This window comes from Chenopodium album, chromosome 14, assembly GCF_948465745.1.
Source record: "Chenopodium album chromosome 14, dcCheAlbu1.1, whole genome shotgun sequence".
NCBI classification, from domain to species: Eukaryota; Viridiplantae; Streptophyta; class Magnoliopsida; order Caryophyllales; family Amaranthaceae; genus Chenopodium; species Chenopodium album.
The window spans coordinates 1,794,705-1,916,600 of record NC_137847.1 but is presented as its reverse complement, the minus strand read 5'-3'; the positions used below and the strand labels follow the sequence as shown (position 1 = coordinate 1,916,600).

The 121,896-nt window shown below is 34.6% G+C and overlaps 12 protein-coding genes and 2 pseudogenes across 17 annotated transcripts in view; 7 read left to right on the top strand and 7 right to left on the bottom strand.

Moving 5' to 3' along the window:
- Positions 1-12,378: 12,378 nt before the first annotated feature.
- On the bottom strand, positions 12,379-14,131 carry LOC145579814 (putative sugar phosphate/phosphate translocator At2g25520 pseudogene; annotated as a pseudogene).
- Positions 14,132-18,153: 4,022 nt separating this feature from the next.
- On the bottom strand, positions 18,154-22,173 carry LOC145579813 (beta-glucuronosyltransferase GlcAT14B-like). Its single transcript, XM_081637073.1, has 4 exons — positions 21,241-22,173; positions 19,950-20,025; positions 19,752-19,867; positions 18,154-19,626 (listed from the first exon to the last, which is right to left on the bottom strand). Exons 1-4 carry the CDS (start codon positions 21,794-21,796, stop codon positions 19,091-19,093), a joined length of 1,284 nt encoding a protein of 427 aa, XP_081493199.1. The 5' UTR covers positions 21,797-22,173; the 3' UTR covers positions 18,154-19,090.
- A 626-nt stretch (positions 22,174-22,799) lies between these two features.
- On the bottom strand, positions 22,800-25,512 carry LOC145579811 (2-alkenal reductase (NADP(+)-dependent)-like). Of its 3 annotated transcripts, none has more exons than XM_081637070.1 (5): positions 25,241-25,512; positions 24,515-24,695; positions 24,061-24,227; positions 23,738-23,820; positions 22,800-23,458 (listed from the first exon to the last, which is right to left on the bottom strand). In XM_081637070.1, exons 1-5 carry the CDS (start codon positions 25,499-25,501, stop codon positions 23,071-23,073), a joined length of 1,080 nt encoding a protein of 359 aa, XP_081493196.1. In that variant the 5' UTR covers positions 25,502-25,512; the 3' UTR covers positions 22,800-23,070. The 3 variants fall into 3 exon arrangements, with proteins under 3 accessions (XP_081493196.1, XP_081493197.1, XP_081493198.1); XM_081637071.1 differs by having other exon boundaries at positions 24,061-24,185; XM_081637072.1 differs by having other exon boundaries at positions 24,061-24,074.
- Positions 25,513-26,274: 762 nt separating this feature from the next.
- On the bottom strand, positions 26,275-31,483 carry LOC145578500 (NADP-dependent alkenal double bond reductase P2-like). Its single transcript, XM_081635809.1, has 5 exons — positions 31,241-31,483; positions 30,076-30,253; positions 27,091-27,257; positions 26,901-26,983; positions 26,275-26,671 (listed from the first exon to the last, which is right to left on the bottom strand). The coding sequence occupies exons 1-5, from the start codon at positions 31,481-31,483 to the stop codon at positions 26,275-26,277; spliced, it is 1,068 nt and encodes a 355-aa protein (XP_081491935.1).
- A 2,620-nt stretch (positions 31,484-34,103) lies between these two features.
- Positions 34,104-34,472, top strand: LOC145579693 (uncharacterized). Its single transcript, XM_081636928.1, has one exon. It carries the CDS (start codon positions 34,104-34,106, stop codon positions 34,470-34,472), a length of 369 nt encoding a protein of 122 aa, XP_081493054.1.
- Positions 34,473-34,670: 198 nt separating this feature from the next.
- On the top strand, positions 34,671-36,441 carry LOC145579692 (uncharacterized). Its single transcript, XM_081636927.1, has 3 exons — positions 34,671-35,451; positions 35,786-35,899; positions 36,029-36,441. Exons 1-3 carry the CDS (start codon positions 34,671-34,673, stop codon positions 36,439-36,441), a joined length of 1,308 nt encoding a protein of 435 aa, XP_081493053.1.
- Positions 36,442-36,462: 21 nt separating this feature from the next.
- LOC145579691 (uncharacterized) lies at positions 36,463-37,137 on the top strand. Its single transcript, XM_081636926.1, has one exon. The coding sequence runs from the start codon at positions 36,463-36,465 to the stop codon at positions 37,135-37,137; it is 675 nt and encodes a 224-aa protein (XP_081493052.1).
- Positions 37,138-37,940: 803 nt separating this feature from the next.
- Positions 37,941-46,582, bottom strand: LOC145579810 (2-alkenal reductase (NADP(+)-dependent)-like). The gene is made up of 5 exons (XM_081637068.1): positions 46,247-46,582; positions 40,237-40,414; positions 38,888-38,901; positions 38,701-38,783; positions 37,941-38,456 (listed from the first exon to the last, which is right to left on the bottom strand). The coding sequence occupies exons 1-5, from the start codon at positions 46,520-46,522 to the stop codon at positions 38,060-38,062; spliced, it is 948 nt and encodes a 315-aa protein (XP_081493194.1). The 5' UTR covers positions 46,523-46,582; the 3' UTR covers positions 37,941-38,059.
- A 1,817-nt stretch (positions 46,583-48,399) lies between these two features.
- Positions 48,400-74,560, top strand: LOC145579809 (nuclear pore complex protein NUP205-like). Of its 3 annotated transcripts, XM_081637066.1 has the most exons (45): positions 48,404-48,785; positions 48,881-48,976; positions 49,677-49,751; positions 49,872-49,976; positions 50,088-50,198; positions 50,503-50,662; positions 53,721-53,806; positions 53,960-54,082; positions 54,171-54,398; positions 54,468-54,557; positions 55,131-55,292; positions 56,428-56,544; positions 56,636-56,842; positions 57,106-57,207; positions 57,298-57,441; positions 59,540-59,670; positions 59,783-59,902; positions 60,656-60,779; positions 61,270-61,467; positions 62,162-62,280; positions 62,479-62,629; positions 62,718-62,830; positions 62,922-63,003; positions 63,237-63,323; positions 63,420-63,497; positions 63,888-64,091; positions 65,164-65,256; positions 65,350-65,460; positions 65,596-65,742; positions 66,040-66,095; positions 66,174-66,246; positions 66,378-66,568; positions 66,658-66,784; positions 66,883-66,960; positions 68,756-68,920; positions 69,639-69,809; positions 69,895-70,032; positions 70,705-70,848; positions 71,606-71,728; positions 71,838-71,933; positions 72,079-72,216; positions 72,317-72,417; positions 73,577-73,696; positions 73,778-73,910; positions 74,327-74,560. In XM_081637066.1, exons 1-45 carry the CDS (start codon positions 48,645-48,647, stop codon positions 74,408-74,410), a joined length of 5,643 nt encoding a protein of 1,880 aa, XP_081493192.1. In that variant the 5' UTR covers positions 48,404-48,644; the 3' UTR covers positions 74,411-74,560. The 3 variants fall into 3 exon arrangements, 2 of the variants coding, with proteins under 2 accessions (XP_081493193.1, XP_081493192.1); XR_014099220.1 differs by lacking the exons at positions 71,606-71,728; positions 71,838-71,933; positions 72,079-72,216; ... (2 more) ...; positions 73,778-73,910; positions 74,327-74,560 and having other exon boundaries at positions 48,400-48,785; positions 69,900-70,032; positions 70,705-70,841; XM_081637067.1 differs by lacking the exons at positions 70,705-70,848; positions 71,606-71,728; positions 71,838-71,933; ... (3 more) ...; positions 73,778-73,910; positions 74,327-74,560 and having other exon boundaries at positions 48,400-48,785; positions 69,900-70,034.
- A 3,056-nt stretch (positions 74,561-77,616) lies between these two features.
- LOC145578499 (uncharacterized) lies at positions 77,617-79,812 on the top strand. The gene is made up of 5 exons (XM_081635808.1): positions 77,617-77,857; positions 78,636-78,705; positions 78,799-78,975; positions 79,113-79,335; positions 79,412-79,812. The coding sequence occupies exons 1-5, from the start codon at positions 77,727-77,729 to the stop codon at positions 79,519-79,521; spliced, it is 711 nt and encodes a 236-aa protein (XP_081491934.1). The 5' UTR covers positions 77,617-77,726; the 3' UTR covers positions 79,522-79,812.
- Positions 79,813-93,308: 13,496 nt separating this feature from the next.
- Positions 93,309-97,901, top strand: LOC145578498 (uncharacterized; annotated as a pseudogene). The gene is made up of 3 exons (XR_014098873.1): positions 93,309-93,594; positions 94,373-94,706; positions 96,403-97,901. The product of XR_014098873.1 is annotated as an uncharacterized LOC145578498 (transcript).
- Positions 97,902-107,037: 9,136 nt separating this feature from the next.
- LOC145579690 (putative F-box/LRR-repeat protein At5g02930) lies at positions 107,038-109,698 on the bottom strand. Its single transcript, XM_081636925.1, has 5 exons — positions 109,684-109,698; positions 108,996-109,094; positions 107,996-108,844; positions 107,499-107,645; positions 107,038-107,340 (listed from the first exon to the last, which is right to left on the bottom strand). Exons 1-5 carry the CDS (start codon positions 109,696-109,698, stop codon positions 107,038-107,040), a joined length of 1,413 nt encoding a protein of 470 aa, XP_081493051.1.
- Positions 109,699-117,666: 7,968 nt separating this feature from the next.
- LOC145578497 (uncharacterized) lies at positions 117,667-120,863 on the top strand. The gene is made up of 2 exons (XM_081635806.1): positions 117,667-118,420; positions 120,071-120,863. The coding sequence occupies exons 1-2, from the start codon at positions 117,809-117,811 to the stop codon at positions 120,431-120,433; spliced, it is 975 nt and encodes a 324-aa protein (XP_081491932.1). The 5' UTR covers positions 117,667-117,808; the 3' UTR covers positions 120,434-120,863.
- A 749-nt stretch (positions 120,864-121,612) lies between these two features.
- The window catches only part of LOC145578496 (uncharacterized), a 2,461-nt gene continuing 2,177 nt past the window's right edge, over positions 121,613-121,896 (bottom strand). Inside the window, exon 8 of the mRNA XM_081635805.1 lies at positions 121,613-121,896. This exon is cut by the window's right edge and continues 44 nt beyond it. Within this exon, the coding sequence (XP_081491931.1) occupies positions 121,872-121,896 (25 nt within the window). The 3' untranslated portion in view covers positions 121,613-121,871.

Sequence of the window (121,896 nt, the reverse complement as noted above, 5' to 3'; positions counted from 1 at the left end):
GATCGAGCATCACTATGCCCCTATAGCCCATGAAACCGAGCTATCCAATCAATCTTACATGCTAGTCCATTTATTGAAATCATTTATGTCCACTTTAATGATTTCGAACTAGGAACTTAAATAATATGTGGATTTTGTTCACCTGTGGGGTTTCATACACCAGGTCTCTATCTGATAGATAACCTGATGAGCCCATCAATCCATAATTATTTTGGACATTTAATTTATTTAATTTCAAAACCATAATTAAATAAGAGAAATAGTAATTTCTATTTTAAACATAATTCTGCAAATTGATGTATTTTCTTATGTAATATGTTTCCACAAACATACACAACTTAAAATTTCATAATTTGCTTCAATCCAAGACTTTAATGTGACTTTCATACCTTTGTCTATGGAAGGGGTTTAGTGATTTCTCACTCATAATAAAACTTCGCAGAACGTGACCTTCCGCCGGTCAATGATCTCATAACTGAGGCGATATTTTATATCCATTTGTTTGGATTTGTAATGTGACCCTGGCTCCTTTGTTCTTGGGCAAAAGTAACCCTTTAGTCATATGACATTTTAATCCGAACTTCCTCTAAAACTATCCGACTATAGTTTAATACACATATTCTAACATTGAGCATGCGATAGTGCTCTGCTTTGAACTCTTCAAGCTCACTGTACTTCTCCATACTGACAAAATTGTGCGTCTAGATCAAAATCTAGAGTCATCTTGCCTGTTTGGAGAGAACTTGCATTCGTAAAGCTCTTGACAACTTGTTTACCTTTAACACCATAAACTAGAAAAATTCCTTTAGCGCTTCTCAAGTACTCAAGGATTTGTTCTTGGTAACTTTCCGTATGCTTATTCTGTATTTGCTTGAAACTTGCTACACATGCACAAGTCATATGTAACAAATTGTTTTGTACATTTCATGGCATATGTAATGGTCCCTTTTGCAAAAGCATTAGGTCCACTGCCTTTACAACTCAACTCAACTCAACTAGCTTTTAAGGCACTGAGTTTTACTGAGTGTAAAACCATGAGACATGGGAAGAGATCCTCTCTTAGAATCTTGCATCTTGAACTCGTCAAGAACCTTATCAATATAAGTCTCTTGATTAGGCCCAGTCATCCTTCAAGATTCACTTTGTGGATTTTGATTCCCAATATGTACTCAACATCTCCTAAGTCTCCCATATAGAAACAATCTTTCTAACCATTGCTTGACTTATTCAAGCATTGATATATCGTTTCATATGAACTGTATGTCAACTACATACTAGACTAAGAAGACCAATTGCTCCCACTAAACTTCTTGTTTCTACAAGATTTCTTTTCATTCTTCCAAGGTAATCAAACTGTTTGATTTCCTAATGAATATTTCAACTCCTTAATGCTTACTTCAATCCATAAATGAATTTCTGAAGTTTGCAAAACTTTCTAGGAATTTCTGGAATTCAAAAACTTAAGTTGTATCATATACATCCCATCCATCCAGAACATTTCATGAAGGTGATTTTGATTTCCATAACTAGAAATAATCCGAATAGGCTTACATGACTAATAGGTTTGACCCTATTTGTAAGACTATCATGGACTAGCACATCTTTACAGACATGGAGTCCATTCTTGATTTCTTGGCCTTAAGCCATTTCCTGAGTTGGCACTTGTCCAAAGCTTGCTTGTAGGTATGGATTCCAACCATTCCAATAGGAAAATTTTAGAATCCACCTTTTACTAGATTCCAACAAACTGTTTGTTTTAATCTTAAGTAACCTACGATAGGTATGAGCGACAATAGAATTATTCTCTTCAACTCATTGAAGCCTTTCATTCTAGTAGGACGATAGAAGTCTCGCTAGTTGAATTAGCTTGCTTCGACACATGTTTTATCAAATTAGCTGATTTCATGCGCATTCGTCTCTAATGTAGTGTTATCTACATCCCTTTGTTGCTCGTCTCGAATCTCATCGAGATCTAACTTTACTCCCACTTGGCTTTGTAGGAAGACATTTCTTGCTATAAAGACACTATCGCGAGCAACAAACATTTTGTTTTACGCGATTGTAGGAATAATACCTCTGATTTAGGGTTTATTATGTCATCTTTGTAAACATTTTACATAAATTTCATATTCCCTCAATCCTGTTTAGAAAAGATTATTTTGGAACATTTCCATCCTTTCTATTTCTTTGGTTAAGTTTCTATTTAGTATATTCGCAATTGTTGTTGTTCTAATGCATATCCTCAAAACGATATTTGTAAATCATTAAATCTTGGATCGAACCATGGCAAGCAAAGTTTGATTCCTACTCTATACATACATTTTAATTGTAATGTTCCTGGATTGTGAACTAATTCAACAATTCCTTTAGATGATCATTTGTTTTGAGTTAAATATTTATTACAACAATCATATTGTGGTGCTAAATTGTTTATCTCAAACTTGATTTTACATTTCATTTTTGGAATTTTGAACATTTCAATGATTCCAACTTTTATTTCATTAAGTAATTATCGACATATTTACTTAAATCGTTAATAAGAGCAATGAAATAGTTAAATCCTTTTGCTATATCTTGAACTTATGGTACACACACATCATATGTTTGTGTTCCAAAAGGTCATTTTAGCTCTTTTACCCTTTCAACTAAAAGGTAACTTGGTCATTATACCTTATCAAGCATGACTTCTAATTCTTAAGTGATTCATAATCATATAAGAGTAAGAGTCCATCCATAACTTTGGATGTGCAAATGGTTTATGTGACCTAACTTTACTTTGTTATAAGTATGTTTGCTTTGAATCATCTAAATTTACTTTTGTGATCTACATATATCAATGTCATAAATAAAATTAACTCATATCTAGCAAAATGAAAACAATTTATTACCTTGGTCATGGATCAACATTTGTCCAAGCCAATTAAAACAAATCAGTATTCAAAACAAGAAAACTGAAATATTGTCTCATCAAACACTGGAAATAGTTCTAAATGTCATGATAAACTAATCAGAAATTAAAACTATGAAGCTATCTCTGGCCACTCAAATACTTCTAGTGCACCTTCAAGCTCCATCTCCATGCTAGCTTCACTTGTTTGCAGTTCCTGTGCAACATCATAATGTTAAGCACTGCAACTTGGTATCACATACCTTAGTGAAAGTTAAAATGATTATAACTTAATACCTGAGGTTGATGCTCCATTCTTCTTCTTGAGGAAATCAAGGTATTTCTGGCAATTGCGTTTCCAATGCCCCTTCTTCTTGCAGTAAAAGCATTCACTCTCACTTGCAACTTTGGGTTTTGGATTCGCCTTAGGCTTTTCAGGAGCCTTGGCAACTTGCTTGCCCTTGCTCTTGGCATTAGCCTTTTGCCCCTTCTTCTTGAACCCCTTTCCCTTTTGGATCATAAGAACTTCCTTCTTAGGTTCCTTAGGGATTTGTTTCTCAGCACTAACCAGCATTGCATGCAATTGACTCATAGTCTTTGCATTCGCAGTCATGTTAAAGTTCATGATAAACTGGTTGAAACTTTCTGGAAGTGAATGGAGAATGATGTCTGTTGCCAAATCATCACTAATTGGGTACACCAGTTTCTCCATACTTTGAATTAGGCCGATCATTTTGAAAACATGATCATGAACTGTGGCACCCTTCTCCATTCTACAATCCATAATCTCACGATGAAGCTCATACCTTTCAACTCTAGCTTGTTTCTTAAACAAAACTTTGAGCTCTTCCATGATTGAATAGGCATCCAGGTCCTCAAAACGCTTTTGAAGACTAGGTTCCATAGTAGCAATCATTAAGCAAGTGATAGGCATAGCTCTATCATGAGCTTCCTTGTGCTTCTTGATATCTGCCGCAGTTGGATTTTCTGGCAGAGGTCCTGGTAATGGGGTATCAATGATATCCTCCTTGCCCTCAGATTTCAGAACAAGTCTTAGCATTCTTTCCCAGTTGGAAAAGTTTTCCCCTGTCAACCTATCCTTTTCAAGGAATGGTCGCAAATTGTAAACGTTGTTGTCATTGTTATTACGGCTACCCATCTATGTCAAAATAAGGCAAAGTTTAAAATTATGTTTAATAAATTAAAGTACCATAAAAAACATTCATTTGGTAACTTTAAAACACTTTATTCAATAATTAAATGATCCCAATTGAATTTTAAGTGATTCCAAGATCCTTTATTTGTGCAATAATTAACCAGAGTGATTCCCCGCATCAACCATTACATTTTCAAGGTGAGTAAACTCTTTACTGATTACAACTCTTGTAATTCTTGGTTGAATAATTAACCATCGCATGTTTAATTATTACTCTTAGCTTCAAGGTTCTAAACGATTTAGGTTATGCAGTTCTACCCCCACTTCCCCAAGATATATTATGATGCTCTGCTGAGAGCTGACCCATCACAAACGATCAAGGTTTTCGTCGGGTTTTTAATTGGAAAAGCTGCATCAATATTGCTGGGATCTAGATTTATTATGCTGTGATTATATAGTGAACTCTAGCGCATCATCAAACAACATAAATAAACCTAAAACATGCATAATCTACTAATGCAATAAAACATGACATAGTATGGCCCCTTAGTCCTAAGAAAAACTAGAAATGAAAAAATGCTCCCACTTGAACCATCATGGATCTTCATCCACCTTGCTCCTTTGGGCCTTCACTTCATGGGCTTCTTTTGGGCTAACACCATTTAAATAACTATTCTATTTACATTAAATAAAAGTTATGAAAATACTCAACGGTACGCAGACCGTATTTAGATTACAAAAATACATCACGATACGCAGATCGTATTTAAGAATCTATGGGCCATACTAGTCTATATATAGCAACATAATATCATATATTAGAAAAGTGCCATATAATAAATCACTCAACATGCTTGTCTAAATTACAACATCGAATGTTTATAATAAAGTCAACGCATTTCCTAAAATATCTTATATTTTAATCATAATTAGATAATATCATATATTATTCATGACTGTTTATAAAATATCATATATTTAATTTAGTCATGAGATAGAATCAAATCATATTTTAATCTAGAAAGATAAAATCATATTTAATCTTCCATGATTATCCTAACTAATTTAGGAGATTCTATCCTAATTACTAGCCAATCAAATAATTTTAAAATCAATTACATCCTAATCTAATTATGGGATAATCACATTATTTAAATCAATTATTATCCTTTTGGAATATGCTCAGAATATCCTCATCAATCTTATCCTTAATTAACCACTTTAATTTAGGATAATTATCAAAATAACAAACTAAATATGGATAATATCAAATATAACAACTTTTGAATATTTGATTTTATCCTAAAACAAAAAGATTTTATCCTAATAAAACCAACTTTATCTTTTAAATTAAAAGATCATATTTTGAAAATATTTGAACTTATCCAAAATAAAACCAATTTTATCCCAAAATAATTCGTAATTATCCTGAAATAAATTTTTAAAACAGAATTTTTTTTTTTTTTAAAATTCCGCAACCACCAAACGCCGGCCACCGTGGTTGGCTAGCCGAAGCTAGCCACGGTGGCTGGCTGCCGTGACAGCAGCCACTGCCGCAAAGGGCAGCAGCGTGGAGCTGCTTTGCTGGGGCTGCAGGCCACCGTGTGTGGCCAGCCGAGGCTAGCCACGGTGGCTGGCTGCCTTGCAGCAGCCACTGCCGCGCAAGGCAGCAGCAGCACCCAGTCGGCAGCCGCGGCAGCAGCCGTGCAACGGTTGCACGCTGCTGCCCACAGCCACCCTAGACCGCCGCCCTCCCTTCCCTCCCTCTTGGACGCCACCTGGTCGGCAGCCGCCGTGGCTGCGCCACCCAGCCGCGGTTGCCGGCCAAAATAAATTAAATTTTTTTTTTTTTTTTGTGTTTTAATTTAATTAAAATAACATTTATCCTAATTAAATTAAGTTAGTCCATAAGATTAAAATTAAATCACATTCAACTTTAAAATTAGGGTTCATCATAAAATTAATCCCAATTTAATTTTAACATTTAAAATTAAATCTATGATCATACATAAAACATTTTTATGCATAAATCAACCCAATTAAAATTATGAAACATAAAACATATCGAATAAAACCAAAGTCAAGCACAAAAATCATATTTTTGGGCTTGAAATTTTCGAAATATAGGGTTAGGGTTTTCGAAATTTTCGAAAATATTAGGGCATAATTCGGTCCTCTTTATGGCTATTTGAGCATAATTAAATCATATTTAATCGATTCCAAAAGTTTAATCACATTAAAATAATAATCGAACCATAATTAAATTAATTTCTCCCTCTTAATTGATTATAAAATTAACGTGGACATCAAATAATCGTATTATTATGATCTAGCGCGTTAATGCAAGAGGCTAACTAATACCACTGTAGGAGTATATAGGTACTACGCAGCGGAAATAACATATATGAATCATATTCAATAAAGTACCTAATCCCAAGAATCGCATGCATAACACACAAGACACATAATCATACCTTTGAAGCGTGAATTCCACGAAGCTATTCGACAGGCAAATCAGGGAGAGAATAGAGCCCCAAGTGTTGCTCCTCTACTTAGTCCACGAGATTCGAACGAGCCGTCCACCAATACTAGATTGGTCGAGTGATTGAGGAAAACCGCGATCACCACCTTTATGGACAACCGACCACCGCACGAACCACCACCACCACGAGACACCACCGTGCGCCGGGAGGAGGAGAGAGCCGTGAGAGAGGGAGTATGAGAGGGGTTGGTTTCGTGTTTGCTAATTAGGGTTTGATCTAATGATCAGTTAATTCCTTGTCATGCAAACCTAGGCACCTAGTCTATTTATAATCTCATTATAATTAGACTAGGGCACGAAGCCCAATAGCCTCTCAAAGCCCCATATGGCCGGCCACCTAGAGTGATGAGGCCCATGATGGGCCTCGTCCTCTAATGCTCGATCTAGCCCCTTTGTGTGACCTTATAGGATCCGTCCAATTGGGCTTTGGCCTATTTTACTAGTCCAAAGATCGTAAGTACCTCTAGCTATGGCAAAACGACGACCCAAATGTCCGGACTTAATTATCTCCATAATTTGATCCAATTATATATCTAGTAATTGCACACGACGAAGACATAACTCCTTCAGTATGTAGGACCCACATACAACAATTGTATGTGTAGCCTTTACCTGAATATTTTGGGACTAAATTTAGCCAAAGGGGACTATCAATAAGGGACGGAGGGAGTATGATACACAGTGATTTTTTTTTTTTTTTTGAACGGATACACAATGATTATTTGATCACAAAGTCTTATATGTGACTACACATGGTGTGGCCATTTCACATAATCACATATAAGACTATTAATTAAGTAATAGGAGGTTACGGTGATGAGCAAATGAGGTTACCTTAACGTATGTATGTTACTTAAATGCGAAAAAAGAGTTACTCTCTTAAATAAGTGGAATTATTCTTTTATTTTTTAAAACAAAAGAATAGGGGTTACTCAAATGAACAATTAGGGTTACTTATTTCTAAATTACTTGATTTCACTCGTATAATGAATTTTGGTTACTTTTATGGACAACATGGGGTTACTCTTCAAAAAAAAAAAAAAAAAAGAGGTTACTCATACATATAAATAAAGATTATTCTTATAAAACAATGTGGCCACACCGTGTGGCTGGCAACATACAAGATTTGCCCTTATTTGATACAATTTGATATGATTGATATGATATATGTCGGATTTGGATTAAATAGATAGATTTAGTAGATATTGTATCGTTTTCAATCTAATATCTCCTTACCAATTTACTTCTTTTTTTTTTTTTTTGAGACAAAGCAAAAGGTGCGTTATTTTGATAACTAATCCATCAAAATATAAGGAGAAACCTCACATAGATAATGGTTCTCCCATACTTGCTCTACGCTGAAAGGAATTAGACGAGCTAAAGTAAATTATGGGCAACATCATTCCCATCCCGTCTAACATGACACCAAACAACAGAATTAAAGCAAATACAATAAAGATAAAAATGCACAATTCATCAAGAATTGCATTCATATATATGTTCATATAAAGATTACTACTAGACAAGGTTTTTTTTTTTTTTTTTAAAAAGAAAAAAAAAAAAAAAAAAAAAAAAAAAAAAAAAAAAAAAAAACTACGGAGTACCAGTCAAGTATATATAAGCTTTGGTGAATAATTTGTCGACGACTGGAATTCACACATAAAATTACTAAAGAATTCTTGTTAAAAAAAAAGAGTAATACATTATTACAAGATTCTATTAGGTCAATGAATGGATACCATGATATCCACAATAGCAAATAAAATCACGTGGTCTTTATTCATTGTAAAACTCTATTAAAATTGATTCTTCATCAAAAGTCCAACATTATTGGCTCCATAAAATCAAAAGAATATCTTATCACATATTATTCGACCAATCCAAACAAACTATCTATCAATTATACAAAAACAATAAAATTGACACATCAAAATTTTGGAAGTTGAAAATTAAAGGGACTCTAGCACATTATTGAAATATTTCTGCAAGATAATTAATATTGTAGGACGTACACCATGATTTTAAGGTGGGTGTGACTTGTGAGGCTGATTTTGAAGGAAATTTAGTCATTTTAGGCCTAACAATTCCGGCGGCTTTCAAGGTGAGGTGGTGCATATATAAAGGGCTCCATCTATATTTGGCAATGAGCTATTAGCTTTTTTCATCGAATTGGATTGATCAATAATTTGAGCTTTTTAATTCCATTGTAATTTACTTGACACGTTTTTCAGTTTAGATGTGTCAATTTACTTATCTAAATTCTTTATAAGATAATTTGATCATCCATACACTCTTTTTTTTCATTTTACTATTTCATTTGTGTAAGTTATTCTGTAAATGATTATGAGACATATATTGGAACAGAGGGAATATCAACTATGACATTAGAGTTGAACCTAAAGCTAATTATTAGGCCTTTAAAAGACCCAAATATCTTCACATATCACCAAAATTTATTGTATTTTGTATTTTTGAATACAAGTAATCGTGTAAATTACAAATATTTATAAATCTTTTGTTTTTATGGGATATTGTTTTCTTGCGAATGATTAATGATATATATGTGAACATCACCTTTTCTTTCAGATTGACACATACAAATAAACAATGACTTCATATGTGGTTTAGCTTAGGCTGATATTATTCATTTCATGATCTTTGGATCTACTAGTTATGATAACTTAATTATACAATCCAGTTATATTAAGCAGCTAACTTCAAACAAGTTACACCAACAAAGTACATGGAAGTTTTTCATAACAAAAAGCATCATTCATGCACAATCTAATAAAAATTGGTTTTACGTTTAATATCACAAATTCGATGAATGAATAATTTCTCTCATTTCAATACATAATGCAAAACAACTCTAATCATATGTGATATGTCCTAACAAAATTATGTACTCATCATCCATCGTTATATTATTTTCTATGTAAAAGACTCTGTATGTAAAACCACGAGTTTTTTTTTTTTTTTTTTTTAATTACACATTCTTTTCACCAAGTTTCGCAAACAAGCTCCCCATATTCATACTCTTCACTAATGCAAGAAACATTTACTAGAGCACAAATCATGCGTGCCCATCTCCACAAATGGCATACTAGAGCCAAGTTTCTTCACGACATATTCACACACTCACACAGAAAATGCAGTCTTAAATTGAAAAAAGTAATAATAACAATAATTTTTAAAATAAAAAATACTGTAGAAATTTAGCAATGATAACGAGGGTCACGTGACAGCTCATAAAGTCAGGCCCCACCTCCCAACTATTGGGAGTATACAATATTTTAGCTACCAAACTAATGGTCTAAGTGGGCTTTAGCTTTAAGCCCAATTTGCAACTTTTGGGGTTGAAATATATTGGGCTATCATGATGCTCCAAACTCTACTTAGGCCCAACAAGGACAGTCCATTAATTAAGTGACTATATAATTAGACTTTTAGGTTTGGAAAAGGAACGATAATAAAGGGAATTTAAGATTAGGTGAAGGTTAAGGCTGATAGGTAGATCTCTAACCTACTCACTTGGACAGTGTTAGGTAGTTTATGACATGGAAGAACATAATATCACACTTTTAGACAAATAGAAGACTCTTAATTCCAATCTCAACAATCCAATCTAAATGATGAATGTACACTTACCCTAAAGAGATCGCCAACCATGATAAACTCGTCAAATCATTCAGCATCGAAGTAATCGGCCCAATAATGTTCTGTATTCAAAAAACTGAGCTTTCATATATTGTTATATCGTCTATCTCAATTTACTTACTATATAAACCAGTGTCAATTCAACGCATTGGTCTTGAGACAAATTTAGAAAATATAACATATAAAGAAACTCGAAGAAACGTATTCAATATATAATGAATCATTAAAATGGAATAAGTTGAGATGTGCAACCTATTCATTATAAACGTTATTGTACATTTTATTTTATCACGAAAATAAATTCTTTTATTGTGGTACCACCCACTCGATGAAAGAATTACTTCCACTTTAGAATCCAATAGTTAGGGACTTATAGTCTTTATGAGACTCTAATGTCATTACTCATTTGTCAGTTTAAGGAGTGGAAAGTGAAGTAACTAAGCACAAGCAAGTCAACTACACCAAACATAAAAATCAATCGAGAGTTAGCAATAACTCCACTTCTTCATTAGTGTGAATATGACATCTTTAAAAATGCCAAAGAAACCAACTCATTTTGACTGCGATTTTTCCTAACACTAAAAGAATATCACGGGTATTATCTAAGACTTCCAAGAACGTGGCCTTTAGTTAAGTAGTACTAGTCTTCACTTAATCACTTATATAGAACATTCAAATTTCGTTAAATTTCTTGGATTATCACTATCAAGAGTATCAACATTGCCCAATTTTCCTGCAAATAGCTCGAGTTCGAGAACGACTAATGTTTAAACAAATTTAAAACTACATTTAGAAGATGAGGTTGAACATTATGGGTAATGCTCAATTAGATATGATCATGAACTCAAAGCGACGTGTCTATTTTATTTTATATACTAGTAAAAAAACATTGTATAATTGGTATGGATGTTAAATTTAAAATGTTAGATAAATTGTTAATAAGTTATTACCAACTTGACATATTGTAATATTTTGGACTAAATGAGCTTAGACAAATTAAATCTCAAAGCCACAAAAGGTGAGAAAAAATAATTTTAATAACTTAAGCTCAATCACTTAGCAAGTCAAGTAGTCAACCTTGGACAATTATTCCTAAATAAATGATCTTAAACAGATTCTGTGAGTTCAACTTAAGGCTTGTGCTCAAACTGGATTTCAATCAATCCGAATGAGCTTGAAGCCTTGAACATGAACATGAACATTAACTGAGCCATATTAATTTCAACTCGGCTTATTTAAACCCACACATGCAAGTATGCAACCAATCCTAAGTTCACAACAACCCTAATACTTCATAGTAAATGAGAATTATTGGGAATCAATCCTAATTAATTTTGCTTCCAAAAAAAGAATGAGACCTTAAATCACCCTAACTCATAAACAGAGTATAGTGATCCTAGCACTAGCTCTTTAATGACTTTTAGAAAGCAGCATTTACTGAAACTCTACTCGTTCATACCTGATTCAGCATTTTATAGGCAGAGAATCACTCAAAAATCACTTAACAATTCTAGCAGAGTACCACTAACTAAATGAAGAAAAACTTGTAAATGTTAACAAAGCGTCAAACACTCAACAATCTTTCAATGATTTGTATAATAAAATCGATTATTTCTTGAGAACCAATCATAACAAGACTGAGAAAATGTAATTAGAAAGGGATAGATTAGAAAGGCAATAACTGCGGCAAAATGAATGTCATGAGAAGTGTGATTGAGAATGCAAGGCATGCGGTCTAACAAGCAAAGCATGTGAAGACAACGTCATTATGAGCAAATTCCGTGCTTTTAGTTCAAAATGAAGTGTCGAGTGTCCATGATCCAACACGAGTATAGTTAAGTTAAAACGAAAAATGCAAGCAACATGGTCGTAAAACTACAGACTACAGCTGGTTTAGTTAAGACAGTCACTAGCTTCTCATGGAAGAGAAGATTCAAAAACAAAGGACAAATCTAAGCTTACCAAACACATTCCACATGCATCTTGCCAAAATCATAAACGATACAAAGATATTATATAAGTGGAAACGAGGCGATTGCGTGCTTATTACAGCTAAGCTATCAATGAAATGCACGCAAAAGAACCAACATAGAGGAGATGAAGAAACAACAATCCAATTAAGTATTACAATAGAAAGATCTGAATAGAATAGATATAATTTAAACTCCCTCCAACAATAATAAGAGTACTGAAACATAAACAAAAGTTACAAAAAGATGAAAATGGCTAAAGGAAGCTCGTACAATGGCTCTCTAGCAACTAAGAACCTCGAAACTGAGCCTCGAGCCTCCTACATTACCATTCCATAAAAATGTAAATGAGATAATAAGTAAACCTAGTAAGAACTAACACCACATAGAATGACTACTAACCAATAACAATATTCATAACTAAGACTACATACGCGATTCCAATCAAGAACTCGCATTATCCGGATCATACTACTACCTAAAACCCTCCTCATTGAATCCTCACACTAAACCCTTGAAGCTCAAACTCCTCAAATCATAAGAATCATTATCATCATCATAAACGAAACGAGCATTGCATTGCATAACCAAGAATTGGATTGGATTCGACGAATGAATCAATCAGATTGATTGTCATTCCTCCTACCAATTCCATCACCATCCCTCTCCTCAAGCAACCTACCCTGCTCATCATCAGCCTGAACCGTCTTCTTCTGCGCGTCTTTCGCCTTCAATGCCTGCAACTTAGAGTGATTGTAGTACCCAACACCCACAAATGCCAACCCATACCCAAACAAATTGATAGGGGTAACAGTATCCTTAATCACAGACCACGAAAACGCAATCAACAACCAATCTTTAACAACCCCAGCAACATTCATAGTCAAAGCAGATGTCTTCCCAACAAGCAAGAACACAGCAAGATTCAAAGCAAAAGCACAAACAGAATTCGTCCCAAATATAAACCAGTCAAGATGAAAACTCGAAGAATCCCTAAGAATTGGATACTCCACAATCATCCAAGGAATTGATAGAAACACTAAACAACAAGGAGCAACATAATAAAGCGATGTTATCGGATTAAAACTAATACCCTTTGAAGTTAACAAGATCTGAATCATTACCAATCTAGTAGCTTCAAATGCAACTGCCCCCAATTGTAGGGTTACACCCCAAGCATCAAATTTAGCCTCACCATAAGCAGCAATTGCAACCCCAAATGAAATCGACATCATATTCGCCATCGTTTCGCCTCGAAAGCTCTCCTTCTTAAACATGACGCCAATCGAGTACACAGCAACAGGCATCAAAGCCTTCAACATTTGAATGAATGAAACACTCAAATAGATGTAAGCCGAATTTGAAAGCCACAATGAAAATGCATATAAAGCACCAATTGGAACAACAGAAGAGAGGTAAACCTCTCGAGACATCGAAACAGGCTCAACTAATTTCAACACTTTGACAAGAATAAAAGCAAGAGATGAACAAAATGTCATGTGAATCATGGTAAGAGAAATTGGGAATGGCCAATTATACATCTTTCGATCTAAGATGTATTTGTTGTAAACAATTACAGTGAAACTCAAGAAGATCCAAATTGCTACATAGGTGTAAGATAATACTATCTTCTTAATCACACCATCACTCAAAGATCCGTTTCCACTTGACATGATTGGGATTTTTTCTGGGTTTGATTGAAATTCCCCTGTTTTTTTCTGGGTTTTCTGGGTGAAAAAGATTGAATTTTTGGGAAAAAGAGATGATTTTGAGGAATACCCAGATTATATTTTGGGATCTGAAGGGAAGAGAATGTGATGTGAGGATGAAATCTGAGGGATGAAGTAGAGGGAGGAGAGAGAAAATGGAGGAGAGCGTTACAACGGGGGGAGAGAGTTTATTGGGCTTTTTTGGGCCTTTTGAGTTTATTAAAAAAAAAAGTAAAAATTCTAAACTCAGCTTTCTTTTAATTGAATTTTTTAATTGTATTTTGTCTTTTTTTGTTATAATTTGACATTGAGATTAGGAAATTTTTTTGTAGAAATAAAAAAAAATAAAATAAGGTGGGTAATTAAATAAATTTTTTTAAATCCTTCAAAAAAAAATAAAAAAAATAAAAAATTATTTTCGGGATGGTTGACTGAAAAAGGGTGGGTAACGTGAGAAATGGGCTGCGTTTAATTAGAGAAATAAATTTTATAGGGGTTAGAAATTTTTATTGAACAAAGGAAAGATGTAATGGAGCTTCTTGATTGTAGCTTTAATTCTTTATGGGACACTCAAAGTTGCAACTTTGAGAACCAATGGAGATTATGTCCATGTCCCTCCCCCAAGTTCCCAACAATAATGGACGTTTATGTGGTAAAATTAAGGGTACGTTGTAAAAAATTGAAGTTGGTGCTATAGAAAAAACGATTATGGTATAAGCAACTCTACACACAGTCACGTATAAACTAAATTATTTTTAAAGAAAATTGATAAATATAGAGCTTGTTCATATTTACTGAGCTGAACTGAATTAAACTGATTGGAGCTGAACTGAATTGAAGTGGGCTGAAATGAATATTTTATGAGATAAGAAAATTAGGAGGTGAACTAAATTAAATTGATTGGAGCTGAACTGAATTGCAATTAAGCTGAAGTCAACAGGCCCATAACCCTATGAATAAGAAACCAAGATGGTAAATATTTGATAAAATCAAGCATTTATTACATTGATTTACGCGTGATTTTGTCATGAATTTACAAATTATTTCCATTTTAAAAAGTATAATAAAGTCTTAAACAAGTGCTATGTATAACAATAGAACATTGCCCATTTTTGTATTGTGGTTGCAATACAAATATATAATGATCATATCTTAGTTAACCCTAATTTAACTTTTTTGAAACCAACCCTAATTTAACTTGATGGTAGCATATGATACCAAAATAGCTTCCAAATAACCTAATGTTTCTCTTTTATTGATACTTAAGTTATTTTAATAAATTTGTCTATTTTGTTTCTTAGTTGAAGTGCGTGTTGCAATAATAAACAAATAAAGGTAGAAAACCAAACCACGTAAAGTCTTTATTTGAGAAATTCTCAACCTACGTTAACTTATTAATCAATGACTCGAGTGTTATTCTCTGATAGTAATAAATTGTAGTTAGTTGATACTGCAAAATAACAAAGAAGTCTCAATACCAAATTACCAACAAAACTTAAATTTAAAGTTTGCATTTGTTAGTGGTATTTAGTACTCCATATTACTATTCAAAAAAAATAGTACGAGTACACCATATTAATGAAGAAGTGTTTTGATGGTAGGATGGTACCAATTAAGCGTGACTTAGTATCAAAATGGCATCATTAAAGCCATGAATGACTCAAGCTTATAAATGCTGATTAAAAGACCTTCTATTTATCATTAAAAAAAATTCGCACTATAATATGGAGTAATTTTTTTTTTTTTAACAAAAAAAAAAAAAAAAATCATGTTTTCCTACGTAGTACTGTACAAAAGTATAAAGTATAAAGCAATACATACGTCCTGCGAAATAAATGGTGGGTCAAACGCCATTTTGCGGTTTGCTGTGCACACGTGTCAAACGAAGACACTTGTCATAAAGGAATTAAAAGGAAAAATCAGGAAAAATGATTAATTTATGGTCCTTAGATTTTTTTTGGTTCTTGATTTTGCCATAAACATAATGATGTATTCGTACTATTCGATTTAACTATACGAGTTTGACGTGAAATTATAGAAAAATATAACATGGAAAATTAATTAATGAAATAAAATTCCAATAATCTTGCCGACTCTGTCGGTGAAGAAATTTCAAAGTCATTTGGTCAACTATGAGAATATTGTAAGCTAACTACCAAAATTTTTTTGCTTTATAATTCACCTATTTTTCTATTCTTTTGGACTGGATCTCATTCTCTTCACTTTTTAGTTCTAGGCAAGAACTTTTAATAACACTTAAAAGTATTTTATATTTTCAAAGAAGAATATTTACTTTCGTAGATTTGTTAATCATCCACTCTGTCGTTCAAAAATAGTAGTCACGTATATGGAGAGTTATTAAAAATTACTCAAGACCATACATTTTATGGTATTATTATGCGATTATATACAATTGAATTTGGGGTTGTTAAATATCGCCCTTAAATATCTAACTAACGTCTGTAAAATAAAATAAAATTACGTATTTATCCTTATAATAACGATTATAAAAATAATTAATTTTATTTCAATTTCACACTTTTACCGTACACAAAAATTTTAACCGTTCTCTCTAGTGGTCAATGGCCACCAACACTCATCGGTCAACCACCCCAACCACCGCGATTTTCAAAATCGAACAAACTTTTTAAATTTTGCAAAATCAAATTTGTTCAAATCTAAACTATAATAAAGTAACGAAGATGTGATTTTTTTTTAAAAAAAAAAAACAAAAACAAACAATAATAATAAACAACAACAACGAAATATCAAAAAAACAAATTTTAAAAAAAAATTTAAAACGAAGGCAACTGCCCGGTTTTTTAGAACAACCTGGGCTCAAACGCCTAGTTAGTCCGAACAACCGAACGATTGTTCGAAAAATCTGGGCGTTTGAGGTGAAACGCCCAAATTTTCGAACAACTGACCGGTTGTTTGGACGAACTAGGCGTTCGCGCCAATGTTGTTCGAAAAAAAAGGGCGGTTGTCTTCGATTTCAGAAAATTAAAAAAAAAAAAAAAACCTAACCTTATCTCCGACGACCGACTTCCCCTTGTCATTACCACGACTGTGGAGATCCAGAAACCGGAGGTAAAAGGAGTGGTGGTTGGTGAATAAAAGAGGAGGTGGTGGTGGTTTGGAGAAAGAGAGAGAATTATTTTTAAGAGAGAGAAGAGGGAGTGAGGGTTTGGGGGGTAATTTTTTTTTTTATACAAAGGGTAAGTGCGTAATTTTATTTTAATTTGCGGGCATTAGTTAGATATTCGAGGGCGATATTTAGCTTTTCACTTGAGGTTTCCAAGTCACACCTCAAAGTAGTTGAATTGTACAAAGTATATTGTACACACTACTCATACTAGGGGATAAAGGGTAATTTAGTAGTATTAAAAACTAAGCAAAGCTTAATTTAGTGGTAGGGTTTATCATTTCACAACAAATCAAACCTCACTTGAGACACTTTAGAGTGGGGATTTTTTTACCCTCCCCTCACCCCCAAAAAATTTAGCCTGTTAACTTGAATCAGGTAGACTTATGAGAGGTTTCACTAGTATAAAGCTATAAACAAGTGAAACAATTTGATTCCCCTTACTTCAAGAAATTGTTTATGGGAAACAAATTCTGAAGATTTCTAATTCATTTGATAGGAGAAATAGATAGCTTAATGTTTAATGTTTTCAATATTTCATATATTCCTCTTAAGAGGAAGTCCTAATACATCATCGTTAGAAATAAAATTGCATAACAATGTTTTATACTACTGAAAGTATGTTACTGAGATTTTTTTTTAAAATACTAAGAGTATCTTTTATATTACTGGAAGCATATATAGTAATACTGAAAATGTTTAGTAGTACTCTATACTATATTACCTCTCAATAGTACTCTCAAAATGTCATTATTTACAAAATTGTCATTGTTATGCATTTGCTTGTGTCTAATTGTGGTATATTAGGACTTCCTCTTAGACACAAATGATATATCTACTTTGACAAAACTAGACTTGTCTTGATAATATACGGCCTTTGCTATATTTTCCTTTAAAAAATTAAAAATTAAAACACTAATAAAGGTCAATATAAATGACAAAAATAATAAGTTTTGATAAGTTCAAATAAGTAATGATTAATTAATTCTACAAATGATGAGTTCAAACAAATTATGATAAGTAAAAATTACTGGAATAAAATACAATCTTAATTAGAAGTGGATAAACTCATAAACACAGGTTCAATTCGTTTGAAGAGATGGGATAGATAAACTTGGGCTCCATGGAAAACAATTAAAACACGGACCTAGCTTAATCTGTGCTTTGTGGTGTTTGTGGACTGTGGCCCAAGCCCAACGAATTATAATGCCAAAGTTTAAACAATATTTGCCTTATTTTCCTCTTAAATCATCTCAAAAAATTTAACAATCTACATCAAAATATTAAGAGTCCAAGACATTTACCAAGATTATGTATCAACATTCAAATCCTACTTCCTTCATCCAAGTGCTTAAAGATCCTTCCCTATAATTTCCAGAATCAGAGCTACTAAAGTTAATTCCAAATATTAGTAGTATTTGAGTACAGCATAACATATGTATGAAGCAAATACATCCTTCAATCTCACAATAAATTTTATCATCCAATAGCTAATGAAAAATACAAGTAGGGAAAGCAAACTAACCAATGTATTTTACTCACCATTATTTCTAGCTGTAGGCTTGGTAGACGAGGGTTGATTTGGTAAATGAGAGATGAAACAATGTACACAAATCAAGTATATTGAAGAATATGGCCTAGGCGAATAAAGGAGTATGTGAACCACTAAAACCATGCACCTTGCTAGGCTAAACCTTCATATTCAATAGATAGGTAATGGGAGCATGGGATGTACTACTGGGGAGTTGAAGCATACAGAGTACTTCATATCATATGAATGAAACAGAGATTTGGAGAAAGACTATACCATTGGTCGAATATACAAAAACCAATATCCATGTAATCCATCTATATGTTGCAACTAATTTCACATCTCAAAAAGTAAACTGACCTGAAAGATGAAGCAGGGACAGTAAACTAGCCAGTATAAATACATATCTATCAGTTCTTATTTTCTGTTGGTGCTCAGCATTCATTTGAACCAAGAAAAAGCCGTGTGAAGTGGGAGATTCAGAGACTGAAAATCATAATGGAATTGAGGTGCATTGCCTTGGATAAAAAATTTCCTTCGATAATAGTTTTTTAATGAGGCGTTTGAGCCTATCAGCACCAGGACCTGGCCTAAGTTCAATCGTGCCATTTACCACTGAGTAAGACAGAGAACCATCTGTACTGTTTTCATTTTCTCTGACCAACCATTTTCCGGGCACAAACCCATTGTCATCACTTCCCAAAAGCTCAGCGTCGATCTTATCCATCACAGCTTCTTTCCTACCGAATTTCCTGGCAAAGGGGGCATTGCTTTCCACCATTTTCTCATAGTCATCAACTGTCAGAAAATGTGGATGTTGCTTAGGAGGGTTATCCCATGATATGAAGTGAAGGTCGTGGTTCACTGTCGTGTTCTTAAAGTCCTCAACATTGCAGATGACAGTGTGAAAATACCCCTCAGGCGAGGAAAGAAAGTTGGCATAATACATTAAAACTGTCCTCGGGAGGTTGTCCCAACCCCATAGGCAATACTCAACAAAAGGCCGAGAAAGCATCATCCAAGCAGAACCTGAAAGTGAAATTGATATATGTCAAAATACAAGACCAGATCCAATCTAGTTCTCTTAAACATCATATTTTCCTAGACTTTTAAGTTTGAACTCTTTACTTTTGGATTTTCCAACCAAAGTATACCTGTGTATAATTTAAATGCTGTAGGAATGCCTCTTTTTTCAGGGACCCAATAGACATCAGATTTTTGAGTGCTGTATAGCCCAGGGTCGATTATAACAGGTCTCGCTCTCTGGTATCTGTTGATAAATAAGAGAATGTTCACTCAGGTTCAAGAACTGTTGGATTAAAAACACCTAGAAGAAAAGATGAGTCACATACTCTTTCCACCCAATGTCACTAGTATGCTCAATAAAATTAAGTTCTCTTGGTATGGTTGATAATACATGCAGCAAATCTGTTGCACAAAATTAGAAAGAAAGTAGGAAAAAATAACCGTCAAGAAACTGAAGATTGACTAAAATATCCATTTAGAACAATATGAGTAGGTAACAAGCAGGAAGTCGTAGATTAGTGCATGCACCGTCAAACTCAAACATTGCCAAATCTAAACAGCGACTACACTACTTGAGTAAGAATGTGACAATTTAGCACAATTTTGACAGATTATGCCTTCATACAATTAGGTTGGAGACGGTTATTCCTAGACATTTCTGTATATATTATCATGCTAAAATCGAAAAGTCTAGGTACCACTCTTGCTAGCATGTAACCAAATGCATCCTTCCTAAAATGAACATTTTGAACAAAAAATCCAGAGTCCAAATATTATAACTTTTCAGTTTCTAGCTAAACAATAGTAACTTGCTACGAGTGCAATACACCTTATCTTCAATGGAAACTTGTCGTTCATGTAGACAAATCTATCCATGGATCACCTTGTATTCTACCTTGTTTTTCTGGCTACACAACAAATCAATTATTCATTCTAATTTAACATTTTACTAATTTTATAACATGAGAAGATATGATGCCTATCCACGTGAGGCCATACATTCCCTGACAGACAGCTTCACTAATCTTAAACTAACATTAAACTATAGCCAACAAGAATAATATCAGTTACATTAGTATAAAAAAATGCTAAAAGTAATCACCAAAAGCTTACATTAATTTTCTATACCTCAGGACACCAGAGATAGATATACTAAAAGAGAATATATGCCATTACATGCCCACCCAAAAAAGGAGCTAAAGATAAGATCTTTACTTTAATTGTATATCAGCCAAATTACCAGATTCTAGCATCAACTTTTGCAACTATAGAGAATAAATAAATGCAATGTAAAATCAAGCTCAAGCAATTAAAATTGTCATTAAACCTCAAATTTAGCATTTGTTCATGTACTCCACAAATTAACTACATAATAATTACCAATTCCATAGACTAATCAGTCTATTACTTTTATTTTCAAGTAGGAAAGAAAACACAACCTGAATTATTCTCGAGAAGAATAATAAGACAAACCTACCAATACATATATAGATTACAAACATAACAAAAACTATATTCAATACCAACAAACAAACCAAGAAACACAACAAATTCCAACAACATGAAATTCCCAAGAAATTTCAACTGTTTTTAATTTACTTAAAAGTGACAACTTACCATCCTGAGTTACTAGAGGATAATCAGAAGCACTCAAATTGATGAACCAATCCCAAGTACCACCTTCCTTCAACAAAATAGCCATAGCATGAAGTGTATTGCTCACCATAGTGGGGCCCCTATAGGTAACCAAATTACTCTTTGCCACAACTCTAACGTTTCCCATCTCTCTAAAAACACTTTCTCTCTCTACAAAATCCATTAAATCCAATCTTTCATCAGGTGGAGCTTCTAAATCAAGATGAACAGCATACTGATTTAAGGGATGATACAGAGCTTTTAATGTTCTTTTCAAACTTTCACCATCACCCCTTGAACCAGAGATCAAATAAGCAATTTTTGGAATAGGGTTTTTGGAAATTGGTGAAATTTTCAACTTTGATTCAACAAATTCTGGGGTTTGAGGGTTTTTTTGATGGAATTGATGGGTTTTGTAAAATGGGGTTTTTGAGTTAAATGAAGTGAAAATAGAGAGTAGGATTAAGAAAGGAAGTAATAATAGAAAGAACCATTTCTTCCTTTTTTGGATTTGGGTTAATTTGTTGCTCAAATCCATGTTGATTTTGTTGTTGCTAATTCTGTAAATTGCATTGGAATTTGGGGAACAAAAAATTAATTAAAATTTTTGGTTGATTTTGTATAATTTTGGGAAGTTTGTTGTTGTTGGGTATTAATTTGTTGATTCAGGTGAAAAGTATGAGGAATTTAATTTGGTGAAGTGGGTGAGTGGTGGTGCGATAAAATATGGTGGTTGAAAGGTGTGATTATAAATCAAAAAAATGATGGAAAAAAAAAAAATCAAGATGTTCTTTACTACTACTGTTGGTGATGATGCTGAATTTTAGAGTCAATTCATTGTTTAATTGGAGAAAGAGAGAAAAGGCTTGAAAAAGGAAGACTTTGTGCAAGACTTTGTATGGGAATATATAAGTAGGGTTGTACAAAAAGTAGGGAGAGGACTCACTCGAGTTACTTTATTATTCGGCAATTGTAAAGTGGTGGGGACTACTAATCAAAATGGCAAAGAGGATCATTGTTTTGGGACTCCGGATGGTACAAATTCAATTATGTACTCGAGTGTAATTAAAAGGAGTTAGAAGTCTTAAAACTCTTAGAAGAAGCATGTAGGTGCACCGTTGCCACTATGACATAGGTCAATAAAGTAATTGGATGATTGGATCAAACCATAAATAAAATCAACCATCTTTAGATCATAGGATAGAGGTGTTTGTTTAGGGGTAAGGGGAAAGGAATAGGGATAAAGAAATGAAGATATGATAAGTCTTAGAGTTACGGATATGGATTAGAGGGGGGGATAATAAGGATAAAAGTGTATAGAGTTACGGATATGGAAAAGGGGAGATGAAAAGATAATCTTACCAATGATAAAAGAAAGATATGTACTCAAGTAGTAATTTTAATTTGTTGGGCTTTAATCTCTTCACCTTGTTCTTGTTACTCACACCATATTAAGAGTTTGTTCTGATTTATTGAGCCGATCTGAATTGTTTATGAGAGAAGAAAATTAGGAGTTGAACTGAAGTGAAATGAAATTAAGCTGAAGAGAACATGTCCTAAATTTTATATTTTTCGTTTACATATTATTATTAAAAATTAGAAAAAATATACATTTAAATAATATACATTGAGACGAATCTCACAACCACTCACTTGATAATGTTTTTTCTTATAGATGTACATTCATTGACAAAACGCTCTATTTCAAGCGAAGAGTACAAAACTTAATACTATTCTCATTACCACCTTCCAAATAAGGATAAACACTTAGAATCAACTAGGAATGGATGGAGTAAACAAAACTCGAATAAATTAATCATCCGCGATTTTAACAATAGTCTTGCCAATGTTACGGCCACAAAAGAGACCTACAAAAGCTGAAGGGATGTTCTCTATACCAACATGTATATCTTCAAGCACCTGCATTTGACCTGCTTTGAGGTAGCTTGATGTTGTGGATACAAATTCTGCGAAATTATGTTCATCACTGTAATCGTTACCAAGATATCCTTGGATGGTGATCCGCTTATAAATGATGTCGATCATGTCGGGACCGGCTTTTCTCTTAGTAGGATCGGTGTACTGAGACATAACACCACACACAACCACTCTACCAAAGGGGTTCATGTTTGCAACAACAGCTTCTAGCATCTCACCACCCACATTGTCAAAATAGACGTCAATTCCTTCTTGGAAGTACCTGCATTTGGTTTATACACCCAATTCGACATTAATTAAATTGTGTGTTAATTATTTTTTATGTTCACGTTTAAATTATCATTAATTATTTTCGATTTTACTTTTTGTCATACTTTTACCTTTTGGTGATTCTTTGAGATTAAAATTACTCAAAAAACCACAAAATATCTCTTAAATATTGCTAAGCAAGTAAGCATGCACATGCTCATTTGTTATTCTACGTGTCACTAGGTGAAAAAAAAGGATGTTGTTACAATTAAGGATTAGATACGAGTATGACCTTTGAAGAGCCAATTTCAAATCACTCTCTTCTTTATAATTGAATGCACCATCAAAGCCAAGTTTTTCCTTTAAAATAGCAACCTACATAATAATACAATGGTAGTAGATATAATTAGTAATAAAAAAAAATGAAGATAATAATAAGAATCAAATTTTGAACAAACTAAAGGCATGTTCTGATTTACTGAGTTGAAACTGAGGTGAATTGAATTGTTTATGAGAGAAGGAAATTAGGAACTGAACTGAACTGAAATTAAGCTGAAAAGAACGGGTCCTGATAAATCAAAAGCTATGTATGTAAAAAATGAATCACTAGCTAACCTTTTCAGTGGAACCTGCGCAGCCAACAACATAGCAACCAAATAATTTAGCGTATTGTCCTACTAAACTTCCAATAGATCCTAAAGCAGTTGATACAAATATCCTCTCTCCCTTCTTTGGTTTGCCTATTTTAAATAGCCCAGCATATGCTGTGAGTCCATTAACTCCTACAAACACATTATAATATATATACGTGTATTACTTTCATCAAAACCAGAGAAAATCTCCTACTTCCAACCATTTGTAGACGGTGGAGCTCAAATTTATTACCTCAAATTCAAAAGTTAAGTTTCTCACCATTCATCTCCACCGAGTAATATTTTATAATTACTGGCATCAACTTTAAAGTACGGTGCAAACATTTTACTGAACATTAATACTCCGTAGAGTACATGTGATATCATAAAATTTAGCTAGCATGTAAAATATGAAAAGGAATAAAGAGAGTACGTACCAAGTATTCCAAGGTGATACGATAAGGGAAATTCCGTAGGATCTAATAATTTCTGTAACAAATTGACATCCTCCACCACGACATATTGCGCCCAATTCAACAGTCCAGTAACTAAGTCATCCTTTTGGAATTTAGGATTCCCTGAAGCCACAACTTTTCCAACTCCATATCCATCAATTAACTAAAACATTACAAAATTAATTAAAACATCCATTCCACTTTCAAATAAAAGTAACAAAATACTCTGTTTATAATAATTGAATCCTCTCCCTTTCTTGTGGCTCAAAAACTTTTAGTAGTCTAATTTATTAAAAAATATATACTACTATATATATATATATATCAATTGAATTTTATTTTTTTATTTTTTTATTTTTTATTATTTTTTTTGACGGGAAAATCAATTGAATTGTATGCAAAATGTAAATTTCTAAAGGTTTAGACTTTAGAGCAAAAGAATAGCCTAAACTTAAATTTATTTTTATCTATAAACAAAGATTAAATACTCAAAAAAAAAAAAAAAAAAAAAAAATTAAAAAAAAAAAGATATTCATTGAGAATAGCCTGTGCAAGCTACCTCAAGTATTATTTACACTGAGAATGGATATTCACTTGAACAAAGTCATCCTCATTACCGTCATTTATACTAGTAATAGTTAAATAGACCGTAAAAATGTAAAATATATAAGTCGTATACTAGCTTTCGAGCGGTTAAAAAGACATTACCTTGCCAGGAACCAATTTGAAAGCCACAGCTACTGAATTTTGAGAAGTACTAAAACTCTTCATGCGGTTAAGTTGGTAAGGATCCATTGAAAGTTGAAGACATTTGACAAGGACACTGTTGGAGCCTGGTTTAATTAATGATGTGCTAATATTTGTAGTTAAAAGCTCAAAATCATCTTCGTTTGGTGCTCCTTCTATGCTATGCTTTATTGTCATAATCTGATTGCTTAAGATTTCTTCCATTTTGTTTGAGCTAATCATGTTTTTATTAGCAATCTTAGTCTAGATATATATTACCAAAATACGAAGTGCTACAAGTCTACAACCACACGTTGTGTGGTCCTTAGTGCAAAAATGATGTATGGCTATTATCTAAAATTACATCGAAGATATGATTGATTGAGGTTGAAAGTTCAATCCTCGGAGACCTACAAACACACAAGTCAATGTTGTTTGATTAGAAAGAATGTTAGTAACAATGCTTGAACTCATGACCTCAATTTTATTAATGTAAAGCTTTAACCATCACTTCAAGTTTTCCTTCCAATGATAAAACTAATGATATTAGGTTAAATCATACCAGACTATATTAAATCTTCTAATTTTCGTTTACATATCAATGTCTATATTTGATTTTGTATTTTTGTAATAATTGTGAAAATTAGATATATGAAAATAAAATACACATTGAGACAAATCTAACAAGATATCACTTGATAATGTTTTTTCATATACATTTACGTACAATAAGATCAAAGTTTAATCAAATTAAACAATTGGTTTGAACAGGCCAAGCCAAAAAAAATAATAATAATAATAATAATAATAATAATAATAATTTAGACGAAATAAGACAGTAGAAAATTAACATTAGAACACCTTATTTCAACACTAGCAAAGAGTACAAAACTTTATTCTATTCTCAACACCAACTCAAACCAGATAAAGGCAAACACTTAGAATCAAGTTCGTTTATTTAACAATTGTTTTGCTGATTGGGAATGTAAGGAATACATGAAACTTGAATAAGTTAATTAATCATCCGCAATTTTAACAATAGTCTTGCCAATATTACGGCCACAAAAGAGACCTACAAAAGCTGAAGGGATGCTCTCTAAGCCAACATGGATATCTTCAAGCACTTGCATTTGACCTGCTTTGAGGTAGCTTGATGTTGCTGATATAAACTCGGCGAAACCATGTTCATCTTGTTGAAAGTCGTAATTAGTACTTATATATCCTTGGATGGTAATTCGTTTATAAACGACGTGTATCATGTCCGGACCGGCTCTTCTCTTAGAAGGATTGGTGTATTGAGACATTACACCGCATACAACCACTCTACCAAAGGGGTTCATGTTTTCAATTGCAGCTTCTAACATCTCACCACCCACATTGTCAAAATAGATGTCAATTCCTTCCGGGAAGTGTCTGCATTATTTGGTTTTAAAACCCGATAAATTGTGTGTTACTTTCACATTTATATGTCTCAAACCCTCAAAAAATTTAAATTCAAATATAATACCACATATATGACCAGACTATAAAATGTCCCTTAAATATTGTTAAGCATGCATGCTAACATACGCTCATTTAAATTATATGTTTCGCTAGGTAAAAAAGAAAAAGGGTTTTGTTGTAGTTATGAAATAGATATGACCTTTGAAGAGCCAACTTTAAATCACTCTCTTCTTTATAATTGAATGCATCATCAAAGCCAAGCTTTTCCTTTAACATAGCAACCTACATATTATAGCAATGGTAGATACTATTAATAAAGATTGAAACGAAGATAATAAACATCAATTCCTGAACAAGAAAATTAGGAAAAAAAAAAAACTCTTGCTAACCTTTTGGGTTGAACCTGCGCAACCAACAACATAGCAACCAAATAACTTAGCATATTGGCCTACTAAATTTCCAACAGAACCTGAAGCAGTTGATACAAATATCCTCTCTCCCTTCTTTGGTTTGCCCACTTTGAAAAAACCGGCATATGCGGTAAGTCCACTGACTCCTACAAACACATGATAATATATGCTATGCGGATTACTTTCATCAAAAGTAAGTCCACTGTATCATAATTTTTCAATACTCCTTCCTCCCAAAATAATTGAATTGTTGGAATTTTTTTCACTGTTTATGCATTTGCTTTGACCATAATTTTTTATTAACGTAATAAAAACATATATTATCTTAAATTATGTCCGTCAGTCCGTCTTATGTGTGGTTGGTCACACCATGTGGCCACATATAGAAAAACAAAGTAACCCCTATAACACCGACCAAATAACCCTAATAATACTGATCGAGTAACCCTTATACGGAGTAACACTGACTGAGTAACCCTATAACACTGACGAAGTAACCCCTTTAACACTGATCAAGTAACCCCTATTACGCTAACAAAGTAACACCTAGGGGTGATAATGAGACTGAGCTATTCGTGAACTGTTCGAGCTCGGTTCGGTCAAAGCTCGGTTTGACGAGGCTCGACTCGAGTTCGAGTTCGGCTCGAAACCTTAACAAACTGAGCCGAGCAAGTTAAAGCTCGGCTCGAAAGCTCGTGAACAGGCTCGATTAAATATAAACATATAGTGTATTTTTAGAAAAATATAAACTTTTTTATTTTAGTTAAAAATTTAATTATGAATATTAAAAAATCTGATTAAGATCTAAAAATCAAACTATAAACCAAATCTAATAACATGCATTTGTTTATTTCAGCCCAAAAATAAAAGCCCAGCGTCACATACCTTTAGGCCTTTCATATATAAACTAAAAAAAAAAACCTAACTCCTTTAGTTTCTCTCTCCTGCACTCCCTGCCTCCCCAAGTCCCCAGCTTGCTTCTAACATGAGAAGCTTTTTACTCTCTCCTCTAATCCTCTATTAATCTACTTCCATCAGAAAAAACATTACATCTCCATCTCAATACCAACCCAACACCGCTCCACCAACATCCTCATCGTCACCACTAGCCAAGACGCTCAATCATTACACCTCGTCATCGTCTCCTATATCAATCTCCTTAGCTTGTATGTAAAAGTAAATTGTAATCAATTAATCGGATTTTGTGTGTATGTAATCTGGTTTGATAAATTGAATTTATGAGTAGAAATTAATAACATTAGAGTCTACAACATTTTTATTTGATTAAATGGTTTAGAAAAAAAAAATCAGGCTTTAACCGGGCTGTATGGAGTCACGAACTCGAGCCGAGCTTCGAACCTGCGTATGGAGTCACGAGCTCGAACCGAGCTTAGATTTCTAAAGCTCGTCGAGCTTCGAGCTCGAGCCGAGCCTGCTGTGAGACAAACGAGCTCGAGCCGAGCCTACCACTATTCGGGCTCGGCTCGAAGGTTTAGCACCCCTAGTAACACCTATAAATCTATAATGGATGGCCACACATTGTAGTCAGCCACATATAAGAATTTGTGAAAAATAAAGTCAAATTAGTGCATCAGCATGTGTGCAAAGTTAATTGTGTTAGTTATTCTGGAACAAATGAAGTATCTATGATCTTGAGGGAATCTGATCCCAGAAATCGAACTTGTAACCTCAAAATCAAAAGGTAAGCTTCTCACTAGACCATTTCCACCTAGCATGTTTACATGAACTATGGAGTATATGGTTGGTTGAAGCTCGTGATTTCAAGTGAGATGACAATAGTTTGAGGACAACCTTTTAGGCCCTTATATTCATGTTGGGATTCTTCCTTTGTTTCTTTTTACTTGCAACAGTACAAAGTATCATTTATTCATTTTACATTAGTCAAAATACTATTGTAATCACTAATATCTTAAAGTATTAGTTAATATAAATTATTAAATCTTTGTATTTAATTTGTTTGTATATATTTAAGTATATATAAATGAGGTAAATCTTAAAAAATCTCACAGTGCAGACGAAGTAACACGAATATCTCCGGGCTGGTAGCCAGTTTCATAGGGGCTGCATGTGCATGTTCTTCTGTCATGCGACCCGGCGGCTTATGTGCGACCTGTGGCCCACGCCTCCTGCGGAATCAATGTGTTCCAATTTCTGGCCTTGCACCGACCATCCAATGGACCATGGACTAAACGGCCACTGCCTAAAAGGACTATGTCCAGGGGACCGCCGCCCCCCCCCCCCCCCCACAAGGTACATCTCGCGCCTATGGGCCGCTAGCGTAATGGTATAAGCCTGCCTGACTGTGAGACCGACTGGTCGAACAGAGACGAAAGTCGGCCATAGTGATCCGGGAGTCCCGTGTGGAAGGGCTCTCGCTCAACGGATCGAAAATGCGAGCTTTCTATCTCACTTCTTTGCTAGCTTGCAACTGCTCTTCTTACTAGCACTGAAACTCACTCGGCTGTCTAGCGCCCTGCCTCGATTCAAGCCTCGTTCTTCCTATCACACCCCCTTTCACCCCGAAAATCATCAAATAGCTTTGTCAAATGCGATCTGATAACGGGACGGACACGCACTTCTCCGCGTTGAACCTTTTCTCGAACAATAATTATATTTTTTCTAAACTAATACATGTATATCAATTAAGTCAGTCGGATTAGAGGATACATATTATTGATCTAGTTATATTTGTTTCACTTTTTCTAACTGTGCTTCCTATTTTGACCAAATGTCGTCTAAAAACTTTTCTGAATAAAGCACTCGTATAAAACTAATTAATCCTCGGACTATTCTAAAAACTTTTCTGAATAAAGCACTCGTATACTGCATGTTTTACGCTTAATGATATACGTAGTATTATACAACATAATAAGTAGCAATGATCATTGAATACATAAAGATTAAAACAAACATACGAAAAGAAAGAATTGTTAATAGATATACCAAGAATTCCAAGGTTGTATGACAAGGGAAATTCCGTAGGATCTAATTTTCTCAACAAATTGACATTCTCCACCACGGCATACTGTGCCCAAATCAATATTCCAGCAACTAAGTCACCCTTTCGGAATTTTGGATGCCCTGAAGCCACAACTTGTCCAACTGCATTTCCATTAATTGGCTGCAATTTTCAAATTACACACTAAAAATTTAGAACATCAATTCCGCCACTTTCAATAATATGTACATAAAATACTCCATATTAAACATAAAGTGAAATTCTATTAATTATAACACAATACAAAGTCAATTAAATTGTTGCAAGTATTAATTTGAATTTTACCTTACTCTTATAGATCAATTCATCAATAAAAGTTTTGCAATTTTTTTTTTTTTTTTTTTTTTGGAAGACTTGTAAATTTTTAAGGTTTTAGACCTGAAATTAGTCTTTTCTTCAAACTGTGTGGCTGACCACTTACTCGTATAAAAAACACAAAGTAATCAGTAACCCTTATTACACTAAATAAAAAAGTAACCCCTATAATGATTAGCTACATATAAGAATTTGTGTTCTTCAAAACAAAGAAAAACCTAAAAATAGCTTAACTTTAATTTTATATATATATATATATATATATATATATATATATATATATATATATATATATATATATATATATATATATATATATATATATATATATATATAAAAATCATTGTCAGTAGATCGATATATTAGTCAAGCCAATCAATCTAAACATCAACACATAAAATTAACCTAAAAAGGGTATATTAAAGGCAACAAAACAAATAACCTTGATCCTTGTTAGACCGTAGTAATGCAATCTCATATCGTAACTCGCATTTTTACTCGTATATATATACGGAATTACGGAGTGTATACTATATAGGATGAGCTATTATTATCATGAGAATGGACATTCACTTCTCATATAAATTCATTGTACAACTTTATTATCCTTATCATCATTTATACTATTCCCTCCATCCCTAAATTACATTCTTACCTCTAGCATTTATTCCTCACATAATAAAGAGAAATAGGAATATAATTTAGGGACGAAGGGAGTACATATCAAATTAAACAGACCGTAAAATATGATTTGTTAAACGCTTTTGAGCGATCAAGAAGCCAAAACAACATTACCTTGCCAGGCACTAATTTGAAAGCCGCAGCTACTGAATTCTGAGAAGGACTAAAACTCTTCATGCGGTTAAGTTGGTAAGGATCAATGGAAAATTGAAGGCATTTTATAAGGACATTGTTGGAGCCTTGTTTAATGGATGATGTGCTAATATTTGTAGTTAAAACCTCAAAATCATCCTCATTTGGTGCTCTTTCTATGGTGTGCTTTATTGTTACAAACTTGTTGTCTATAATTTCATCCATTTTGATTTGTTTGAGCTAATTCTCTCAATTGTTAGTTACACTACATGTTTATGTTTTTATTATTTAGTTTGCTTTATACTTCGTACTACTACAAGTCTACAATCACAACTTGTGGTCCTTAAAGGATTTTCGTTTCGATAGATCCAATGATGTATGGCTAATTGGCTATTAATCTACTATACTAGTTAAATGGACAGAAAGATGTTACTATGTAACGTAGCAGTATGTAGCACCAATCAAATTTGGTACCAACTACCAACTACTATACCTAGTGTATTACTCGTATCATACAAGTATCATGCCAATATACCAAGTTAAGGTTGGCTAATAGTAAGAATTGCATCTTTCAACACCTTGATGTTGAGGCACAATTATCATTTGAGACACTTTAAGGGAGAATTTCACTTATCATTTCTTCTCACTCTCAAAGTATTTAGTAGGATGTCGTGAGATATTTTACAAGTAATACTCATACATTATTATAATTACTAATTTAGAAATATTAAATACTACATTAAAACCTCATAATTTTTGAAGTCAATCGATCTAACCTTTTCACCAGCAATATTAAATACTGATAGAGTATAAACATATTCTTGAGCCTGGCAGGCTAAAGTCGTAGTCACCCAATCAAAAATAATACCTAAATCCACTAACTATGCAGATAGGGAAGAAGGGTCGAAGCACAGGGAAACGAGTCTTTCTCTTCCTAATTAATTATTATAATCTAAATTATTAAGTAACCAAAAGTTGTTATTTAAAGGAACTATACTACGAAGAATATGAGTAGGGAGAAATAAAAAATACGGAGAAATCAAATAATAAAAAAAACCTAGGGCATAGGTTCACCAATAAATAATATTACAGGGCAAAACATAACAATCAATCATCAATGCATCAATTAATCAGATCATAAAGGGCTTTCGCTACGTATTACAATCACAGAGTTAATTTATCGGTATTAAATCTCATCTCTCGAATCTCGACCTAACCATTTATAAATTAGTCTGCCTATTGAAACTAAGCCTAAACATCAATTCTCATCTCTCGAATCTCGAATCAATATTGCTAAACTCATACGAATTAAATCTGGCCAAATCTAACCGCATAGCATTAAATCAATCAATAGGAAATTAATCAAGCATTGACAGTTAACAATAATAAATTACCCCTTCATATTATTTATGGATCCCCACAACCCTAGAAAGAAAACTACTCACACATAATTAAATATAAACAAAACAAAGCAATTAAACAAGTCATAATGAAAGAGAGAGAATAAATAACTGAGATTAAAGGAGAAGAAATCGTTACCAAAGTTGAAGGAAACAAGAGATGGAATTAAACAAAGAGTTGTAGAGAGAGAAAATAATACTAGAGTTTAAGAGGAGAGAGAGAAAAAGTTAGAGAGAGAGAGAGAAAGAGAGTAAGGGAAGGGAGAAAAGAATACTAAACTCGCTTAACAAAAGCGTATATAAACTAAGCTCGAAAATCCTAAGTTAAAACAACTTAAACAACGCTTAAACTTCTCCTCGGAAACACGCGCCCGATCGGGCGAGGCACCGCCCGATCGGGCCCGCCTTTTTTTCTTCGTGAGCTTCTCTTCTCGCGCCCGATCGGGCGCGCCTTCGGGCGGAGACCCTTGCACCGGGCGGTGACACTTCGGGCTACTTGGACTCCTTGTTTAGGCTTGTAACTCGGCCCAAACCAAATATCCTCCTTGGGGCTTTAATCATTCGGTCCAATGCCTCATCTTCTCATAAGTCGAGCCCTTAATCACCGGTTCGATGACTCTAACCGATCTTGGGCTACGAAAGATGGTCGTGCTCCTCCAATGCTCGTAGTCGCTTCATAAAATCCCGGGAAAATGCTCCAAGAGTGAAATTTCCTATAAAACTCAACCAAAACTACGAAAACACTAGAAAACACATATTAGTAATAAAAGTGGCTCTAAAGAGCCAAAAGCACTACTAATTAAGACCAAGGGACGGGGGTAAAATACTATATAAAATAAACATATCAGAGCCTCAACTATAAGTTTAAGCTTTTGGTTAAATTGGTCCACTAATATGGTATCAGAGCCAACGTGACATAGAGATCACGAGTTCGATTCTCATCCACCCCTCACTCCTTCAAAGAGTATACATATTTCTGCTTATGGTTGAGTTGATCCACTAACAAATATTTCGTACTAAATTAAAGCACTCTATTGAAAATCATGTGCTGCTCCTCCCATCTATTTTGCTCTGTTTATTTTGCTTGATGTGTGCTGTAAATATTTGTTACTGTATTTGTAACATGTGATTTGTTCACATGATTTTTTCTTCTTTTTTGTCTCTTTGTACAGCTATGTAGGTTTTCTTAGAATACATGTATATAAGCCTTTTGGGCCTTGTTGCCGCCAGGGGTTTTTTGATGTATTCAATTTTCAATAGCAGAGCATATCAATGAAAACTCTCTGGTTCCAAATTGGAAAACCAGATAAACAAGCTTGAGTCTTTGAAAACTTCTTTATGGTATCAGAGCGGGGTTGTAAGATCCTCGGTGATTAAGAGTTTACAGAGGCTTTTGAATTGTTTTTTTTAAAAAAAATAAGTAAATAAATTAGTCTTTCAACAAAATGGGTGAACCAAACACAACCAGCAATTTGAATCCATACAAGGATCCTCTTTTCATTGCTGTAAATGAAAGCGCTTCAACACCACTTGGGAACATTATGCTTGATGGCAATAACTTCTTAAAGTGGAGTAGAAGTGTGAGAATTGCTCTGGGAGCTAAGAAAAAACTGGCCTTTCTTGATGGTAAGCACCCCAAGCCTTCACAGGGACCAGATGAAATCCAGAAATGGACGAGATGTGATTGCATGGTAAGGTCATGGTTGTTGGCTACAATGAAACCTGAAATTACGAGTAGCCTAGTGACGATGCAGTCCACCAAGAAGCTGTGGGAAGAAATAGTTGAGAGATATGGGCAAACAAACTCTCCTTAGCTATTTCAACTCAAAAAGGAACTCTGGGAACTCGAACAAAACAATCTTCTAGTGGGAGATTATTATTGCAAACTGAAATATCTATGGGACCAGATTGAGGAACTGGAGGAATTACCAGAGTGTGCATGTGGTGCAATGAGCAAATGCACATGTAATGTAGTGAAGAAAGTATTCGAAATGCAGTAGAACAATAAACTCATGAAGTTTCTTATGGGACTCAATTCTGGATATGACCAGATGAAGAGAAATTTCTTGAGCGTTGAACTTCTCATCCCAGTGAACAAAGCCTACAATTTGGTACTTCAGGTGGAAAGGCAAAAGCAGCTTACTGGGGAGATGAACAATGTAGGCTCTGAAATCAATGCATTTGCTGCAAACAGACAGAACCAAAGCTTTGGGGCCATTGAGAACTTCCAAAAGATGGATTACAAGAAAATGAGGCTTGAGAAGCAAGCCAAGAAATGTGAGCATTGTGGAATGAGAGGACATGTGAAGGATGAATGTTTTAAATTGTTGGGATATCCGGAATGGTTCAAGAATGACAAGGGAAAATCGACTCAAAGGATAGCATCAAATATCCTTACAGACGTAAATGCTGCTATGAATGATAATCCACTTGAATCCAGAGAGTCAAGTGGAATGAAGTCAGACAATACCTTCATTGCTAACGTGGTTCAAGAAGTGATGAAAGCATTGGAAGAGAAGCAGAAAGGAGGTATGAGGAGCCAGAGCAATTTTGCTGGTAAGATTACAGTTATTAATGAATTAAATAATGAAAAAAATTCATCTGAGAATACTTGGTTGATAGATTCAGGTGCTAGTGACCACATGACAAGGAACAAGAATATTTTGCACAATTTAAGAACTCTAGATAAAAGAATTAGGGTAGGCCTTCCTGATGGCACCATTAAAGTTGTCTCTGAAATTGGAAGTGTGAGGATAACTCATAATGTGGTCTTGAATGATGTGTTGTATACTTGTATGTCGATGACTTTAAACATAACTTGTTGTCTGTCGGGAAATTGGTCGAAAAGACAGATGTAAGACTATTATTTGATAGATATGGATGCTTGTTACAAGACCCTTCCACTGATGAGAATGTAAAGTTTGGGTAGAATGAGAATGACCTGTATAAGGTAGTAATGAATGAAGAGAAGGCAGGAATGCAAGAAGTTAGCATGAAGAAAGAATAGATGAAGAATTAGACTTGATGCATGCTAGACTTGGACATGTCTCTGCGTCTAAGATGCAACATTTGAGTTTTTGCAAATGTAATGATTTAAAAGAGTACTTTTGTGACACTTGTTCTGTAGCGAAGCATCATAAGCTTCCTTTTGCTCTTAGCAAATCAATAGCTGCAAGCATATTTGATTTAATACATGTTGATTTGTGGGGTCCTTATAGGACTAAATCTATTACAGGAGCAAGTTATTTTCTAACGATTGTAGATGATTACAGCAGGGCAACATGGACACATTTGCTGTCAAATAAAGAACGGGTTAAATCTGTCATTTGCAATTTCCTAGCTCATGTAGAGAATTAATTTAAAACCTCAGTTAAGATATTGAGGAGCGATAATGGAACCGAAATTTTTCAGAATGAATGTGGGAAGATTCTAGCTGATAAAGGAATCATACATCAAAGAAATGTTGAAGGAGTGCCTCAAAAGAACGCAAGGGTTGAGAAAAAGCACAGATTCTTGCTTGAAACAGCTAGAGCATTAAAATTACATGCAGGCCTACCTACATATTTATGGGGTGAATGCATTCTGGCAGCTACTCACCTAATTAATTTACTGACAAGTGCAGTGATTAAATGGGAAACGCCATATTACAGGCTCATGAAGAAAGAACCAGAGTATGCCCATTTGAGAGTCATTGGAAGTTTGTGCTATGCAAGCCCGCATAGGAAGTCGGGAGACAAGTTTGCTCCAAGAGGATTAAGGTGTATTATGTTGGGATACCCTTAAAATCAAAAGGGGTATAAGTTAATGGAACTTGAAAGCAGAAAAATGTTCGTGAGCAGAGATGTTGTTTTTAAAGAAAAAATATTTCCTTTTTTGGTTACGAATGAAGATAATGGTGTTATGAGAGGTCTTAGAAAATATTTATCAGAGATTGAAGATGAGATCGATATTTTGGAGCAGGAGGAGATTGACAATAATTTAAATGCTGATAATGATGATGATCGAGAGCTTACAGCAGAGCTAACAGAAGAAGTTCCCATGGAGCAAGTAAATCAAGAAGAAGCAGAAGGAGGTGAGAGAAGGTCAAGTAGAAATTCCTTTTTACCAAGGAAATTCATTGATTATATAACATACATACCAGGGAAAAGAAATGGTGATCTGTCAGCAAACTTGATCTCAGCAAAGTTAACAGACTCGAAAATGTATTCACAAGATTACATTGCTTCTTTAAACAATGTTCTCTTGGTGAAGGAACCAGCGCACTATGGTGAAGCAGCCAAGGATCCAGAATGGGTAAAGGTAATGGAACAAGAACTAAAGGCAATGGAGAACATTCATACGTGGGATTTGGAAAAATTACCACCGGGAAAAACAACAATCGATTCAAAATGGGTATACAAAATCAAATTTAAACCAAATAGTGAAATTGAAAGGTTGAAAGCTAGATTAGTAGCTAGAGGAGATAAGCACCATTTTTAGGGTTTCTCCAAGCTTCAACAATGGTGTCTCCTAAGCAACTCCTTTCCACAATCGAATCCACACTTCTAAGCTCTTCTCCTCCTTCTCCTTCCGATCGTATTGAGCTTATGCATGTCGTTCGTAGTTCTCTTTCCTCTCTCCACAACCTCCTCTCGTATCCTGTAATGTTTCTATTGCCTTTTGATTTTGAATTTGTTTTTGTATTTTTTGATCAATTTTGATGTTTCATTTGTTGAATTTAATTGTTTTTATGGTTTAATTTAATTTGTTAGCCTCCTCAACCGGTAGATCGAACTGAGGTGCAATCGAAGGAAGTAAGGTTGCCGACGTCCCCGCCAATATCGTTGGACGATCAGGATGTTCATCTTGTAAGCTTTTCAGTGAAAATAATTTCAGTTCAGTAAAATTAATTTCAGTTCAGTAAAAATAATTTAAGTTCAGCAAAAAATAATTTCAGTTTAGTAGAAATAATTTAAGTTCAGCAAAAATAAGGTGAAGAGAGCAAGGCCTAAATCTTCTAATTTCCGTTTACATATCAATGTCTATATTTAATTTTGTATTTTTTAATAATTATGATAATTAGATATATGAAAATAAAATACACATTGAGATCAATCTAATAAGATATCACTTGATAATGTTTTTTCATATACATTTACGTACAATAAGATCAAAGTTTAATCAAATTAAACAATTGGTCTGAACAGGCCAAGCCAAAAAAATAAATAAATTAATTTAGACGAAATAAGACCATATTAGAACACCTTATTTCAACACTAGCAAAGAGTACAAAACTTTATTTTATTCTCATTACCAACTCAAACCAGGTAAAGGCAAACACTTAGAATCAAGTTCGTTTATTTATGAACAATTGTTTTGTTGATTGGGAATGTAAGGAATACATGAAACTCGAATAAGTTAATTAATCATCCACAATTTTAACAATAGTCTTGCCAATATTACGGCCACAAAAGAGGCCTACAAAAGCAGAAGGGATGCTCTCCAAGCCAACATGGATATCTTCAAGCACTTGCATTTGACCTGCTTTGAGGTAGCTTGATGTTGCTGATATAAACTCCGCGAAACCATGTTCATCCTGTTGAAAGTCGTAATTAGTACATAAATATCCTTGGATGGTGATTCGTTTATAAACGACGTTGATCATGTCCGGACCGGCTCTTCTCTTAGTAGGATCGGTGTATTGAGACATAACACCACATGCAGCCACTCTACCAAAGGGGTTCATGTTTTCAATTGCAGCTTCTAACATCTCACCACCCACATTGTCAAAATAGATGTCAATTCCTTCCGGGAAATGTCTGCATTATTTGGTTTAAAAACCCGATAAATTATGTGTTACTTTCACATTTATATGTCTTAAACTCTCAAAAAATTTAAATTATCGACATAATCATTTAAATATAATACCACATATATGACCAGACTACAAGATGTCCCTAAAATAATATTGTTAAGCATGCATACTAACTTGCGCTCATTTAAATTATATGTTTCGCTAGGTAAAAAAAAAGATATTTGTTATAGTTATGAAATAGATATGACCTTTGAAGAGCCAACTTTAAATCACTCTCTTCTTTATAATTGAATGCATCATCAAAGCCAAGCTTTTCCTTTAACATAGCAATCTACATATTATAGCAATGGTATTAGATACTATTAATAAAGATTGAAACGAAGATAATAAACATCAATTCCTAAACAAGAAAATTAGGAAAAAACTCTTGCTAACCTTTTGGGTTGAACCTGCGCAACCAACAACATAGCAACCAAATCACTTAGCATATTGGCCTACTAAATTTCCAACAGAACCTGAAGCAGTTGATACAAATATCCTCTCTCCATTCTTTGGTTTGCCCACTTTGAAAAAACCGGCATATGCTGTGAGTCCACTAACTCATGCAAACACATACGTTGTACATAAAAATATATGCAAATTACTTTTTTTCTTTTTTTTAGGTGCAAGAGAGGGGCAAGCCCCGAAACAAACTAAACAAAGATTAAAAGAAAATAAAACATAGAAACAAAAGGAAAGGAAAATAAACACCTAAACTATGTTAAAGCTCTTCCACGAGGAAGCAGCCTAGTCATAGCCGTGCCACTTAAATCCTCCAATAAAACGGTTCGAAAATCCCCCGAGATCGCTTCAAAAAGCACCATCTTTTGCGGATAGTTGACACCAAAATTGGCTAACCAATCAACTGCTCGGTTAGCCTCTCTATACCAGTGACTAATAGTCACCTCCCAACCCTACTTAAAGATCATAGCTTTGCATTTTTCTAAAGCATCTACAAATGGTTATAATTCTTAGTAGCTTCTATATCTACTACTTATATATGATCTTGAGGGAATCCGATCCCCTACTTCTAACCATTTGTAGTTGGTGGAGATTTAACTTGTAACCTCAAAGTTAAAAGGTAAAATTTTCACCATCTCCACCTGGTATGTTTTTTTTTTAAATATACAGAGAGAGAGTTTATGGTCGATTACAGCAAATACATGTTTTCAAGTGAGATGACGACATCTAAGGACACCCTTTTGTATCCATCTTTATAGGATATCTTTACTCTTTTTACTTGCAACTCCTCTCACATCATTTCACCTTTATCAATGCAATATTTTATTACTAATATATCTTCAATTATTATTAAATATATATTATTAATATTGAAAGAATATACAATTAAATAAGGTGAATATAACAGTACAAGATTTTACATGACTATACATTTTCTGAGCTACTATGTATGTATTAATAAAGTCGGTTAAATACTTAAAATAGAACACATGAATAGTACACTAATTAAAGTGTTGCAGTTTTTAAAAATAAAAGTAATGGAAAAGGTATATATGTTATTAATCCAACTAGCTAGGTTTCATCCCTTTCTAATTGTTTTTCCCTATTTTGACTATGACACTATGTCTATAAACATTTTTTTTTCAATTGAACTTTAAAACTAATACTCGGACTATCTTCATTCATGTTTTATGCTTAATGGTAAGTTGTATGATCATTGAATACAAAAGGATTTAAGCAAACATATAAAAAGAAAAGAATGAATTGCAAGTAGATATATATACCAAGAATTCCAAGGTGGTATGATAAGGGAAATTCCATGAGATCTAATTTCCTCAACAAATTGACATTCTCCACCACGACATATTGTGCCCAAATCAATAATCCAGTAACTAAGTCATCCTTTTGAAATTTTGGATGCCCTGAAGCCACAACTTTTCCAACTCCGTTTCCATTAATTGGCTGCCATTTTCAAATAAACAATATAAATTTAACACATCTATTCCATCCTTTACTTTCAAAAATTAATATTGCACGTATAAACATAAAGTGAATTTCCCTTGGAAGGTCAAGACTTTTATAGCTTGCAATTCACCAACTATAATGTACATAATAAGAAGTCAGATAAATTGTTATAAGTATTTATTTAAGGGCCTATTCCAATTTACTAAAAACAACTAAACTGAATTGAACTGATCTTGGAGCTAAATTGAACGTAACTGATTGAAGTTGAATTGAACTTAACTGAACTGAGTTGTTTATGAGAGAAGGAAATTAGGAACTGAACTGATTAGAGCTAAACTGAACTGAAATTAAGCTGAATAGAACATGCCCTAAACCTTTTCTTATTCTTATTATACTTGTAGATTAAATGCAAAATTTTGCAAATTTCTGGATTTAGGCCTAAAGATATCTTAAACTTAATTTTGTTTTTATCTACTAGAGTAAATTAACCTTTTTTTTTTACAAGAGTAGATTAACCTTAAATTACTATAACTAGATATATTAGTCAAGCCAATCAATCTAAATATCAACCATAAAATCAACAAAAAAAAAAAAGGTAAACTAAAGCCAACATAACAAATTCTATTAAGACTCTGCACTCCTATGTTCAATTTTCATGGAATTGCATTTTTATTGTCCTTTACGTTGTTTTATATTTTAGTAATTCTTACAACATCTTAATGTGTGCAAGGTATGTTGTTTCTGCTATTATGTTTGCTATATTGCCCCACTGTTTGAGTATCTTGGTTTGTTGGATCCTTTTAGGCTTTTTCATTTTCATTCTATATCTGTTTCTTCTTAACTTGCAACTTACCTCATGCTGCTTGATCATTTGTTATTTATTAGATACTCAAGGACTTTGATCATATACTTTAAACAACATGCCGTTATACTCGACTATTTTTAATAGCTCTCTTTCTCCTTGTCAATTCGGTCTTCCTGTGTGGCTGATATTTCTTCTTATAGCATTTTTTCTAGTCTTTATTTTATTGGTCTTGTTCTTTGTTGAATACTCTTTTTCTTGTTTTGTCCTTATTTCTGTAAATTTTAATCTGTATAACTTTCTTGTGGCATGTAATCTTATTTTGTCAAAGTTTCCTTGTACATTTGTTTATAGTGGATCCTTTTATTTTGTAATATCATACATTCTACTATGGATGTTTGCTTTTCTTCTCTTGATCAGCCTTCTTAGGCCCCTGCCCTATATCATAGATACATTATTGACATTTTTTCAGATTATTTCCAGGTTCATTAATTTACAGAAAGTTTTTTATGATTAGTCCAAAGTTTATGAGTTGGAATGTTTGTGGGGCAAAGAAATCCCAAGCAATTAGTGTACTTCTTTTCATTCGAAAAAAGTTTAATCCGGACATTTTATTTGTTAATGAAACTATGGTGTCGATGAATACAAGTCAACGTTTATCTAGAGCTTTGGGTTTCGATGAAGTTCGTGTTATTAATCCGAATGGTCATTGTGGTGGAATGTGGATTTGTTGGAAATTTGGAATACTCTTAATATTGAAGTTCAAATTATAAGTTTGGATCACCATCTAGCCCACTTGTTAGTCACTGATAAAAAATCTAATTTAGTTTTTAATATTTTTGGAATATATGCTCTGGCACAATACCATCAGAAATTGGATTTTTGGAATCCATTTTGTCAACTTATTCAATCTTGTCAACTTTCCTGGTGTATTATAGGTGATTATAACGAATTATTGTGTTTGGCTGATAAAAAAATGGGGCTCTATTCCTTTGCCTCGACGGTGCCTAAAACTCCATCGCTTCGCTCAACTTACTCAGGCTGTCAATATACCTCCTATTGGAATGGATTTCTCTTGGAAAAAACAAATTCATACTCATCTTGCTAGTGTACGAACGACTAGATAGGTGTCTTTCAAGCCTAATTGGCTAGTCCAATATCAAAATGCAGCCCTTTCATACGAATATTTCTCATGCTCAGACCATAGTCCTATTTGTTTATATTTAGACAATTCGGGTCCTAAGCAAATTTCTAAATTTCAATTTCAAAACGCTTGGACTTTAGATATTGAAGCTCATGCTATAATTGCTAAGAATTGGGCACATAAAATCTCAGGCTCTAGATTTTTTTGCATATCTCAAAAGCTTACTCGTATAAAGACAGACCTCAAACATTGGAATTTCAAAAAATATGGTAATATTCAATCAAAATTGACAAATAATCAAGACAAACTTACAAGCTATTCCAACTAATAGACATATCAATCAACATTTGCTACATCTATTATAGCAACGAGAAAAATTGTTGTTATTTGGTAAAAAGTTTTGGGGAAAGTTAGCCAGGAAAAAATGGCTAACACAAGGGGACAAGAACTCCCGATATTTTCATGAAACTATGAAGTACCGAAAGCAACGTTCACAAATTTTCAAGTTACAAGATGATACAGATAATTGGGTTAATTCCCCAGAAGATATTACTCGGCACTTTTTTTATGAATTCTCCAAACGTTTTAAATCAGATTATAACTATTCTAGAAATATTTCTATCCCATGGATTAACCCAGTTATCTCTACTTCAGATAATAATATATTAACTAGCCCTTTTTCGGATGAGGAAATAAGAGAGGCATTTTTTGACATGTGCCCTTATAAAGCACCTAGTTCTGATGGTTTCAGTCCAAAATTTTTCAGCATTATCGGCCAATAATAGGTTCGGACGTCTGTAATGCAGTTCGTGGTTTCTTTTTTAATGGAGTCTTACTACGCCAACTAAATCATACGCTCATTTCTCTTATTCCGAAGGTTGAAAATCCAAATAAGGCAAGTCAATACCGCCCTATTAGTATTTGTACGACCCTTTATAAAGGCATCTCCAAAATATTGGTAAACCGTCTAAAACCGTTCTTGAAGAAAATTATAGGTCCTTATCAAAATGCTTTTGCCCCTGATACTTCTATCCAAGATAACATCCTTTTGGTTCAAGAAGTGTTGAATATCTTTAATAAATCGAAAAACGAAACAGGATGGTTAGCTCTAAAGTTAGATATGGAAAAAGCTTATGATAGAGTTGAATGGGATTTTTTATGGGCAACTCTTTCTGCTTTTGGTTTTAATGACATGTGGGTTAGCTGGATTAAAACTTGTGTTACCACAGTATCTTACTCTCTAGTGGTCAATCGAAATTCGTCTAATATGATTATTCCTTCTGGAGGACTTCGGCAAGGTAATCCTTTAATTTATCCCCAGTTTTATTTGTTATTTGTATGGAAGTTCTTTCAAAGAAACTTCTTTTGGATTCTATGAATAGAAAGAATGGTATACGAATTAAATTAGCTCCATATGCTCCAATTATTCCTTGCCTTCTTTTTGCTGATGATAGTTTGCTATTTTGTAAAGCTACTTCGGCATTCTGTACCCATATTCAAAATATTTTAGGGGAATTTTCTGCCATCTTGGGTCAATTGATAAATTTTCGCAAGTCTTCAATTGTCTTCTCAAAAATGGTCCCTTATTCTAAAAAGAGGAATTTAGCTAGTTATTTTAATATGACTTCTAAGTCTTTCTTAGGGAGATATTTGGGAGTTTTATTTAACTTTCGATCTTTTTCAAAACATAATTTTCAACATCTGGTAATCAAAGCTGAATAAACAATGAACTGTTGGTCTTTAAACACAGTGTGTAAATCTGGTAAGACTGTCCTTATCCAGAGTAATTTGGAGGCGCTACCTTCTTTTGCTATGTCCACAGCTCGCTTACCGAAAACTATTACTAATTCTCTTGTCAAATTAATAAAGTTTTTCTAGAAACAATCGCCAAACAAATCAGCTATACCTATGATCTCATGGGATAAATTCTGTCAACATAGGCCTCCGTAAAACCGAGGCAGTTAACTCCGCCGTTTTAGCTAAACTAGGTTGGAAAATAATCTCTAACCCAAATAATCTTTGGGTTCGTTCTATCATTGCTAAATATCTAGCTCACAAATCCTTTTTTAAATATAGTCCTCAACCAAATTAAAGGACTCTTGGATTTGGAAAAAGATTCTTCAAATTCGTCCCCTCTCCGTGGCCTTCGATAGAAAATTAGTAATGGTATTAGGCTTGATAATTGGTGCTCTTCTGAAAATTTATTCACTATGCTTAATTTAGATATTTCGAATATCTAAAACCTAGATCTTACTATTAATCATTTCATTTTGGACAATAATGAATGGGATGTTTCTACTTTGTCTCTTTATGTCCCATCTAATATTGTCCATCTTATTAAAGGAATCCCACTTCCCTCTTCAGTTATTCAAGATGAGCCTTGCTGGGGTTTTTCTAACACTGGTGATTTTACTATCAAATCAGCTACTCGGATTGCTCATAATATCTCTTCTCATACTAAATGGGAATTTTCTTGGATTTGGAAACTTGATATATCTCCAAAACTGAAATTTTTTGTTTGGCAACTTCTTCATAATGCTCTACCTACTAGGGCTAATCTTGCTCGTCGTCAGTTGGATATTCCTTCTATGTGCCCCCTTTGTAATTGTCATGATGAAACTCAGGATCATCTTTTTCTATCTTGTTCCTACACTTCTCAATTTTGGCATGTTGATGCTACTATTCGTTGGATTGGTCGGGTCCCTTTAACTATTGGTATTTATTTGCTTTTTAAAGTTTTAAAGGGTAATTTCTCTATATCTCTAAAAAAGGTTATAACTTCTTTATAGAGTATCTGGAAAACTAGGAATTCAATGATTTTTTATGGAATTGATTTTTCTCATATGACTATTTTTTCTCGTGCCCAAAAAATTTATCATGAATGACATTTTCGTTCTTGTCTCGACTCTTTGGATACTCCTGCTCTCGCTCTTTCTTCTCATCCTACCCCAAGGAGTATACATGTCTCTTGTCTCCCCCTCCCTCTGGTGTTAGTAAAATAAATTTTGATGGTTCTGTTCGAGATGGTTCAGGGGCTATAGGCATTGTTCTAAGAGATCATTTAAGAAATAATGTTTATAGTCGTTCTTTTAATATTGGTATGAGTACTCCTCTTATAACGGAAGCTAGTCAAGCTACAACCCTTCGTAATGGTCTTCTTTTGGCGCAGGCTCATAATATACATTTCAAAATTACTTATTGAAGGGGATAATTTGCTTATTATTAATATTTTGCAGGGAAAAGCTCAGTGCCCGTGGAAAATTTAGCTATTAATGGAGGATGTTAAGGAGCTGATTCGAAATTACACCTATGTTGATTCGCGCCACATTTATAGAGAGGGTAATAAAGCAGTAGACTATGTTGCTTCTTTGGGCCATTTTATGCAAGCTCACCAAGATATCAATCCGTTTATAGATAGTAAATTTTTATTTTTTTTAAAATTTATTTATTGTGATAAGTTAGGGTGTAGTCTTGAGAGAAGATTATCTTAACTTCTTGGTCACCTTTCCATTTTAAAAAAAATAAAATAAATATAAGTCTATAGTATTTTTTTTTTTTTTTTGGGATAAGGAGAAGGTCCATTGTAGAAGGGGGGATTATAAGGGAAATTCCTCTTGAAATGCGCTTGGTGAGATTCGACCCCTGGCCTCAGACGTGAAAGTAAGAGAACTGGCCAACTATTCTAACCTCCTATCTCATAAGACCATAGTATATATTATTACCTATTTACTTTTCCATCATTTATATTACTATCATTTCTCATATAAACTGATGTACAAATTTATTATCACTACCATCATTTATACTGCTTATCAAACAAGCCGTAAAGTATATTTGTATTTGTTAAACGCTTTCGAGCAATCAAGAAGCCAAAACAACGTACCTTGCCGGGCACCAATTTGAAAGCCGCAACTACCGAATTCTGAGAAGGACTAAAACTCTTCATGCGGTTAAGTTGGGAAGGATCCATTGAAAGTTGAAGACATTCAACAATGACAAGGTTAGAGCCTAGCTTAATGGATGATATGCTAATATTTGTAGTCAAAACCTCAAAATCATCCTCCTTTGGTGCTCCTTCTATGGTGTGCTTTATTGTCACAAACTTATTGCCTATAATTTCTTCCATTTTTGTTTGAGCTAATTCTCTCAATTGTTGCATATGTTTTTATTGTTTGTTTGAGACTAAAAATTGCTTTTTTTTTTTTTTTTTTTTTTTTTTTGAAAAGGACTAAAAATTGCTTTATATTTCGTATTACTATAAATCTACAACCACAAGTTGTGGCCCTTGAAGCATTATATTTTCTTTCCGATATATCTAGTGATGTATGGCTATTATCAAAGTGGTACCAACTTCCAACTACTATACCTAGTACATTACTCCGTATCATACAAGTATCTATCATGACAATCTTTAATGTTTTTTTTTTCTTACCATTGTGAAAAAAAAATGTACTTTCTCCGTTTTTTTAAATACATCACTTTGACTTTTACAGTATTCACATATCATGGTTGACTTAATTTTTTCACTTATATAAAATAAATAAATGTTATTATGTAATATATCATTAGATGAGTTATAATGTCTAGTTTTATAACATAACTTTGTTATAATTTTTACAATAAGGATATTAATGGTCAAAGTTACATCTCGACAAATGTATTGCTCAAAATGATGCAGTTGAAAAAAAAAAAAACAGAGGCAATATCATATGCTAATCTACCAAAGTAAGGTTGGGCTAATAGTAAGAACTACATCTTCCAATACCTAGCCTTGAGGTTGAGTATAGATTAATCCCCTTTTGAGACACTTTATGGGATGACGGAGATCTCTTACCATTTTCCCTCACTCTCAAAGTGTTTAGTAGAATGCCGTGAGATCTTTTACGAGTAATACTCATACAATATTATTATTAATTCAGTAACATTAAATACTATGTATTTTAAAAACTCATAATTTTTAAAGCGAATTATCTATATATTAACATTTTTCTGCTATTATTTTTACTTGCAGCGCTTCTGATTTCACGTTTGTCAATGCATTATTTTGTAAAAAATTAGAATATTTGATATTGTACAAGTATAAATCAAGATGAATTTACCAAGGTTTCAAGTGATTATATTTTTCCTTATCTAATCATACTGATCATATGAATAGTGCATAAGTCAAAATATTACAAGTAATTAAAAAAAGGGAGAAAATAAAATATAGTCCCTTCGGCACTAAATGTTCATCCCATTTTGAATGTATACGTTTGACAATCCATTACTTTGGTCACAAATATCTATAGTTGCACATTTAATATAAAAAAATTTAGTAACTGAATATCAATAAACTACTTATTAATTTTTTTTAAATGAATAAAAAAAGAACTCAACATCCAAAAAGATAATAATAAAGAAAATGTACGTACACATTAAATGTAATTTAGAAGATTTTCTTAACTAAAAAAAAAGATAGTAATAAAAACTCAACATGACTATGTTATTGCATTTTTTTTACTTGTTTGTACACATTGAATGTTTGCCTCAAAAAAAAAAAAAAAAAAAAAAGTACACATAACACATCTATTATATAATTTAAGAGACATTTTTCCAACCTTTAAACATAGCACTCTAAACTCTTAATCCTCAATTTCGGTTAACTTTACCTTTATTTTATTTTATTTATTATTATTATTATTTTTTAATAACCTATCAATTTCCATTATAACTTCCTATTCTATAACTCCCACTAAACAAATTCAATAACTCCCATAATAACATTGATATATACGATTAATATATTCCGTGCTTTTGCATGGCTGCACTCTACTTGAATGTAATTTAGAAGAATTTCTTAACTCATGAACAGTGCCAATATTTCAAATGAAAAGTAGCAAAAAAAATAGGAGTAGTAAAAAAAGAAAATGTGGGCCAAACCTTCATGATGTTGGGCCCATTGTTAGGGCAAAAAATGTTGTCCCAAACCCACTTTTTTGGGCCAATATTGTGCCCAAAATTTGAATTTTCCCCAAAAAAAAAAAAAAAAAAAAAAAAAAAAAAAATCAACTTTATGCTCTGCTTGTTAAACTCCTCCGACCAAATTCCAGAACGAAGGAAGGGCTTTAACGGGGTTTTACAAACCTCTAAACTCCACTCCACTCTCTCAAAAATTCCCAATAACACACCTTTCGCCTTCTTCCTCCATTTTCTCTCTCCTCCTAAAACTCTCCCCAATTTTCCCGCCCTAAATCCCTTTCTTCCTCAAACCACCATTTCTAGGGTTTCTCCAAGCTTCAACAATGGTGTCTCCTAAGCAACTCCTTTCCACAATCGAATCCACACTTCTAAGCTCTTCTCCTCCTTCTCCTTCCGATCGTATTGAGCTTATGCACGCCGTTCGCACTTCTCTCTCCTCTCTCCAAAACCTCCTCTCTTATCCTGTAATGTTTCTATTGCCTTTTCAATTTGATTTTGTTTTTCTATTTTTTGCTCAATTTTGATGTTTACTGATTGTTTTTGTGGTTTAATTTGTTAGCCTCCTCGACCGGCGGATCGAACTGAGGTGCAATCGAAGGAAGTACGGTTGCCGACTTCCCTGCCGATATCGTTGGACGATCAGGATGTTCATCTTGTAAGCTTTTTGCTGTTTTGCTACATTTTTGTTTGCTGAATTACTTGCCTTTTGGTGTTAAAATGTGAGGGTTTGGTGTTAGTAATTTTATGCAGTAGAATAATGAGCTGTTCTATTAGAGAATAATTAGTTGAATTTTTCTATTGGAGCAATGTGAAAGTGAGCAAGTTCAAGATAATTACAATTTTCAATGGAGCCTTGTCAATTACTCTTACACGAACACCTAATTGACCTAAGACTTTACATGTGTCTACTCCTTTGGTGCAGAAATAATAATCGTATTAAACTATTCTGAAATGTTCGGGATCAAGTCGTCACCTTTATTTAATTAGTGATGGTTTATGATTAGGTATTCTAATACGCCTCTTAGTGAGATTGAGTAATGAGGAGAGTCTATGAGTAGGTTAACAAGTATCAACAATCTCCTTGGAAAACCGTATTTATGAGGAGTTCGGACAATTTGAATACATAATCTGGACAGAGGAGTAGTTTTTTTTTGGACATTGTCAGGGGATTTTAGCTGCTTTAACACCAACTATTTGAGAAATTCTGTTTGAAAGGAGGCTTTTTGATGTAATGGAAGGATTCATCTTTTATTTAAGTGGTTGATATCGAATTTCTTTAATCTGTATCCTGTAACTTTATCGTATTTTGTTTCTTCCCTATTCTTAAATGCTACTGTTTTTTGATGGATGGTTAGGCTCTGAAACTGAGTGATGATCTTCACCTCAATGAAATTGATTGTGTGCGGTTGCTTGTTTCTGCAAACCAAGAGGTATAGATGTGCCCCCTTCTCTTATTGTTTTTTATCTCTTGGTGCATAATTATGTCTTACACTAGCAAATTGACATCAGGTGCACTTATTGGTTTTAATGTGCACTCTTCTTTCTCTCAGTGGGGCTTGTTAGGACGAGAACCTTTGGAAATTTTACGTCTAGCGACTGGACTCTGGTATACAGAAAGAAGAGATCTAATCACAGCCTTGTACACTCTATTAAGGGTATAACATTTCCTATCATCATCATAATGTCGTTTGCCTATGGTGGATTTTTTTTTAAATTTTTTTTGTTTTTCCGTTTACTGATCATCATTTTACTTTTTGTTTCCGCAGGCTGTTGTGCTTGACCAGGATCTCGAAGGGGATCTGGTGGCTGATATTCAGAAATATTTAGAGGATCTTTTAAATGCTGGGCTCAGACAACGATTGATAACTTTAATAAAGGTTGGCCACGTGTTATTCACTCTTCACTGTACCACTATTCAGGTCCCTTTTATAGAGTTTGATATCATCTCAGTACTCGGTTCTTGAAACTAAGATTATGAAAGTGTATGAGTGGCTGTGTTGTTGAGTAGGAGGCACATTCTGATAACATATACCCTATGTAAATGACCTTAAGTAACAGTAGGAATGAGTAGTATGGTTGCATATCTGTATTTAATTTTATGAGAATGTTTGCATGCAATAATGCAAGCTTCCTTCTTTTTAAGATCTTCTTGTTACTTCCTGTTGTATTATTGGTATCTAGGAACTCAATTGGGAAGAACCAGCTGGTTTAGGGGGTCCTAATGCAGAGCGTTATATCATTGATGCTCGTGGTGCTATTGTGGAGCGACGAGCAGTTGTTTGCCGGGAAAGACTTATCCTCTCTCACTGCCTTGTGCTGTCTGCTCTGGTTGTGCGCACAAGTAAGTGTCTTGAGAGTTGTTGATTACTTGTACTTATGATTATTGAACTTTAGGAATTCTTCAACCATCTGATATGTGCGGTAGCACAAATGTATTCAGTCTCTTATTTTCTAGTTTGTTTTGCTGATTTGGTGCATTATGGTAAAGTTGACATAATCATGGACTCTAACACAGGCCAGGTTTCTGCTATCAGCCTGTCATAGAATATGCAGATCCCCCTCATTTTCAGCTATTTTACCATATAATAAGGACCCAATAATGACCTGTTCAAATTTTAGTGCCTCTAGATCTTTTGAATATATGTGCTTTTCTTCCCTTTCTAGCCTTGGTCTTGTGGGTAAACAGTAAACTGATTGTATTATTGGTCTAAAGAGAAGGAGAGGGGGTGGTGGTGATTATTGGGTTCATGGAGGAAGATGGTGCTGGGAATTTGATATCAGTGGAGAAGTCAGGTGATACATGGTTTATTCATGGAGGATTTTGACTGAGATTTTACAAGATTTTATTTATGATTAGTGCATGAATCACACTCCATCTCCAACATGCTAGTGAGCAACTTTGACAGATAAGGTGGGTCCATCTCCACTAGACTCTGGTGTCCGTGTCAATTTTTGGTGGGTGGTAATGGTTTTTAAGGATGGGGATAGGAATTGCTTGTGACAAAGGTTTTGTCATTTTTTTCCCCCATAAATTTTGATATCTCAATATTAGAGAGAGAGAGAGAGAGAGAGAGAGAGAGAGGATGGTGGGCAGTGGCGTAGCCAGGATTTTAGTAATGGTATAGCACCATCAATCGTGTATTATTCAACAACTAATATTAATGCTTTAACTATATTAAAATAGCTTATCCCTCCTAGTCCGAAATTTGTTTCACAAGTTTAATTAGATAGCATAAATATAGTTAATATATCAAAATAGATATCCTTCGTATAAGCCGAATTTGTCACACAAACCAACAATTCTACACACGTAGTACTAAAATCTTACCGTAACCAAAAAAAAAAAAAAACACCCAATCATAGCAACCAAAAGAGCATATACAATTGGCTCAGAGCAATCTTAAAAATTAAATTAATTAAAATAGAAATTACAATGTAATTTTACATTTTTTTCACAAAGCAAAAAAAAAAAAAAAAGCTGAATTTTTAATAAAGTGGTAGGTCACGTGCCTTACCAGGTCATACACTAGTTCCGCCAATGGTGGTGGGGAAGTGAGTGAATGAAAGCAAAGTGTAAAAGGGGAATGAATATATTAGAGAAAGGGAAGTCTTAAAATCCCTTTCCCTATCTTTAATACCATTTATCAAATTGCACCCAACTTTCTCAGTTTTTTTCAAGAATTTTCAGTGTCTAGGGATTGAAGAATGAGTGTATGATGAAGTTATTAGCTCGCTCATTTTGGTGTGGTTTAATATGTGTTTTCGAGTGCATATGTTTAAACTATTTGGATTATTTTTTGTTAAGTGTCCTAGAGACTTAGAGTGAAGTAAAACGACCCTCATTTCTTGAAGATTCTCAAATTAATTCTCTAGTGGGAAAAGTTGACAAATAACTTTACTAATGCAGGGTTGACAAATTCATGTAATGGCAGCTTAGCAAAAATTATGACCCTTTGTTTTCTTTCATCTTTTTCACCATTGGTCCTTGTCACCATCACTTTCTTTGTATGTCATTAATTCCATTCCACCACCAAAACAATGGTAGCTTTCAAAAATCTAATTGTTGTGAAAGTATTTAAGGTAGATAAGGGCATTAGGGAAAAGCACCCAACATCTTCGTTTGAAGAAAACAGGTTTGCTGCAAGCTAGAGTAAAAGTCCAAACACAGAGATCAATTGAGCCAGCTACATCAAGCACAAAGCTCTTTAGCCTTTTATCACATCATGAAAAAACTTTTTTTCTGAAAATTTTGGATGCAACTTTTCCTTGTAATTTTTTGTTGGATACCGTTTCTTCTTTGCTGCATTATTGCTATCATACTGGCTTTCAATGTAAACAAACAATTTTCATCTATCAGTAGTGTTTTTCCTTACTATAGCAGGCTATATTGCAGTTCCCAACCCACATCTCTCTACTAAATATAATATTTGAAATAATGTATAAACGGTAGGTGCTGGGGATATGCACTTTTTTTTTTGGGCTAGACGAGGCAATTTCAGTGAGGCACCCGAGGCATTCAGCTTTTTTTTTCCTCATTTTTTATTTTTAGTAAGTATGCTATACTTTGAAGGATCGCTTTTTTTAATTTTAGTAGGTGCGCTATACTTTCTAGTTGTTTCATACATTGATCAAAAACAAGGGTTTAGTTGCCAGATCAATGGAAAATCTGAGTTTCTGCCCTATATTCCCTGTTCTCATCCGCAGTGAACTGCAGCAAATATATTCCTTGGTTTCCAACCACAAAAACTCTTTTACAACCATTGCCTTTATATCCATGGTGGTAGAAAAAATTGACTCTATGGAGCCGGCTCTGGTCTTTTTGGTTTTTGATTGATAACATGTGGCCAATTAAAATCACCGAAGTCTTAAATCTAGCCATCTTTTTTTCCATGCTGGGAACAGGTATTTATAAGATACTGCTGGTTGCCGTAAAAGATGATGGTGATGGTCCAAAATGGTGGCTGTGACTCTTGTTGAAGAGGATTAGGTGTAGAACTATGTCGAGGATGGTAATGGAAGATGTTTGGTGATGGGAGTGAGTGGGGGTGATGAGGAATAAAGGGAGGATGTATGGAGGGGTTTTCAGGGATAAGGTAGAAAGTGTGAGAGAGAAGAAAGTGGGTGGTGTTATGACTACAGATCTATAATCCTCTTTAAAAGTTTGGCTTAAGTGCTGTTAACTCCCTGTCTGAATATGATCCTTTGGGGATAGATATTTTTTCTCGGCCAATATCTTGATAATTTTGAAACTCGATTATGTGAGCGTTGTTTGAGAATATTGCTATAACTTGGGATCATTCCTTTATTTTTATAAAATTGTTATTAATTTTGGAAATGTTTTTCATTTGATAGGCTGTTAGATACTGCATTCCTAAACTGTGATTTTTTTTCTTGTTTAGGCCCCAAAGATATAAAGGATATATTCTCAGGTCTGAAAGACAGTGCTGCTGAACTCAACGGCTGCACTGACACCTCAAAATATCAGGTATGTATTTGTAGTCTCTTTTCTTTTAATTTTTTTTCCCCTGTGTTTCTGGAATCTAATTAATTTATTTTGTCTATTTTCTAATAATTTTGTTGCAGTCCCTCCTTGCTCTATAGTGCTGCATTTAATATGGTTCTTGATTTGCCCGTGCAGATCACATATGGCATCCTTTTTTCTCTTGTAATTGCATTCACTTCTGATGCTCTAAGCACTGTTCCAGAGAAAGCGTCTGTCCTTTCTCGTGACGTTTCCTTCAGACAAGAGTTTCAAGATATTGTAAGAACCACTGGTTAGATAGGTGCCTTTTGGTTTAAGTAATATAAAATGTTATAATCTTCTGTTTAATGATTTGAAATATATTTAGGTGATGGCTCCTGTTAACGATCCAAATATAAGCGGATTTGTTGACTGCGTAAGACTGGCATGGTCAGTGCATCTGATGTTAGTACAAGAGGGAGTCGCAACAAGGGATACAATCTCCAGTGCTTCGTCCAAAGACTTGCAGAATATTAGCTCTTGCTTGGAAGTCATTTTCTCAAACAACGTGTTCCAGTTTTTCATGGAAAAAGTTCTCCGAACTGCTGCTTATCAGGTAAGTCTTAAGATGACTGTAAGTTTTGGGCTAATTTTTGAGGGCGTAATTGTGTTTTTCTGTCTGCAGAATGATGATGAAGACATGACTTATATGTACAATGCTTATCTTCATAAGCTTATGACTATCTTCTTGTCTGAACCACTTGCTAGAGACAAGGTCTGTCCAACTCATTATTTAACATTTGAGGCTGATATGTTTGCCTGTACTGAGAATTTTGATCTTAAACCCATTTGTGAGCATACATTACAAGATTTTCTCTCCTCTTCACATTCTTTTGTTTTTAAATAATTTATTTAATTTATTCTAGTACTTTTTTTTTTTGTGTAGTAGTATGTGGTTGAAAATTGAAGTGAATGAGTTACACTATGTTTGGATAGAGAGAGATGGAGGGAAAGGAAGAGAAAAGAAAAGTAGAGATGCATCATCCTTTGTTTGGATGTCTTATACAAGGAGGGAAGGGGAGGGAATTGGAAGGATCCATTTTCCTCCCTCATTAAAAACCAAGTTCCTTTGGAAAGATTTGGAAGGGAATTGGAAGTCCACCTCTCTTACCCCTCACCTCCCTTTCCCTTCCCTCTTTTTCCTTCCACTCCCTTTCCCTTCACTATTGTTATCCAAATATAGTGTAAGGATTCCCTGGCCTCATTAAATTGTTTTTGTGTTCTTCACTGGTTTGCATGACCTAATGAAGAGTCAAAGTAAAAGAATTTCTATCTCTGATTTTTATAGGTAAAAGAGGTCAAAGAGAAGGTTATGACTACACTAAGCCCTTATCGCATTGGAGGACCTCATGGCTTTTCTCACTTGGACAACATAAATGCTGATCATGCTGCTGAAGTTGATCGTCAACCATTTATTTCCTTGTTGGAGTTTATCAGTGAGATTTATCAGGTATGCCCCTTCACTTTTTTGGTAGCCAAGTAAAGGCAGATTATGTCTGATTACTAGTGTGGTAATATTGTGAGATACATAATCCATCACCTCTGGCTGTGAATGCATGAGACATTACTGATGCACTGCAGATGGTTTCCTTTTCTTTTTCTAATTTTTAAATTTTTGTTGTTGTTGTCTAATGTGGTTTGTTCAGACCAGCTTGGCCTAAGTCTTTTCATTGCTGAGAGGATTAAATCTGGGTAAAATGTGATTTAGAGGATGAAGTCCGGGTGGCTTAAATTGAGTGCAGCAACAGAGGGTTATTGGGTGAGAGTAGTATATCTGTAAGGTTTAAGGGAAATTTCTACGGTGAGACTGTTAGAGCAAAGTTATTATATGATTCATCGTTTACAAAGGATCATATTAGAAAGATGGGAGTAAAAAAATGCGTGAGTAGAGATTGATGTGTGGGAGCACCTTTGAAGAATGATATTACGAATACCAAATGAGGATATTTAGTGAAAAGTTGGAGTTATGGGTTATAAGTATGAGATAAGGGGAGAATCGATTATGTTGGTTTGGGCGTGTAAGATGAAGACTAGAAGATGCATTTGAAGGAAAGTAGGGAGGCCAAAGATGACTTCGATGGATTTAGGAATGATATGAAGGAAGTGGGCTTACTGGGGCATTGATCACTGTGATAAATGGGCCTGGAGGGAATGGTTTTGGTTGACTACTATAGGAAAGAAATTCTTGGTTCATGTGGCTGATCCCCTCGAGGATTAAGTCTTTGATTTTGCTGTTGCTGTAGTATTAGATTTGGCCAAAACCAATCTAGTATCAATGTTGATTCGTAAGCTTTGCACTATGTTGAGTTAATGGGTTGGCTTTGGTATATGCCTAGCTGTTGAAAGGCTAGAGTAATAACACTAAAATTATCATGCATTTTATTTTCTGTGGTAGTTAGTAGTCTTAGTACTTAGTAGTTAGGTTTACGGCAGGCTAATGATGTTCTGTTTGACTCATTCTGAAGATGGTTAAAAACATCACACATTCCTTTTTTTTTTTTTTTGCACCATTATATAATTATTGGAAACTGATTTCATCGGATGGTGCTTGCTTAGTATTCCTACAATTGTTTGATATTTTTCAGAAAGAACCGGAATTGCTGTCCGGAAATGATGTTCTGTGGACCTTTGTTAACTTCGCTGGGGAAGATCACAGTAATTTTCATACGCTGGTTGCTTTTTTAAAAATGCTTGGCGCCTTGGTACGTGAAATGACTGCTATTTTCTGTCGCACAATCCTTTCTTTTTTTTTGTTTTATTTTCATGTCTTGGTTTTTTTACCCCTTTTTGCAGGCTTGCAGTCAAGAGGGTTCGTCAAAAGTTTTTGAGCTGCTTCAGGGGAAAACTTTCCGTTCTGTTTCTTGGAGCACTTTGTTTGATTGCTTGTCAATTTATGCGGATAAGTTTAAGCAGACTCTTCAGAGCACTGGTTCCTTGCTGCCAGAATTTCCAGAAGGGGATGCTAAAGCACTTGTTGCATATTTGACTGTTCTTCGAAAGGTTTGTTGTCATTTATCCAAACAATTCTTCTCATGGTTACAAAGTTGAACTTTTTTAATTATCATTCCATGTTAATCTCTGTAGTGGAAGCATAAAAGAAATTGTATTGTACTTCTTGATTACCCTTTTTGCAAGATAGTTCATTTCTTTTTGAATTAAATGTTCTTTTCTTATTGGAGAAGTGTTTTTACGCAGTCTCTCTTAACTCTGGACCAAGAAATATTATACTCTGACTCTAAAGACTTGATATATGGTAACTGCAGGTTGTGGAAAATGGAAATCCCATTGACAGGAAAAACTGGTTTACTGATATCGAGCCATTATTTAAGCTCCTTAGTTATGAAAATGTGCCTCCTTTTCTCAAGGTGGGTTTACTTCACCATTTATTGTTTGAATTATGGAGCAAAATTTTGATATTTCTGCAATTTATAGTTGACATCTCTTTGTCTTTCCAGGGTGCCTTGAGGGATGCTATAGCTGTGTTTATCCGAGTTTCTCCATTGATGAAAGACACTATTTGGGGCTATCTTGAGCAGTATGATCTGCCAGTTGTAGTTGGACCCCAAGTTGTAAATACTGCACAGCCAATGTCTACCCAGGTTATCTTTTTTATAAGTGATTTACTTATTGCCAAGTTATCAATGCATTATGCATAATTCATTTTATAGTAACTGGCCTCAATCTAGTGTTGCTTGAAATTCATTGAACATTTACTAGTTAGCAAATTTGCCAGTGTTGCATACATTATTGCTTACTCTGGGCACATTTTCTCTTTGTGGCGGGGGTGGGGGCTATGATGCCTGAAAATTCTGGTAAGACCAAATCCCCTTGAATGCACAAACAAACAAAAATTGGGAATTTTTTTTTCGGCTCCTATACATTTTGCACATTTCGTATATTGGATATGAAAAAGGACTGATATTTTTGATGGGGTAGCCGAGTTAAAGCCAATAATGCGAAAAAGCTTGTCACAGCCTCATATAAATTGTCCTATCACAATGCAATTATGCAAGGACGAGTGGTACCTTGTCAATCCACTAGCAAAACACATGATAAATCCAGATTTCTTTGTCTTCTGATCTGTTGCGGCATAAAGTCACCTATATAGCGGTGTTATGGACTAAAGAGCACGGGGCGTTCAATAGCTACTTGGTTGTGTAGGTTAAAAGATATTGGGGTCGCCTTTAATTTTAGGGTTCCCCCCCCCCCCCCCCCCCCGGTAAAGAAGACACCTTGTTGCTTGTTTTCCTTTCAGCTGTTAGCCTGCTCTTATGATCCACTTTTTTAACAAAAAGATACACACATTCTTAGACAAAGCCCTTTTTTGTGTGTGTCTAGGTTCTGATCAGCATTAAGATTATCCAAATGAAACTGATACAACCACTTTTACCCACTTCAGATCTTAGCTATTAAAAATATGTGGAAATAGAGGTTTGGTGCGATTTGGGTTTTTGGCAAGTGAAAACCACAAGTTAAAAATCCGGCAGTTCAAACATTCAAATTTTTTGTGTTCTTGGAGTCTGACAAAGAAATGTACTAAACTATTCAAGATTTTTTCTAAAGTAAGAAATCAAAGGAAAAATTTGGAATTATCCCATAACCCCTAGGAAAAGTAACATACAGTGACCATGATTCCCCCGTGAGTGACAATTAAACCATTCTAGTAGCCAGCAACCAGAGCATCTTCTTGACAGTTGGACATGTATTACTGTCAGAAGTGGTGAGGAGATCTCTGTAACCGACTTCTAGGTGAGACGAATGTGAGAACAACTGGCTATTTGTCTGTAAAAGGTTGATCATGGAAATTTATAAGATTTTGGTGTCTCTAGGAGCCAGCAACATTATTACAACTACCTCTAGCTGTGTACAGAAGTGTCAGGGCCCTTGAGTGTAGCATTGTGAATGTTGCCAATGTGATTGTGTTCTCTGTTGGTCACTTTGCTATTACCTTGCTGAAACATTTGATATGGAGATGTCTATAATTTGGGGTGTGAGAATATATATTTTTTCTAGCCCTCCTTTTTGTTTAGGGTTGACCACCCCTCTGGTGTTCCTTTATAATCTACCTACCTATTAAAGCATCAAACTTACTGAAGGGAAAAATGCAGTAACTTACTGAAGGAAAAATGCAGTATCCCTTCAAGTGATCAAATACACGTCTATTCGCGGTGATTAATATTATGAAAGACTAACTAAATGGATGAAACAATCTAAAGAAACAGACTTTTCTAAGTACAACCCCCACTGTGTTTTTCTTTCATGTTTTTTGACTACCACATGTAGGACATCTTTCCCTTCACATGTTTTCTTTAAGAGTAAGAATTTTACTACATGAAAATTACAAAGGTGGGCTAGATGACACATAATAGGTCCAATTGGAAATAAAATAATATCATAAAGAGTCAAGGTCTTTTGCGATATTTTTTTCAGGTCACAAATGTCACTTAAAACCCCTTATTTCAGTTTTCCTTCCCAAAACCAGTCTGTATATCAGGCCTAAAAAATATGCACAAAAGTGAATTGCATGTATTCTGTAGTGGCCATTGATTAAAAAATGAATGGATATGATTCCTTCCCATTTCAATTTCTTGTGTGAAGCATTTTGATCAATTTGTCTATTTCTTTTGACTGGATTTTGGTAAGACTGACAGCGTCTATTATTATAGAATTGATTAAAAATGTAATTGTCATTTGCAGGTGTATGATATGCAGTTTGAGTTAAATGAAATTGAGGCAAGGAGAGAATATTACCCCTCCACAATTTCATTTATTAATCTATTGAATGCTCTGATTGCTGAAGAAAAAGATTTTAGTGATGGAGGTCGTAGGTAATTGCGTTTCTACCCTTGTTTGGCAAATAGTGTGTTGCTCTTAACCTGGAATGGTCAAGTCAATATATCTTTTTAGATTTACGCATTGGTTGATTGTTACTGTCTGCAGGTTCGTTGGTATATTCAGATTCATTTATGATCAGGTCTTTGGGCCTTTTCCACAAAGGGCCTATGCCGATCTATCTGAAAAGTGGCAGTTGGTAGTTGCTTGTCTTCATCATTTTCGAATGTGAGTTTCGTATACTAAATATTCCTTTTAAATCCTCACTTATAAGACCTTTATTTATGCATGTTTAATTCATTCATACTGCCCCGGTTTCATAATAGATGCACTCTTTTGACCTTTTTACTTTCCAGCACAATTCTTTGACCATTAAATTTTGTATACACGTCAGTTAATAATTAATTTTTAAAAGTTTTATATGATAATATATATTTAGACCAATCTAACAATATTTTACATATATATATGTATATTTTAAACTTTATATATACATGAAAGTGTAGTCAAAGTTAATTAATGAGTAGAGCAAAAAGTCAAAGTGTTGACTAGGGAAAAAAGTCAAAGTGTTTGTATCTATTGTGTAACAGAGGTGATATTGTTCTGTGAGAACACTTTGTAGCTATGTTTTTGATTTTTTAAAATAATTTTTTTTATTACTTCATCCACTCTCATAATATTGCACCATTTGTCTTTGAAGGAAGTTTGACAACTAATTTTAGGATAACAAATATGAAATCTCTTTTTACTCACAAATACCCGATATGACCTTACATCTTAATGCTTGTTGCTTTAGTTTATGCTTGCAATCACATGGGCAGGTTTATTTTTCTTTTTTCTCTTCCTTTCTTTTCCCACTACCTAAAATTTTATTCACTTCCCCTGTGGTGCATTGTTTGAGGAACAGAGGAAGTATCAAATTTCTTTAGATTTTTGATGGGTAATATATACACAGTATTAAGTAATGGTTTCTTTCTGCAGGATATTAACTACATATGAGATAACAATTGAGGATATCGAGAGTGTTGCTGACCGATCTCAGCTCTCTACAGTTCAGCAGCCTGCTCAACACCAACTGCATCTTCCTGTGGTTGAGCTAATGAAGGTGTGCAAACTGTTTTGATTTCATGTTTTTTCATTATTTCGATGTTAAGGTTTATTTCTATGGTGGACGGCCAGCATTGTTTTGATTTACTTTAATTTGAAAAGTTATTTTACTTAAGTTGATCATAATGTTGAAACGATGGAAGTTTTGCTGCTCTATACTAAATTAAGGCCAGGAACCCCAATTTCCTAATAAATACTTGACATGTTCAATATTTTTTGTCAAGTGATAATATTTGTTAAGATTATGTGACATGTTGAAACTCCTGAATGATTAATATATGTAAGGCTATTTTGACTTGTTAGTAGGCATAGTTTGTTATTACTGTTCTAGATATGGATGAAAAATCCTATTGGCGATTTCTTGTACTGTGAAATACCCAGTGAATCACAAGTTACTTGCTACCTTGTCAGTTGAGAGTGATGATGTTTAGTGCGCACATTTTAATGGTATCTCTGACTGATATATCTTCTCTGTGTTATTTTTGTAGGACTTCATGAGTGGCAAGACAGTATTTAGAAACATCATGGGTATTCTCTCACCTGGGGTTAATGCTATCATCACTGAACGCACTAGCCAAATATATGGGGACCTTTTGGAGAAAGCAGTTAATTTGTCTCTGGAGATTATAATCCTTATTTTAGGCAAGGATATACAGCTTGCCGATTATTGGCGCCCTCTTTATCAGGTGATCAATATGATTTGTCTACTCAAGGAGCCGTGCTACCTCATAATTTGTCTTCTTATTCTATTTTTTTTTTTTGTTTGTTATTTAATTTCTTACTTTCTTTCCTTCCATAATTATTTTAGACAGTAAGATATTTCACCTTTTGTATCATGGTTTTCCATAGCAAACTCTCTATTAAGCCCCCATTACTAGTTACAGGTGAGGCTGCGTCCTTGTAAATCTCTCTTCGCCCTAAACCCTAACAATGATGGTAACCTTGCCTTTGTGTGTGTGTGTGTGTGTGTGCGTGTGCCCAAAAAATTGCAAATAATGGGCTTGGTCATGATAGTTATTGTATTCTTTTGTAGGGAAAATAATCTACTAGTAACCTTTATTTTAATGCAAAGTATTTTTTCTTATTTCATTTAACGAAATAAATGGGCTGTCTAAGCTGGCTACTTTTCCAGTTATCCAGGGTTCAGTATCTTTGTTTGCATGTCTCTTTTCCCTCGTGCCTCATTCTTCTTTTATTATGTCTGTGACGTTAGGAAATGTATATTTGGTAGAAAGCTGATTACTTTCCAATAAGTGCTCTGGCTTTAAAATATTTGTATTTCTGTGAGAAGTGTGCATTGTTTGGGCTTGTTGCATGTAGGAATTGCCTAAAATATTCCCGTCTTTACTGATCTAAAGCACCTTGTCTCTCTGTTGACAGCCTTTGGATGTGATTCTTTCACAAGATCATAATCAAATTGTAGCTTTGTTAGAGTATGTGAGATATGATCTACAGCCACTTATTCAACAATGCTCAATCAAAATCATGAGCTCTTTGAGGTATCCATTTTATGTATCATTCTGCCTCGATATTTTTTAATCTGTAAAAGTTTTGAATTTTGTTTTTGAGCCTGTTTACGGCTATAACTGATAAATGTTCTTAAACATTAGTGAATGCTGCTAGTGGATTATTTTATTATATAATCAATGTACTTAAAGTGGAAACTAAGTCATGTCTACTGTCCTTATCTTTGCCAGCTCTCGTATGGTTGGGCTTGTTCAGTTACTGCTGAAATCTAATGCCGCAAGCTCTTTGGTAGAGGATTATGCTTCGTGCCTGGAGATACGTGCACAAGAAAGCCAGATTGTGGATAATAGCAGTGATGATCTGGGTGTGCTTATACTCCAGGTGCTAGAGTATTGTTAGTGAGTTGCTTATATTATTGTAAAAATTTGTTATGTGGCTTTCTATTGATATCATCTCATTTTTTTTACAGCTTTTAATTGACAATATCAGCAGGCCAGCGCCAAATGTGACTCATTTGCTACTTAAATTTGATCTAGATACCCCAATTGAGCGTACAGTCTTACAGCCAAGATTTAATTACAGGTATGGTGACTTTAGGTTTATGTGAATCCATTGTATTGATTGTTCGGTTCTTATTAGTTTTCTCATCTCTGTACTGATTTGTGATACACAGTTGCTTAAAGGTTATTCTTGATATGTTGGATAAACTTTTGAAGCCAGATGTAAATGCATTGCTTCATGAGTTTGAATTTCAGGTTAGCTTTTAATTTAGATAGCTACAAAGTACCAATACTAGACTTGAGACATTAGCAGCATTATAGGACTAATTCATGAAATTACGCTGGTGCTTTCTCAAAAAATACTTGCTACCTTTTGAAAGTGGTATATTTTACCATGATAATGAGTTCTTGAGTGCATTGCTTAAATCCCTGACCTATTTTTTTCCTTGTTTGATTTATTTTTAACTTAAATAAATTATTTTCTGCAGCTTCTTTATGAGTTATGTGTTGATGAACTTACATCAGGTCCAATGATGGATCTATTGAGTAATAAGAGATATCATTTCTTTGTCAAGGTATCCATTCAAAGTTTCTTTCCGTTTTCTTTATTCAAGGCTGCTCAGCAAAATATTACATTTTGGTATTGGTAAGCATCTTTTTAACATATGCAGCATTTGGAGACGATTGGCATTGCTCCACTGCCTAAACGGAACAGTGCCCAGGCTTTACGAACGAGCTCACTTCATCAGGTTTTAACCCTGTAAACCATATGATTGATATTTTCCTTGTGAAGTTTACCTAGTTTCCTCGTGTGCTTCTATTTTATTTAGGAACTACTGCTTTATCTGTATGGGAAGGGAAGTAGAATCTTTGAAAAAGGAAGGATAAGTCTCAGTGTCAAAGTACTTTCCAACATATGTTGGCCATTTTGTGTGTTATATGTTACTTCTATTAATAGAAATTTGTGTTGCTCTTACCTTGAAAAAAAGAAAGATAATTTCTTTGTTATTTTTAGACGTCTAACTATAGAACAACGAGTTTTAAATTTCCTGAAGAAAGTGGTAAAAAAAAAATTTGTTATTATTATTTTCCGATGAAGTTATGCACATTGTTTATAAGTCTTTGTCACCTTTTTGCAGAGAGCTTGGCTGTTGAAGGTTCTGACAGTCGAGCTGCATTCTGGCGATATGACTGATTCTAGCCATAGAGAAACATGCCGCAAGATCCTTGTCTATATGTTTGAGCAAGAAATGAACGAACTGGAGGGTGATCATGATATTGCTTCTTCCTTTGCTTTGCAAAACAGAGAAAATACTGGAACTGGAACAATCAGTAAAAGCAAGGTATGGGCATGTGCCATTTGTGTGCTTGGTGTATTGCAATTGGTATGTATTATGCTCAACTGTTTTTGTTGTCTGCTCTGTTAATTCATTATGTAGATAAAGTATGCTACTAAAAAAATAATACGAGAGTTAAGAGCTCTACTTGGTTTCTTAAGTTTAGAAAACCTTTATTTTTTTGAAATTTAAAAAGATTAATTCAAAGGAGGAAGACATTAAGATCACCAAACTGGCCGAGTATGAGCTGTGGCCCAGAAAGTATGGTGTTTATTGTCTAAGAATGTTTTAGGTGGTTGAATGCTATGGAAAAATCTTTTAATACTGGAATCCCGTTGGCATCAAGTGATCTGATGTGGTCTTCACTCTTCAGAAGGATGGGATGCTGTTACTACTGCACAAGCCTCTTGCTACTCCCTTTCCTCTTTTCAATTACAACTTCATATGTGGATACACTTGAAACTATTAATGATTTGTAGAAAGTGGGGAACCAATATCGGCAATATGTTAATTATGTGCTCTTTGCCTTGGTTGTATGCGATGTGGGAGCCATAATTTTGTGCTTTAAGCTGGCATTCTTTGTGTGGAATAGGTTATTTTCTATAATGTTGATCAGTTGGGTGTGTGTGTGTGCGTGCAAACCTTTAAGGTCTCTTTTGAAGCCTCTCTAGTCTCTAGGTTTTTTAGTTTGGTTATGGGAGGATGGGAAGCATATTGTAAATCTCTGTGGCAGGTTGTTTGCTGTATGTTCCTTGAGAGTTGAGAGTGGACAGAAATTGATCCTGTTATTTAGGAGCAGATCTTCTAGTTGGGGGGGTCTGGGTAGAGTGGTGTTTTTTGCGTCATTGTTATGCTTCCAGTGGGTATGCCGCGTGATTTCTTGTCTAAGCTTTAGTGATATCCAGTTTGATTGGCTAGCGTGGTTTTTGCATATCCAGTTTTTTAGAGGACTCTTTGTTCTCTTAATATTGCACCATTCTTTCAATCTCGTCAATGAAAAATTCCCTTATCTGAAATTGAGATTGTTTTTCCATTAGTTTATGTTGTGTACATCTAATTGTATCCTATAAATTGCCAGGCATTAGAGCTGCTTGATATCATTCAATTTAGAGCTCCTGAGGCCACTATGGACTATTCACAAGTCGTATCTAATACAAAATGTAGCATGCTAGTAAGTATTGTAACTGACAGTAGCTTTTTCATCACAACATCTGCTCATTTATTATAATATTGAGGTGTATTACTTGTAACTATTATCCTGTAGGCCGAAGAAATTCTTCGAAGTTCTGTCTCTGAGAAGGATGGTGTATACTATTACTCAGAGCGAGGTGATCGTCTAATCAATCTTGCATCATTCCGAGACAAACTTTGGCAGGTGTGTGACAGCGTGAGGGCAGACACATGGGTTTTTGTGCGTGTGTTAAATAATCATTTGAGACCTGTTTCAGCCTCTCGTTTGTTCTTTTTATGCCCTTTTCAGATATACAATATTTTTTTTTTGGTTTGCCAGATGAGTTCCTTTGGCAATGAACTAGAGCTTAATGACTTGCGAGAGATGGTTCAACAATTGCTTAGATGGGCTTGGAAGTACAACAGAAATCTGGAGGAACAGGCTGCCCAACTTCATATGCTAACTGGCTGGTCTCAGATTGTTGAGGTCACCCCCCATCCTTCTCCTATGTTATTTATATGATATTTTATTAGGAATCTGTCAATTCAACTAATATTCCTTTGTCACATAGATGTCCAATTCTATATAGCGTGTATGAAAGTATTAATACTCCATTCTACTTGGCAGTTTTCAATGACAATGCTATGACAAAACTCTCTATTTTATGTGTATACTCTTAAATGAACTTCTTAAGGAATGGAGGGAGTATGTTTTCCTTAATATGCTGACAACTGCTGTTTTATCTCCTTGAATATTGGTTTTAATGATATTTTTGTCTTGTAGATTTCTGCTTCAAGAAGATTGTCATCCCTTGAAAATAGAACTGAAGTCTTATTTCAGTAAGGAAGCCTACTTGATTTGTGTACATTTTCCTAATGGGTATATTGTATTTCTTATTGAGCTATTGGTATTGGCAGATTGCTTGATGCCTCTATCAGTGCTTCTGCTTCACCCGACTGTTCTCTGAAGATGGCACTATTGTTAACTCAGGTACTCTTAGTTTAGAGTATAATAATTAATGCTAAATGCCTAAATCCCTTAAGTTCATATGTAAATCCATGGATTTCTTAAGGAAATTTATATCATATTGATGATAATTTTTCCACTACACTGATTCTTAGGTTGCTCTTACATGTATGGCCAAGCTGCGAGATGATAGATATTTATATCCTGCTGGTTTAAATTCAGATGCTGTAACATGCCTTGATGCTATAATGTTTAAACAATTATCAAATGGGGCTTGTCTCTCTATATTATTTAAACTTACTCTGGCACTTCTGAGGCATGACTCATCAGAAGCCTTGAGAAGAAGGTATGTAATTTTTCCGGTGGGTGATGCTGTTTTTTTGGTTGCCATGCTTGCTGTGATTGTGATTATTCTTTTTTAAACATGAAATTCAGGCAGTATGCATTGCTTTTGAGCTATTTCCAGTACTGTCAACATGTGCTTGATCCAGATGTACCTAAGAGGATGCTGCAATTACTACTTGGTACCAATCAGGACAGTGAAGATATGGACCTTGAAAAGGTAACACATGATTATTATCTGAGTCATGTCTTTGAGATAGCAAATGATGATTGAATATGTTTTATATGGGTATTGTCCTGAATGTCGTGTTTTTTCAGATTGACAAAGAGCAAGAAGAACTGGCATGGTCAAATTTCTCTATATTGCGGAAAGAAGCTCAAGCTATTCTAGATTTGGTGGGTTCTTCATTATATCATAGCCAATCTTAGTCATACAGTCTTGTGGCTGATCTTTTTATTCTTGCTCTTTCAAATATAATAATGCTGAATATATACAAGTATATAAATGGACTGTTTGACTTGTTAAATTAAAACAAGGTACAAGAAATTGGGGTGTATTAAATCGTGTACTTTATGTATGTGTGGTTGTGTGTAGTACGCTTTTTTTACCCTTGAAGATATGTGCTTAAATTTACTCCCTTAGTTCTAAAGAGATTGATGTAACTTTTCTCAAAATAGTGGTTTTAAAGTGAACCAAACAAGGAGTTTATTTTAATTTTGTAAGAAGTGCAATTGAAAACAATGGGTTATGCGACAAAGTTTTTTTTTTTATTTTTTATTTTATTTTTTATTTAAAGTCACATAACTCAGTAACTCACATTTTCTTGCATTGAATCAGCCCACTGCACATCTGTCATTGTCACTTTTCACTTTCCTTACCACCGGTTTAATCTGAACTGTCATGGGAAGAGTGATGGATTTGTTTATGAAGATGTCAAGGTTCTTTATCTTTCATTTTCTCGGATAGTAAAGAAAAAGGGACCACATGTCAATTGATTAAAACTTGGCTATAGAAGATTGATGGATTCTTTTGGTGTGTCTTGAGGTTATTACTAAAGAAGGCATCAAGATGGCCAGGTTTTCCTAATAAGCTTATCTCTGGAGAGTGCCATAATCATTAATAAGTATCAAGTTAGAACAATAGTGTATCCACTGGAGAGTACTTTTGACGCAGGGTTTTAAAAGCGGTAGTTTAATAAAGGGAATACAAAAAAAGTAATTGTAGGCTGTGGGTAATTATATAATTGAGGTGGGATACAATGTCCGTGTGGTTCAAATTGAGAGCAGTGAATGGCTTATTGTGCAATCTTAGTGTGGCTTTAAGATTATAAATAAAATCAGACTGGCATTGTGTGGTGGCGGCATAGTAAGAAGATGGAGTGTAGCATATTCAAGTATCTTGAGATTGATACGAGGGATAAAGCTAGGAGTGTAAATATTCAGAGCAAAGTTGAAGCTGTTGATATTGAGGGTAATAGGAGTATTGCGTTGTTTTGGGCTTGTAAGATGTCTACTCTATATTTATAATGGTAAGGAAGGTGGAGGGTTGGGATAATAGAGATTTCAAAAGAATATGTGGGTGGCCATAGATGACTTGGATGGCAAAAGTCAACAGTGGCACTAGAAAAATAGGCAGTGGGCGTGCAGGAGCATGTAACCTTGGAAAGAAGGGAGTGGAGGAAGAAAATCTTTGTAGATGACCACAATACGTATTTACTTCATTTTTTAACACTTGCAACACACAAGTGATATTTAAGAAAAGTGGGTCTTAATGATTTAATACGCTTAAAATGGGGTTGAGAGAGTGTTAAGGGTATAATTAAGTGGGCCACGAGTTTAAATAAGGGTAATAGTACAACTTTCAGTGTTGCAAGTATAAAAAGCCGGAGGAAGTATATTTATGGCTCAAGTATCCAACCCCATCCTTATGGGAATGAAGACTTGTTTTAGGAGAGATATGAATTAGAAACAAATGAAAGTAATGAGTTTTTTTTTTTAATATTGTTTTTATACAATGGAGAGTAAAAGTAGATATTTTTGTAGATGGTGCAACGTTTATTATATGGTATTGGTACCAAATATAAAGGAACTTGTTTAGCGAATTTGTGTATTTGGTGTACTGCTGAGTTTTGATTGAGTTCATTGGATCACTAGCTGATTATGGATCTATATCTGTTAACCTCCTCTGCAGGTGATAAAAGATGCAACCCAAGGCAGTGAATCTGGGAAGACTATATCACATTTTGTTCTTGATGCACTAATATGTATTGATCATGAGAAGTTTTTCCTGAACCAACTTCAGAGTAGAGGTTTCCTGAGGTCTTGCTTGATGAGCATCAGCAACTTTTCTCATCAGGTTTGTAGTTCTATTTTTTGCTGTTTTGGCTACTATATGGCATGGACCATGAACTCACTCTGAACTTGAAAAGGGAAAATAAGAAATATTATTTGTTAGAAATATTAAAAGCAGCAAGTAAGATAATTGCTAAAGATGTATATCACTCCAAACCACTTACAAAGTATAACTTATATAGGTCTATGTTCTGCCATATCCAGCTAATGGTATTAATTTTGAGGAAAAAGCTTATAGATTTTTCTGGAGAACTTGTATAATAACAAGATAAGATTGGAAGTTTTATGTTTATCTGTATATGAAATGTTTTATCTGTGCCATGGACTTCATATCTATGATCCTGTGTTTTTTCAAAATGGTTGCCATTAAGCTTCTTACCTATGATAATGAAAATAGTATGGAGTGACCTTAGGTTCTAAGCAGATTCATACGTTACGTTTGGTGCATACTTGGCTGAATCTTGGTCCCTCTTTGGACAAATTTGTTCTTTTCCTTATTCTTATCTATAAATTTACTTGTTAGTTAAGAGTATGAGCTCTGTAACTAACTAGCTGTATATTTCATATAATTACCTTTTATGATTTTGGTTTTATGAATATATTAAGTGTGTTCCTGGCTGATATCAGCCATGTCTATACATCTGACAGAGAGCTGTTTCTTGTATGTGACGTTTTTTTATGGACATGCACGTATAATTCTTTTTGTTGCACTTTTATTATAGGATGTTCGGCGCACTATGGAGACTTTGCAGAGAGCCTGTACACTTGAGGCTGAACTTGCTTTGGTGTTAAGAATCAGTCATAAATATGGAAAGGCTGGAGCTCAGGTTTTGTCCTCCATGGGTACCTTGGAGAATTTGGCATCTTGCAAAGCACTATATATGCCCCTGAAGGTATTTTCATTTCTGATTACTGTTTGATTTTTTTTTTTTTTTGAATTTTTTTTATACCTGGAAGGCTGGAATATTTGTGTGTTAGGGAAGCTTAAGGCGGGCGGAAACTAGGTTCGGAAGAGAACTGCCTGCAAACGCTGACAAGCAGCAAGTGATTGTTGCTCCAGTATTGAGATTGGTGTTATCTCTGACTTCATTGGTTGACGCATCTGAATTCTTCGAGGTTTGTCAATATGGTCGTGTTTCTTAGAACTTCTTTTTTGAGGCATTTGGTCGATAGTCATGCTGGTATCTGATTGCTATACAATTAAAAATCCAACTAAGTATTATCCAGACTAAAGCTGTAGCACTTATATTTTTCTGATCTAGACTATAAAGTCGGTTGATGATAGTGTAAAAGTTGAAAATTTAATCTCTTACAGATATTGCTTAATGCGTGCTACAGACTCACTTATTTTGGGTTGATGGGAGTAGTTATTAACCTAATTTGCGGTTGTTTTATGCCATTGTTTAGATCTGCTTGAAGTGCCAATGATCTCATTTGGTCTAATGTAGAAATAGTACTTATTGGTTATTGAATATAATCAGACCTCATTTGGAATTTATGCTGGAGCTAATATATCGTCAATCTGTCGGCCAACACCAGGCCACATCTTGTCCTTATCATGTGTTTCCTTTAGTAAAGCTGTGTCATTTATTTTCTGCCTTGGTTAATGTATTTTTCAAGTGGTTTTTCACATCTCTGCAAAATTGTGTCTGTTGCCCTTGGTTTTTGATGAGTATTTTCTAAGTTGGTGTGTGTAGCCGTGTAGGTAATTGATAACTGGTGAAATTTCAGAAAATATGCCAACGCATAAGATTTATCTTGTCTCTTTTTTTCCCCCTCTTCTGATAGGTGAAAAATAAAATCGTTCGTGAGGCCATCGAGTTTGTAAAAGCCCATCCTTCTCTGTTTGACCGGGCTTTGCAAGAAAACATTTTTGAAGTTGATGACTTGATGATGGAGCTTATTAATCTTTCTGTCGGCATATTAAGTAAGGTATAATTCTCTCTTTTGACTATTGTTGCTTCTCTAAAATGTCTTAGCACTACAAATCAGAACAAAGTTGCGTTCATACTTCAAGATTTTATTTGTAGTGGTGTCATGGTGTGTATAATATTCCTGTAACATTTGACAACTTTTTATTTTTTTTTGGTCTTTGCCTTGACTACTATATACTTATGTAACAAACGAAAGGTTGCACTTTTTAATTAGTGTTGCAAAATAACCAATCCTTAATTGATGCTTTTGTTTTGATTGACACTTCCTCATGTCAAAACAATTGTATCTTCTCTACTGTCATGCCCATTGTGTTATTTATTGTGCTTTTGTTCTTTGAGTGTTTTTACTTTATGTTATTGAACGCAAAATTGACTTAACGGTGCGGGTGCATTTTTTTATGTGGAGAATGGAGTCACTGGCCCACTGTTATAAAATGGAAGAAATGGCATTAAGTAGAGGATATTGCCCTTGACAATAATATCTAGTTTTGAAAGTGATTTGTCAATAAGATGAACCACTATGTCATATTTGCAATGCTGGATCCCCCCCCCACCCTCTCTTCCAACCCATTCCCCACGTCCCCCCCCCCCCCCCCCCTTCCCACCCATTCCCCACGTTTTGTTGTATATCCTTTGTCTTGTTCCTTGCGAAATTCCTGGAATTTCTGTATTTATTTATTTGAAATTTGATGTTTCTTGATTTTGCTTTGACATATGATGGAACCTCACAAATAATTTTTCTATAAATTAAACAGGTCTGGCCTTATGAGGAGAATGATGAGTTTGGATTTGTTCAAGGCCTTTTTAGGATGATGTGTGATATGTTCTCTCAGGACTCTGAATCATTTTCTTCTGTCTCTCCTGGACTGTCTCCTTTGGTATATGTTCTTTCTGACTTGATCTGAAGCTTTGGCATGGAGTAGTTTTTGCTATTTACGTAAATTTTCATGCAGTCGAGTCATTTGTTTATTTATAATTTTCTTTCAGAACCAAAGGAGGTCGGAACTAAAGAAATATCATATAGGCTTCAGACTCAGTTCATACCTTTATTTCCAAGTGACGAAGAAATCCCTTAGGTTGCAGGTAGACATAAATCTTGGTTTTATTATCATATGCTAAAAATGTAATAATCGTTGTGCAGTAGTCTGTTAATTATCTCTAACTTCTCTAAATCTTCCCCATAAACCCCCCCCCCCCCCCCCCCCCCAAAAAAAAAAAAAAAAAAAAGGTTTCAGATGATCAATCAGCATACCACAAATATGGTGGAAAGCAGCAACCAACACTAGCATTGCTTGGCCATTTTCTCAACACTGTAACCAGTGCCCTAGAAAGGGCTGCGGATGAGAAGTCTCTGTTGCTTAACAAGGTAGAAAACATATACTTTGCCTTGCTTTGATTCCTAATTCTTCTAATCTCCCCTTTGAAATTTAATTTAGCTGTTCTGTTTGACTTGTGTTGATTTTCAGATTCAAGATATAAATGAGCTATCTAGACAAGAAGTGGATGGCATAATCAATACCTATACAGAGAAGACTCGTGTTTCACCATCAGACAACACAAACACAAGGTAGCTATTGAAATGGTTGAACTTGGGACCTGCAAGATGAAATTATATGTCATCTTAGTACACTCCCTCCATTTCTAAAAGTTCAACTCACTATAGATTCTTGTAGTCTTGTTATTAGGAAAGTTGAAAATTGTAAGTGGGTGTAAGAAAACGTGGATTAACTAAACTGAGAATGATGGAGTGAAAAGAATGTGGATAAAGAGTTGGTGGAAGGGTGTAATCATGGTAATATGGGATTTCCAAGAGTAGAACTAAGTTAATTTGAGTTGAACTTTCTAAAAAAACGAGAACTGAGTCAGACTTTTTATAATCGAAGGAGTATAGAACTTTAATCTTCGGAGTGGAAAAAGTGTACTGCTTTATTCTATTCTTCCCATACCATTCTAGAGACTAGATCCACTTTTTCATGGTGGTGGTGTTGCTTCTGTTTCTAGAGTTTTATCAGACAGTCTACATGTTCTCTTTAGAATTTGTTATTTTACGTGTGCCCTATGAGTTTTCTACTTAGAGTCAACTCGTAGGTTTCCTGGAAACTATATTTTGGACCGAAAGAGCCCTGCTTTTCACACATGGACATACCTGTTGGCTTATTCTGGGTTTGCCTCTTGTTTATCAATGACGTCAAAGCTCTATTGTTCAAGCTATATGTGATGGTTCAATATGTGTGCAACCCATCTGTGTAGCAAGCAATATGAGCATTTGTGTCCGATATTCATGTAAAAAATGAATGTGTATTGAACATATCAGGAAATGGTCATCTAAATAAGGTTTTTAAAAAAAAAAATTAATAATAATAACTTTATTTGTTATTATTTTATTTTATTGTGAATATAAAGGAGCTGCACTGTCAATTGTTTTCTAGGATGCATATTGGTGACCCAGGAGGCCAGAAGTAATACAATACTAGATGTTAAATACTCCAAGATAGTATTCTATTTCTTTTCATTTCATTATGTGCTTATTTTATTCTAGGCTTGTTTTCACACATCTTTGTATCACTGACTTCAATCTTTTATTTTTGTAAAAATTCTGCATTCCCCCGTCTTCCCCCCCCCCCCCCCCACCCACCCCCAATCAAAAATCTTTCCATACTTGGTGGGAACAAGAACAGGTAATGTCCACGATTGAAGCTTTCTCACCTTACTTTCTGCTTCTGCAGACGTTATATTGCAATGGTGGAGATGTGTCAAATAGTTGGTGACCGAGATCAGCTGGTCACTCTATTGCTTCTACTGGCAGAGAATGTGCTGAATGTGATCCTTGCTCATTTCCAGGACATGTATGATTCCTCTCATATCCCTTCTTTTCTTGTATTGTCCTTTCTTGACTAAGTGATGTGTTATGGCTTTATTTATGACAGTTCTTTGATTGCTGGAACGAATGACACTACAAAGCTGATTACATATACATCAGATGTGGAGTCTAAACAGGATCTATCATCCTTATGTGGAAAGTTACTTCCCATCCTAGAAAGATTGGAATTGCTAAACGAGGTAAACTTGCTGTTATCTTTATAGTACCGTTGCCTGATCATCCAACTTATAGTCTTGCATGTGAATTATCAGAGTGTTAAGCAGTTGTGATAGTCTTGCAGCATAAAAGATTATTATTAGCATCTCACTCTGTTAAGGTATAGATGAATCTTTATTGAGCATTTTGCAAAGTATGAGCTTTGAGTTTGGATTCTTGCTTGATGCTTTTGAGCTTTGTTAATTTTGCTGGAAATCTAATTGGGAAACTGCCAAACTGTTTTGTATATAAGTAATTTATAGTTGAATTATGGTGCTGTCAAACTATGTTCAAATAATGGTGCGCCTATTGACACGTAAATTAGGGAAATAGGAAACATAAGGGACTACTACTAAAAAAATTCACCTCGCATGAATTGGTTTTTCTTCTCTTGGTGCAGGATAAGATTGGACAGAGTCTCAAGGTGTTTGGCAGATTAGTTACCTCACTTAAGGAATTGACCATCCGAAAACTGGCGTCATGATTGTTATCAAGCTCGGAATTTTGTTAGGAATTTTGGTGTTGATATAATTTTTAATCTATTGTTGTATGTAGTATATGTATCCCTTGTGACCTGCAGGCTACAGTAATGAACGTCTTTCTAATGATTATAAAGGTGGTGGTAATTTGTTTATACTTCACTTTGCACATTGCGCTCTCTTTTTTTATTTGGTGAAGAAAAATATACAAAATTAATGATAAAATCAAATCTCACTAGACATAAGTCTTATTACCGTAAATGTCTAGCTAGTAACCTTTTAAAATTAAATAACATGCATGTGGAAATGTGGTATTACTGGTATATTAACCTATCCAACCATTATAGGTCGGAAAAGCTTCTAAAACAATTTTGTGGTACCTCTTAAAAAACTAGTTTTAAATGGAAGAATGGAAATTAATAATTTCATGTTTGCCACTTTTGCTCAAAACAATCTTATTTTTTAGAAATCTGGAAAGAATTTCACCTTTATGCCCTATATTCTTAAAATGAGCCTTTTATTGTTTTATAAATTTGGTAACATATTTTAGAAAGTGATTTGCCACGTGTTACCTTTTAATTGGTTGTTTTTAATAATTTATATAAAATAATAAGAATTTTTTTTAAAAAAAAAATATCTCTTTCCCCTTCATTTCCCTACTGGAACCCCATTTCCTTCCCGGAACACCCTTTCCTTGCTAGACCTCGCTGCCATAAAACCCAGCCACCGTCGAACCTTGTCGTCGGCTCCTGCTGGACCAGCCCAGCCTAACCCACAACATAGAACACTAGCTCCTGCCATAATCTTATTCAATTATAGTAATTTGATAGTATAACTTGTGAAAATGGTGGTATAATGATTGTCTCAACTAATAGCATACATAGATCAAATCAAGTACTAAAGATTAGGCTTGTTCATGGATCGAATATCCGATCCAAAATGTGATTTCGTCGGTGGAGGAGAAATCTAGAGGGCTTGATTTGGACTGAGGTGGGTAGGGTATGGGATTCTTGATGGGTGGTGGTCAATGTGGTGTTGACAACTTGGCATATCGTCACCAGCGGTTGCGCCGGCAGTCGGAGGAGCCTGGGTAGTGTCGCCGGAAAAAGGGAGATGGTGGCTGGCCGGTGGGGGTGGCTGATTTTGGTGGTTGGGTCAGATTTTTTTAGGTTTTTTTTTTTTTTTTTAATTTTAAAAAATATAAATCTAACCATAGTTAATTTTAATCAACTATTTAATTAAATAAACTAAGGTCATTTTGTATAATTGATTTTCAAGAGAGTCACCATGTGTGCGTAGTAGAGGTTGGGGGTCACCGTTGAGAATTTCCGAACAAATAAACATAATAGCATTGGGTCGAGTGAAAACAAAAGGTTGTAGCTCCACAATGACTAGCATGTAGCTAGCAATTATTTAGAAATTGCTGACAGGTCCTTATGCAGTATGCACAACTATTGTGGATGCTTGTAAAATATAAAGGTGGTGAGGTTGGTGAATGAATAAAAAATTGTAAAAAAAAAAAGTAGTCGAGAGAATTGGAGGAGAGAGAATATGAACTTAATAAAATATTATTTATATTGGGTCAACTAGTTTAGAAAAATGAATTAAAAATTATAAAAGCTTTCTAAATAAGGAAATAATGGAGTAAGTATTTATAAAAAGACCGCAAATAAAAAATGGAATAAATATTTAAAAACAGAGAGAGTATATGTGCTATGATGTTTAAAGAGGACAAATAATTTTGCTTACGTAGAGGATAGATTGGGACTTTGTAAAAAGAGGTTGTAAGATAGGAACTTTGATTTCTTTGGGCATTTTCTATGGGAATTGCTCATTTGCCATCAACTATTATACAGCATACAACAATCATGAAATTGCAGGTGAAATGATTTTCTCAATCTAAACTTCCCATATTGAGGAAAATCATTATTGTTATATATATATCGAGTGCATACTGTAACCTAGGATTTTATCAGTACTTGAGACTATTATATACACTCGGTTATACGGTGCACTAAAGGGTATTTTGAATAAAAAAAAATTATTGTTCATTTAATCAATTACATGAAGAAAAAAAATTACTTTGAGTTGATTGAGGGCACTGTGCATCCAGATGTATAGATGTATAAAAAAATTCATCAATACCCTCACACTTGATAGAATTCAAGCCAAACTAAGGAACTGTTCACTTCAGCTTAATTTCAGTTTAGTTTAGTTCAGTTCAGCTCCAATCAATTCAGTTTAGTCTAGCTCCTAATTTCTTTCTCTCATAAAATATTCATTTTAGCTCTATTCAGTTCAGTTCAACTCCAATCAGTTCTGTTCAGCTCAGCTCAGTTCAGTAAATATGAACATGCCCTAACAATTTATTGAATTAATGCTACTGTATTACTTTATATAAGAATAATACAAGTACAAACTAATATAGTTACACATGAAAATGTTGATATCATTTAAAAAAATCACACAAACTTGTTCATATTCACATTTAGGAACAAACGTTGTTCACATTGTTAAAATAGAACAAAAATAATACGGAGCACTACGTATACTCCCTTCGTGTTTGAATAAGTGTTACACTTATCAAATCCGGCCGTGTTTTAATAAGTGTTACACTTTTATTTTTGGCAAAAAACTACGTTAAAATATTATATGTTTTTCCTCTCATGGTCCCCACCCAAACTTAGTATTATTTCTTTATTATATTTTTCCTCTCACATTCATTACTTTACTATAAATTATTAACGTCACTATATTTCTTTTACAATTTTTAAATACTCCAAGTACCCCATTTACCTCTTATTTTATTTAAGTCGATTAAATTGCCTAAAACTATATGCTGGTCAAAATGTAACACTTAAAAAAATACGGAGGGAGTAATTGTTAGATGCATGAAAGGATGTTGGTTTTGATCAAACTTGGGTCAACTAATTTTTTTTTTTTGCCTAGAGTTGTTGATTTAAGTATCTAAGTCATCTTGGTTGAGTAAAGTCAGATCGGGTCGAGTTAGGTCTATTTCAAATTTAAATCATACTAAATTATTGTGCGTATACTAAATCAATCTTTTTACTTCACAACTAACAGCTATCTTCACCTCTATATTTTGTTGAACATGCCCTCAATCAAGTCAAATTAAGTCATAATTTCGAAAATCGAGATTTACGTAAATCACAACTCACAAGCGTGCAGCCCACGCCACCCTAAAAAAAACGCGCAACAATTTACTTATTTGATGCGCAGTAGCAGTACCTTCCCTCCAACAATCACCACAAATTAACAAACAAACCCTTTCATTCACCAAAAACTTAGAGAGAAAGAAAGATGGTGAGGATGAGTGAAGATGACATTGCGGACTTTGAGAAGAAGTTCGATGTCGATACTGCCAAGCGATTCTTCAAACACATCACTAATAACGATGAAATCGCGGACCTAGATTTTCCAATATCAAATTTGTTAGTATTTTTTCTCTCCTTTTTTTATGCAAACCATAACCTTCTACAATTGTATTGTATGATTATCCTTCAATTCTTTATTTTTTTATTTATGCTTGCTGGTTGGTTGATTGCAGTTTTTAGGACATAAATGGGGATTTTTTCATTGTTCTCTGGTTACAAAATTATTCCCGTAATTTGGTTTGTTTGCTCGTTGAATGCAGTTTGTTTAGGTCAAAATTGGATTATTTTTTTTTTTTGTGTGTTACAAATTTACTCCCTTTGATTGCAGTTTTTTTAAAACTCAAATTGGTTAGGGTTTTATATCCTTTTTATAAGTGAAATATTATAATTCTTATTCTTGAATTGCATATTAAGTTTTGCTGTATAATCTTAACAATATTTAAAAAAATTACTCTGTATATCCATCGATTAAACATGCTACCTTTAATTTTGCTAGACTAGAACTGTAGCTGATTAGCACGAGTATACTAATCGTATCCATTGTTGATGTTGTTATTATTATGTTTTTGCTAATGTGAGTTGTGGAAGGATAGTGGTTTGATGTTGGAAAACTGACTCTTAAATTATACTCTATCTTTATCTATAATAGATAGAATTACATCTGATTAAGTACTAATTGAATATTCATATCTGTTGTTGATGATCTTATTATTTATTACGGAGTATGATTTTGCTAATATGAGTAGTCTAAGGATAATGGTTTAATGTTGGAAAAGTGACTCCTAAATTATTGCTCTAGCTACGAAGTTTGATTGTTAAACCGTGATGATTGCAGACGCAAAACTTTGCCAAATCTTATTAATCTCAGCTATGCCCCTGACTCTGTTAGAGACACAGATTCACCCGGCCAGGTATTGTATTTAACTATTTAATGTATACTTGCTTGTTTATTTGATGTTTTTGTTAATTATAATCTGATGTCATTTGCCACTGCTATCAGAACTATTCAGGAAGAATGGTCACACTTCTTTGATGAGGATGGATGCTTACGTTTTGATCAAACTCTACCTTTACTTGTTCATTCACCTGAATTGACTAAGCGTGAAAGGGATTATTATGAGCAAACTCTTAGTTGTTGTTGGTTGGCATTGTCATGCTACAATCAGAAGAATGAGGTACAAGTTTTTTCCTAGTTTATATTTTCTTAACTTTGACTCCTTTTTTCCTAGTCATTCCCTAATACAAAATGTATCCTTTATACTATGAGTAATTCATACACTTTAAATTGTTATTTTTTTTAACTTAATTTTAGGGTGCTGAATATGAGTTTGTTGCCCCTCTAATGAGCTCTACCGTGTTAATCCCGGAGCCAAAGCATCCCTATGTTCATCATGTTAATTTCTTTGCTAAGCGTAAGAATTTCAATTCTCTTCTGGAGCTCTTCTTTGCTGAGGTTGTGGCATTAAGTGGTAAATATGCAAACAAAGTTATCAGATGTTGTATCTTGGCACCTCGGCTCAATGGCTCTTCTCCAGGTAAGAGGGATAATGTATATTTTACACCCGTGGGATATTTTCAAATTGTCTCACTGTTTTCCATTGTCCCTTGCAGTTGCTATGTCTTCTGATTCTCTTGGGATTTTGCATCCAGAAGATGTATGTTGCACGCAATGCAACCGCAATCAAGGTGATAGTAGCGATAATGACTATGATTGGGATTAATCTAATGATCAATATATGACAGTGATCACGGCTATGATAGCGAGTCTAATGATTGATAATCGATCAAACTCTCCCACCTTGTTATTGCTTGTACAGAGTAAATGTTTATCTTACACTTTTTTTTTTTTTTTTTTAAACTGCTGGCTTTTACAGTTATGCTTTATGCCTGTTTACTACTGTAAATGGATTTTCCTTCATTGGCCTATTTTTATTTTACTTGTTTCTTTTTCATTTCTATGGAATGATAGGATTAGACTGCCATTTTTAAGTATTAAAGTTAAATCCATTCAAAATAAAAAAAAGTATTAAAGGTAAATCAACCTTCTTTTTTAACTTCTTATGTTGCAACTTATTTTTTTAAAAAAATCCGATTGCATTCCTAATTTTTATTCTTGACAAGAGTATCTGAGATCATTGTGATTGATTGCGATCAGAATTTTCAAATGAAAGGTGTGGAATGTACAAACTAATAAATGGCCTGAATCATGCTCATGATGGGCTGGGTATGCTAAGTTTCTATCATGCATTAATTTGATTCGGAGTAGGATTATTGGGAAGATAAAATTTCTTCTGTGGCCTAAAGCCTTCTTTGTACCTTGAATGACTGGCCTGGCTTAAAGCTCTAAACACTGCACTAGTTAACTAGCGCCAATAACTCCATTTTGGATTATACTTCGTCACAATTAATCTATCTATGACATCAACTAATACTCCGTGAATCCGTATATATTGTATATCAAGTACTCCAGCACTCCGCATAAGCCAAGTGTGTAGGTTTTTTTTTTTTGGTTAAAATGCATCACAGTCTTCATGTAATGCCAATTTTGGCCTCTTAGACCTCGCTATGGAGTCATGGACCAAATTTTGTGCATCTATTCGGCTATACTACCTAGTACGAGTATTTAAAAACTCTAACCTTGCCATTATTACTCACTTAGATGTTCTAAATTAATCACATGTTCTAAGGGCCTGTTTTCTTTAGCTTAATTTCAGTTCAGTTCAGTTCCTAATTTTCTTCTCTCATAAACAATTCATTTCAGCCTAGGTTAGTTCATTTTAGTTCAGCTTCAAAGCCTCCAATCAGTTCAGTTTAGAACAAACCCTAAATTTAGATCATCTCAATAAGTATGAGTTGTCACATATGACCTTATTCTCAATGGATCCCTAATTCAATACTTATACAATGCATACATAATTTTTATCCCTAATTGAATACATTTATGATTTATCTAATGCTTTTCTTTCATAACTTAATTCTTTTACGAATATAATCAATGCCAATACCCTTTTTGCTGTTCAAAAAAAAAAAAAAAAAAAAAAAAAAAAAAAAAAAAAAAAAAAAAAAAAAAAACCTTATGTGTCTTGTCACATGGTGTGACCACTTCACATAATCACATATAAGACAATTAATTAAGTAATAGGGGGTTACGGTGATGAGCAAATGAGGCTACATTATCATATGTAGGTTACTTAAATAAGAAAAAAGGGGTTACTCTCTTATATTTAAATAAGTGGATTATTCTTTCATTTTTTAAAACAAAAGAATAGGGGTTACTCGAATGAACACATAGGGTTATTTATTTCTACATTACTTGATTTCACTTGTATAATGAATTTGGATTATTTTTATAGATAACATGGGGTTACTCTTATGAAAAAATGAAGTTACTCATACATATAAATGAAAATTACTTTTATAAACCAATGTGGCCACACCGTGTGACTAGCCACATACAAGACTTACCCAGATTTTGTATTGCAGAGGTCAAACAACTAGATAACTATGTCTATAATAAATTATAGTATTATCCTCAAATGGGGGTAAAAAGTCCTTGCCTAAATATTTAATCTCATTTTAGGCATATGTTGTAACTTCATAACCATTACTTCTTTAATTTTTCACCTGCATTACCCTTATACTAGGCACAGGGCCTTATTAGGAATATCAAATGGGAAGTTTGATACAAGTAGTATGATTTTGTTAAGGTTCTTTAATTATTCTATAATACTAGTTACACCAATAACCAGGACAAGATTGATGTGAGATAAGAGGAAAGGGATATCACTAATCACCATCATTTTCCAACTTAATTACATAAACATATCACCTATATGACAATTTTATACTGTACAATTGATTATTACTTGGCTAAGGTTGAATAACCATACTCTGTTATAAAACATGAACATATCACCTACATGATATCTCTATAGTTATAGACTTGTATACCTACTTTCATTCATTTGACCTACTTGCAAAGCCAAATTTTTAAAAATAAAAGAGGTTTTTTTTAAAAAATATAATAAAATAAAATTGAACATCATCATTTAATTTGAGTGACATTAATTCAGTTTTATTATATCTTGCCACTTTCAATATAATCTTAAACATAAAAAATAAAAAATAAAATAAAATAAAAAAATAATTAAGCAAATGTTATCATGTAAAAATTGTTAGATTATTGTTAATCTAATTTTAATACCATCAACTTAAATAAATTTTAATAAAATATAAAATTGTAATAGATATTGATTATTAACTTTAATTTATGTATTATCTAAACTTTATTTTAGTATGGTAAATTTAAACTCATATTACCGACTAAGCTAAGCTAGGCATATATATATATATGTATATGATGCATGCATACATTAAGGTCTCAATTTTGCTAGCTTAAACTATATAGGCATGATGTAACTACAACAATTTATACATTGACACTATATAGACATGATCTAATTACCATCTCAAACACAAATAGATTGAGGTTTTTCCTCATATATGTTGTTGAAACAAGAGAAACTTATTTCAAATTTTATTTGAGCTTCTAATTATCTTGAGTAATTATTTAACGATTTAATAATAGCGACGTATCAGATGTTCTGATAATGCAATCTTGGAGGTTGATAAGGAGGTTGCATTTCAATCTTCTAAAATTAAAAGATTGGTCGAAAATGGAACCGAGTATCTCACGATGAAGAAACTATGTCTAAAGTTCTCACATTTTGTGAAATGAGGAGGAACAAGGTAGAAAAATCAAAACAATGGGAGTTCATTAAAGCTAACAAATGCATTCAGCTTATGACAGTAAGTATATATGTTTTTATTTTACAAAATTATTTTACTATTAACTTGCTAACCTTATTGTTATAATGGTCACTCATCAAGTTTAATTCAAATACACTTCAAAACCATATGGCAATGGGGGCTAGCCCGTTAACTTTATAAAGGGGACATAACTTTCTCTATTGTTCAATTAGATTAGATCTCATGTCACGCACGGTAACTTTCAATAACTATTCTATAATTAACATTATATTTAATTATAAATAAAATTAAATCTGGCTAAATTATTAATTTGTAAAATGAATTTATTATTAAAGTCTATTATTAGAAAAATAAATATTTTAAAATGCATATATTATATATATATTTCACCAACAAATTTATATCGTTTTCTTCTTGTTTATCAAATGAAAATTTTAACAATATGTATTTAAATCGTAAATAGATTTCTATTTAATTTACACACTCGTGGGATACTTACGAATAGTTTATTTGTTAATTTACGAATAGTATTACATTATTTGTTAATTTACGAATAGCTTTACGTAATTTGTCTCACTATTTATTTTCCATTGCCCCTTGTAATTGTTATGCCTTCTGTTTTACTTGTTTCTTCTTCCAAATCTATGAAATATTTCTTTCACATAAGTATATTTATTGCTCATTTATTACGAAATATTCTCGTACAATAAAAGAGGCGGCAAATAGACCTTAGTTGAACAAGTATTGCAGCATTTTTTATACATCTCCAAATCTATCCAGAGGTCCAACACCTCAAACTAATCCAAATCAAATACATACGTTATCAAATGCTTAAAAAAAAATTAATCTCAATAATGCATGCATATTTTTTTTACTATTAATTATTTAACACCTATTATTCAAAAGCTATTATAATCCAGAAATTTAGAGCTTTCATAATTTATATTCCTAAGTAATAAGTATAATATGTACTTGTAGCTAATGAATTTAGCATGATCCCACTATACTATCATACATTCATAAAAAAATTATAAAAAAATAACTATGAGTAAATTAGTCGTTGGAAATAACTCCAAAAATATATATGTTTTTTAAATTTTATACCTGATTTTCTGTGTGGGCTTTCCCTCATTTTCTTATAAAAATCTAAAACTTGATTGCAGACAATGGCAGTATTAGGCCCCCAAAATTTAAATATATATAATTTAGTTTGGTTTAATATCAATAAATTGTAGTTGGAGAAATGGTTAGAGCTAATATGCTTTGTACAATGAGATCGGAGTTCGAGCAAACCGGAGAGCCGCACTGGTGGCATGATGTGCACAAGTATCTAAAAGTATATATATAAAAAAAATTAAAATTCGATTAATTGTATAAAAATTAAATAAAAATGCTAACTTGCCCCAATTAAAAACTGATTTCGAACCGGCGAAAGAATATTAAAGTCGTTCACTTCATTCTCTCTCCAGCTATAATAAAATTTGTCCTTCTTCTCAGTTATATTCTCGATCGTACTGCAATATCACATAAATCAGCAAACAAACAAAGATTCGGAGTCAACAAGAAACAGGAGTGATAATAAAAGTATTCGAAATCGAAAACATGAAACAATAGATTATTTATTTAATTTGACGAGTAATTAATTACGTAGAAAAAACACATACACCAAACCAAAAATGACAAAAATACTATACGGTAGAATCGAAGTATAAGATTGGCGTATTTTTAAAAAAGGTGAGAGAGAAAATCAAAATATGCATAGATCGATTTAGATATAAACATATTAACAAAAAACAACTAACACGTAACCCTAGAAGAGAGATATTTATGATTTCAACTAGATTTTATACGAAAACACTCAGCAAAAATATGCATGGAAGCATTTTTAAGCACATAAATTTGATTCTACCATGTCTAAACTCAGCAAAAGCTTCAGAAAATGTAGATTTAGATGGAGAAATTTACCTAACGTAGACAATGAAATAGAAAGTGTTCGTTGATACAGAAGAAAATGGTCCCAAAAATTATTACGAAAGCGCTCCTTGCACTACCACCAGCCAACTCCGTTACTCTGGCGTCCGTGAAAGGGTCACGGTGTCCGAAGTACTCAATATCGTTTCGAGTTTCGACGAGAAACAACGAGCACTGAAGTAGACGAGAAATGAACGCTTATATTTTTAATATCGGGTATAACATAAGCAATAATGAATTATGTTGATTTTTATTGATCAGCTAGAGACGAATTGAACCAAGTAGACGAGATCTCTAGGAATACCACATCCGGATTGGATTTACATACTTAAGAAAGCCAATATCCATAAATCATAACTTTGGAAAAGAATACAATACTCAGTTGATCAGCTCGGTCATTTTTAGATTGCAAATTGGTAAGCATGTTAGTTTTTTTTTTTTTGACAATAGCAGCATGTTAGTTATTGTATACACAATAAAGTCTATATATGTACAGAATTCATACTTATTTATACTTCTTATGTCATGTCTTAACTTTAGTCTTTTATGACATATTAGAGGAGTTCTTCATTGAAATACTCGAATTCGTTTTGGTCTAGTTTCATAGGAAATCTTCTTGAAAATCTAACATATGTTTTTTTTTTTTTTTTGGACAAGAACGTATAAATTCTATTGTAATGTGATACTCTGTTTTTCTTTAGGAAAATTTGTTAATTACTACCTCAAAAAGGAGGCCTTTGTGAATTACTACCCCTAAAAAAAAGTTGTTAATTACTACCCCTAAAACAGATTAATTCTAGTAACTACTACCTTTTTTCTTAATCAGCCTACTTAAACTCTTAATGACATTATTATTCGTCTAAATTGTAATTAATAGCTTTTAAACCTAAATTAATCAGATAAACCCTTGCACCACCTACCCACCACCTCCAGCAGCCCTCCTTTACCACCTCCGCCAGATCCTCCACCACGAAATCCACCCCCTCTTGGTCATCCACCATGAAACTCACTTCCACCGCAAAACCCACCGCAATTACCGCCCTACCTTTGTCCCAACCTTTAAAACCCATCCCCTTACCTCTCCTCAACCTCGATTACCGCCCCTTCCCTTCTTCTAGCCCCCGAAAACAGCCCAGCCACGTGATAGGGTTTTGTTTCATTGTGAGGAATAGGAGGAGGATAGGTTTTGTGGTGATGGAAAATAAGGGGGTGAGAATTATGTGTCGAAGAAGCGGAATAGAGGTGGAAATTAAATCGTGGTGGGGGAAACAAGAAGAGGGTGGATCTTGTGGTGGGGGAACGGGAGGGTGGGTTCCGTGGTGGGGGATTGAGCGAGGGAGTGGATTTCATGGTGGAGGTGCCGTCGGAGGTGTTAAGGGGCCAAAGGGGGACCGCCGGAGATGGTGCTAGGGTTTATTTAATTAATTAATGTTTAAGAGCTACTAATTAAAATTTAGATGAATAATGATATCATTAAGAGCTTAAGTAGGCTGATTAGTTAAAAAGGTAGTAGTTGCTAGAATTAATCAGTTTTAGGGGTAGTAATTAACAACTTTTTTTTAGGGGTAGTAATTCACAAAGACCCCTTTTCTGAGGTAGTAATTAACAAATTTTCCTTTTTTATAAAATAACATTTTTGGAATTAAAACATGAGATTGGATTCGAAAGTTTAATTCAAGTCCTATTTGTCTAATTTAAATGCTTAATAAATAGCACTAAGCTAAAACATTTATTTTTTAAAAAAGGTTAAAACGTCCCTTTGAAATAAGCATTTAAAGTATATTTGGTTTCAATTTAACCATATTTATGTATTTCCTTTCACTGCTTCAAAAAAAATGTATTTCCTTTCATAGTCAAACCAAGAATTCGATTAAAAATAATAATTTAATACTCACCCTCCTACTAGAGAGTAAAGAGTAGAAAAAGTAGAGATGAGAAACTGAATTAGGCTTGCCAAAATTGATTTCGGCACACATAATGTGAGAGCAAAGTTTTCAATGTGCTTTTCACATAGAGTTGTAGAGGTGTATAAAACTTAATTTTTAAGGCACTAAAATCATTTTTTATAGTGATCATTACTACGAGAAATTGATAACGGAAAATAAAATCCATAAACACATATGAAAAATAAAAATTTTGGAGTACAAAAATTCGAGCCACCCTTCCCTTGAATATACAAAGTATAAAAACCGAAGTATTCTACTATATATTTTTCGGGTATATCTTTTTTTTTGTGCAAATAAGGGCAAACCCCGTTTATTAATAATAAAAAAAACGATTACATAACAAAGCGAGATGAAGTTACGCCTATAGCATCCTTCCAAAGAAGATCTTTTATTTCGATCAGAGGATCATCGAAATAAACTATCTTCTCTTCAATAAGAACCCCCATATTAGCTAACTTATCGGCTACTTTGTTACCCGCCCTAAAACAATGAACTAAATTAATATTACCAAAAGAATTAATAAGGTTGCCACAAGTATTTAGAATATGAATGCATTCTCCACCTCTCTGACTTTTTCTTAGGATAACTTCGATGTAAGCCTTATTGTCCATTTGGACCATGATTTTGATAGTACCCATCTGCTTAGCCATATTGAGACCAATTTCCAGTGCAAGAATTTCAGCCCTATAAGCATTGTAGACCCCAAAGTTTACAGCATATGCCTTTACAAATTTCCCATAGTAGTCACGAAGCACGCTTCCACCCCCAGCCGCACCAGGTGTGCCCTTAGCCGCACCATCCGTATTCAAAGCCAACTCGAAAACAGGTGGAGCAAGCCACCTAATAAGAATTTCTTCTCTTGGCTTATTGTTGCTTCTTGAGTTCAGATTGTTTCCAGTGGCTCCTAATGAGAAAGTCCTCCATGTATCTTCAATTTGTGAACGAAGAAAGGTACCTGTATCAGTGGGGATGTCATCACTCCTGCCAAAAACAGAGTTGTTTCTCCATTTCCAGATCCACCACAAATTAAAGTAATAGCAAAACAATTAGGCCATTTTCTGAGAAAATTAATCCCTCGGCTTCAAGATTTCTGGCTACCCATTGCTTAAGATCCCCAACGTAAAAAAAAAGGGTACAATGCTGAACCGCCCACACTCTTCCAAATTGTTCTTGCAATTGGACAGTTTCGAAAGAGATGGAGCAAATTCTCATCCGTATTTTGCAAGCATCGATGGTAGCGTGGATCATCAGTGAGGTGTCTCTTCAACCGATTTTCATTACAAAGAATTCTATCATGGAGAACAAGCCATAAAAATGTGCGAATTCTATGTTGCACTGGGGTATGCCAAGCCAGTTCCCACCGATGGTCAGTTGGGGTCTGCTTGTCTTCCTTCATAATCCTCAAAGCATACTTAATTGAAAACTGACCTTTATTAGGTCCTTTCCAGTATCGAAGGTCACCAACTTCAGGGTCTTCAATTAATTTGTGTGAGGCTATGTGTTTGATACACTATGAAGGCAGTAAGTGAGCAAAACGATCCCAGCGCCATCCATCACCAATATTCCACATCTTCTCCACTGTTGCTCCATCAATTGAATCAGGAATAGTAGCCACACAAGAGTTACGAAGAGGTTCATCTATCACCCAACAATGATCCCAAAACAAAGTTTTTTTTGCCATTACCAATTAGCAACTCGGGATCCCTTCTTTAAGAGAGAGGCATTATCAGTAATGCCGCACCACACATTCGACATATTGGATGAGGATTGAAACATGTCAATGTCGCAACGACCCTTGCAGTATTTATATCGTAGCACTCTTGACCAAAGAGATTCCGGTCCCGAGAGCACTCTCCATCCCAATTTGGTGAGAAAATCAGAGTTTACTTGTCTTGCCGATCTTATGCCAAGGCCACCTTTCTCATGAGGTAGCTGTAGAGTATCCCACGAGAGTAAATGGATGCGGTGGTGTTCATCAGTCCCCACCCCCCCAAATAAATTGTCGTGCTTTTCTATCAATTTCATCACAAATAGTTCTTGGCAATGTTGTTGTTTGCATTGAATAATTTGCCATGGTAGTAAGAGTGGATTTTGTGAGAGTTATGCAGCCAGCAAGCGACAAATATTTTGTCTTCCACCCCGTAAGGCGGCGATCTATCTTCTTACAGAGATGCGCATAAGTCTCCCTCGTTACTCTGCTTGTTAATGTTGGCATCCCAAGATATAAACCTAAGTCCTCAGTGACTTCCATTCCAAGTTCCTGACTTATAGCTTGCTGCTCCGAGGGACTAACATTATGAGAAAAATAAACCCTTGACTTGGGTAAACTGACTTTCTAACCTGAGGCCGAACAAAACTGGGTAAGACAGTCTCTTATCACAACAGCTTGCTCGGTAAAGGCTTCAGCAAAAAGAATCAGGTCGTCTGCAAAAAAGAGGTTCGAAAGTAAAGGTCCACCTCGGCTTGCATAGACCGGTTTCCACCTTCCCTCAAGAATAGCTTCCTCAATAACTTGATTGAGTCTTTCCATACAAAGTACGAAAAGATATGGTGAGAGCAGATCGCCTTGCCTAATGCCACGAGAAGGGAAAAAGGACTCCGATTTTTCTCCATTCCAAAGCACCTTCATTGATGGAGTGGTAACACATTCCATGATCACCTTAATCATCACCATAGGCAATCTCATCTCCATGAGTGTATCTCGAATGAAAGCCCACTTAAGCCTATATCATAGGCCTTCTCAAAGTCGATCTTAATAGTCATGTATCCCTTTCCCCCTTTCTTGCGCTTCATAGTATGGAGAACCTCTTGCACAATCACAATATTATCCGTGATTTGACGCCCCGGCACAAAGTTTGATTGTGAGTCAGCAATGATTTCTGGCAACACTAATTTAATTCTATTCACAATTGCCTTTGTGATGATCTTGTATGCAACAATGCATAAACAATTAGTCTAAATTGGGAAGGCTTTTTAGGGTTGTCGAGCTTTGGTATGAGGACTATAAAGGTCTCATTCAAGTGATTGGGTAGGCCTTTTCCCTCTAATACTTGCATCACCATAGAATAGACATTCGGCGCAACATGATTATCCTAATTTTTTTGAAAAAAATAGGGCTTGAAAACCATCGGGTCCCGGGGCTTTGAGTGACCCCATATTATTGATGACAAAATCAATGTCACTTTTGGTATAAGGTCGTGAAAGCATGCTCAAATCCAAGTCAGAGAGTTCTGTGCAAATTCCCTTAGGAATCTTATAAGCAGTATCGTTCCCCTCATCAGTGAATAAAGTAGCAAAATAGTTTACTACAATATTTTTGACTTCGTTTTTATCATACACCCACGTACTGATCGTTGCTATTCTTGATAGCCACGATTTTGTTCCTCCATCTTCGTATAATGGTGCTTAAGTGAAAGAAGGTAGTGTTTCGGTCTCCATATTGTAGCCAATATACCCTTGCTTTTTGATACCAAAGAATTTCTTCTTGATGGAGAACCACATCAAGATCCCTTCGCAAAGTTGCTTCAAGCTTGATCAAACTCGAATTTCTCTGTTGCGCAAGCTTAGTTTGGATACCTTGAATTCGAGCCATAAGGTGCCTTTTTTCATGGAAAATGTTGTGGAAGACATTCTTATTCCAATCTTGCAATTCATTCGAGAAAGAGTATAGCAATGGAACAAGCGGAGCATTTTTATCCCACTTACTACACAAGAATTCTTCAAATTTCTCGTGGGACATCCAAGCAGCTTGGAAGCGAAAAGGTCTATTTAAGGTTTGGAGAGGAGCAAATCCGTTGGGGGGGAAATAAGAAGGGGACAGTGACCAGATTGAAGGGCCGAGAGATGCTTGACTCGAGCCTTGTCAAACCGCAACCCCCACTCCCTTGTACACAACACTCTGTCCAGCCTAGCACTTCTATGAGTATCAATTGTATTTCCACGGGCCCAAGTGTAAGAAGGCCTCGAGAATTCAACCTCTAATAATTGATTATCATGAACCTAATGATTAAAATTTTGACTCCTACGCGAAGTCTCTGAGCATCTTGAACTACGTTCCCAATCAAACCGGGTTTCGTTAAAGTCCCCTGCCAAGAGCCACGATTTATTATTCCTTTGAGCAAAATCTGAAAGTTCCCTCCATAATTCTTGTCTCTTAGAAGGGTCCGGACTGGCATATATTGCAGAAAAATACCATGGCTCCTCACCTGTTTTGGTCACGGTCATAGTGATGTATTGGTTGGATTGAGTAATAGGATCGATGGTAACAAGCTCCGATTTCCAATAAACCCAAATACCACCACTAAAGCCTTGGGCATCCACCCAGGTAAGGCCGTTGTAACCAAGTAAATCAGCAATTCTTTGCGCATGATTCCCCCCCCCCCATGTGGGTTTCAACCAAGGCAAGAACAATAGGCTTGTTAGTTCTGACTACTTCACGAAGCACGGCAAGAAAATCGCGGTTTCCTGCCCCTTGAACATTCCATACCATACACGTTATGGGATAGGAATCTACATTGATGTGATGATAATTATCCATAAGATTCGATGAGTTTGGAAATTTGGCCGAATAAGCACTGGAAAGGAATCGGAATGCTCGATTAACATCCCATGGTAACTTCAATGTTATCATCAATTCCGGCATCATTTGACTCGATGCCGACCATGAGTGTATCTCCACCTCCATCTTGTGAATCAGGGGGTCTAGAATGCCCAGGTAAGGTTCCATTATTGGTTCGGTCATGCATAGGATCTTCTCCGGTGGGATTCGAAGGACAACTGGGGTTGGGAGTGGCTGAGACATGGGTTATTTCAAGTGAGGGTTCAGAGAATAAGGTTGGCTCTGAATTAGCTTTCGAAAGGTCAGTGGTAGAGGCTTCTTTGTTGGCTTGAAAGGTGAGTGGTGAGTTTTCTTTGCCTGGAAGATTGGCTTCGAAGGGAGTGTTATGGGTCAATGGAGTTGGAAAATTGGAGCTATCTTTGAGAATATTTTTTGGATTATTTTTGGGGATATTTTTTGGGATATTTTATTTGGTTTCCTTTTTTCTTGCCACTGTTTCGAACCACCTAGGAGTTGTCCACCAAGTTTAGGATTTGGAGTATCTTTTCCTAAGATAAAAGAGTTATCTTTAGTAAAAAGATTATCTTGCTTAGGGGATCTTGCCAAGTCAACCGTATCAATTGAGGGATCAACATTATCATCAATATTGGCAAAGATTTGGCCTTGCTTTTCTCTCACAGAATCAAAACCTTCCTTATCGATCATGATTATTTAAAATTGAAAATCTGGACCCTCCTTGATAATCGCCTGAGTTAGTGCTATTCTGCTGAACATTCGGAGTCAACGGCTTGGGTTAACCACCACCATTAGCTGCAGCCTGAGCTTTGTCAGGCTTAGTCGGTCTCTTCCTCGGTGGTGGTTTTTTTACCAACATCCAGGCACCATAGTCTTGTTTTTCAATTGTGGGAATGCACTCCGAGTGATGTTGTTTGCCATGACCAGTGCTCTCAAGTTTTTTTTCATTAACCACTTCATTGTTACTGCATTGCGCATTATGTCCTATTTTGCCACACTTAAAACATATCATGCGCAGACCTTCATATTGAACTTGCCATACCCTGCCTTTCAGCCAGAACTTGGACAGTAGAGGTTTAGATAGATCAAGTTCCACACTTAATCTAGTAAATTGTCCTCGTTAAGCCATTACAGTATTGTTATCAATTCGAACAACTTTGCCAATTTTCCCACTATCTTATGCAGAAACTCTGTATCAAAGTACTCCACCGAGAGATGAGGGATGCGAACCCATGCTGTTAGGAAGCGCATTGGAGCATCATCCGGAATAAAATCTGGCACCCATTTACGGATGGTTAGATAATTATCATCTAGCATCCATGGGCCTTGAGTAAGCACATGATTATAATCTCCAATACTAGAGAATCTGGCAATGAAATAATCATGGCCAATATCAGTGAGGACAAGGCCTCCTTTTAGCTCCCATTTCCTCTTTAATCTCTTCATAAGGGACATGTAGCCAATTTGCCATTGAACATTTTGATGATTAGAGTATGTTTCCATGGTTTACGCAATCTGATTTTTTCCTCTTTGGAGAGTAAAATGACTGGGCACTTTGGATCATCAATTATACCTTCCGGGGGTTCATCATCATCAGATACATATTCATCATCAATTGGTTGGATAACATCTCCATTAGTCACAGTACCCCTGTTCAATTCCTCATTTGCAACCATATCTCTAAAGGATATAGAATTAGGTACAGGAGGAGGGAACGGAGATTGCACATTAGCATTAGGGGTAGGCGGATTATCATTGGTAAAAATGAGATGATTGATTTTTCTTTTTGGTTTCTTTGTGGAACGAGAAATCAAACCTTGTTCTTCAGTGGTGGATTTTTGGGGGAGAGGGTTTTCAGCCATTAGAGAGAGATTTTTGATAGATGATGATAAAGGTGCATATAACCTCGTGGGTAATGTTTATTATATTTCGAGTATATCTAGAGCTAGGTGTATTGTAATAGTAAATTTGTAATCGAACGGTCAAACCAGATAACAACCCAAGCATAAAAAAAGTTGTACTAGTAATTTGGATACGATGAACTAGCAATTTCTATCGGTCATCAGACTTACATCACTCTCCCTCCTCTTCTGCTCATCAAATACACAGTCACACACGGACACACCTTTTCGTGTTTATTCCTCAAATCAATCCCTCCCAGAAATCCTCATAAATTCATTCCTCAAATCAACCCAGAAAAAATTCCCAGAAATCCTCATAAATTCATTCTTCTTTATCAATTTTATCCATGGCAAACGCCTGGAAAAGAGAAAGATCTCTTAAACTTCTATCCCCAAATTCATTCCTCCTTCTCCTTTCTCTCTCGTTCCTGCTTCTTCTCCTCTTCTTCCTCGCTTCTAAACCCTCAAATCTCACTACCAATCCAACCCCAGATGTCAAACTATTTATTTCTTCGTTCACCTCGAAAATCCCACCTTATGATTGCTTCAAATCTCCGCAATCTCACCCTGTAATTGCAAACATTGTTGAAGGTGTGAAATAACTTTTCTTTACTCACTCTCTGATCTTGGAAATCGCCTGAAAAACAGGGGCGATGCTGAGGGGGTGCAACTTGGGCGATCGCACAGGGCCCCCAAAAAACAGGGGCCCCAAAATTAGATATATAATTATTAAGTTGAGTGCTGTTACGTATGAATGCTTGTGGCTCAGTGGTATCTGGTATGATGCAGATGTTTTATGGTGAATGTGCGGAGTTCGAAATCTGACCAAAGCAATTTTCTTTTTGTTTGTTTGCTTTTCAAGACTCCAACTTTCTTCCTTATTTTCTTTCTCCTTTTATCAGTATATGGATCTTTGTATACAATAATAATCATAAAATCCTAATTCTCTCTTTTAGTTAAAAAAAAAAGGTAATCCTACATTCCTAATTCTTAAATTTCTACTCCATAGATTTAAATTTTTGCAAATTCAAGAACTCCAAAAAAGTAATGTAGATTAGTTTTAATTTATAGGTGTGTAACTTTAAGTGTTATATATAAGCATTGAATTTCAACAATAGTACTCCGCTCTTCGTATAAATTTAAGAATTCTTGACAAAAATTTGTTGATTGATATAATTAAAGTATGTTTATTCAAGTAATTTTTTTAGCTTCTTGCCTTCTTAAATATAATCCTAATAGCCAATAGGGCTATAGTTATCAATTTCTTATTTTTTTGTAAGTCTTTATTGTTGTTAAGACATTATTTGAACACGATTATATTATTTATTTTTTTCCCATATGATTAATCATAAAAGGGCCCAATTTTATAAAATCGCACAGGGCCCTAAATTTCTTTGCCCCCCTAAATTTCTTTGCCACGCCCCTGCTGAAAAAACCATAAAAATATTCAGAAAATTCTTAAGAATAAACCCTTTAAAAAGCCTGGTATTTCTGCTACTGTTCAAGGGGTTTTGGGTAAGTTTCAGGCTGAGGATAAAAATGGGATTTTCGTTGATGTTGGTGCTAATGTGGGTATGGTTAGTTTTGCTGCTGCTGTGATGGGTTTTCGGGTTTTGGCGTTTGAGCCCGTTTTTGAGAATTTACAGAGGATTTGTGATGGGATTTATTTTAATCGAGTTGGGGATTTAGTTACTGTTTTTGAAGCTGCTGCATCTGATCATTTCGGAAGCATTACTTTCCATTAGGTAATTTTTTATTTATTCAATTTTGTTTAAAGGTTTCGTGATTTAATTTGTGGGTTTTATGAATTTGGGATTTTATACATGTTAAATTTGAAGAATTTGGTGTATGTTTGTTCAAATTGATGGTATATAGTTGCGGGTTTTTCAATATGATGTTAAGAATTCATTAGAAATTGGACATTGTGGTGCATTGGATTGTCTTTGGTGATTTAAAACTTCAATGATCATCACATGTTGAAAATTAATGTAGTGTATGATTTTGGTGTATGGTGATTGAAATTGACATGACAGTCTGTGACTTAGCTTTATCTAAATTTGGTGGCGCTTCATTTTTTGATGACATGAAAGAGGTGATTGATGAGTCAAAATTTCGATGATGCTTGGATTTTTTGATGTACATGGAACTGTAGAATTAATGTTCTTGCCTTGTAGAATGTTACATTCGAGCAAGAGCAATTTGCTACATCCTGTGAGTGATTGATTAAACATGAAGGTGCACATTTTTGGATTCTAATTTGTGTTATAGACTGTTAGAGTGTAATTTTGTTGTGTAATGTAGAATTGATTCCTCTGAGAATGCTCGAAAATTTTCAACTCGGGTAGGACAAGATGGTTGCTGAGTTAGATATCTGATTAATAGGAAGGACTGAAGGAGTTACCAGATATGTCAAAAGACTAGAGTACATGCCTTTAAATTGACAGGGATTGAAACATCAGGTCTTCATTTGTTTGGAACAGCTTCATTACACAGCTTCCTATATATACAGTACATGTATATGTTGTCATTTCGAGTTAAAGAGAAAGTGAGAAACAATAGTTGGACAATATTGGATCGCCTTGCGAAGTATGAGTAATATCCTAATAGGACGTATTTTTAAGGTATTTGCTCCTTGTAGTCTTGCACTAGGCACTACTAGCTCTCTCAGAAACAGGCTTGACCATGTTGAGAAAATAGGGGACGTGCATACCCCATAAGGATTTTACCCTGAAGGCATGCACCATGGTTTAATTTGCTATTGAACTTACAAGGATTGAAACTTCAGGTCCTCGTTTGTTCGGGATAGCTTCATTTACCCAGCCTCCTATACATACACTACACGTATATGCAGTCATTTTGAGTTCAAGAGAGTGAGAAACGATAGTTGGACAAAATTGGATTGCCTTGTGAAGTATGAGTAATACCTAATAGAACATCTTTTGAGGTATTTGCTCCTTGTAGTCTCGCACTTCTACACTCTGTAACAGGCCTGACCTTCTGAAAATAGAGGGGTGTGCATTTTTCATAAGGATTTTGCCCTGCAGGCCTGCACCATGGTTTAACCTCTAATATATGTTTATCTCTAATGTTTCTCTCCTGGTAAACCAAATAATGGTTGAGTTTTAGTGTGATCGTGAATTCCTCCTATAAGTTGTATGTGATCTTGTAGATATGTAAATCCTCTCCCAACACTTTCTACTGTGCTGTGAATTAATATATTGCCCTCAATGCCCTGAATTTTTTGCTGCACCAACCAAACACACTGTAAATCAAAATCCAAGAGCTTGTTCAGTTTCACTGTTATACATTATGTTGCTTGACCCTCTGGGTTATGAAAGATAACGAAGCCACAAGTATTTATAGCAATTTTCCAATGTTTCCTTATCACTGTATACAATTATTATTCTTGATCCTTATATTGATATTCCTTGTGATTGACAGTTAGTTGGCCGGTTAGATAATAGTGCGGTTTCTGCTGCTGGTGCAAATTAAAGTTGGCATTCAAATCAAATGAAGAGATAGCGGTTGAAGTAAAGACCATTCCTCTTGATGAAATTATCCCAGACTCTGAGCCTGTGCTGCTGCTAAAAATTGATGTACAGGGCTGGGAATATCATGTCTTGAAGGGTGCCAAAAAGCTGCTCTCAAGAAAAGGAGCTGAAGCCCCTTATCTGATATATGAGGAAGATGAACGCTTGTTGCAAGCAAGCAACACAATGGCCAAAGAAATTCGGGCCTTCCTTGAGACTGTTGGTTATGATGAGTGCACAATGCATGGTACTGATGCTCACTGTACCAAGAAGTGAGGTATTACTGAAATTTCTTGGCAGATATATTGGAGTCTAGTCTACTCTAGTGAGAAACTTGTAACACTGTAACGGAATCACTATGGTAGACTGTCAAAGACCGAATTTCTCACAGCAAGATTATGATAATAATTAACACAAATTAAGGGGAAAGCTTGATTACTTGATTGATTAATTGAAACTAACGATTACAATGATAGTCAATGGCTTGAGGCCATCAATCTCAAGGTAGCTTTAGGCTACTACTCTCAAGGATTTCTTTACTCAATTTCTGGATACCTCCCTTACTACACTACTTCCTTACTTATACTAAGCTTCACCAATGCTAAGAAATTACATGTGACTGTTAAACAATAAAATAGCAAAACCAAATAAAGACGCAGAGAAACTAGCTACTTGCTTTCCCTAATGAACTCTTAATGAGTTTTGTTCCTTCTTCTTGTTGAGGTTGACTTAGCTTGCTGTCCCCATCGTTGGTCCTCCTAGCTGACTGTTGGTGTGTTGCTTGCTCTTGTGGACCGTTGGTTTAGGCTTCCGTGTGTACACCTTAATGGGCTGGTGTGTGCCCTCAATTGGGTTCATAACATCTATGTTACTTGGACTCGGATGAAGTGTCAAATTAGACATGGGTGTCCAAGCATCGGACTCGCCCATTTTCTTGAAAAAAGTTGTGTTTTTAGTTAAAAATGAAGTGTCCAAGTGTCGGTGTCAGTGTTCGACACTTGTTGTATCGACACGGACACGTGAAGTAAATGAAAGAGTCCGAGTAACATAGCATAACATAAACTCAGAACAAACACATTAAGTGAAAGCTGTGACTTTGTGAGACAGCAAGGGAATTTTTTGTTGATGACCAGATAAGTAGATGACTGATCAGCTGACTGATATTGTGGCGGTTTCTCTGTTAAGGGTCAGCCAAGGCGGGATTATTTATAGTTGTGGGAAATTGTTGTCTGCAATTTACACGATCAGCTACGTGATCTGAGAAGCGCTGGAGGTTGAAACTTGAAAGCGGACCTGGGTAGCTCCTGGTGGACTTGTAATTGATTCTTTAATGTCCTAATGATTATTCTTTGATCCACGTCCTGTAGTGTGTGTTTACATTTTGTGTAATGGTATTTATACATCATATATGACCAGAAGCAGGTTCTTGAATTTGGATCCATTATAATTTATGGGTTATACTAGTTCAAAACTTTTGTTTCTGAAGTTCTTTTTGGCAGGAATTCTTGTACATTAAGCATCATGAGTAGAAAGATTCAAATATACCTAACATGGATCGAGCTTTGAAAGTGATAGAATTGTGTAATTAGATTATTCTTAAGAATTGAGATTAGGCAGGAAGTACTGGAATATGTTTGAAGGCAATCAAAAGAGATATAAATGACACTTCCTAGAGAGAGAAAGGTCCTACTATTAACTGGCTTGAAGGGTTTCTGGATGGGTAAAAGAAAACGATAAGAATCTGGAGGTAAACACTGACCATAATTTCCTAAAGAAACTTAGATAGTATACATGCAAAAGCGATCAATTGATACATTAAGACCTCATTTAAACACTGCATTGGTAAGCAGCTAGGACAATACATTCCCATTTCAGCTAGGACAATACTGTTATTTTTAATCAGCAACTTCCTTCCTCTGGTTATGCAAAACCTTATTTGTTTGCATCAGTGCTTTGCACAGGCAATCCTTGTTAGCATTCAGCATTACTTTCTTTAAAAGAAACAGGCACTGTGTTAATATCTGCTTAGGCTCTTAGTTATAGTCCGGCTTTATTTGTATAACTGATGCTTCAGCAGCTGCACAGCAAACAACTAAGAAAGCTGTCTTTTACTTGTTAGCCAGTACAATCTAGAGATTGTAGATGTGAACTATGCAGACGCAATAAGTTTGGATATAAAATGTGCTCGAGTGAATGTAGGTTATTTAGCATTCAAATCCAAGCTAGCAAAAGAAAAGGCTGCATCAAGATCTACAACCTGCTCAATTCATCAAGGGAAGGCACCACAGGACTAATGTGCACAAAAAGGCTCTTTAACAGCTGCCATCTTCTCACATTAAGAGACGCAGAGGGCGTTTCTCTTCTAGCAGACCAGGTCCTTCTGCTGCAAATATGTCAACCCCTTTGGTGACCGGGCTGCCTGAATTGGAAACCGTTGTGAAACGCATAAAGCATGGTTAATGTTCATACTTAGAAGGATAAAACACAACTTCCTCTTATGGTAAATGGCTTCTCATTTTGTCAAGCTTTAGACTTTAGAGGAACTAATTATCTTTTGATGTTGGCTGCATTTATTATTAGCATTTCAAATCATTCCAGGAGCATTTCAATCTACCTATTTGTACTTTATTATATGTTCCCTTTTGTACTGCTTTTGCTACCACAGAACCTTAATCTACTATGCCATTAAACATTATTGGTAGATGAACAATGTCTTTCTGTTTCAGAAGTCTTCTTAAATTTCTTATATCAATATCTGTTTTTATGCAGTCTCTTCGCAGCTTTTTAATACACACCAACATAATATGATTAACCCTTTAACTAGATATTTGCTTGTTTTAAAGCAATCCTTAAAACATGGTTTAACCAACAGCTACACGCCTACACTACACTGATATAGACATTAGATTAGCAGAACAAAACACATCCTTTGTTTAACACTGCAAAACCTATTTCATTCAGCATACATCATCAACAAACTGAATACAGCAAAATTCTAGAGCACTACAATTAAAACCAGAAATCTGATACAGCAGAATCCTAAACACCTTACCTTATAATCCTTCACAATTGAATAAACTATACCTACATAATAGCTTAGCTGATATAAAGCAATAAAGGCACCTACTGATGAAAAAAGCTAAATGTGATATTTAATATCTAAATATACAGATAAAATCCAAAACCTGAAAGTCAAAAGTTTTGCTTATGACCATAACACAGAGTCAAAGATTAAAATATTATATTCTCTTGCTCTCCACAAAAAAAAAAAAAAAAATAAATAAAAAAAAAATAAAAAATCTTTTTTCTTTAAAGCTATGCGTTGACCTAATTAACTTGCACTGATCACCAATCCAAACTACAGGTTAATTAAATATATAACCTGCAACAATGCAAACTAATGAAATAAATTCAATAAGATTTTCAACAGCCACTTCAGTTCCTTACACATGAGAACACATCAAATAGCTTAAGAAATTGAAAAATTAACAACTATATTTGTAGGTCATGAGTATCACCTACTAATTACAATTATCAAGTTTTCAAAGATCACTGACTATATTCATACATAGTTACATTTAGTCAACTACCTGCTAATGAAATTTCAAATTAGAACACTCTCAAATTTAAACAAATGTAACTGCTCTTTCTGTAAAACTAATTGAATACATCTAAAAACATACGATGATATATTAAACTTTAATTTGAAACTTGCATTTGCAGATATGTATATAGATTAGCACCCAACTCATCAATACTTGCACAATCTTTCAATCTATATGCACCTTAGCATATTTTCAGATTAAATTGATATTATGCCTGACAAAACCTCATCATTGTCCTTGCCATGCTTACAAGTTTAAGCCGATTTAAATGCATTGATGAGTTCCCTTTGTACAATTATGTATCTTTTTACATTATGTGTCTTTTTACAGTTATTTATAACATCATAATGTAATTGGAAGAGCTTATAGAATTTATAATATCTAAATTGGACTACAGTTCTATTTATGCAAAAAAGTAGCACCACAAAATCCACCAAAATTGATGACAGCATATTATTAGCCAAATACTGATATTAAATCCAAAATAATATATTTCATAAAAAGTTCACTTTTCATTCCCTACTCAAACTCAAAGATCTAAAGCTTCCACTGTTAACTAATCAAAACAAAATAGGATATTGAGCAAAAGTGAAAATAGATTTATTATTATGAACATTAACAACATCTTTTTACAATATGTATCTCTTAACATTATGTGTCGTTTTACAATGAAGAATTTGTCAAATAACACCTTTTATAACCCCCTTTTGTTGTGAAAAAACACCTTATAATTTTATTTTTTTAAAAAATACACCTAAAACCAGAATCTTTTTTGTGAGAACACACCTTAGGGCGGTTTTAGAGAGATTGACTCGGTTTCTCGGCGTTGACCATCACGTGAAGGTCACGTGCCGACACCCTTCCTTTCTTTTTTCCCCTTTTTTCTCCAATTACTTTCTCTCTCCTCAAAACCACCAAACCACAACCTAGCCAACCCAGCCGCCGACACCGACACCACCGCCTAGCCAACCCAACCGCCGACACCACCACCCACCAACCTAGCCGCCATCACCAGCCACCCAAATCATTCTAAACCCACCACGTACACCATACATCACTCTCCAAAACCACTAGACCCACCACGAAAACTACCCAAAAAAACCCTAAGCATCTCCATAAACGCCCCTAACCACCTCATAAACAACCCCAAACATCTTGACAAAGACCCTTAACACCCTAAAGCAAACCCATAGAGAGAGAAGTGGGTTGGTAGTGGGTTTTTCCCCCTTTCATACCTCCAATTAAAAACCCTAAACTAAGGTAAATCAAAAACGACGAAATTAACAATCAATTTCATAAATTTTAGGAAAATTTGACTTTTACCACCTTCAAAAAACGACTTAATTGATTTTATCACCTCCATAAAAAAAAAGATTTATTTTACCACCACATAAAAAAATAAAAGTTGGCTTTTACCACCAATCACCTCCAACTAACGGATTCCGTCCATCAATCCGTTAGTGAGGCCTACCTTGCACACGTGTCACTATATTATTGGGTAAATTTTTTTAAAAAAATAAAAATAAAAAAATCCCCATCCATCGGTGGTTGTTGCCACCGTCAGGACCCCCACCGTTGGACCGGCTACGACCAACCCCCACCACCTAACCGCTACAACCAGCCCCACCACCTATTCGCCACACAACGACCACCGCACCGAATTTCGACCCCTTTTCCACCAATTTCCGACCTCAAAACCCTAGCCACCAAATTCCGACCACCCATAAAGCCCTCCTAATTCCGACCACTCTTAAAACCCTAGCCATCACCAAATTCCGCACTCCTAAAACCCTAGCCACCACCTAATTCCGACCACCTCCCTAACCCACACAACAAATTTCGGCCCCTCCTTAGCCCCACACGAAATTCTGACCAACCAAGGTAGTTGATTTCGTTGCTGGTTGGTTGACATGGAAGATCGGGGAAGATGAAGAAGAAACGTCAAAAAGGTGAGCCCTAATAACGGATTCATGGACAAAATCCGTTAGTTGGAGGTAAAATAGAATTTTTGGAAATTTTGTTGATGGTAAAATAAATCTTTTTTTATAGATGTGGTAAAATCAATTAAGTTGTTTTTTAGAGGTGGTAAAAGTCAAAATTTTAGGTTAATTAAGGTTCTTTGCAGCAATTTCAGCAAAATTATGGAGTAAATCCCTTCAATTGATACAATTTCAAGGTTCGTTGCTAGGAAGAATAGAGGAGAGAGAAAGTTTAATTAGAGGGGAAAGGGGAAAAAAGAAAGAAATGGGTTTTTTCAAATGGATGGTGATGGCGGCTAGATTGGTGGGTGGTGGTGTCAGCGGTTGGGTTGGCTAGGCGGTGGTGTCGTTGTCGACGACTGGGTTGGCTAGGTTGTGGTTTGGTGGTTTTGAGGAGAGAGAAAGTAATTAGAGAAACAAAAAAGAAATGAAGGGTGTCGGGCTGTCGGCACGTGACCTTCGCGTGATGGTCAATGCCGGGAAACCGAGTCAATCCCCCTAAAACCGCCCTAAGGTGTGTTCTAAAAAAAAAAAAAAAAATCTGATTTTAAATGTGTTTTAACAAAAAAAAAAAAATTATAAGGTATTTTTTCACAACAAAAGGGTTATAAAAAAAATTTATAAGATGTTTTAGGTGTGTTTTGACAAATTTTCCTTTTACAATTTAGCATTAAATAAAGCTTTCAAGAACATTATGCTCACAAAAGGGCGCACCAACAACTAGTTCCAAAAAAAAAATACCGCATAAAACAAAAGCTCTGTATTAATCACCTGCATCCACATCTTTGACGCTTCTACATAAGCTTTTACGCTTTCATCATAGTCCTCCAAAGAACCTCCGACGACTTCAGCAATTGGCTGAATCAACACCTTGAGGGGCATATACGGAAAGTCACTGTAGATAAGCTACAGTAACTTATTATTCATTTTATAGGGGTTAAGGAAATACTACCTCTGCTTCAAATTACTCGCAACAAAGTACAAGTTTGCGGAGGCCGAGGCAAAAGATTGAAAGCATGATTATGGAAAAATAAGGGTATATGTTTAACTATTAATCCAAGCAAAAAAAAAGGAAAAACAAATTCAACCTTAATTAAATTAAATACCCCACCACCACCCGCACCACCAACCAGCAACCGAAACCAACCACCACCACCACCCAGCATCACTGAAACCACCCACCACCACCACCCAGCATCACCGAAACCACCCAGCACCACCCACGAACCCTCTATAGCACCGACCACCCAACACAACCACCCAGCACTACCACCCAACACCGACGCATCCAACACCACCCATGAACCCTCTAATCAAAACCCCAAAACCACTGTACCCCGCAGCAACCGAACCAAAACCCCAATCCAATCCACGATGCCCACAAACCGAAACCCACGACGCCGACGCACCCACGAACCTAGCAACCACGAACAAACCTTCGACAAACCCATAAACCCTTCTCTATCATCTTGAATTGGTTAAATTAAACCATCAAAATTCTTCAAAACTCTAGATCTAAAGTTTTTATGGTTAAATTTGACAAAAACAACCTTCGAATTTGGGTAATGAGGAAACAAAAAGCAAAGGAAGAGAGAGAAAACGAGGCGGCGATGTAGGTGGTGGTCGGTGGTAGTGGTTGTGGTGATGGTGGTGGTTGCCATTGAAGGTGGTGGATTATGAAGGAAGAGAGAGAGAAAACTTATGGAGGAAGATGTTGAATGTAGATGGAGGAGGGGAATGAATTAGGATGGATGTGGTGGTAAGGTAAAATTAATTATCCATAGGGATTAATGTAATAAGAATAGATTTATAATTTAATTAGGATGTTTAAAAAAAAAAGTAAGGGTAAAATTGTCATTTCGTAACCAAAAACTTACTAAAAAAGGAATGAAAATAATTTATTGCAAGTAATGTGAAGCAGCCATTTAAGAAAACTGTTGCGAGTAATCCGAAGCGGAGGTAGTATGTATTTATTATCTTTGTAAAACATTATAGTCAAAATAAATAAATAGTGAGAGAAAGTCCAACGTCCCACTTACTCTAGAACGGAATGACGGATATCCACAACAATACCAAACGGACCATAAACCGTTTAAAAAAAATAATCAATACTTTTTTTTGAAAGGAAATAATCAATACTTAAACCAACAACAATTAAGTTTTTTTTTTTTTTAAAAAAAAAAAAAACAATTTACTATAGTTCCATACCTAGTCAATTACATTTAATACCATAAAGTTTTTCAATATCTTAATATTTTCTCTGTTTTTTAATAGTCGCAACACACATTTTTTCACGCTACTTAAGAAAAGTGGGGTTCACATCATGTAATACACTTTAAAATGGGGTGAGAGGTTTTTTGGAGTATAAATTAGTAGGCCATGTGCTTTAAATAAGAAAAATAGTACAACTTTTTTCCAAAAGACTTTCCATTTATAGTGTATTACAAGTATTGTGACATTTTCACTTTAGGAAAATGTTGCAAGTATTAAAAAAACGGAGAAAGTATAAGCAATAGGACAATATTAATGAAGGATGTTCATTAAAAACTCATATGACGTACTTCGTATTAGGTAAGAAACAAAATTGACAATGTTCCTCATTTCACTCCAGAAGTCCAAGTACTCAAATAGCTTTGCATCTAACATTCTAACTTTCCATCAGCATGTTGAACGTCACCATCTCCGTCTGCAAAATCTGCGAACAAGACTAAGGTCCAAAAATATTTAGAGGTATCAAAAACTAACATGACCCATAACCAACAAAAAAAAAAATCAAATTCAAATTATAACCAATACGAACATAGTAATTTAGCAAGACTCAAATTTAAAATAGACCCAACTCACACAACCCAAATTGACACCGCGGTGTAGACCTGGCAAATGGGTCATTCGGGACGGGTATGGATCGGGTCATTCGGGTCGGGTCAAGTTCGGATCAAAAAGTTTATCGGGTCAAGTTCAGGTCGGGTCGGGTCGGGTCATTTCGAGTTTCTAGTTGATTTCGGGTCAACTAACAATCGGGTCGGGTTTGGGGTCAACATTTCGGGTCGAGTTCGGGTTGGGTCAAGTTTGGGTCAGGTCGGGTCGGGTCAATTTTCGGGTCGAGTCAGTTCGAATCGGGTAAATCTCCGGGTCCAATTTTCGGGTCAACTTCGTGTCGGGTCGTATTCGGGTCGATGCATTGGGTTAAATTCAACTCTATATACTACCTCCGTTTCATATTATTTGCAACGATTTGACATAAAGTGAAGAGAAAAAATGTCTAATCGTTCAAAATAATATGAAACGGAGGTAGTATACATTTATATATTTTTTGACGAGAAACTCACTATATTTATTAAGGCTACTTTTTTCATGGAATACAGTAATTGTTTGACTTTAGATTATTTTGTAATTTCATTGGTATTGAACATTATGTTATGTACGCATTATTATTGTACTATTTTTTTTCTAGATTTGTGAGAATTGTAACTTTTATTTCGAGCTTTAATCAATTTTATTAATCTTATGGACAAACTCCGTAGAATAGTCGTTAAATTTCAATCTTTTTATGATTTTTTAATAACTTATAGAGATAAAAGGCCGAAGAAATCGAGAAAAGTAATGCTCAAAATATGTAAATTACTTACACTGTTACACATTACAAATTAATAAAAACAGTTAAGTCAGTTTGATTGCGATTTTTTTCTATTTCAGTTTGCTCAAGTCAAGTCTTTAGCTTAAATAGATTCTGGTCATTTAAGGTATAAGATAATTTTGATTCGAGTCACTTTGGGTTTCGAGTCTATTTGGGTAAATTAATTCAAGTTAAAGGTCTGGTCACTTTGGGTATCGGGTCAAATTCGGGTCATTTCGGGTCTCAGGTCAACTTCGAATCGGGTCATCTCGGGTCGGGTCGTTTCGGGTTAAGGTCGGGTCAATTCCACTTCAGGTCGGGTATGGGTTGGGTCGGGTTGATTTGGGTTTTGGGTCAATTTCGAGTCACTATTTTCAGGTTGATTTTGTGTCATGGGTCAGATCATTCGGGTCGGTTCATCGGATCTGAGTCAGAATTGCCAGGTCTACCGCGGTGTATCACACAACTTTACATTATACGAAAGCCTATCAACAAGACATCAAAGCGAGACACAAGTGAACAAAGAGGTTCTACGCAAAAGCTCAACGATAACTTCTCACTTATAAAAAGAAAAAAATAAATAAAAAAAAAAATTATAAAAAAAAAAAGGAAAAAAAAATGTAGAAATTAGCGGGAAAACATTTACACTACTTCTCAGTTCTGACAATAATCAAAAGTTCCCAACTCCATGTTTTAACAACACCAGTAGTTAAAGAATAGTAACGACAATAGATGATAAAGCATTAAAGCTCACGATTGTCAACTACCCCTATTTCAGCTAACAATCCATGGAATAGTAACAAAGTTAGCTGCAATTCCCGAGTTTATTACCATATCACAGCAGTGTTGCAGACTTGGTGGCTCTTTTACATTATCATTAACAAGTATAGTCATTATACTCCTTTCATTTCATACATATACTTTAGAAACCAAATTATGCGATTCTGAAACACCATGTTCATCATGAACAAAATAAAGTTAATTACGAAATTAAATTTCTATTCTAATCCATTGAAATGCATCAATTAATAAAAAATCAATTCCACTATCCTGACTTAAACAGCAAAAATATCGATCCATCATAATAAAGTTGCAAATTAAACAATCAATTCCATTATCCTGACTTAAACTGTTAAACAGCAACATGAATCAAGGAAATAAAATTAAATCCAAGCAAACAAAATTCGAATTCCATCATGACTATCACAAAAATCAATTCACCTATCATACTCCCTAAAATCATATTAAAGCTGCAAGGGCAAAAATTTAGATTGAAGAGCATAAAATTAATTTATAACCAAGAATAAGATTATTTAAAGGTAACTCTCACTTTACCAGGAATAAGATTATTCAACGGTAACTCTGGCACTAGTTGATGATGCCTTTCCAATCAACGAATTCAAAATAAATCTACGTTCTTTAAGATTGAACTCTCTCCTAGTGATATTCCAATTCCAAGATTCCGAGCCAAAATAAACTTTTGAAGATTTGGTAATCATCATACAATCTAACATGAAAACACTTTGCAACAAGTAGATAGCAACTGGTATCCACTCTAATTGGAAATTAGCCAGTTTAACCTCCTTCAGATTCTTGTGGACATATGGAATCGGAAGTTCACAGCTCTGAAGGACAGGAGAATTTGGAAACTAGAAAAAAAAAAAAAAAAACTAAATGTCAAAATATAACAAAAAGATTACCAGTCAAAATTACACCACATGAATAGTTCAAAACTAAATTTGTCAATCTATTTTATAAAATCATAAATTTAAATAAATGTAATATAAAGGGAGTTTGCCATATTTACCCTCATCTCAAGCTTTTCCAAAAGCGGCAAGGATTTAAGAAGGCACGGGAGAGCCGACACTATACTGCCATCATCATTCACACTGGAGATGTATAGTTTCAAAACTGAGTGAAATGTTTTGTGTGGGCTGGACGGTAATTTATTAACCTGAAAAAGAAGAAATTCTAGTAAATCAGACAACTATAAAACTAGATATTACTAGAATATACAACAAGATGAATCCAACAAAATCCCACTTAACCATATAATCTCTTATAGATTAACGGGAAATAATGGTCAAAGTTTGACTCAAATATTAGCAATGGGGCAAACAAATAGGAACGGAAGGAGTACATATTAGCCAACACAAGCATATATTCATAGATTCCACCACGCACCAGAGGTTCCTCTCCTCGGAGGATCAGATATTTAATTTTGGCCTCAGCTGCAAGACATTTTAACATATCTTCTGCTCCAGCAGATTACAGACACATATACACACTTTCCAAATTTGATACATTTTTATAAGAGCACTTCAAAGGTTCTTCTTGATAAATCTCTAATTTCTTCAGATTCTTGGCACTAAGTTCAAATTCTTGCAAACTTGGACATTCTCCAATTGAGAGAGAGCGCAAGCGAGGGAAATTATTGCCGATCCCCAACTTATCTGGAAGATTACACATTCTCAACCGTAAACATTCAAGGGTTGAACAACTAGATAAGATGTCCAGCCACTGAATGCCCATCCCCTCTAGAGTAACGTTAGTTAGATGAAGTGTAGTTAAGTTTGTTGATAGAATAAAATCATTCTCAAGCTTCAGGATGCAGGAATCTAAACGCAGATCTCGTAAATAAGAAAATTGGGAAAGAAAGGAACCGCTGATAAGATGCAACCCTTTACAATGGGACTGGAAATAAATTCTCCACATATCTACACAAATGAATTGTAGGGTGAGACTCTGTAAACCCTTATTTGCAGCAGCAAAGTTGATCCAGCGCTCAACATCATCGGCATAATTGTAATCGAGGCAACACGCAAGACTAAAAGATAAGATCTTCTGACCCCTGTACTTATGTAGCACCTGATCCACACTTTTCACGTATGTCTGCGTATAACAAAATTGATCACACTTACTGCCATGACACTTCCATGGACGACCAGACAATACAAACCAATCCAAGTCAAGGGATGGAATGGTCAAGCACAAGTTTCTCCATCTTCTTGATAGCATAGCCATTCTTGTAACATCACGCAATGACATATATGAGAGAATATCTAACAAAACCACATCAGGAAGCTCACTGAGACCATCTTTGACATTCACATTCAGATTGTCGACCTTGGAATTATCATCATCGACAACAACCTGCATTGGATGTACATATGTAGCATCTCAATTAGAATGGTGAATGTAAAAACACATTCACCTGATTATCATGGAAATAACTTGTATGCTTGCATTTGCTTTTATGGCTTTAAATTATGGAGGTCTCATAGAATGTAACAAAATAAATTACCTTGCAAGAGTGTATTCGATTGCTAGCATGATAAATCCTCCATATTCCATAGAGTGCAGCAACAGTAGCTACAAGGAAGGTGATATCCACATTCATATCCTAAAAGCAAAACATCAACATTAAATAGTAACCCCTATAATACTTATAATACTGATTGAGTAACCCTAAATTATCGACCGAATAACCTTTATAATAGTATTGAGTAACCCCTATACCATTGATCAAGTAACAACATCGTACCTATAATTTAAAAGTAGGTGATTTGTTTGGTGAAATCGCTTAAATTGGGTTTAGAAATTACAGTTCAATTAAATTCATGGAACATTTGAAATTAAGGCATTATCATCTTCTCTCTCCCTATGCAAAGTTTTCTTAAAAAAAATCAAAACTTAAATAAGCAAAATCAAAACTTTAATAAGAAAATCAAAATTCTGCGAGAAATTATACAGTATCGATTAATACGGTAAAACTACATGAGATTTTAAAATAAGAAATTCGGATAACAATAAATCTCAAAATCCAATTGTAAAATAATCATACAAAAAAAGAAAAAAAAAAAAAAAATCAAAGCTTCAGACAAAAAATTGAAAGAAAAACTATAAAAATAAAACCCTAACTTTTATTTAATTTTTTTCTTTCAAAATAAAAAATTGAAATAGAAATTGCAATTGTAAATAACAACTCTCACCTGAGAATAAATCATCGGCTGAAAGAGAATTCTTGTACTAATGTACCTTGTTTAGATAGAACTTAACTTGTCTGTCAAAAACAAAAACAAAAACAAAAAACAAAGGGTTCGTTTGGCATTACTATGGTTTTCTGTTTTTTGGTTTTTTGTTTTTTAAAAGTATATTATATATGTCATATAATGAATCAAAAATTATTTAGACTTATTAAAATTATAATAATTTTGAAAACTGACAACAGAAAAGTGAAAACACCTTTTTCTTGTTTCCTGTTTTTGGTTTTTAGTTTAAAAAAAAAAACAGGAAACTGAAAACCAAAAATGATGTCAAACAAGCCCAAAAAGTTCAGTTTAGTTTCGGAAACTGCCTAATGTACCTTGTTTAGATAGAACTTAACTTGTCTGTCAAAAACAAAAAACAAAAAGTTCAGTTTAGTTTCGGAGTACCTTTTTTTTTTCCGAATAAAACAGCCCAAAGGCTTTCGGAGTATTTTCTATTTTTTTTTTTAGTACTTTCTAGTTTAACTTTTTTTTTTTTATTATTTTTTTTTTTACTTTTACCACTTAAAAAAGTTTTTTGTCACCTACCGTCAAAAAACCGGTAAACTTAACGGAATTTTTTAAATTGTATGATTTTCGTGCCAAACACATGGTCTTTAAGGATTTTGGGAGCATTTGGCTCTTTGGTTCCAATTCGAGGTCGAAATTAAAAAAAAAATTATCATAAATGGCCCGTTTTTCCTACTTGAAAATAACTCAAATAGCGTGAAACACGTAAAACGAATCATTTTTTATCACTTATTTTATCAATTCTGACCTCAAATTGGGGCCATAGGGCCAAAATGCTCCCCTAAAATTATGAGGAACATGTTTTGCGCACGAAATAGCTCAAAAAAAAAAATATTGGGCCACGTGGCTTATTCAAGTCCGTCCTTAAACTATTTCTTAGCATACCATTTGCCACATTAGATTGGAAGATTCATTTTTAATTAAAACTAGTTGTTAATTCGGGCGACGCCTCGAATCATTATAAATTTACGATCATGTGAGTTTGATCAAATTTAAATTTAAAGGGGTTGATTTTCAACGATATTAATAAGTGAATGAAAAAAATGACATTTTTTCTTCAATTTGTATCAATAGAATGAATCACATCTTTGTTATTTTGATATCCATACTACTAATATTATATCTCGTACTCTATAACCACATTTTTATCATTAAATGCAAATGTTTCTTTTTGAAAAGGGACTGGAATTTTTTAATACAACATCATGAGTGATATTATGTAACTTGTAATGAAATTTCAATTGAATAATCAATGCTATAAAATGACAGAGTTGTTTTCATATAATAGATAGTTGTTTAAATTGAAAGGTTAAATATATGAAGAGTTTTTCCTATAGAATAAATTATATTAATGCTTATTGTTAATTATTGCTAAATAGTAAGTGTAAGGAACAATTTCAAGCATCCCAAACTTGAACCCCACTGTGATCATGCACCTAAGCATGGTAGCGTCCAAAGGGAAAGAAGCTAGAGCAAAAGAGTCGCCAACAAGTTTTAGGAACTTGTAAACCATTCACAGGGTGAAGGTTACACCCCTTCACGATCCTAGAGATCACAAACTCCATAGTGGTCTGGAACCATGACTGGATATTCAGGGATGAAGGTACGAATCCAACCTAAAAAGACTAAACCCGCCCTAAAATAGGCCTCTACTTTATTCTCCTCATATTCATGTGCGCTTTCTGACTGACATACAATCATTAGGTTAACCCTAAACTTATTTAATCTATATTGGTTGAATATTAATGCTCAAACACATCTATTATTGGCGATCACTTGAATTAAAATCATATTAGCCTAAACCAAATTATTAATTATCTTATTAAGCGTGATTTCAAGTACAAATTCCCTTTAAACCTGCAGAAAAGGGCGTGATCAAGCAATAACAACAAAATATATCAAGCAACATAAACACAACAAATCATCATCATCATAATAATCTCATCAAAGTATATTAATATTAATAGCAAGATCATGGCATGATACTAACATGATTAATAACAAATCCTAGCATGTCACTAAACAATAAAGATCAAAACCTTAGCCCTAACGTGATATTAGCATGATATTAGAAATAGGAAGCACCCTAAACATGATATTAGGAACCAATTAAAATAATCTAAACATGCTTTCTACATTGAAAGAGTAACTAAGCTACTTACTTTGATGCCTCGTGCCTCTTTCTAATAACAAAATACACACGTTAGTAAACTTCAATATAAATATAAATCAAACAATTAAATTAAAGAATTGAAATAGGGATTTGGGACCAAACCCTCAAAAAGTATCAACTTTTCACGTTGAGAGCAAAGGCAACTTCGAAATTTGGCTAGGTGTGTCTAGAACTCGTGAATGCGGAATTGTGTTTGTAAAAAGGCAAGGCTAGAAAGCAAGAGAGAAAGAGAATAAGCTATTGCTTAAGTGAGAGAAGAGAGAAAGATGGTGATTGTCAATGATTGTGGATCATTAAAAACGGAGAATAAAGACCCTATTTATAGAGAAAATAGTCCGAAAACGATAGAAAAGTGATCGAATTCGACTCGGAATAAAACTGCTTCTATCGCGGCACGACTGCGACAAAGCTGTCGTTTCGCGATGGTGTTAAAAGATAAAATCGTTTGTACGGAGTCTTTTTCCTAATATAATTAAGTAATTAGATTCCGTAATTATCATAATTAAAACCAGATTTATCATTAAAATCACTTGTTTTATTCCAAATAAAATTCTTTATTTTTTAAAAATATAATTATTAATCCTAATTCCACTAGAATTTAAGGGAACCTTCTAGATTATTCTAGAAGATTAAAGTCAATCCTAATGATTCTAGGAATAATAATTAATGGGCCCTCCACTAGATCATTGGGCCGTATATAAAACTCATTTCGAGCCCAACTCAGTATTTTGGCCATAACTTCCTCATTATTCATCAGATTTGGGCTTATAATATATTGTTGGAAAGCTCTTTTCGAGCCCAATCCAACTACACTATTATTGGACCCTTATCATGGACCAAACTACACTGAACTAGACATTTTCATAAAGTTCATTTTTGAAAATAGAAAGGAAGTATTTTATTAAAACAACCGTATCACAAGACATTTCAAACTTTCACTTTGTTCAATAATCAATGACGTGAAAGGTATTTATCATTGGGTTTGGTTTTTGGGGAGACACAATCAGGTGTCTACAGTAAGGTATGGAGTATTTATTATTATAGAGTGATTGATTAGACACAATATAGCTTATATGAAAGGTTTTATGTGGCTTTCCTTGTCATTACATATATGGGGCCAAAGGTGACATATCTCAATACTAGTTTTAATAATATTATAGATTCTGACAAAGAAAAGAAGTATTAACTAGTTTTGACATTAATAAAGTATGATTTACTAATAATAATAGTTAATTGAAATAAAGTTAATTGAAATTAAATGACTTTTGTAACACTTTTTTTTTTTTGAAATTTGAATTAATTAATGTCTATCCTTTAATAGAATTTATTAATAAAAGAATTTTAATTTTTTTAATAGAATTTTTATTTTAAAAAAAAAAAGTAGAGCATTTTGGCATGATTTTGTGCACAAAATCATGCCAAGTGTCCCTCCGATGATTACTTTAGTATATAGTATAGATGAGTCATGGTACTTAAACTTTTGCTGACTAGGCTAGGTCACTCAACTTTTTAATTAGAACACCAAAAGTGGTGGTTGAGGAACTAAAAGTGTACAAATGAGTTTTTGATGACTAAAAGTACACACATACAAAAGTACAGGGCAGAACTGTATTTGTGCTTTACCCCTTTAAAACATTTCTCATCCCAAAGAGTCAAAGACCCAAAATATGCATTTGAATTGGAACTCTCTTTGGGAGGAGGGTTTCTTAATATTTTCTTTTTCTAATCTTTACACAGACAAAAAAAATAAATAAAAAAAAAACTTGAAAAAATTTTAAAAAATTAAAATACCAAAAATCTAAAACTAATAACCCTGTAAAACCCAACCGTAATTTTAAAATTACATTGACTCGTAAGTAACTTACAGTGATTAACTAGTCTAAGCTCTTGTACGTTATAATCCAAGTACAACAAAACCCTAATTTCAAATAACTATATAAACTACCTACAAACTAAGGGGTTGTTTGTTTGTCTAATTGGAATGGATTGGTATGCAATCACATGCTTGAGAGGAATAGATTTTAAATCCCATGTAATTTGAAGTTGTTTGATTGGTTCATAAGTTGGAATGGATTTTACATTTCATTATAGAATGGAATGTAAATCTTGGGATAGAGGTGGGTATGAGTAGGGGTGTGCATAAATGGACCTGGACCAGAAACCGACCGGGACCGGACCGGCCCGAACCAGTTGATTCCGGTCCGGTCTTTGGTCCTCACAAATTGGGGATTCCGGGTTTCCGGTCCGGTCCGGGTAAAAATCGGAAGATTCTGGTCCGGACTAGAATGGACCGGAATGTGTATTTTTGTAATTTTTTGGGTGACAATTTTAAATTTTATGTTTAAATTTCTAAAAAATTTAGGTACAAAACTTGTAATTTATATATTCTAGGTGCAAAATAGGAAAGCACGCAAACAAAAACAAGACGTTAAAAATGTATGTATATATTTAAGATACTAAAATGAAAAAAAAAATTAAAAAATAATGTAACCGGTCCAAAACCGGACCGGACCAGAATAAACAGGTCTGGACTGGAACCCGGACCGGTTGATTACGGTCCGGTCCCAGTCCCCAAAAAAATTCGATTCCGGGTTCCGATCCGATTTTGGACCGGTGCATAGCCCTAGGTATGAGTGACTAAGGGGATGAGGTGGAGTTAGAACCCTCTTAGTATGAGATTCCATACTTAAAAGATTTAACCAAACAATAAATTGGGTGGAATGAATTTAAACTCCATTCCAAAAGGTCCAACCAAATGACCCCTCAACCTATACCATCAACAAATATATTGTTTCTCCCTTACTCCCATAACTATTATTTACTGTTTCTGGAAACAGAATACTCCTCGGAGTGAATAATATCAAGATGTCCTAAGACTAAGTCCAATGAATGTCTGAATTTCCTTCCGCTCCGCCTTGCTATCCGAATGGTAGGCCTGCAAAAGAAAGAAGGTTAACTGCCCCGGGGGTGTGACCCGGGAAAGCATCTCCGATGCTTAAGTCAGCTAATGTACTTTCTAGAGAGAGAAAGTATAGAGAGAGAGAAAGTAGAGAGAGAAGGAGAGAGAATTAGAAAAAAGTTACCATCATTAATGATTGGAGGGCTATTTATAGAAGTAATTTCAGGTGGCAGAAGTTGTACTTAATTGGACATATTAGGGGTAAATCCATACTTTGCTCTGACTAATGATGGGCTGGATCATGGAGGGGTATTTTCGTAATTCCAGGTCAATGGGCTTAAAACAATGGACTTGGCCCAAACATTTACAATAATCCTTTGTTTAATACAAACATAAAGATTAGTATTGATGTTGCAATACACAAATTACATGAAGAGTTTAACTACAAGGACAATAGTAAACTCCATGTTTGTTTGAGGGTGCCAAAGGTTTATATGCTTAATATAAAGACAATGTTATATGCTTCTATCCCTATTAGTGGTGTTAAAAAATATCCGATCTGAAAATCCGACGATCCGATCCGAAATTTTGGATATCCGATCCGGTTTTTAAGGTTTCAGATATTTCGGAATCAGATATCCAAAAAGATATTCGGCTTTCCGGATCGGATTTAGTTCAAAAATTTTAACTACGTACTCGATCTGAAAATCCGGTGATCCGATCCGAAAACCCGACTATCCGATCCAAATATTCGGATATCCGAAACTTTCAGATCGCAATTTCTCCGCTCCGAAAATTTCGAATATCCGAATTTTCGGATCGGACCGAAAATCCGAAATTGCACAACCCTAATTCCTATAGTATTTGTGTATAAAGACAATATTATATGCTTCTTTCTTTTGTACAATATGCTACAAGTAATTAGTATACTAACAAAGCTTAGTCCAATGACAAATTTTGCATTTCACAATCGAAAGGTTCTGGAATCAAATCCCATTAGAGACACTTTGAAGTGAGAATTTCCTTACATACTCCTATAATACTTGATTATAAACTGTGCATTAACTTCAGACCGATTGAAATAATTTTATTTTTTGGCGATTTAATTGAACAACTTGTTAAACTTAGATGTAGTTATAATAATACCCCAAGCAATTTTATTTTTTAAAATTTTAGTGCAAAGGAGTAGCTATAGACTCCCAAGACAAAATATAAAACAATAACTAGTAATAATGTGGCCAAACCACTCCACTAATCTTATCTAAGATGTTTCTAAGTTTTGATATTGGCACTAGTATAAATTTGGCAAAAAATGACTCAATACTCTATTACTGAACTAGAAACATTCGTTGCGCAACGCGAACATTACCCAAAATCACTACATGATATTGATTATTTGACCTTATACCCGAACTGGTTCGATGATAAATGCTTCTAATAAGTTAATAACTAGTTTATCTAGAACTTCAAACCCAACCCAAAATCCATTAGAATGACTCGAATGCCACTTAAAGATTTATGCTTACCTATTCAACCTATGTCACTCAATTTGCCACACGATTTCTCTTACAATATGACGATACTAGTACAATATTATTATTTCTCAATCCGACTACTCGACCAATAATCCACGACGGCCGACATCAATCTAATGTAGAGTTTAGTACTCATAATAAATCCCACGACACATAACAGCACACTAAAGTATCATTATAAAAAAGATCAAGTAGAATAATTATTAAATTAGATGAACTAATAATCAATAACTATATATTAAAAGTGAAACCATGAGTAACACATGTCATCTCCTGGTTAAATTTTTTTTTATCCATTTTACGCAGATTCATTAAGGAAATGATTTTATAATAATTTATAAGAAATTTTGTCAGAAAAAACCATTTATAACAACTTTTTTGTTGGAAAAAACCTTATAATTTTTTTTTTTTTGCAAGGACCAAGTTGTAAAATATTTTTGTTGAAAACAACCAAAAACTCTAATTACCCTATTTATCCTTTAATTTTCCCTAATTAGCCTTTAACTCTCAATTAATTAATTATATTAATTAAAAAAACATAAAACACTCTACCCCCACCTTAGCCACCCCCTCCCATGCAGCAGCCGCGACGGCTAGAATCGACGCCGCCCCTACCACCTGCCGTCTACCTCCCCTTCCCCACGCCGGCGCCGATGCCGCCCCTACCCTGGTTCTCCGGAAAGTTTGACCTTTCAAAAGAAATCGCACAAACAAATCGCAAATTTCATTGGCAAGTTATCAAAACAAATCGCACAAACTTTGGACCCTTTGAATCTCAATTTCGGAAGAGCTTTAAGCAATTTTAATGAATGCCCAAAATCCTAGATGACGAATCCCCATTCCTAAAATGGGTCATTGTTGATTGCGGCGGTGATGATGGCCACTCTATTGGGTGAAATTTTTAGGCTACGGTTTAGGAGGGTAGTCGCGGCGAGGGTAAAGGGGAAAAGGAGGGGGTCGGTTCGCCGGTGGAGGTTAGTCGGCGGGGGTGGGGGTTCTAGACGGAGGCCGAGGATGGGAGAGGGGGTTGCTGCCATGGGAGTAGAGGTGTCTAGGGGTGTCCATAATTAGAATTAAAAGTAAAATCCAGTCCAATCCAAACCAAATTATCATTTCGGATCAGACCAGAACTGTAAATCGGTTCAGATCGGATTGAATTGATTTTTTTAAAAATTCGGATTTTCGAATTGTATCGGATATAACCTAATTGGATCCAATCCAAACGAAAACCGAATTGTAAAATTAAGCTTGTATAAATATGCAAAACTTTTTATTTTTATTTTTATTTTTATAAAGTTCATTCAAATACACAGTCACACACCTTTTCGTGTTAATTCCTCTAATCAATCCAAAAAAAATTCCCAGAAATCCTCATAAATTCATTCTTCAAATCAGCCCAGAAAAAATTCCCAGAAATCCTCTTAAATTCATTCTTCTCTATCAATTCTATATATGGCAAACGCCTGGAAAAGAGAAAGATCTGTTAAACTTCTATCCCCAAATTCATTTCTCTTACTCCTTTCTCTCTCCTTCGTCCTTCTTCTCCTCTTCTTCCTCGCTTCTAAACCTTCAAATCTCACTACCAATCCAACCCCAGATGTCAAACTATCTCTTTCTTCTTTCACCTCGAAAATCCCACCTTATGATTGCTTCAAATCTCCGCAATCTCACCCTGTAATTGCAAACATTGTTGAAGGTGTTAAATACCCTTTTCTTTACTCACTCTCTGATCTTGGAAATTTGCCTGAAAAACCCCATAAAAATATCCAGAGAATTCTTAAGAATAAACCCTTTAAAAAGCCTGATATTTCTGCTACTGTTCAAGAGGTTTTGGGTAAGTTTCAGGCTGAGGGTAAAAATGGGATTTTTGTTGATGTTGGTGCTAATGTGGGTATGGCTAGTTTTGCTGCTGCTGTGATGGGTTTTCGGGTTTTGGCGTTTGAGCCTGTTTTTGAGAATTTACAGAGGATTTGTGATGGGATTCATTTTAATCGAGTTGGGGATTTTGTTACTGTTTTTGAAGCTGCTGCATCTGATCATTTCGGTAGCATTACTTTCCATAAGGTAATTTTTTATTTATTCAATTTTGTTTAAAGGTTTCGTGATTTAATTTGTGGGGTTTATGAATTTGGGATTTATGCATGTTAAATTTGAAGAATTTGGTGTATGTTTGTTCAAATTGATGGTGTAGTTGCGGTTTTTTAATTTGATGTTAGGAATTCATTAGAAATTGGACAATGTGGTGAATTGGATTGTCTTTTGTGATTGAGAACTTTCTTTAATCATCACATGTTGGAAGTTCATGCAGTGTATGATTTTGGTGTATGGTGATTGAAATCGACATGACAGTCTGTGACTTAGCTTTATCAAATTTGGTGCCACTTCAAATTTTTACTACATGAAAGAGGTGATTGATGAGTTAGAATTTTGATGATGCTCGGGTTTTTGCTGTACATGGAACTGTAGAATGAATGTTCTTGTCTTGTAGGATGTTATATTCTAGCAGGATTAATTTGCTATATCTTGTGAGTGACTAAGCTAGAAGAAGGTGCACATTTTTGGATTCTGATCTGTGTTATAGACTTTTAGTGTGTAATTTTGTCATGTAATGTAGAATTGATTCCTCTAAGAATGCTTGGAAAATTTCAACTCAGGTAGGACATAGGATGGTTGCTGAGTTAGGTATTTAATTAATAGGAAGGAGTTGCCAGATATGTAAAAGGATTAGAGTACATGCCTTTAAACTTAGAAGGATTGAAACTTCAGGTCCTCGTTTGTTTGGGACAGCTTCATTACACAGTTTCCTATATATACAGTACATGTATTATGTATATATTGCCATTTCGAGTTTAAGAGAAAGTGAGAAACAATAGTTGGACAAATATTGGATTGCCTTGTGAAGTATGGGTAATATTCTAATAGGACGTATTTTTTAAGGTATTTCCTCCTTGTAGTCTTGCACTAGGCACTACTAGCTCTCTCTGAAATAGGCTCGACCATGTTGAGAAAGTAGAGGGACGTGCATATCCCATAAGGATTTCATCCTGCAGACCTGCACCATGGTTTAATTTGCTATTGAACTTACAAGGATTGAAACTTCAGGTCCCCGTTTGTTCGGGATAGCTTCATTTACCCAGCCTCCTATACATACAGTACACGTAAATGAAGTCATTTTGAGTTCAAGAGAGTGAGAAACGATAGTTGGACAAATATTGAATTGTTTTTTGAAGTATGAGTAATACATAATAGGGCATCTTTTGAGGTATTTGCTCCTTGTAGTCTCGCACTCCTACACTCTGTAACAGGCCTGACCTTGTTGTGAAAATAGAGGGGTGTGCATTTTTCATTAGGATTTTGCCCTGCAGGCCTGCACCATGGTTTAACTTGTAATTTTTGTTTATCTCTAATGTTTCTCTCCAGGTAAACCAAATTATGGTTATTGATATGTAATTCCTCTCCCAACACTTTCAACTGTGCTGTGAATTAATATATTGCCCTTGATGCCCTGAATTTTTTGCTGCACCAACCAAACATACTGTAAATCAAATCCAAGAGCTTGTTCAGTTTCACTGTTATACATTATGTTGCTTGACCCTCTGGGTTATGAAAGATAACGAAGCCACAAGTATTTATAGCAATTTTCCAATTTTTCCTAATCACTGTTTACAACTATGTATACTTGATCCTTATATTGATATTCCTTGTGATTGACAGTTAGTTGGCCGGTTAGATAATAGTGCTGTTTCTGCTGCTGGTGCGAAGTTGGCATTCAAATCAAATGAAGAGATAGCGGTTGAAGTGAAGACCATTCCTCTTGATGAAATTATCCCAGACTCTGAGCCTGTGCTGCTGCTAAAAATTGATGTACAGGGCTGGGAATATCATGTTTTGAAGGGTGCCAAAAAGCTGCTCTCAAGAAAAGGAGCAGAAGCCCCTTATCTGATATATGAGGAAGATGAACGCTTGTTGCAAGCAAGCAACACAACGGCCAAAGAAATCCGGGCCTACCTTGAGACTGTTGGTTATGATCAGTGCACAATGCATGGTACTGATGCTCACTGTACCAAGAAGAAATGAGGTATTACTGAAATTTCTTGCCAGAAGAAAGGCTGAAATATTGGAGTCCAGTCTACTCTAGTGAGAAACTTGTAACACTGTAACAGAATCACTATGGTAGACTCAGAACAACACATGAAGTGAGAGCTGTGAGACAGCAGGGGAACTTTTGTTGATGACCAGATAACTGATTAGCTGACTGATATTGTGGCGGTTTCTCTGTTGAGGGTCAGCCAAGGCGGGATTATTTGTAGTTGTGAGAATTTGTTGTCTGCACTTTACACGATCAACTACGTAATCTGAGAAGAGCTGGAGGTTGAAACTTGAAAGCTTACCTAGGTAGCTCCTTATGGACTTGTAATTTAAATTTTTAATGTCCTAACGAATATTCTTTGATCCATGCCCTGTAGTGTGGTTTTACATTTTGTGTAATGTCAATTTATACATCATATATGACCAGAAGCAGGTTCTTGAGTTTAGATCCATTTTAATGTATGAAGTTATTCCCGAAATATTCTTTGTACATTAAGCATCATGAGCAGAAAGATTTAAATATTCTTAACATTAACCGAGTTTTGAAGAATGATGGAATCATTTAATAAGATTATTCTTGAGTTTAGGCAAGCGAGTACTGGAATATGTTTGAAGGCAATCCAAAGAGATATAAATGACACTTCTTAGAGAGAGGTCCTAATATTAACTGGCTTGAAGAGTTTCGGAATGGGTAAAAGAAAACGATAAGAATCTTGAGGTAAATACCGACCAGAATTTCCTAAAGAAACCAAATAGTATCCATGCAAAAGAGATCAATTGATACATTCAGACTTCATTTAAACACTGCATTGGTAAGCAGCTAGGACAATACGTTCCATTTCAGATATGATGCATGCAGCATGCCAAAACTCCATATACTGGAACATGGGAGGCTAGGATAGCTTTCACTGCTCGGGCTACCTGAAGAAGGTTCCATTATACTTAATCTAGAGTAAGGTCTGTTTCATCATTTCTAACCTCCCCCCTTCCCCCAAACTCTAAATATCCGTTCTTTCGTATCAGCCATAGTCTTTTGTGTGAAGGAGCTGCTCTGTATAACAATCAGTAAACAGCAGCAGCAGCAGCAATTCAGCAAAATTAAGACAATGCAGAATGCTTATCAGCAAATAAATTGTAAGAATCATACATTTCATTTACGCCAAAAAATAACTTAAATCGCAACTGAATCATCGTATTTAAAAGGGAGCAGTATGTCAGTTCTGCCTTGTGGGACGTATGGGAACAATAGATACATAGTTATTATATGCAAAGCTTTCAGATGCTCTCAAGTGAGATTCAGAAATTGAATTACAGTATAAGTGAATAAATTTGGATTATCATTTTATCAGCACTCGATTTCTGTGGTCATGCCTCATGCCATTCTACTCATAACCTTAACTCACAAACTGAACTCGATTCTTCACGTTCATTTTGGGCCACTGGTTTTTGAG

Bases quoted from the DNA above. Each gene is read 5' to 3' on its own strand.
- LOC145579813 (XM_081637073.1), bottom strand. From the start codon at position 21,796: ATGGATTTGAGCAACAAATTAACCCAAATCCAAAAAAGGAAGAAATGG. The intron at 20,026-21,240 runs GTAAGTTGTCAC...TTTGTGCAACAG, and splicing joins TCCTCTAGTAACTCAGGATG to ATTTGCTGCATGTATTATCA. The intron at 19,868-19,949 runs GTATGTGACTCA...ATTTATCAACAG, and splicing joins AGTGACATTGGGTGGAAAGA to ATACCAGAGAGCGAGACCTG.
- LOC145579811 (XM_081637070.1), bottom strand. From the start codon at position 25,501: ATGATTAGCTCAAACAAAATGGAAGAAATCTTAAGCAATCAGATTATG. The intron at 24,228-24,514 runs GTACGTACTCTC...ATGTGTTTGTAG, and splicing joins GTATCACCTTGGAATACTTG to GAGTTAATGGACTCACAGCA. The intron at 23,821-24,060 runs GTTAGCTAGTGA...ATTATTATGTAG, and splicing joins GCGCAGGTTCCACTGAAAAG to GTTGCTATTTTAAAGGAAAA.
- LOC145578500 (XM_081635809.1), bottom strand. From the start codon at position 31,483: ATGGATGAAATTATAGACAACAAGTTTGTAACAATAAAGCACACCATA. The intron at 27,258-30,075 runs GTATATCTATTA...ATGTGTTTGTAG, and splicing joins ATACAACCTTGGAATTCTTG to GAGTCAGTGGACTTACCGCA. The intron at 26,672-26,900 runs GTCATATCTATT...CAAATAATGCAG, and splicing joins TTAAAGTTGGCTCTTCAAAG to ACACTTCCCGGAAGGAATTG.
- LOC145579693 (XM_081636928.1), top strand. From the start codon at position 34,104: ATGGGTGAACCAAACACAACCAGCAATTTGAATCCATACAAGGATCCT.
- LOC145579692 (XM_081636927.1), top strand. From the start codon at position 34,671: ATGAAGTTTCTTATGGGACTCAATTCTGGATATGACCAGATGAAGAGA. The intron at 35,452-35,785 runs GTATGTCGATGA...CTTGTTCTGTAG, and splicing joins GAATGATGTGTTGTATACTT to CGAAGCATCATAAGCTTCCT. The intron at 35,900-36,028 runs GTTATTTTCTAA...TTAAAACCTCAG, and splicing joins TAAATCTATTACAGGAGCAA to TTAAGATATTGAGGAGCGAT.
- LOC145579691 (XM_081636926.1), top strand. From the start codon at position 36,463: ATGGAACTTGAAAGCAGAAAAATGTTCGTGAGCAGAGATGTTGTTTTT.
- LOC145579810 (XM_081637068.1), bottom strand. From the start codon at position 46,522: ATGCAACAATTGAGAGAATTAGCTCAAACAAAAATGGAAGAAATTATA. The intron at 40,415-46,246 runs GTACGTTGTTTT...TGAAAATGGCAG, and splicing joins TCAAATTGGTGCCCGGCAAG to CCAATTAATGGAAACGGAGT. The intron at 38,457-38,700 runs GTCATATCTATT...CAAATAATGCAG, and splicing joins TTAAAGTTGGCTCTTCAAAG to ACATTTCCCGGAAGGAATTG.
- LOC145579809 (XM_081637066.1), top strand. From the start codon at position 48,645: ATGGTGTCTCCTAAGCAACTCCTTTCCACAATCGAATCCACACTTCTA. The intron at 57,442-59,539 runs GTTATCTTTTTT...TGTCATTTGCAG, and splicing joins CACAGCCAATGTCTACCCAG to GTGTATGATATGCAGTTTGA. The intron at 66,096-66,173 runs GTAAGGAAGCCT...TGGTATTGGCAG, and splicing joins AGAACTGAAGTCTTATTTCA to ATTGCTTGATGCCTCTATCA.
- LOC145578499 (XM_081635808.1), top strand. From the start codon at position 77,727: ATGGTGAGGATGAGTGAAGATGACATTGCGGACTTTGAGAAGAAGTTC. The intron at 77,858-78,635 runs GTTAGTATTTTT...TGATGATTGCAG, and splicing joins GATTTTCCAATATCAAATTT to ACGCAAAACTTTGCCAAATC. The intron at 79,336-79,411 runs GTAAGAGGGATA...TGTCCCTTGCAG, and splicing joins GCTCAATGGCTCTTCTCCAG to TTGCTATGTCTTCTGATTCT.
- LOC145579690 (XM_081636925.1), bottom strand. The intron at 107,646-107,995 runs GTATCAAATTTG...CTTCTTTTTCAG, and splicing joins TGAAGTGCTCTTATAAAAAT to GTTAATAAATTACCGTCCAG. The intron at 107,341-107,498 runs GTAAATATGGCA...TTTTTTTTCTAG, and splicing joins TGGAAAAGCTTGAGATGAGG to TTTCCAAATTCTCCTGTCCT.
- LOC145578497 (XM_081635806.1), top strand. From the start codon at position 117,809: ATGGCAAACGCCTGGAAAAGAGAAAGATCTGTTAAACTTCTATCCCCA. The intron at 118,421-120,070 runs GTAATTTTTTAT...TGTGATTGACAG, and splicing joins GTAGCATTACTTTCCATAAG to TTAGTTGGCCGGTTAGATAA.